The sequence below is a fragment of the Lacerta agilis genome, chromosome 3 (assembly GCF_009819535.1).
Source record: "Lacerta agilis isolate rLacAgi1 chromosome 3, rLacAgi1.pri, whole genome shotgun sequence".
NCBI lineage: Eukaryota > Metazoa > Chordata > Lepidosauria > Squamata > Lacertidae > Lacerta > Lacerta agilis.
Genome location: NC_046314.1, coordinates 74111099 through 74226555, shown reverse-complemented (window position 1 = coordinate 74226555; position 115457 = coordinate 74111099). Strand labels below are relative to the sequence as shown.

At 41.9% G+C, this 115457-nt stretch overlaps 2 protein-coding genes across 3 annotated transcripts; both read left to right on the top strand.

Moving 5' to 3' along the window:
* The first annotated feature begins 20086 nt into the window (after positions 1 to 20086).
* LYST (lysosomal trafficking regulator) lies at positions 20087 to 100053 on the top strand. Its single transcript, XM_033144325.1, has 53 exons — positions 20087 to 20274; positions 30529 to 30612; positions 30888 to 31086; positions 31687 to 31777; positions 32878 to 34951; positions 35275 to 36220; positions 37101 to 37262; positions 38766 to 38922; positions 40215 to 40441; positions 41682 to 41748; positions 43023 to 43132; positions 45935 to 46358; positions 47430 to 47571; positions 48788 to 48961; positions 50143 to 50303; positions 51370 to 51560; positions 52475 to 52720; positions 54259 to 54432; positions 54559 to 54708; positions 55962 to 56099; positions 57757 to 57955; positions 59378 to 59509; positions 62130 to 62766; positions 63899 to 64076; positions 65176 to 65345; positions 66475 to 66705; positions 67466 to 67632; positions 67744 to 67896; positions 69419 to 69610; positions 70368 to 70546; positions 71235 to 71441; positions 71528 to 71704; positions 72036 to 72112; positions 72774 to 72962; positions 73730 to 73875; positions 74625 to 74721; positions 75547 to 75608; positions 76334 to 76389; positions 78123 to 78275; positions 79993 to 80237; positions 80417 to 80483; positions 82231 to 82387; positions 82666 to 82806; positions 82965 to 83182; positions 83900 to 84130; positions 86506 to 86695; positions 87637 to 87773; positions 89686 to 89784; positions 92364 to 92503; positions 92790 to 92887; positions 96491 to 96647; positions 97165 to 97236; positions 99255 to 100053. The coding sequence occupies exons 3-53, from the start codon at positions 30895 to 30897 to the stop codon at positions 99391 to 99393; spliced, it is 11319 nt and encodes a 3772-aa protein (XP_033000216.1). The 5' UTR covers positions 20087 to 20274; positions 30529 to 30612; positions 30888 to 30894; the 3' UTR covers positions 99394 to 100053.
* A 5384-nt stretch (positions 100054 to 105437) lies between these two features.
* Positions 105438 to 114310, top strand: GNG4 (G protein subunit gamma 4). 2 transcript variants are annotated; one of them, XM_033144323.1, is made up of 3 exons: positions 105438 to 105460; positions 110757 to 110865; positions 114146 to 114310. In XM_033144323.1, the coding sequence occupies exons 2-3, from the start codon at positions 110767 to 110769 to the stop codon at positions 114272 to 114274; spliced, it is 228 nt and encodes a 75-aa protein (XP_033000214.1). In that variant the 5' UTR covers positions 105438 to 105460; positions 110757 to 110766; the 3' UTR covers positions 114275 to 114310. The 2 variants fall into 2 exon arrangements, with proteins under 2 accessions (XP_033000214.1, XP_033000215.1); XM_033144324.1 differs by lacking the exon at positions 105438 to 105460 and adding an exon at positions 106810 to 106832.
* The last annotated feature ends 1147 nt before the right edge of the window (positions 114311 to 115457 follow it).

Sequence of the window (115457 nt, the reverse complement as noted above, 5' to 3'; positions counted from 1 at the left end):
AAAGCACAGTTCCTTTGATGAGCTCTTCTTCTCTTTGCCTCAGCAGCTCCCTTGCATGCCGGAGCCAGGCTCCAATGAGGGAGCTTGTCATGGGGGTGCCTGGTCGTGCCCCCTCTAAAAAAAATGCACCTGGGGCTGTGGCCCCCCCAGCAATGCCCCTGTGTGTGTTCTTGCTTATGTAATCAAAATGACCACATCAACACATGAGAGAAGTATCAGCAGCCTCAGGGAAACCCTGAGGTTTGCAAAAGTACAAATAATATTAGGGGGAAGCCCTAGTTGTGTGGTGGAGGACGAAAACAATGTAAATAAGAATGAGGGTGCTCAGTTGCCATAGAATACAATGGGGGGGGAGAAAACTGAGTGGGAGAGGGAATGGAATGGAATGGTGTATTGTGACTAAGCACACTTGTATAAGAGCCAACTGCCTAAGGGTTGGTTGTGTTTCTTCATTTTTGTTTGTTTTGTCTTCTAATAATTCATAAAAGCTGATTGGCATAGCATGAAAAACAAAATGTGCCAGTAAACTCCCATCCGTCTGGTTCCCCTGTTTAACCCTATCAATAATGACATATATATATATGCATATGTATGTTTGTAGGAACTAAAGCAAGAATGTGCATGCAAAATATTACGCCACACAACAGATCGTTTGTAAAGTAGGCATCCAAATAGAATATTTTGCTGTTAAGCTTCAACTGTTTGCAAGCGATGATATGATTTCCCTTATATATGGGGCCCTGGAGAACTGGCTTCATGCCAAAGGTCAGCTGCATGGCAGAACAGAGTTGCTCAGGTCAGTGGTGGAACTTCAAGCAGCACCACTTGGAATATTTATGGTATGAAATATTGCAGAATTTCATCGGGATGTCACAGGAGGATATGCACTGATTGGAAACGAAGCTGCGTATTTGTGGGTCAAAATATAGCATTGAAAGCAGGATTGCAGATGACTGCCCCAATACCTTCATAAGCAGAAACAATCATGGCACAAGCAAAAGGATGTCTGAATGGGTCCAAAGATACCACTCGCCTCTTTTAGAAGTTGAGCAATAATTTTGTGCTGTGGTTTGGATTCCACTTTCTAATTTATCTCCCAGTTGTTTGCTGCTTATGACTCTAAGATTTAATTAGAAAGAAACAAGATAAGAACTGTGACCTGTGTGTGGTGAACAGTATGTCCGATCTTTGATTGAGGGCAATGCTTGGATTTCTGCAACAGATGATTAATGTCTCATGCTAAAGAGAAAACGCATACTTTGGTGAGTTCATCTTACTCTTTTAAGAAAATGTTGTGTTTTTATTCCTTTGTGATACGGATTATATTTAATAGTGACTATAGAAATGGCTGATTGAAAGCAAGTATTTCTCCATGCCCCAGCCCCAGAAAAGAATCTGTAAGATGATGAAAAGCATGAAAAGGATAGAGAGCCCTTTCCGTTTGTGTAGCTAATAGGAAAGAAGAACATGATAGAAGGTCTGATTACCAGCTGATCAAACAGAGCTTAGGATAAAATCTTTGCGTATCTCCAAAATCAGTTACTGCTGTAAAATGTGAATGGATGGCAACAGATTTAATATTTCTTAATTGTCCTTGCACTCACATGGAATATGTTTTGCATGCCTTGAGACAATCACATGCAGCCTTGGATAACGAAGCTTTCTGTCTGAGTAAATTCATTTTATGGTCTATGAGAATGATGACAACTGAGCTGCCTTGCATAAATGATTTACAAGGACAATCTTGACATCGTTGTTAACATGCAAACAGGCATGCTGAACAGTAGTAAGACTTCAAACACAATCATATGCTACATCCAGTTTTTTTTCAATTAGGCTTCTCTGGAACTACCTGTTTGTGCTACCAAATCCAGATGCAGTTAAAATACGGACATTATTTTAAAGCAGATAAAGTGAAATGAAGTATTTCTGGATTTTGCAAACCCCCTGAATATTGAGAAAAGTGTGATTTGCCTTCCTTTATTTACAAGGTTTAGCAAAGCCACGTTTTCATCATCATTGCTTATTTGTATGCTGCTTTTGCATGGTGAAGAGGGGATGTGGGTGGCGCTGTGGGTTAAACCACAGAGCCTAGAGCTTGCTGATCAGAAGATTGACGGTTCGAATCCCCACGATGGGGTGAGCTCCCGTTGCTCAGTTCCTGCTCCTGCCAATCTAGCAGTTCGAAAGCACATCAAAGTGCAAGTAGATAAATAGGTACCACTCTGGTGGAAAGATAAACAGCATTTCTGTGCGCTGCTCTGGTTCGCCAGAAGCAGCTTTGTCATGCTGGCCACATGACCCGGAAGCTGTACGCTGCCTCCCTTGGGCCAGTAAAGCAAGATGAGCACCGCAACCCCAGAGTTGTCCGTGACTGGACCTAATGGTCAGGGGTCCCTTTACCTTTACCTATGCTTAAAGTGGCTCACGGCATCAGAAAAATGCACAAGAACAACAGTCATAGATTAATTAAACATCTCATACTAAAAAACTGTACACTTTGATTAAACAATCCACTTAACAATCCATCTACTCTCAGCAGCCAGAAACATCATAACCAGACACTGGAAAGACCTGACAGGAGTAAACATGGACCATTGGTACCAAGTAGTATGGGAAACAGTCCTACTAGAAAAACTAACCAGTAACCTGAAACTGAAATGGGGACAATCAGAAGAAGACACCTTCACCCCAATATGGTTCCCCTTCATCACAAGCCCAACAAGACAATGACAAAAATCTACCGACAGCATACAAATCAATATGGCTAACCTGATCCAAAACACCCACCAACCCCACTCACACAGAAAACCAAAGATCACCACAGCCAACCACAAATGAACAATCACACCCTACGCCAACCCCAACCTCTCTCACCACCAAAGGAGCACAAAAGAACAACAGAGAACCTACACAAACAACGCTGACACCAAACCCTACTCATATCAAGTAAAATAAAAACATCATCACCCCACCCCACCTATCTCTCCATCACCCCACCTTCCCCCCTTTTTCTTCCTAATGTCTCAAAAACAAAAACTGATTTGTATAAATGTTATATGGAAAAATACGAGAGAGACATTGCACTACCTTTGTAAATCAAGAAAATCTTTAATAATAATAATAATAATAATAATAATAATAAACAATCCACTTAACAATGAGGCCTAACAAAAGGAATACAAGAAAATAGTCCAAAGAGTAGCAAAAATAACATTTCCCCCCAAGCTGAAATGTCGCCCCCAGCTCCTCCTAAACACCACTCCATTCTAATGACTTCTAAGCACCTTGAACATGATAAGCAGCATTTTTAGCTGAAGGGAGTCAGGACCCTGCCTTCCTGGGTCTGGTGGCAATGAACCAGAGCCAGAGCTACCATTGAGCCTTTCTGAACCAGTTGCTTCAAGCAACACTCTGGAGCATGGATAGGCAAACTAAGACCCGGGGCCCGGATGCGGCCCAATCGCCTTCTAAATCTGGCCCGTGGACGGTCTGGGAATCAGCGTGTTTTTTACCTGAGTACAATGTGCTCTTTAAAAAAAAATGCATCTCTGGGTTATTTGTGGGGCCTGCCTGGTGTTATTAAATGAGTAGAATGTGTGCTTTTATTTAAAATGCATGTCTGGGTTATTTGTGGGGCACAAAAATTCATTCAACCCCCCCCCAAATATAATCTGGCCCCCACAAGGTCTGAGGGACAGTGGACCGGCCCCCTGCTGAAAAAGTTTGCTGAACCCTGCTCTGGAGGGATGGCAGGTTTGGATCTGGATGCCATGCCCCGCCTCCTGCTTGCTTGCTTGCGGTGGCAGACACTTACCTCTGCGGTAGTTTCCTTATATTCACACATATCTTTCTATCCTCCCTCCAAATAAAAATGCTTCCTCTTTCCTTACCACTGTGCAAGCTCTCTCTTGCCTTTGTGCCATGGCTTCCTATCTGGAGGCTGAAGCTTCTCTCTTGACAAGCTGGTAGCCTGCCTATTAGGAGGCAACTGGGCACACAACGTAACCCTTGAGTGGGACCTTGTGGGCTAGTGGTTTGATAGAGGTATGGAAAGGACGACGTTGCGAAATGAGGAGGGGAAATGCTGATGTGAAGAAATGGGGACGAAATGAAGAAGGAAAATCTAGTTGGGGAGGGAAAGTGTTCTGTGCTTCTCCCTCCCCACCTGTGTTTTCCTTCTCCATTTCATTCACCGTGCTTCACTACAGTGAAAAGGTGAGCTTCCTCAATGGCATTTGCTTTCTCCTTTTTGCTATCTTAACATTTTTCGGTAGTAGAAAGATGCAATACTTGTGACATCTGATGCAGAGACAGTACTGGAAAGTTCAGAAACTGAATCCAGATGATTAAAGTGAAGCCTGGTTAATGGATATACTTGTCAGTCTTTGTTACTGCTTTGGAGTTCAAATTACAACTCGGAGATATAAGAGAGCAGCACAGACATCAGGAAAATGACAACAACACTCAATGCAAGTTAAATGCCTATGTTTACATCAGGCACAAGGGTTAGCAGATGATTTTGTTTGTCTTTCTGGCTGACTTACAAGTTGGAGCCTGACTACACACTTCAAGCAAATACATGTGACAAAGCCCTTCATATACACGATATCATTTTCAAAAAGAATAGCAGCTTGAAAGGGGAAATATTAAATAAAAAGAAACCAGGGGAAAGGCATGCTTTATCCTTCCACCTCTCACTGTTTCTCTCTTCCAAAGAGATGTACAGCTGCTTCCCACTTATGGATTCAAAATGTTGTTCATTCATGTTTTTAACTGTGGAAGGGCAGGAGCTGCTTATTTGGAGTGGAGAACCATCAGAAAGGGAAAGGTCTGAGCCCCTTTTCCACCCTTTGCCTTTTCTCCACTCAAAATCACCCTTCATGACACCTATGAATATTGGTTCTTCTTCTTCTTCTTCTTCTTCTTCTTCTTCTTCTTCTTCTTCTTCTTCTTCTTCTTCTTCTTCTTCTTCTCATTTGGTGATCACTCATAGCCAAGTAAGATTGTCTTCCATAAACACGGTTTTAACAATGAATCCATAAGTGACTGTGGAGGCCAATTCTGGATCCACACGTCCTTCCACAGTGGGGACATTGGTTTCCGGGCGTGAGTTGATCACAGTGTGGATTTGCCAAGCGTGCCATCCTCTTAGCACGTTTCTCCCTTGTGTCCTGAGTTTGAGTGTCTTCAAAGCCCATTACACCTTTGGTAAAGGCTGTTCTCCAGCTGGAGCACTCGCAGGCCAGTGTTTCCCAGTTGTCAGTGTTTATACTTGATACAGTCTTTAAACCTCTTTTGTTGACCGCCAGTATTACGCTTTCCATTTTAAAGTTCAGAATAGAGTACTTGCTTTGGAAGACGATCATCAGGCATCTGCACAACATGACCAGTCCAACAAAGTTGATGTTGAAGAATCATTGCTTCAACACTGGTGGTCTTTGCTTCTTCCAGTACACTGATATTAGTTTGCCTGTCTTCCCAAGTGATGTGTAAAAAATTTCGGAGACACCATTGATGGAATTTTTCCGCACTACAGGGTGAGCTCCCATTGCTCTGTCCCAGCTCCTGCCAACCTAGCAGTTCGAAAGTGCAAGTAGATAAATAGGTACTGCTGTGGCGGGAAGGTAAACGACATTTCTGTGTGCTCTGGCACTTGACACAGTTCTCCGTGTGCCAGAAGTGGTTTAGTCATGCTGGCTACATGACCCGGAAAGCTGTCTGTGGACAAACACTGACTCCCTTGGCCTGAAAAGTGAGATGAGCGCCACACCCCATAGTCGCCTTTGACTGGACTTAACCGTCATGGGGTCCTTACCTAATTATGCAAAATACATCCAAGCATTAAGTAATGTCAGTAGAAGAAGAATACCAGAGGTTCATGTCAATTGCCTACAGCAGCCAGCTGGCATTTTGTATGACATTTTCTGAGTCGCAGTAACATTCTCTGAGCATGGAGAAATTGAGATTTCAGAAGCTGTTAGGAACATAGGAAGCTGCCTTATACTGAGTCAGACCACTGGTCCATTTAGCTTAGTATTGTGCATTGACTCATCAGGGTTTAAGGCATGTTTCTCTTCCTGTCCTACCTGGAGATGCTGGGGACTGAACCTGGGACCTTCTGCATGTATAGGAGATGTTCTTCCACTGAGCTACAGCCATTCTCCATTGTATTAAGATAAATGGCTCTTCCTAACTCACCATCTGGCTAGTTCATGGGGGCATAGAATTGGAAGCCTCCCCACACATGAAATTATCTGGTTACAAACACGGTGCAACTAGAGGGAGGGAGTGAAATGACCAGGGGGAAGAGGGGGAAGTAGCAGTGCATGTTCTTTTTAAAGGGAACGAAGCCTATCTTCCAAGTGTTCTGCATTTCATCCAAGTGTTCAATATTTTGACAAGTCCTGTCACTATGGGAAGAAATTTTCTGAGTTTCCATATGGCAACTACCACATTATTTTAAGATAACAGCTGTTATATTCTATCAGATAAAAACACTTTCAGCAGCTAGTCAACAACCCTATTTTCGAGTTGTAAACAAATAAATCTTATAAACATTGTTTTCATATTGTTTGCCAGCAAGCCCCCATGTTCTGAAATTCCATATTGATAAAATATGGCCGAAATGCCATTGAGAAAATCCTATCCTTATGATTAATGTTTTGCTCATGTATCCTGATCACTGATTGGGAGGTTCTTTCACAGTGGGGATTACGAAGCATGAATGGCTCACACGTCTACTTATTTCTAATTTAGTTACTTGTGCTATGCCCCATGCAGATGGAATGAACATTTAAAGTTTTTAAATTTAGTCAAAGCCCTATAAGGTACTACTTCGTTTTCTTTATAAAAAAAAAAAAAACTCAGTGGTTGCAGCATTTATGGATAAGAAACCATTGAAGTTGTGCCCTATTATTTATTAGTTTTTCCGAAGTCGGTGAAAATCAAGTCTATGTTGTTAAACCTAATATTGATTTGCCATCATGACTGATTCTTAGCAAAACCAGTTAGACATCAAGCCTCTGAACTGATGGAAGATTGATTGCAAAACTACTCCTCAAAGAACAACCTATAGATGACAAACATAGGAGTCTGTGCAAACAAGATTAAAGGGAATCACCCACCTTTAGTGAAGTTCCACTTATAATGTTAGCTGTGTTAAATTATTTTTAGGTGCAAAATAAAACCATTTGGCCAACGAGCTCGGATGATGGGAGCTGCAGTTGTTGTTGTTAGTGGTGGTGTTTTACATTTATTAGACATATACTGCCCTTCATCATAAGATAGCAGGGCAATTCAGTGACACCTGAAACTTCAAAAGTTCCTCAACGTTCGCTGGGTCTAGAGGGCCAAACAGTTTGCATTAGGCAGCTTCCTTTTCTACACTTTCAACATTTAGTGAGGCACTGAAACCTTGGAGTGTCACAGCCAAAGTGAGTAAATAATAATAATGCACTATATGGACTTGTGTTCAGGCTCAGTAAGCAGCTTCAGATATTCCCCACATCTCCCCCCACCCCGAATTTTTCATATGCATTAATTATATTCAAGTGACTATATGCCACCAACCAAAGTTCTAGTTCATATTGTGTAGTTTTATTTCCCTGTTGGAAATGTACAGATAAAGTGGGGGGAGATGGATTTTTTTTTTACAAACAGGAAAGCTTCAGTCTTTCATTTATTCAAGTCATTACATTTATATGCTACCCTGTTCTATGGAGATCAGATCAGGTAGTACAGGTGAGAGCTGAGTGCAAGGTGGAGACCAAAGGTGGACAAACCCTAGAAGGAGCATGACGTGTCCCACACCAGAGGTACTACCTACCCCCTCACCATACACCCCATTTCACATAGTAAAAGATGCCTTATAAAGCTGTTTACTGCATCTGCAGGTTCAGGCTTTTGCATTAAGATCTTCCATCCTTGGAGAAGGAACAGACTCCACACCTTATGCCTGACTGGCTGCACAGGTTCTGGGCTGTGTATCACCCCCCTTTCTGGAAGCACTTGTTCCATCCCACCCCAACAAATTTGGAAACCCATCAGATAATATCCAGCAGGTTAGGACTGCTCAGACCACACAGCTATTTCTTCAGTTGCCTGGCTATCTTGCCTGCTGCATGCACATCATACATTTAACACTTCACCTACAGGAACTGTATTTTATTAAGGGTGCTGGGAATTGCAGTTCTGAGAGGGGTAAACTACAGTTCCCATTATTCTTTTGGGGAGGGGTGTGTGCTTGAAAAGTGCTTTCAACACATCGTGTATATGCAGCCAGTCTCAGCAAAGAGCAACCCCTCCCTGGAAGCATCTGCCCCCCAAATCTGATCTGAGAACAGAGCAAATAGCAATGCCTAGTCTAGGAGCAATACAGGATCATTCCTCGCACACAGGTTGTTTCTTGGGCAGGAAAGACTTTACTCTGGTTCAGTGATATTCGGAAAGGGGGATGTGATTATGATATACACCGTTAACATACACATTAAAATCAAAACAAAATGGGAGGTCACCATTGAAACCATTCCTATATTCTTCTGATTGTCGGACATTCCATTTATAATTGACTCAGTTTGTTTTTGTGCTTAATAGTAGTTGTAATCCTGCTCATGACTCCCATCTGTCCGTTCAAATTTCTCATGTACCAAATAATGTCTGAGGGACCGGAGCTTAGAGTTTTAGCTATCACATGATACAGAGTCCCATGCTTCTTAATCAGAGCATCAAGTGATTAATTCAGCGTGCTTCTCATTTCCTGCCTCAGCCTGCTCCCTACAACTTGAGGCGGCAGCCTGGGTTCACTTCAAAGCTTGCCGTCAACATCTCTGCAGCTAGTGTGGTTTTGTTGCCCTTTTCAGCTTGCCTCACTCCCAAGATAAATTGGAAAGTTTTCTCTTGAGGGTTTTCACAGAAGAGCTGCACAACAACATGGCCATACATTTATTCAGGATGAAGAGGAAACTGAACAGGTTTTCCTCCAAGCTTGAAACCAGGACAGTCACCTCAAAAGTCTACACTTTAATTTGTTACAAACCACAGTGTCACAAGATCCTGATAATTAAAGTTTGGGGAGTGCTTTAATTATTCTGGAATCCATGCTCTAGGGTACACTGTAGCTGGGTCCGAAAGCAACTACAGTGGTACCTTGGAAGTCGAATGGAATTCATTCCGGAAGTCCGTTCAATTTCCAAAACATTTGGAAGTCCCAGAAGCCCCGTCGGACGTTCAGGTTCCAAAGAATGTTGGCAAACCGGAACACTCACTTCTGGGTTTGTGGCGTTTGGGAGCCAAAACATTTGACTCACAAGGTGTTCAGGATCCACGGTATGTTTGTATACTCTTTCTCCAACCTGGTGTGTTCCAACTGTTTTGGACTATTATTCCCATGAGCCTCAGTTGTCAGGGCCATGCTGTCGGGCAGATGTGAGTTGTATTCCAAAACAACTGGAGGGCGCATGCTATTCTTTGTGCTGGCTTCCTTTGCTACAAGGATAAGGAATCTGTGGCCTTGCAGATGCTGCTGGACTCCAACTCTCATCAGCTCCAGGCAGCATGGCCAATGGTCATGGATGATGGGAGTTGTAGTCCAGCAACATTTGAAAGCCACAGACTCTCAATGCCTACTTTACTATGTTCAGTTCAAGCTCCTTCTATTTACTTTTTGGCAGTTCAGTTCCTTCCATTCTCTTCTTTCACTTTCTGTGTCTGCTTGTTCACTTCTCTTGAATACCACAAACCCTTTTTTAAGCCCAAGATTTCCACCTCTGGTTCTCACATACATGCCATTTCCTATGTTGTCAGTTTTTATCCATCTGTTACCACAGGATGATAAGAAGAGCCCAGCCGGAACAGACCTAGGGCCTTTCTATTAGTCCGGCATCATGTTTCCCACAGTGTTCAGCCATATGTGTAGGAGAAGCCCACAGGCTTCTCACACACCCATTTCACATGAGCGAAATATCACAATCAAGAGCCCAAGTGTAGTATAATAGCTAGAGTGTTGAACATTGGGTTCAAATCCCCACCTGGCCATGAAACTCTCTGGGTGACCTTGTGCCATTATTACATTTCCCCACACACTGGCAGGGAAGCATTTAGGGCCGTGCAAGTAGTGCACATGCCCTGGGTGCTGAGCTGAGGGGCTGCAGTCTCAAAGCTTGGTAAGGGAGACTTTGGGAAGGAGGCGTGAGGCTCTGACAGGGTCCTAGAGTCCACCCTCCTCCTTCCCAAAGCCTAGTTAGCACTCTCCCAGGTGGTTCGTTTGCATATTTGTATGCCTTCTAAGACTATAAGACTGTTTCAATATTTGTGAGACACAGTTTCTTTTTGGGGTGCATAATATTGTTTTGCAGGAATTTTGCCTTCTGTAGTCCACCCTGCCATCTCAGTTTCAAGGGTGTTTTCTGTGTCCTTCCCCTCCCCCTTTTTTAACTGAAATTTGATCTGTGATCGACTTGATATTTTCAGATTTAATAATTTCAGTGGTGCGGTGACAACCTTGTGGGACTCCTTTTCCAGAGATGAGCACCTAGTTCCTTCACGTGCAATTCTTTGATAGGTAAACACATGTGAAACTTTTTTTTTTTTTGAAATCTTTCTTTACAGTATAAAAATGTTTTAAACTTCAGGCAGAATATTGCTTTAATTGTTGTTCTGTTTTGAGTACTGTTTAATTGCTTTCATCTTGGGATGTTTCATCCTGTTTGGCTTGTCTTATATACTTCCTGTACATGGTAGAAAAGCAACTAACTAATCAATTTATGAAAATTGCATTACAAAAGACTCACATTGACTTTTAAGGGGCTTTAGCTAAACATCCTTTAGCTATGCCTCTTCTCTTGCATGAACTGGAGTCTGGCAATTTATTCATAAACGTCTGCCAACATTCATCTTGGAAATAAAATCACATGGATAATATTTTCATAGATTCTGGATTCTGGAACACCAGAGTAAATAGACGCCCAGGCTGCCTCTTTCCCTAGTGTGTGTGTGTATATATGATGTGGCCTTTTGTAGTTTGCTTTCTTGCACAGGATTCTTCCCTCTATTTATACACCAAGTATTTAATTGTGAAATCCTTGCTGTGAATCAAGAGCAGCTTTAGGATTTGTGGGGCCTGTTGCAGGAAGAAGGGAAGCTGCTGCTTTTCAGTAGAAAGAACAAAAAGCAGTTAGAATTGCCTGAAGACATTACAGGGCTTCGCCAGTCAGATGACCTCCTTATTTAGCATTCGTCCTAATTTGGTTGCAGAAAGCTTAGGCAGTGGTTAGACTATCTCCGGTCATTATTGACGGTCATTATTGAATATTTGTTCTTATTTGTTTACAGAGCGGTCATACAACAAAGAGCCTTCATCTTGATCTGTTTGTAGATATTTACATGACTTCCTGTTAATCTATCGTTTATTCCAGTTTTCAGTGCATTTCTCCATCACTTTCCTAAATGCAAAAGCATTTTTAGAAAGCAGATTGGTTGCACTAGGGCAGTACAGTGTTTTGATTCACTTTAGTTGCACAAACCTAAATTCCCGGTATATGGTTGAACCCCTTCCTCAAACTGTCAGTTTACTAAACATTGATGCTGCAGGGTGAGTTGAACAGGGTTGCTAGAGCCTGATGATCGTCAACTACTGGGGACAGCTAAATGCAGAAAGAGCTAACAAGTAAAATTAAAACTGAGAGTAAGAGAAAAGAGTATAAGATATGATCATGAAATAGCTCTGCTAAGTTTGCCAGACCGAGATCAATGTATCTGTGTGATGTGATTAATTTTGACCTCTGCTATGGCTATATCCAAAACAATGCTTAGAAGAGGGCAGAAAGGAAGATACAGAGGGAATAGGAGTGCATTTAGGTGCTTGTGTTGCAAAAGATAGATGCCTAAACTAAAGGAATAGAACACAGCAGCGGGGTAGGTTGGAGTCCTTACTGTACCTCATTCTTATTGTACTATCTGTTCCATCACTAAGTCTGGATAAAGACAGATATAACTTAAATGCAAAAAATTAGATTGTCATGTGTTAATGCTATACAATCTGCCAAATTGCTTGCTTAAGTATGCTTCTGTACCCATTCTCGCTAAGGGCTTTGTTTTGTGTTTAAGGTGTATTTGCTCAGTTGAGCATGCAAAAAAACCAGCCAGCATCACCAGAAAAACTGAAGGGGCTGTGCAGCTGGCAGCTTTTATGACATCAGTCATAATCTGAGAGAACTGCAGCTGAAATCAGTCAGCATAAACAGGAGGTGCTAAAGGCAGCTGGTATTAACAAAGCATGCACTGGAAAGCAAAGCCTCCCCACCCCACCCCCACCCAGCAAAAAACAAAACAAAAAACCTAGCTGCAGACAACTCGTATACAGAAAACAGAATGAAAACTGTCTCATGTTTCTCTGTCAGCCTACCCTTTCCTGCAGTAGTGTCCCAGAACGTTTTTATACAGGGTGGGGTTAGCCATGGGCCCAAAACAGGCAATCAGGCTATCTACTGTGGAGTTGCCACATCTGTATTAAAGAGAATGATGTGTGATTATTTCCCCCAGCCTGCATTCTAATATGTGCAAAAGAAGTGCTGAAAGATTCTAAAAAATTAATTTCTAATGGTATGTATTTATAATCATGGCAAAAGAATGCATACAGGGACTAGCCATGGAAGTTCGAGATTACAGTATTGACTACAATTGAGACTAGGCAAAATCAAAAATTCTTTCCAGTAGCACCTTAGAGACCAACTGAGTTTGTTCTTGGTACGAGCTTTCGTGTGCATGCACACTTCTTCAGATGCATGCACACAAAAGCTCATACCAAGAACAAACTCAGTTGGTCTCTAAGGTGCTACTGGAAAGAATTTTTGATTTTGTTTCGACTATGGCAGACCAACACGGCTACCCACCTGTAATTGAGACTAGGGTTACATAGTGACCATATCTCAGTTCCTGCTTGTTTTTCACTTAACTGAAACTTTTTTCCCCTCCTTTCCAGTTCTTTGTCCAATCACCCTTGGTTCACAGACCCTGCAGGAAAAAAGGGGAACGGTTTTGATCTTCCAAATGTAATATTGATATTGTTGCATGCCACCCCAATCTCCAAGCGGTGCAGGACTCCAGGAGTTCCAGGTGCTTATCCAAGGTTCGGTTTCCCTGGAATGAGGGACAGTGGAGGCTGTGGTGCCCTTATGATATGCGGTTTATTTGCACATATATACAACCTGATGGTGGGACTCACAGCATGAACACCCCAAGAGTCTTGGTTTGCCCACAGTCAAAGCCTTGACTTCAAGCAGAAATCAACCATGACTACCTTTCTGGCTCTGCCGGCTTCTAGCCCAGCTTTCACAAAAACTCACTGGCTTTTGTATTTCTCATTACCAATCAGGTGAGGGAGCCAGGCCCCCCCCCCCATTTTCCCTATGGCACAGAGCTACCGGTACTTCCTTTGTTAAACTAAGGACCATACTTAAGTGGCAACTATGACCCTTGCTTAATTCAACATTGATATCCTCCATTAGATCTTAACCCTTGCAGGACCCAGGACCCTGGGAATTAGAAGGGCACCATGCCGATTATCCCCCGCCTAACATCCAACATCAATGGATAAAACTGATGGAGTCAGCCTTTATACCTGCCAACTTAGTATAGTACTTGCAGCAAATACTAAATGTGTGAGTGTGGGTGTAAAACGACCAGCAGATAATTTTTTTCAACTTCCATTTCAGCTAGAATTTGATAGGTCTGTCATATTCCTATCAAAATTTGCTCCTAAAATTCCAGGACCCAGCTTATTCAGTGAAATAATGAGGACTTGTTTTGCCTTGCATGGCGTTATGCAATATTCCTAGCCATCTTTATTGTATCTGGCTCCCTTTTTGAAAAAAATTCTCCTCCACCCTTCTATCGGCAGTGCTATGAATTGCTCTCTGCATGTTAACCTATCCTGTGAAACTGAAAAGCCAGATGTTATTGACAAAGAACTCTGATCTCAGTTGCCAGAAAGAAACGCAGAAAATTTGCCGCAGTACATTTCACTGATGCAGCACTGATGTTAAACGGTCTGTATCAAATCCTGTGTAGGACAAACTGATGGAGAACGCTAAATTTAAGGTTTCTGTGACAGGAACTCAGAAGTCTTCTAACTGGCAGTCAAATACATCGTTCTATACAACACCTGAAACATAGGCAGGTGTGGTAGTACAGCGTCAAATACTCACAGGCAGGCAGTTATTTCTGAGGTGAGACATGAAGGAGGTGCCATTGTCTAGAGAGTTTGCACATTGCTATTATCTCTTCATGAGTTTTGCCAGTTTATTATTGCAGCACTTCCCAAGCTTTCAAAACCTGTTTAACTAGAGACAGCAATGAGGCTTGTGAAGTGACAACAGGAAATTATGCCCCTATAGTACCAATTTCAGCTCTCTTAAAAACAATGGAGGAGGACCCAGCTTCAGTCCCCAGCACTTCAGCGAGAGCTGTGGAAGACCCTTGAAAAGCTGTCAGTCAACGTGGGAAAGCAAAGCTAATTCTGAGCTAGGCTAACTCAGTGTGAGGCAGCTTCCTGGATTCCTAATTATTTCTCTTCAGACGTGGAGGTTTTAGTTATTTAAAATTCGAATTGGTGTACATAAAGTAAAATGGTTCCCTGACAAAATGACTTACAGTCTAATCTGACATTACGAGAGGTGCATAGTGTAATGTAATGACATTTAACATTTCCCTGCCACCTGTAAGCAGCAACTTACAACAAGTAAGTGTTGTATGCATTGACATCACACCTTTCTTTTACTGGGGTAGAGATGTAGGTCAGTGGCAGCAAGCAGCACACCATAGGTTCTAGTTAGGCCCTAACAGATATAACAGGAATACAACAAAAAGTACAGAGTTCAGGCACATGAATAGATGCTTACTATTAGCGGCATTAAAACAAAAAAAAAAAATCCTGACTCTTTTTCCTCAAGTTATGCACCTTTACAAGATAATTCAATCATTATTAAATCAGTAGAACAGCAGAGAAACAAACCTTGCAGAAACCAGCCTTAAGGGAAACCGAAGACTGCTTGGATATTGAGACTAGACAGAGAAATAGTATTGTTCTTTTTCATGACAGTAAAGCTGGCAATCCTCCAGTACAGCTGATAGGTTCAAGAGAGAGATAAGAAAGTCCTTCTTTAGACTACAAACACTGCCACAAGATGTGGGTCATTCTAGATTATTCTGGAAAAGGATTGGACAGATGTATTTATCAAGGGGTATGAATGATGGTGATAACTAGAAGGTTTGGGTTCAGGATATTTGAACGATTGCCTTCACATAACAGTGGAACTGGTGCAGGCATCCAGAAATCAGTTGTTTTTAATTCATGTGCTAGAGGTGGCAGAGGGATGGGGGACAGCAGACAGATGGCACTTTGCCAGGCCCCCCTCAAACCTTGCAGCAACACTCTTTCTGTGATGGAAAAATGGTCAGGTAAAAAATTGCCCTTGGTCATTCTCTAGTGTTCTCCAGCCCTCTTAATTGAAAGAGAAGACACTATTTAAACAAAAATTATCCTTAAGACCTATCTATCTGAATCCTGTCTGAAACTCCTGAGTCACAAAAGTCTACAATTCCAGAGGTAACGTTTGTGTAATATGCAGGGAGTTATTCCCACTAAAAAATAAACAAGATTGCTTATCGTGCACCATCACAGATAATCACAAGATTACGAGTAAACTTGCTCAGTCATGCAAGATAGAGCAGGTAAATGGTCTGCTATTGCAAAGGAAGAAAATGTACGTTCTTGAGAAAGACTGAAGAAGACAAGGCTATGCTTAAACCCCCCCCCAACAGAAATGAGTGATCTGACTGACATAGATTAAGAAAATAAAACACAAAATAGTATAATTTCCACAGATTTACTTGAATTAATAATGCAGGTGGTGGTGGTTGTTGTTACTCCTCCTCCTCAGAAATGACGTTTTATGCAGTTCCTTTCCCCACAGCAGCTTAAATTTTAAAACTGGCAATGGGGAAGTCTACAGAGGGAGACATAGGTAGCAAATGCAAATAAGGCCGCTATCCTATACACATGGACCTACCTAGTTGGGAAGAAGCTCAATGGAGCCTAAAACTGAGTTCCATATTGATTGAAATGCTTTGTTTAGAGTCAATCTATTATACTGGAAATCTGGCTTAAACACAGTGCAAGAAACACACATTTGAGACAGTCTGGACTATGCAGACAAAATTTTTGCTAATTATGTTTAGATGCAACAGTGGTTCATTTAGGCCAGAAGCCCAGAGTCCCCCTCCACTGAATGATCAAGGCTCTCACGGTAAAAGCTGGTTTTAAGTACGGTAAGTGAAATCACGCACATTTCCATCTAAAGGGGTGAGTATAAGACTATTAGGCCCCATGTACACTATACATTTGAAGAATTGTAGCTCTGTGAGGGGAGCAGGAGTCTAAGGCAGCACTGCAAACTCCACTTAATGGGAGCAAGCCCCACTGAATTCAATATGATTTACTTCTGAGTAGGCATGGTTAGGACTGCACTATAAAATTATGTAGCTGTACCACTAATACAAAAATACAACTTTTGATGCAATGACATTAAAGCATTTTAGAAAATAGACAAGTTCTCGCCTTGTCCTCAGTTAGTAGCCTTGCCAATTGTGTTAAATAGGTCAATAAACTTACAGAACAATTCCGTGTATGTTTACTCATAAATAAGTTCCATTGAATTCAGAGGGCCTTACTCCCTACTAAGTGTGCTCAGAATTGCAGTCCTAGACCGCAGCCTAAAATAAGTGTTTTTATTATTTTATTAACTATTTAGAGAGGATTTTCAGTGGGGGGGGGGGGTTGGATCTGTATAGCATTGTTAAGAAATGTCCAGGTTCCAGTTGAGCCTGTCAGTAATGTAAGTCAGAATAGAACTTCAGTCCCTTTACAACAACTGCAAATTTGCAAAATGATGCACATCTTCCTAAAGCTATTTGTTTGTTACCTTATCTGTAGAGATTCTATAGGTGGATACTTTGTTTGCAATCCAGTTCCCATTGAAGTCAGTGTTAAAGCTCCATTAATGTTAAAGGGACTAGTTTGCGTCATTTGACCTTCATAAGATCATGTCTATCAGTTTAAAGAGAGCTTTATCTGTATTCCGTGGAGTGAAAAAAACCTACTCGTTTTTACACACAGTGAAGAAACTGCTAGTACAAATGCTACCCTTTGCAGGACTACGTATATTGAATTCCAAGGAAGTTGGTGACACAAGTTTGCATTCATTTTCACCCATGGGAATATATATCACTAGTGTTCTCTTTGTGACCCATTTACCACACACATTTAATGATAAGCAATTTTCATTTCATCTCACTGATTTAATTATTCATTTAATACATTTTTTTATTTTTCTATGAAAATGATTTCCAATATAGCTTACAAATTAGAAATACTAACTATATCAACTATAGTCAAAATATATATAAAAAATAAAAAATAAAAATTGTCCAGTAGCACCTTATGAGACCAACTAAGTTTGTTCTTGGTATAAGCTTCCGTGTGCATGCACACTTCTTCAGATATATATTTCGACTGCGTCAGACCAACACGGCTGCCTACCTGAATCTATATCAACCACAATATAGTAAAACAAAGGGAATAAATAGCAATAAATACACACGCAAAAAGCAGTCAGCAGATAAAAATAGAACAATATTCTGCATGAAAAGATATAGGCAAATAAACCTCTTTTCAGTTGATGTCACAACTCATATAAGAGTAGGGAACAAACACTGAGACCTGGGAAGAATGCCCCAGAGTTAGTGCAGCACCACCAAGGTCACATCCTTGGTCATCCCTCACTCCATCTAATCGAAAGGATGCACTTTCCAGAATTTCTTTTGTCCTGTCACCTGGTTAGATGCTGAGCAAGCTAAGCATAAAATGTCATGGGACATACCAAAACCTCACTGAAGAAAAGTAAGGTTTGGGGGCTCCAAGAGAAAAAATGCACAACATGTCTGGTAGATTTACAAACAGGATATAAATGCAAAAATATATAATATAAACAAAAAATTTTGTGCAACAAGGCAACCTTCTTTTTAGTTCGAAAGTGATTTCTAAACTCTGCTGCTTCACCATTGCACACATGTATGTAAATGAATGCTAAATATTTTTTGCTATTTTGTGGATAGGCAACATGACAGATAAAGGCAAAAACACGGCCCATTCTAATATGTAGTCACATGATGAAACCCATAAGAGTTGCTACTGAATCTTCCTTGAATTTATACTAATACAAATTGAGCACATTAATTTGCCTCTTCGGGGGCAAAAAGTGTATTGTTTACACTACAATAATAAAACATTGACAAATTAATAAGATAGTGCAATCCTATATAGATCAGTTTAGAAGTAAGTTTCGTTGCTTTCAGTGGGATTGCTAAGTTAAATGTGCATAAGTAAAGGTAAAAAAGGCAAAGGATCCCTGGATGGTTAAGTCCAGTCAAAAGCGACTATGGGGTTGCAGTGCTCATCTCAGTTTCAGGCCGAGAGAGCCGGTGTGTTTGTCCACAGACAGCTTTCCAGGTAATGTGACCAGCATGACTAAACTGCTACTGGTGCATGGAGGACCATCACGAGTGCCAGAGTGTGCAGAAACGCTGTTTACCTTCCCGCTGCAGTGGTCCCTATTTATCTACTTGCACCGTTATGCTTTTGAACTGCTAGGTTGGCAGAAGCTGGGACTGAGCAACAGGAGCTCACCCCGTTGCAGGGATTTGAACCACCAACCTTCCATGCTATGTTCATCAACAGGATTCATACACACATTATGACAAATTTCCCACTGTTCAGTAGCGGTCGATGTGAGACCCATGTGAGCTTCTCCACATGTCAATGAACCTTACTCCTGGTAGGGTAGCAGAAGTTTTTGTGTGATGCCCCAACTCCCATGATGAGTTTACCACATGAGTCAGCTAGCTGCTTAAGATTATAGGAAACTCACAATGGGATATAAATTCTTATGACAAGTGCACTGTACAGACCTGTTCTTTACCACACCCGTCATCATGTGAATCTTGGTCATTCCCTACCTAGCTGGTGCCCAATAATAAAGCACTATGAGATTGTTTCTGGGGATGACCAGCTACTGGTTTATTGCTGTGAGGTTTCCCAGCTTTCCTGAAGGGAAGCGCTGACACTCCTGTCTGTGCACCATCGCCAGTCACCAAGTAAGGTCTCCCAACTAGCTGCCTTCATGCAATACACATTAGTGACTGGTTAGACCCTGTATAATCCAAACAACTCCTAAATTTGGATTCTAAAGCATTCTAGAGGATGCCAGTTCATTTGCAAACAAGAACTGCCAACCCAGGAACTGGGGCTTTGTAACCAACTTCAGCCTTGTCTAGGCTGAACTTCAGGCAGGTGACGGTCCAGAGAAATGCAACTGTAATGAGACTAGAGATGTAAAAGACAGTAAGTAGTAGAGGAAAGGAGTGGAACGAACGAATGAATATTGAACGGTCACTATTTGTTCACGGCAATTGGTGGTTCTGGTCAAAAACAAGGGAACAACTTCCCGAGATGTACAGCCATGTTATTCTGTGCAGCAAGAACAAAGAGCCTTGTGGTGCCTAACACACTAAAATAATTAATAATAATAATAATAATAATAATAATAATAATAATAATAATAATAATATATGAAACAAGCTCCTCTGAACTAGAGTCCACTTCATCCCACTTCAGGAGGGGAAGAAAGACATAGACGAGCAGTGCTGAAGTTAAGCAAGAAGGATGCAGGTACATAACGGCTTGTAAGGGGAGTCAGGGCGGTGCAATTGGGTCAGAAGAAGAAAAGACACCAGGAACGCAGAAGTCAAAAGCACGAGCCTGGAGATTGGCGCTCGGAGCAGCGCGAGATGACATAACGCAGGTTTCCAGCTACTGCTGCATAATAAAAGGGTTTCCCTTCACACAGGTCAAGGTTCGGAGCTGCTGTTCCCATTGGTCCTTGGGTTGCACGTGATGAAAAAAAAAATTCCCAGGGACTGGTTTGCGGAGTGAGCCTGCGCGGCTTAATCGGTGGTTTTGGGTTAGCGTTGCTTCTTCTGCATCTGCTGGAGGGGGCGGGCTCTCGGGTTTCCTTGGCGACTTGAAGTGCCAAGGAAGGGAGGGCTGGAGGCGGCAGGATTGCTCTCTTGCCATGGGCAGCAGTGCTCGGCCGCCGCCGCCGCCAACGGGCTAAGAGCGGGGCTGGCGGAAGGCCGGACTGGGCGAGGCGGCAAGAACAGGTAAGGGGCGAGAAGGAAGTGCAGGTGCTCCGAAGCAGCTGCGGCGGCTGTGCGGGGCCCTGCGAGGAGGGGAAGGGGAGGCACCCGCGAATGTCGCTGGTGGCACGGGCAGGGGTGGCTGCTCCGCCGCCGCCGCCACGCTTCCTTCTCCTTCCCTGCTCGCTCTCCGATCGCTTTGTTTCAAGGCAGCCCTTTACTCTCTCCCCGCACCCTTCCCTTTCATCCTCTCCACTGGTGCACTTACTGCGCGGGGGTGGACACAGCCCATGACTTGGTGGGGGGATGCCAAGTCCCCCCATCACACACACATGCACCCTTCCTCCATTGCATAGATACTCCAGTGTGTCTGTGTGGCTGTTGCAATGGACGGGGCGGGGTGGCGGCGTTGCAAGGTTGCCAAATGTTGTCAAGAGCTTCTCTTTTTCCTTCCTTAAAAAAAGTCCTGCCCGCCAGGTATCTGATGGGTTCCCTTCTATTTTAATGCATCTCTTCGGACAATAGGTTTCCTTTGCGGCTGAGGGCATGTTTTGATCTGGCCAGGGCAGTGGTAACTTTCGTTTTGGGGCTTTTGAATTTTTGCATGGACGACGTACCGCATCGATCGTGTTTGCATTTACGTAGAAGGAGTTTCTCTCCCGCCACAACGCCCCCCCCCTCCTCTACCACCCCCAACCCTCCACCTCTTGATCCTGTGGTCGCTGCTGTCTCTCTGGTACATTACTAGTCTTGAGATAAAGGGTCCTTGCTAGGCGGCTGATACTCTAGGCTGGCATCAACTCCCCCGCGTTTGTCTCTCGGCATCAGGCGGCAGGAGGTGGAGGGACGGCGCTGATAGTAATTAGCCTTAGCAGCGCCCAAGTTGCGTGCAGAGGGGAAAATGTACATGAGTCTCATTAACCAGGCAGCATAATCCAGCTACCAAGTGTGGGAGAGGACTTCATGATAGTAAACAAGCTTCACTGGAAGCCTTTTGTCAGAAATGCAGCTGTTTCTTGAGCTTTTATTTTTGGACAACTGCTCAAAAATGTTTTTTGTTTGTCACTGTCAGTTTTCTTAGCCTCCATGCTACATTTTTACTTTGGTCTCCTCAGGCACTTAGGAAGACACACACCCCACCACACACCAGTTCAGTGTGACCTAGTGGTTCCTTCTGGGTAAATTTGCTTTGGCTTTCGGCCACAGACAGGTCAAAGAAAATGGTAGGGATTAGGACCATGGGAGCCTCCTACTCAGCTTAGAGGTCTAGTCTTCAGCACTACAGGATTTTCTGTCAGCACTGTCAGTCCAATATGAGCAGGTGCCAGTTGCCTGCAGTGAATTGGTGCGGGCTGACACTTGCCTCCTCAGACCCAGGTTTGATTCAGTCTGCTGTAAGGTAAGGCGGTGCTTGCTGAAGGAAACCTGTTGTTGTTGTTGTTTAGTCGTTTAGTTGTGTCCGACTCTTCGTGACCCCAAGGACCAGAGCACGCCAGGCACTCCTGTCTTCCACTGCCTCCCGCAGTTTGTTCAGACTCACATTGGTAGCTTCGAGAACACTGTCTGACCATCTTGTCTTCTGTCATCCCCTTCTCCTTGTGCCCTCCATCTTTCCCAACATCAGGGTCTTTTCCAGGGAGTCTTCTCTTCTCATGAGGTGGCCAAAGTACTGGAGCCTCAGCTTCAGGATCTGTCCTTCCAGTGAGCACTTAGGGCTGATTTGCTTAAGAATGGATAGGTTTGATCTTCTTGCAGTCCATGGGACTCCTCCAGCTCCTCCAGCACCATAATTCAAAAGCATCAATTCTTTGGCTATCAGCCTTCTTTATGGTCCAGCTCTCACTTCCATACATCAATACTGGGAAAACCATAGCTTTAACTATACGGACCTTTGTCGGCAAGGTGATGGGACCTTAATCTTACAAAACTTGTATGCTGAGCTCTGGGACCAGACTCAACACATTTGAACTATGAGGGTGTATTTTATTTTTATCATAACTTTGTGAGGTAGGTTAGGTTGAAAGGTGTAAGGCTGAGTAGGGATTTTAAGCTATTTTCTTAGGCCAAAGCCCAATATTTTATCTCCTGCATCATGCTGCCTCAGACATTTGAGTTTGTTTTTAACCAGGATTTTGAATAATTAAGGCATATGATCACCTTGATTATATCTGGTGTTGTATGAGAGACACATCCCGTATTTTGAGATTATTTGAACTGATAAATCATCACACTGACAAGCCCTGTTGTTTACTTTTCTCCTGTGTTGTGCAGTAATTTACAAGCTATTGACAAGCTGTTTTAAATTGCAGTCTTTTCCATCATACAAATTTAATGTGTTCTTCTGCACCTATTACCTACTGCTGTCTCTTCTAGAAACCACATTATCATAATGTATTATTTGTAAAAGCACCATAGAGGTGTTAATGCATATGTAAAAGTATACATGTCCCTACTCACAGGCTATAATAAAGTGTTGAAATCACATTAGCAGCTTTCTACAGTAAAATTTTTCTTGGATAACTTTAATGGGATTGTTCAAAAGATGAGCTGTAAGTTGAAGACTATTCAAAGACCTGTAATGATAGTTCTGTTATATTCATAATTTTTACCTTAATGAGTTCTAGCACATGTACCTTTATAGTTCTAGCACATGTAAAAGGTAAAGGACCCCTGGATGGTTAAGTCCAGTCAAAGGCAACTAGCTTCTCAGTGATGGTGGATGAGAAAAATGAGGATTCCACTTTATTGTTAATTGTACTGCAGACAAGCTAAGCTGGAAAAAAGATAAGCCTCCTAATGTTTGCATTATAAACTGTTAATGGATCCCCCCATTAAGCTGAAGTTAGTGTTTCTAGTTTATTCTTCCCATCACAGTGTTTTTGCAGAATCTTGGGTAGAGATCTTTGAACGACCAGCTCAAAGGCTGCCTTTAAGCTAACCTCAGGAGTTTCCATTACATCCTAGTCTATTTAAATCTTGAAAGATCTTTGAATCTAGATTCTGACTTGGAAGTTAAAGTTGCTGCAGAATGCAGTTTAACAGAAAAGGTCAAAATACACTTTAAATAGCATGTGTAGAAATCCAATGTGCAGTTCTGTGTAGCATTTTATTTATGGAATCATGGGCTTGGAAGGTACACCAAGGGTCATCTAGTCCAACCCCTTGCAATGCAGGAATCTCAGCTAAAGCATCAATGACAGATGGCCAGCCAACCTCTACTTAAAAACCTCCAAAGGAGGGTCCACAACCTTCTGAGGGAATCTGTTGCATTGTTGAACAGCTCTTACTGTCAGAAAGTTTTATTTGTGTCTATTTTACCTAGTAGGAATTATGAAATTGAAGTACATTTCATTATGTAGCAAACAAATAAAACATGCTGAAGTAGCGCCACCATACAGTAAATGATAAAAAGAAGATATTTAAATGGGGGGGGGGGATGCTACTGTTCCAAGTCAAATAACTTTTGCTATTGGTACTGGAATCAAAATAAGTAACTACTGATGTTGAATGTACAAGGGAGAAACACAAATGTGCAACTGAAAGTTGTATATAGTTTGTTTGGTACATGCAAACTCCCAATTTTCTTTTGCAGCAGGTAGGTGAGCCACATAAGGATATGAAAGAAGTAATCTCTCACCTCATCACTTATAGCAAGTACACTGTATGCGCTTTTACCCGAAGTCAAAATGTGTGGCTGGCCAGATGCACTTTGCAGGGGAGAGCATTCCACAATCTGGGGACCACCACAGAAAATGCCCTCTCATGCACTGGAACCCCATGAGCTTGCCAGCAGGTCTTCCCCTGCGGTTCTCAACCCCTGGCTAGGTCTATATGGGAAGAGGCATTCAGTCACATATTTGGATGTCAACATAAGCAGGGATGGGGAACCTATGGTTGCTGGACTACAACTTCCACCACCCCTGACCATTGGCCATCCTGGCATGGGCTGTAGTGGATGTCCAGCTCCATCTGGAGGGCCACAGGTTTCCCATCCCTGGACTAAGCCACAATATAACATGAGGTGCAAATTGGGCTATGTTAATCTCTGAAGCTAATATAGCAGTTTTGTCATAACTGTATTAGGACATCATTTTCTAATGAAAGGCTACACTGAGATTGTTTTTAGGAGTGTGAAAACTAAACTTGAGATTTCCATGGCGTTGGTTTGATGGCTTTGTCTTCTGAAGCTGATGAATGTTCATTCAGAGCTGTTTCTTCTATCTTGTCCAGTGTTACTAAATTTTGTTTTTAAAAGCATACTGAGGATTATACAAAATTGAATTCATTGTTTAGCATATAATTATATACATATGGCCAATACAGATCTATAGTATCCAGTGCTAATAAACACGTCATGTGGCAATGAATGAAGGTGCCACCTCTTCAGAGCATCTCAGAGCTGCCCTATACTGACTCAGACCATTGGACCATTGGCCCTTTAACTGAAAATTCCAGGGATTAGAGTGGGAGCTCATGCATACAGTGCCTGAGTTCTGCAGAAACTCAAACTACATGATAGCTTGCGAGCCTTTTTGGTTAAGCCTGGGTTATCTGCATTCACATATAAAGAGGACTAGGGGCCTCGCCTTGTGTTGAAGTGAGCTCCCCACAGTCTCTTTTCCAAAGTCACTCTCCTCTGCCAGTCCAAGCTGGGTTCTGATCTTGCATGTCTTTCCTAGCTGAAGAAAAGTGCCTTGGCAAAAAGCTGCAGCAAAGTCTCAAATTCCATTTTCTATATTCAGTACTTCTAAGAACCGAACTCCAAATTTCCTTGGGAAAATGTGATGGGGCAAACCCAAGTTTAGATTGTTAATGGTTACATATAGTTAGGACCCGCTATAGTACAGTTCTCTGTACCATTTTGATACATTTTGGAGGATTTGCTTGCATGCTACTTGGGTCGCAAGAAAAAGTGGCAAGTACTATGACAAGTTTTACACTTTTACAAGTTTCTCTTGGTGAGATACGAGAGCTTATAGATGCGATTCAAGTCTCTCATTTCATTGTGGTTATGGGGAATGTATCAGTTACCTTTGATAATCTAAGGGGTGTTATACTTGGTACAGAGGAAGTGACTGTGATTGGGTATATTATGAATTGTTACAGAGTTAAATCCTGTATAGTTTTCACATGTCTCAGAGGACTGATATGTTACATCCTGAAGGGTTCTTTTTCTGCCCGAGTCTCGATCTTGTGAAACAGGTTCAAGTAATTAATAATAGTCCTAATAAAACAAGTGTGTTGTCTTATGTGAGAGCCCTTGAAGCAGGGTAGATGGGGGATGCCACCATTTTACAACAGAGGAAGGATCCAGGGATCTGCAAGACGCTGTCTCTCCCTCATTTCCTACAGAACAGGTGACATGACCAGGCCAAGGTTGTCTCACATAGCTGCTTATCTGACTCGAAATCCACCTGCGCCTCTTGTGCAGATTTTTTTTTAAAAATCCAAGTTTCAGGCAAGCCTTGGATCTAGGGAACGGTTAAAAAAACTTGGCTTATACCTCTCAGATACAATATTTTAATTTTTTTGTTCTTGAACCTGAGAAACGTTTCATCTGTACAGGAGTCCCTGCTGTAAACAAACAGCTCAGGCTAGCTAGAAGATGATGAGCTCTGAGGGAGAGGGCTAGGCCCAATGGTGCAAGGCTCCACGGGGGTCGTAAGAATTGTACAGCCCTGTTAAGGGTTGTTTTGAGCAATAATGGAAGTAGCAATACTTACACTGGTAGATTTCCTTTTATTGGTTTTTAGTACAGGGTAGCCTTTTTCTGTCCAGAATGGGCTAAGAAATGGACTGTAACTGGCTGGTGTCCAGATGACCTGCCTTGATATCTTCCTGTAGCTTTAATCATGTTTAGATTACTTCAGTGTGACTTATTTAGAAAATGTTCACTGATGCAGAACACATTTGGCTGCATGTACTGTATTGGTCTGAGTATAGGCCTCACTCCCCCCCCCCCAATTTTGACCGTGAAAAGTTAAAGTGTGTCTTAAATTCATGACCTTACAAAAAATGGATTTTATGATATCGCTGCTGAAACAGACATACGGTAAAACGGAACGGGTGTGAGTGCCTATGGAATTTTAAGGGAGCGGCTTATATTTGGGTATTGTCTCCCCCCCCCCCGCTTGAATTTAAAAGGCATGGCTTATATTCAGGTGCGGCTTATATTCAGGACAATACAGTATTGAAGGAGATCTTTGCTTTGAAATCTATTGGTGGCACTCTGCTGATATTCTGATGGAAGCCTAAAGCAGTGTTTTTCAACCTTTTTTGGGCAAAGGCACACTTGTTTCATGAAAAAAATCACGAGGCACACCACCATTAGAAAATGTTAAAAAAAATTAACTCTGTGCCTATATTGACTATATATAAAGTAATTCTCTTGAATAGGAATCAAATAAACACAATTTTCCCCACGGCACACCAGGCAACATCTCGCGGCACACTAGTGTGCCACGGAACAGTGGTTGAAAAACACTGGCCTAATGTGTTTGACATATGCTATATAAGCTTAACTGGATAGACACCTTACTGCTTAATAGGCTGTCTGTCTTCATGTGGCATAATTGCACAAATTTGATCAGAGGTGGGCTGAAAGGTATTTGAAAGGATGCTACTGGGCAAGAAGAGTCATGAAAACATAGTTCTCTTTTATCTAAAACTTCATTTTATTATGTTTTTCCCCTTCAAAGGACTTTAGGGAGGAAACAATGTTGCTTTATGGATTCTGCTTTGAAATATTGGAATACAATGTCTCTCTCGTATTTTTTCCCCATGTAACATTTTAACAAATCAGTTTCGTTTGTTGAGTTTCGTTTGTTGGAGTAGATGGAAAAAAACTTGCTGAAAGCTGCTGTATTTTTAAACCTGTGTAAAAGACAAACACTTTCCTTTTATTATCTTCAGGTGTTGGATAGTAGTAGTCATGTATATTTTCGAGTTGTGAGCTAACTCACCTAGTCTGTCTTTCTGTCTCTCTCCCTCCCTCCCTCCTTCTTATGGCATAACTTAATTTCATGTTGCTCGGTTAATGTGCAGCTCCATGGGCAGGCCCTCTTTCTCTCTCTCCGCAGTCTTGTTCAAATGTTACTTGACTTGAAAAGTTAAAATTATAGACTAAAGTATATTTTAAAACTATGGTTTAAAGTTTAAAATAACCTATGGTTTATTGTTATTCATGCCTCACTCTTCCCCCAAGCTATCCTTTACGTGGCAATAAATGGCTCCCTGCACTGAAAGGCAAGTGAAAACTGTGAGGAATGGTAAATGCAGTTCAATGAATGAATAAATTTGCGGAAGGTTCCAATTTGGGAAAAAATTTCCCTCAAAATGGGTTGATCTTTGTATTTTCCCAAGAGGTTGCTGTAAGAAGTAACTGAATGTCAGTTGAGTGGGCTTTCTGCTGCCATGGGCTAATGTGGTTTGATTAACTTTGGGTGTGTAAACTGTGTAATGTTGGATATTAGCAGTTTGTTTATATTTTTGAATTGTGAGCCACCAGCCTGGAGATCTTAGAATACACTTCTTTCCCCTTTAAAAGAATGCTGATCATAAACCAGCTATTGAAATCCTTGTTGGAGCCAGACTCTGTATCCCATCGTATTTTTAAAATGACAGTAAGCCAAGCAGGGCCAGCTGAAGGATCACTCTGTGTTAAATAAATAAAGCATCCGTTTAAAATACAGTGATGCATTAGTGTGGAGAAGACAGTGTTTACACTGTCTTAGGATTTCTTGGCAGACCAGAATTGGGAAATATGCACTGCAGGCAGTGGTGGAGCTTCATGCTCTGGCACTGGGGCGGGGGGCGGGGCGGGGGCGGAGAGTAGGTGGGGGCAGGGCTGGTACGCGTCCTGGGGGCATGGTGCACCGCCTGTGGGTGCATGGCGCTCAGTGCAGGCGGGCAGGGGAGCACTCCTCTTCTTCCGCCAGTGACTGCAGGTATTTACTAAGCAACCCACTACCATCTATTCTTATACCCATCCCCAAACTTGTATTTTGGCCTCTGTATGGTGATAGCGCTAGGTTTGAGTATAATCAGCCCTACGTGTTGCATTGTTGTTAGTCAGTAAGTGGTGTTATCTCATACTTCTCAGTCAGACTTGGGTGCGTTAAAGTCATTGTGTGTGGCTTGAAATGTGTTCTTCTGCTGAAGTGAACAGGTAAACGCTTCCCGGCAGATAAACTCGCCTTATATTTGAGCCCCTTTGAAGATTAGCAGTTGGCCATGCAAGCACTCTTGTCATCCTAGCACTAGAAATCCACTTAAACACCTACGCACACCCACCCACCAGGATTTCTTCTGGTTTGGAAAGCTAAGGGGACATGCAATGAAAAGCGTGGGATGAACAAATGACTAATGGGAAGATGTGCAAACATCCTGCTAGCAAATCAGGATGAATGCTCATTTTCTTATAACCACCCCAGAAAGAAATCTGAACAAATGCTCAGTGAAGTCCATATGTTATCTAACCTTGATGTAATCTTTGTGCAAAGAAATCAGGGTGAATACCCAGTAATGCCCCTGTACTTTGTTTTCCCAGAATGTGGGAAAGGGTTGGTTTTTGGGGGGCGGACGGAGGGGGAGTGGCATTCTTCTTCTGTAAGCAAATATCTGTGAGGTGTGTGCTTGGTTAGAACCACATATTCCATCATTTAGCTTATGAAGATGCAGAAGAAAAAACATGTTAAAACATGTTAAAATGATAAATCTGTACTCCTTTGGGAGTCAAGCAATCATTAATGTCTTATGGTTAGGAAAAAGCATTTCTGGTGGATAGTTGTTTTGCTATGGTGTCTTCCTTTGCTATTGCAATTGTGTGTGGAGGTCTGTTGTTGTTGTTTAGTCGTGTTCGACTCTTTGGGACCCCATGGACCAGAGCACGCCAGGCACTCTTGTCTTCCACTGCCTCCCGCAGTTTGGTCAGACTCATGTTTAGTAGCTTCAAGAACACTGTTCTTGGCTTTGGGTGGTATGATGTAGAGCTTCAAACACATTAGGCTGTTTCAGGTAATCATCTAAAGTCCAGATGACTGCAAAAGAACTGTGGCTAACCTCAGGGTTGCATGTTTCCTGCCGATGTGTGAGAGGAAGAGTGTGACATTTCTCAAACTGTAGCCTATTTTAACTCAAGCTAGTTAAAATAAACCAGGGTATCAAACTTTATTTGTGATAATCTAAATTATGGTTTAGATACCGGTATGTTGGCTCAGCCAGGCCACTAGCTATCAATGTCATGAAATTTCTGGGTATTTTCTGAGTTAAGCTTTTAGCCAAAACCATAGGCATGTGCCGGGTGGGGTGGGGTGGGGTGGGGTGGGTGGGAGGTGTCCAGGCACAGCCTAATGTTTAAAAAGACATTAAAGGGTGGGGATCAAGGGAAGCAGACAGAGAGGCAAAGGCAGAATAAAAAGGCTGGTGTGGCTCTGGAATGGACCAGCTTCTACCTATGTCTTTCTCTGGAAGTGGTGGTAGGGTGATTGGCTCCAGTGATGACAGTGAGGGAGGAGGGACTCCCTCTTCGGCTGGCAGAAGCTCCAGATCCATTCCAGACTTTTCCTTCTGCCTGCACCTGTCTCTGTCTCAAGGTTCTGTCTCTATCTGAAGCCTGCTTGCCACCTTTGGTGGAGGGAGATCTGTAGGGATGAGGGGCTTCTCTTGTGGTGTGCAAGTGAGGAGAAGGGGTCTTCCCACCCCTGGCCCTCCAGATTTGCAGTGCCATGCCTCTGGTTAGCTTGGCATGGGTCTTTTCTTTGTAGGAAAAGTTACCCGTTTGGACTTCTTGGCCACTCTTGTGATATTTATTTATTTTACTATTTTGCATCTTTACCTCTTCGTTGTCCTTATTTGTTTGTTTTATTCCCCCCTTCTTCCTTCATTGAAAAAACAAATTTAAAATATCTGGGTGCGTGCACACTCTAAATGTTCTGTGCACACCTGTGACTACAGCCTTAACACTTTGCAAGTGTTCATCTGGAATCTAACAAGAGATGGAAGGGGAAGAAATATGACAAGGAGGAGTTGCACTGGGAAAGTTAAGAACTCCTCTTCCCTGGTCTATGATCACATTTAACTTTTCTTTTCTTTTTTTAACATTGCATTGCTTTCTGATGAACTTTCTGTCTGCTAGCTCTGAGCATTCTTGCTATCACTTGGTGCTGCTCGCTTCTGTACACAGATGCAGGTGGTAGAAAGATGGAAGCAGGAGAGCTAAATATATGGCTTAGGCATTTTGTTTTAACTTCTGGGTTTTTGCTTTGTTTTGTTTTGCAGGTTTGCCGCAGGAGGGCATACCAAGAATTGACCTATTTAACACTTCACAAAATATCATAAATGAGACAGGAAGTTTAACCTCTGGTGAGTCTTGGATTTTTTTGGGGGGGGGGCATTCATTATGACAACTGCATATCAAGGGCAGATCACATTGTTAGAAAATTTCAGAGACCAAGGCAGTGTAGCAGTAGCAAATAGGTAATTGTGATTTCTTGGAAATTAAGTATGGAGCCATCCAGTAAAACTGGGTTGATTTATGTGGCCTCAAAAAGCAGTAATTGTTTTGTTTCAGCTCCTGCAAGCTGGTTATTTCTTTAACTTTCTTTCTCTTTCTTTCTCTCTCTCTCTTAAATATATAGCTCAGACATGAGCAGTGATAGTAACTCACTGGCACGTGAATTTTTGTCAGATGTCAGCCAACTTTGCAATGCAGTGGACCAAAGGGTGGAGGCCAGGGAGGAGGAAGAGGAAAAAACACACATAGCCGCACTGGGGCAATACCTTATCCAAGGTCGTGGATTCATTTTGCTTACTAAACTTAATTCCACACTTGATCAGGTAATACTTTCTTTTTCATAACAACTGTAATAGATTTGGCTCAATATCCATCTTGCATTTAAAATTGGCAAGGTAGCTGTTTGTTTGTTTTTTTAAAAAAAAATGTCAGACCTTCAGTTACAAATGTTGGTTTTGGCATGTGTGTAGATGAAATGCTAGTTTAACTTTCTAAATGAATTTATTTTACCATGGGCAGTTAAGTTATAATAACGAGCATTTTAATTGCTTCTTGCCTCATGCCACGCTGCTCCAAACCAGCAGAAGTGATTTGGTTTTTTTTCCCGTTGAGTAATACTCTTCTAGGAGCAAATAATTATTTCAGCTTGGAAAGTTTTATTACGGGGATATGCTAAATACCTACATGCCTTCAAATTGGTTTGCGGCCTTTTAAGCCTGACTCTCACTGGGGCAGCTGAATTTAAAACTTAAATCATGCTGTTGGTGTGTCACACTACCGAAATAAATGTTGGAGGCTTTGGAAAAGGTATTAAAATGAAAGCAAAGAAGCTTTAAGCCAGATGTTTTGAATCTGTGGTGGATAACAGTTTCTATCTTTCCGTAAAGATACAGAATATAAGCAAGCCTTTGTTTCCTAAACAGGAACTGACCTGTCGCGAAGACCTTCTTACTCTGCTCCTCTCCCTTCTGCCACTAGTATGGAAAATACCTGTACAAGAAGAAAAGGCATTAGGTACATGTTATTTACACACATGAAGAAATGCCTCTTCGTTATTTAAAATATATACTTGGATATTTATTCTGAATTTTGGTTGTGTCGTTTAGGGTTGTAGCCAACATGGCGCTACGTGAAAGTTCTGTGAGTACAAGGATTTCCTTCCCCTCTCCTCCTCCTGCACACTCCCTAAACATGTTATGCAGGTTCTCCCAACCCCCTGGAGCCAGATTTGTGCAAAGCACAGTAGGAGGAGAGGGGTAGGAAATGCCCCATTGTGCAAGCAAAAATCCCCGCACTGACAGGATGCTTAAATGGGAAACTGCCCTGAATTTCCCATATCTCATATGCAAAGTGGTTAAATCTTAGTTGTTTATTTTTCTATGCACATAAATAGCATTATTTTTCTGCAGATTAGGCCTATGTATGTATAACTGCAGACCCTTATGAGCGATGTCACAGAGTAGATCAGTTGAAATCAATGGACTGTATCCAGTGACGTCCATGTAAGAGCAGAACAGAGCAGCGGGACTTCCCTCTGCATTCCCTGGCATCTGTTCTGGAGGGTTTGGATATCCCATCCAAAGCAGATCTGAATTAGGAGTATAGGGTGCTGCATAGGAGAGGAAGGGGAATTCTGCTGCAGAAGTGGAATTCTGCTAACAAGACACTGGAATCAATTCAGTGGACTTAAGTCACTTGGCTAGGATTGGATATCGCCCTAAATCTTCCTGTATGCACTTTTTAAAGTGCATGAATAGCCCGCACTGCAGCTAGGGCACTGATTCAGGAAGCACCTCTAGCATAGAACATTCAGGGACCTGAAAAAGTTTGCATGTATATGTATAAAATGTGAGAGTACAATTGTATTGTGTATTGGGAGTGAGTTCCGTACATCCTCTCCACTTTGTGTAGGACCTAGGTAATGGTGCACAAACATAACTGGGACCTGCTTATCTATGTAGGCCTCAGTTCATCATAAAGTTTCTTGGTGTAGTTGCTGAAGCCATATGAGCCCAAGACTTGCATGTACAACTTTATACCCCTGGATCATGTTTAGACTGGCTCTGAGGCTCCATATTTGAAATCATCTAACTGTAATTTTTGACTTCCGACAGATTTTAATCTGCCCTTCTGTGTTGATATATGCTTGACCAAAGAGGCAACTCCAGGTTCTCTCAAATCTACTCAGGAAAAAGAGGATCTAGAAGAAAATCCTCACGTGTCTGTAAAATTAAGCTCCCGGAAAAGTAGACGGCAGCGCAAAACTACTCATCGCTATTCTGTGAGGGATGCAAGGAAATCCCAGCTATCCACCTCTGATTCAGAAGGCAATTCAGATGAGAAGACGGCCCTAATTATGAAGCACAGGAGGTCCCAAATCTTGCAGCCTTTTCTAACAAACCCACCTAAGGAACAATACATTACAGGGAGAGGCAGCTTTCTAGAAGCTGGAGAAGTCCAGAGTTGTAATCTCGGTAGGGAGCATCTAGGTGACTCTGAACAGGTTATTCCAGTGAAAAAAAATAGTTCTGAGACTTCAGAGGAGCCAACTTCACCACCGGTCAGCTGCCAGGACAATTCTCCCTTTGACTTGTGTCATGTCTTACTATCGTTGCTCGAAAAAATATGCAAGTTTGATATTTCTGTGAATCACAAGTCGGCGCTGGCAGCAAATGTGGTGTGCACACTAACGGAACTTTTGTCCAAACTTGGAGACTGCTACAGTGCAAGCAGTACTGCTGAAAATGAAGCCGTTTCCTCAAGCTGGGCAGAGGAACCAGTTGCCCTGGCTCAGAGGATGCTCTTTAGGACAGTGCTTCACCTGATGGCTGTGGATGTTAACAATGCTGAGACCATGCCTGGCAACTTAAGAAAAAATCTAATTGATTTGCTTAGAGCAGCTTTGAAAACTAAATGTTTGCTGGAAAAAACATACGAGCCTTTTGCTTCAGGGCAAAAGGGAGCTTTACAGAAGGGAATTCATGGCAGCCTCGCCGTCTCAAGATACCGCCACAGAGCCCTTCTTTTGCCGGAGTTTATAGAAGGAGTTCTGCAGATCCTGATCTGCTGCCTTCAGAGTGCCGCCTCCAATCCAAATTACTTTAGTCAAGCAATGGATCTCGCTCACGAGTTCATACAGCATCAGGGATTCAGACTGTTTGAAACCACTGTGCTGCAGATGGAATGGCTGGTGGCGAGGGAAACTGAGATAAAATCAGAAGCATCGGAATATCTCTCAGCCCTCATTAACAGCATCATGAAAATAATCAGCACCATCAAAAAAGTGAAGTCGGAGCAACTTCATCAGTCTGTGTGCACGAGAAAGCGGCACAGGCGGTGTGAGTACTCTCACTTCATGCATCACCACAGAGACCTCTCAGGACTCCCGGTTTCTACTTTTAAAAACCAAGTCTCCAAGAATCCATTTGAGGAAACGCTGGATGGGGAAGTTCATTATCCTGACCGGTGCTGCTGCGTCGCTGTCTGTGCTCACCAGTGTTTGCGGCTGCTGGAGCTGGTTTCACTTAACAGCACATGTTTTCAGATCTTGTCCGGTGTCCATAATGTGGGTATATGTTGTTGCATGGACCCCAGGTCTGTAATCACCCCCTTACTTCATTCTTTCAGATCACAAGTATTGAAAAACTTTCAGCCGCATATATTGAGCATCCTGAATAAATTTATACTGGACCAACTGGGAGGAGCGCAGGTCTCTCAAAAACTCACGCAGGCCTCCTGCAACATTTGTACCATTGACTGTGATCAGCTTGCTGAACTGGATGATGTCTTGCATGGGAATGCCACTGATGTTTCTCCGTCAAGTTCTTCAACTCCCTATAGGTTTCAAGGAATTTTGCCTAGCAGAGGATCTGAAGACATGTTGCTGAAGTGGGATGCCTTGGAGGCGTACCAGAGCCTTGTTTTTGAAGAGGACGACAAACTGCGCTGCATGCAGATAGCCAGCCATGTTTGCAATTTGATACAGAAAGGCAACGAAGTCATTCAGTGGAAACTGTACAATTATATATTCAGCCCAGTGCTCCAGAGAGGTGTTGAATTGGCTCATAACTCTCAACAACTAGGCGTTACTACAGCCATCAGCCAGGCAGGCAGCTACCACAAACGGAGTTTGCCTCAGGAAGTGCTTCAAATCTATTTGCAGACTCTGCCTGCGCTGTTTAAATCCAGGTATGTTAATTTTCTTAATTGTTGGGGAATTGGGCTTGATCAGAGGCACATAGACGAGTCAGGGCAGCCCGGAATTTGGTGCAGGAGCTGTGGTGGGACTGCTGGATTGGCAGTTACCTCCCTACACTTGCTTCCCTGACACTCTCCTTCTCAGTAAGCACAATAATCATAGGATCATGTTGGCTGACAGGAGGTCAGGTGTGTGGCACTGACCCTCAGTACCAGCTGCCCCTGGCAGAGGTACACAATTATATGCATCCCATAGTATGCTAATTTTTTTTTATTCCTGTTCTATCTAATTGGTTTTCTGCTTTTCTCCACAGAATAGTAAGAGAGTTGTTCATAAGCTGCAATGGAATAAATCAAATGACTGAATTGCATTACTTGGACTCCGTAAGAGGTTATTCCTTGAAAGTGTTTGAAACATTAATATTTTGCCTTGGAGACCAGCAGACGGACCAAGTGATTCCAGACTTAGATGTCTTAGACAATGAGCAAAAGAAGTCTGCGTTAGAATTAGGTGCTTTGGTTCATAGGCAGCAAGTAGCTTCAGATGTGCCTCAAAGCCTGACCAAATTTTATGCTGGGCTCAAAGAAGTCTATCCAAAGAAGAAGAAATCAGTCAGTCAAGATGTTCATGTCAACACGATAAACATATTTCTCTGTGTTGCTTTCTTATGTGTGAGTAAGGAAGCAGATGCTGATCGAGATTCCACCAATGATTCTGAAGATACTTCAGGTTATGACAGCACAGCTAGTGAACCTTTGAGCCACAGGCTCCCATGTCTGTCACCAGAAAGTCTCTCTTTGCCTTCTTTGGAACATATCCATAGGGCAGCAGACATTTGGTCGATGTGCCGCTGGATCTATTTGTGCAGCTCCGTTTTCCAAAGACAGTTCCATAGACTTGGTGGCTTTGAAGTATGTCATAAATTGATAGCCATGATTATTCAGAAACTTGCCAAAAAAGGAGCCAAGGAACAAGGCGAGCAGGAGAAGCCTGTTGAAATGAGTAATGAGAGAGGGCAGTCAGACCAGGATAGTCTTGACGAAAATCTTGACAGTGTAGGACAACCTGAATGCCTTTCCTGTGACCATTCAAGAGTGGAACAAAATTCAGCCGATGGCACTGCAACGTTGAAAAGAGTTTTCATGCAGGAAAACGAGTGGTCGCTCCAGGGTATAAGACTCTTGGAAGCTCTGCTAGCTATTTGTTTACACAGTGCAAATAATTTCCAGCAGAAGTCAGAAATGGAGTCTCTTCCCCAGGTAACCTGCCATGAAATAATTACATTCATATTCTCATTTAAAAACCGTTTTAGAGCTAGGAACAAAAACAACTACTGTTCTGGATTTTAAAGTCGCATCTTATTTTCTAGGTGGCAAGCTGAACTTCCAATTAAATTTAGTCAAACTGCAACATTTTAAATGGTGCACAGCGGACCGTTCCTTTGAAGGAGAAAACAGCTGTTGCAATAATAAGTAATTGAGCATAAAGTGTGAAACTCATCTCCATAGAGAGATCTGGAGACAGTGTTCAGCCTGAGGAAATGTAGTGAAAGTAACCCAAAGATTAGGTGCATTGAGACTTATTCACATGATACATTTCTTATTGTTTTGTATTATCTTGCCGCTTTTAGGCTTGAGTGTTGTAATTGGGTGTGTTTTTCATTTAGGTTTTTGAACCATGTACTGTATAATGTTTTACTATGTATTTATATATGCTGGAAGCCACCCAGAGTGACTGGGGCAACCCAGCCAGGTGGGCAGGGTAGAAATAATAAATTTATTATTATTATTATTATTATTATTATTATTATTATTATTATTATTATTATTATTAACCAAATATATATTGTGTGAGATCTACCAATTAGAACTGTTCAGAGGAAACCATAGTGATCTATATACCATGTATCACATGCAAAAAGCACATTATTTATTAATTTCATAAAATTTATATACTGCTTGGTTGTAAAAACAAAACAAAGGACCTTCAAAGCAAATATGCTTAGTTCTTGATGTTGTGATGTTGGCAATTGTGAGAAGGCCAGGAATTTAAATAGTGAAGAAACTATGATTGCTTTTAGTACCATTTTATTTAACCAGGACAAGCTTGTAAGCATATTTCCCCCCTACTTGAATGTAGAATGTGTGTGTGGAAGATATATTACTTGAAATGCGGGACCATCTTACAAAATCTAGAATAATGGAGACTGACTTGGTGAAGCCTTTGTTTGATTCTTTGCTTCGAGTTGCTTTGGGAACCTATTTTGCTGATCTTGATCATTCCGAAGAGAAGAAAGAAAAGGTATAATTAGATAAAATGCATGTTTTGTGTTGCCTGCCTGCTTGCTTGTCTGATAGCCTAGTTCAAGTTCTCATGATATGTTGCGGAACATTAATAAGAGTTATATTTTTACCATCAGTCATCAGAAACAATAGGCTGTTTACAAACAGTTCAGATAGCAGATAGGTCAGAATTAGAAAAATCTCTCATAGGGCATAGCGAAGGAGTAACTTGACGGGCATCAGAAAAAAGAAGTTGCCTTCTCCTGTATCAAACCTCTGGGCATGGAAAATATAGGGGCTAACATAAGAACAGCCCTGCTCAATCAGGACAAAAGCCTATCAAGTCCAGCATTTTGCTTTCCCACAGTGATTAAGAAGGCGGCAATAGGAGGTTCACATGCAGGAGATGAGGGCTATTGCCATTGTCCTCCACCATTGGCATTCTGATACTGGAGGTAGCCCATAGCCATCATGGCTTGGAGCCTTGTCCTCCATGAATTTTTCAGATCCCCTTTAAAAGTAATCTAAGCTGGTAACCATCACTACATAATTCCGTAGTTTAGCTATGTGCTATTTATCTTGAATCTTCCAACCTTCAGCTTCGTTTGATGGCCCTGGGTATGAGTGAGGAAGTAAAATATCTCTCTATCCACTTTCTCTACAATGTGCATTATTATATATGCCTCTACCATGTCCCCCCTCACTTTTTTTTGTAAATAGAAAAGCCGCAAATATTGTAATCTTTCCTCAAAGGGAAGTTACTCCAGTCACCTTTTTTGTGCAAGTTTCTTTTCCTTTTTCTTCTGTTCCTTTTCTCATTTGGGCACAAGGCATCCATTTTCTGAAGGTAGCCTTAATGTCTTAAATAGATTCCTTGTCTCTGCTCATTAGCCATGCTGACTTCTTCTTGAACTTGGTGCTATCTTTCCTGATCTGTGGTATGCATTATAGCTGAGCTATTATTGTGGTTTTAAATTGAGCTGTCTGGAGAGATTCAACTCTTTCAACAACCTCTACTTCTTCTTCTACTACTTCTTACTACTCCCCTAATTTTTTGGAAGTTCTGAAAAGCAGAACTTGAGGGCATTCTCGCTCATGGCCTTATAAGCTGGAAGGTCTGCCTTCTGTTGATTGCAAGAAAGTGGGCAAGTGAGGGAGCTTCGTAAGTTGTGGACCAAGATGTCTATGTAGACTTGAACATGAAGACATTTGGGTTTTGTGTATCTAGTTTATTTGCTGAATGCAGTTTTCTTGGAACTTCTTAGGATAACTTCATGGTCCATCTTGTTCTTTCTGCTCTTGTATGTAACTTCTACACTCTGCACAAGAGTTAAATAGTATTCCAAGTGCCAAGATGACAGAACAGCTAGAATCCATAAAGATTAAAGTAATGAAGTGAGGGGATGTATGAAATCTTGTCTATTTGAAAATACTTGACTGTGGTAAAATATTCTATGAAGCCCAGAATCTTCTGCAGGTTTTTAATGGATGATCTTAAACATATAAAATATGCATGTCACAGATCCAGCAATCTGAAAAGGAACCTGCACCTCAGGCTGGTGATATATCTGAAGAGGCTGAAGAATCCCAGTGCTGTAGCTTTACATTTTTTGCTGAAGAAGAAGGCTATGATGCAGACAGTGAAAGCAATCCTGATGACAGTGAAAGCAAGGATGAAGGTAAGTCTGAACTTAATTTCATGTGATGCACCCATGGCTTTCTCAAATACGTCTTGGTTTACGTTCCAGCAGCATTCACATGTGTCTGGACTCACCAGGCATAGTGGTTTTCTAGCTCTGGTGGTTGAATCATGATTTGATGGTGAATCTTTAAATACAGTGGTCCAGTTCACATGTCATGGTAAAACATAGTTAACAGTTTACCATGATTGTTCTTATTTCTGCTCCTCCCCTTCAGTGCATGGAAAAAATGGACCACAATTCCTGTACTAGCATTATGTCTGTACTGGGCATTGTGGTTTGTTTCACTCCAAACCACTATCAGCAAGCCAAATACAAACCTTGGCTATTGATAATCATCTGTTTGAAGGAGAAAAATCCCACAGTCTCCAGTTCAGACGTTAACACTAAGCCAGTGATCGTGATCGTGTTTCTTTCTCCAGTATAGTAGCAGGAAAGAACAAAGTGGGTGAGATTGTCACACTCATGGTAAACCATTAAATATGGTTACCATACTGTAAGAATACTGGAACCCTGTGGGCTTATTTGTTCTGACAACTTGTACAGATGAATCTGTTTTGGTTTTTGGCTGGCTGTCATCTTAAAGTCACATTTGCTGCTTATTTTCACTCATGTTTTGTAGTCTGCTTGCCTGAGTCAGGAGAGGAGGAGCATGGTGGCAGCATCGCCTATGATCTGCAAAATTTAAAAATATTACTACTGAATCACAGCAGTTGTTGCTGCTGCTGTATTCCTCTGGTTCCAGATTTCTTATAAACTTGTGAAATGAGTAGACAAGCCATAACTCTTGCTCTTTTTTTTGCTCATGGGACCTGTAATTAAAAAACAAATTGATAGTGGTATTTGAAGCTATCAGTATACAGCTCAACCTTTTATAAAGCAGGGCATTTTGTAGGTTATGATTTTCCTTCAGCAGGATGGCACAAAATTGTCTGCATGCAGTAGTGGTGGTGAGGCATAAGCACATCAGTAAATGGAAAGATTTTTAAAAAATGGATTATTGTCGTAGTGAAATATTCATGTAGTGTATATGCTTGTCAATCTGCAACTCACTGCCCAATGAGTCCCTTAGCATATGAACATGCATGGTTGAATTTGTGCATTTCTGCATGACAACTGTATGCTTAAAAAGATCCCGGTTGCCTGATAACCACACCAGATCCTTGTTAATTAAAAGTTGGGCAGTAGGGGCAAAGCTCCACAAAATAGGTAGGTAGGTAGGGCAGAGAGTAGCTGAATTTCAGCAGATAACCATGTGCCTTCCTTTCTAGGAACAGACATTAAGAAAGAAAAAGGATGTTTTGGCTATTCCAGTCTTGCCAGTGACACAGCAGAAAACCTCATTCAAGGGGAATTAATATATCCTGAAATCTGTATGCTGGAATTGCATTTACTCTCTGCTAGCAACCCAAGCCTAGATGTCCTTACACATGTTTTCCAGAGCTTCTTGAAAGCAATCAGGCTGAAGGAAAAAAATGCGATGTTACTTATGCAGCAGGTAAGTGAAGCCAATTCTATGACCTTTCACATATATGGTATACATATGTGCTATACAGTAGTGATGTTTAATAAGTTCTGCAACAGGGTCCCACACATTCACAAGTCTCTGCTCATCTGTCCCTGAATTACTTGGCCAGTGTAGGTGGGATAGAAAGATGAGAAGGTCATAGACGAGGCATAGGCAAACTCAGCTATCCAGATGTCTTTGGCCTACGACTCCCATCATTCCTAGCTAACAGGACCAGTGGTCAGGGATGATGGGAATTGTAGTCCCAAAACATCTGGAGGGCCGAGTTTGCCTATGCCTGTCATAGACAATTCAAGGAACCTTTCAAGGGCGTGATCCCTTATTCTCTTACCTCCCCCCCCATTGCTTTCCTCTGTTTTAGGAGAGCCATCAGTGTTCCAGTGGCAGTAATCATTTCACCAAATCACATCCCAGCTCAGACCTATTTGCATGCGCATGAATCAGCTTGCCTCACACTAGCAAAAGAGGCAGAGAATACCATTCTCAGTTAGCCTAGAATAGGCATGTCCAAATCCGTTTTGGGGGACTAATCCAGCCTAGAGGTTAATTTAATCTGTGCCCCATGGCAGTATATGTCCTGGGGTAAAATCCTAAAAGCTGAGCAAGTTCAATCCTTTAAAAAAAAAAAAGCTCAACAACTTTGGGGTAAAATTGTATGTTCACTTCATCAAATCTGGCCCTCTTTGAAAAAAGTTTGGGCACCCCTGGCCTGGAAGCATAGGGTCTAGAATCAATGTAGGTGAGAACAGCAGCAGAGGTGAGCAACAACCAGAATGTCTCTTTTCTGGGAATGCTGTAAGAGTGCTCGACTTAAGGACGCAGGCACAATCTTCAAGGCTCGAAGAAAACAAAAACAAGATCTGTTCATTGCGCAGTTCATTAAGCACTTGTGCATCTGTAAGCCACATTCCCATATATCTGTTCTCTATTTGGTAGTCATCTTAATGTCATTGGGATGGTCTTCAAGTGAAGGCAAAGAGTAAGAGGCCTGAGGTAGCTCTGCAGTTGAGGTAATCAACTGGGGGAGGAAGTCTGAGGGGGACAGGACAAGGTCAGGCAAAGCCAGCTTAGAAGGAGGTTGGGACTAGTACTCAGCCAGACACTAAGCTGAAGCCCATTTTCTAAGGACATACTTCCCCATCACTTGGCAGGCATTTTGCTAATTCAAGATGATTGTTCAGAATATAATTTTTTTTAATTTTATTTCTAGGGAGCTGTAAAGAGTCTCTTGTTAGGGTTCCTCCACATATTGACACAGACAGATTCCGAGTTTCATGGTGAGTTATAAATGAAGCAGTCTTTCCCTTTTTTGGGTACCGCTCACTTGGGCAGGTACTCTTAACTATAAATTTATAGGTCTCACTGAGCCATGAGTTTAGCATTATGTTCATACTGGCCCCAATGAGTGTCAAACGAATTCCAGAAAATTGTAAGATTGAATGCTTCTCGGTTTAAAGAAAGAAGTATAGCCACGGTGGGGCAATAGCCCTAAGTCAATTTATGTTTTGGGTCTCAAGATTTTTGGTTGACAATGTCTTCTGCCAGAAATGTCTTCTTCTTAGGACATAGATTGAAACTAAGAATAATGGAGTACGTGAATAGTACGTTATTAGGATCTTGGCTTCATAATATGTATCCACTAAACAGTGATATGAAGAGTTTGGTGGCAGCCTTTCTTGAGTCACATGGGCAATTGTTAAGTATCATGTTATGTATCTAAATAATGGGACTTAGGATTTTAGTAGCTCTTCATACCGTTGGAAAGTTTCTGCTTTTCTTCCTAGAAATTTTTGTTGCTGCCTTAATTCCACTGTGCAGGTGTTTTGATTCTAGTTTGCTTTGAGAGGTGGTCTGATAGTATATAGTGCTGTTGCATTGTTTAAGCTAGGTAAGTATTAATCAGGCTATCATCTACCTCAGAGAGCCCCCTGCTCCTGGGGACAAGGCACTTTGAGGTTTTCCCAGGATACAATGGGATAGAAATGTTAGTAGCAAAACTATTTTATGCCGGTGAAATGCTTACGTACCAGCCTGTAAGAGCTTACAGTGGTGCCCCGCTAGACGAAAATAATTCGTCCTGCGAAAATTTTCGTCTAGCGGGTTTTTCGTCTAGCGAAGTGGCAATGCAAGCCGCGCTTTCGCTAGACGAAAAAAAAGACGAAAAATTTTCGTCTTGCGAGGCAGCCCCATAGACTTTTTCGTCTTGCGGGGCTGCCTTCCGCTAGACAAATGCCTTCGTCTAGCGAGTTTTTCGTCTAGCGAGGCATTCGTCTAGCGGGGCACCACTGTATTAGGTGTACAAACGTACACAGTTGTACATGCATATCAGGATTTCTCACTCTTTTTTTCTGGTGACAATTCTGTGCAGGATCAGTCATTGCTCTTGATGTTTTCCTGTGTTTTAGGAGAAGTACTACCCAGCCATGCAAGAACTGCTATCAGGATGGGGAGAGGGGTTGACCGGGTGACTTCTTGGATTTCTAGCTGCTTAGTTTAATAACTTTGGCAGTTTTGATAACATTTTAAAATGAATGATGCTGTTGTTTTTCAGCATGTCAGCAGGTGCTGGTGGATCTGCTGGTGTCTCTGATGAGCTCCAAAACCTGTTCAGAAGAGCTGGCTCTTCTTTTAAGAATCTTTTTGGAAAAAACACCATCTACGGTAATTTTTTTAAGAATGAAACGAAGTACTTTGAAGTACACTGCCAATGTTAATGTTAATATAAGTAGCTATTTTGTTTTTATTTAGCATTTTCAGAGTGAAGTAGTATGTCAGCCCCTTAATCAGATGGTGTGGGTGAAGCTAGTGCCAGCTACACATGGCGGGTAGACAGCATGCAAGCAAACAAGCAGGGTAGGGCCAGTAGCCAAGACGGGAAGCCATTGCTGCCACATCTCTCCTTCTCTCCAACAGCCTTCCAAACCAATAAGAATGCTATGGGATGGGCCTTTCCGGGTCCAGCAACCCTCTGCCCTGCTCTTAGATTCCTCCCCCTCAATTCCAAAAAATTATTCGGAGCCACAATTGAAGGCCATGCCTCGCAATCCTTGCTGCAACTAGACACATTGTCATTACAGTGGTACCTCTGGTTACGAACGCTTCAGGTTACGAGCTCCGCTAACCCGGAATTAGCTGCTTCTGGCTGCGAACTTTGCCCCAGGATGCGAATGGAAATTGCACGCCGGAGGCCCCATTAGCGAAAGCGCGCCTCAGGATAAGAACTGTTTCAGCTTAAGAACGCACCTCCGGAGCGAATTAAGTTCGTAACCAGAGGTACCAATGTACAGGTAACTAGTGTCTTGCACAGGGTTTGCCTTCTGGGCGTGGCACATATACACAAAAACACATATAAAAGGTAAAGGTAAAGGGACCCTTGACCGTTAGGCCCAGTCACAGACGATTCTGGGGTTGCAGCACTCATCTCGTTCTATAGGCCGAGGGAGCCGGCGTTTGTCTGCAGACAGCTTCCAGGTCCTGTGGCCAGCATGGCGAAGCCGCTTCTGGCAAACCAGAGCAGCGCACGGAAACACCATTTACCTTCCTGCTGGAGCAGTACCTATTTGTCTACTTGCACTTTGACGTGCTTTTGAACTGCTAGGTTGGCAGGAGCTGGGACTGAGCAACGGGAGCTCACCCCATCACGGGGTTTTGAACCGCTGACCTTCTGATCGGCAAGCCCTAGGCTCATTGGTTTAGACCACAGTGCCACTCACGTCCCAAAAACATATATACTCAAACCAATTTCTTGTAGCTGCCGCTACACAAACAATCTTACCTTCTGGAGCTGGCACGCTAAATGGGTCTTTCCACCCCCACCCACAAGCAAGTCTGAGAGCTTAATAGTTATTTCTGCACTGGGAAAAACCTGGGTGAAAAGAGTTTTTGAGTTCTCTGCCTTCCATGATTTAATCTGTGTAATTTCAACCAGGTGACCTTCAACTATGTAAAGTTGAAGTAGGACATGTTCAAGGTGCATCAGTTACAAGTTACTTGTACTGAATTATTCCAAAGTGTATACCGTACTTCGTTTGTATCCCTGCATGTTGCTTTCAACAAGATCCAGTGTTGTGCCAGTGGACATGATGGAATTTCCCTTCCTCCCATTCCCTTACAGCCCCCCATGTTCCCCCAATATGTTCCAGAGGGTACCCTAATCTTCAATCAGAATTTAAGGGGTGGGAGGGACTGAGGGGAGAATGGTAAGTCCTATTTGCTCAGCTGGATGTCTCTTGGGCCAGTGGGACATCATAGTTGGGTGTCACTATTTGGCTCTTAAGATGTTTACTGAGAATGTGACTAATTTTAAAAATGAATGTATGCATATATAGAGTGGCTAGGGCAGTCTAGTCAGATAGGTGGATGATGATGATGATAATAATAATAATAATAATAATAATAGGAGAAAATGACCTCTTTCTCCAGTGCTTCTTGTTTCATTTGTAATGATGAATGGGAGAACTTTGAGGGAAGCTGCTAATATAGTTTAGAAGGCAAATCCTCTGAAATATGGCTGAAGGAATTGGATGTCTTAAGTTACAGAATATTTTGAGAGTTTTCAAAAATATGGGTAGAATAATGAAAAGGTGGAATTAAATAAAGGAAGGTAAACCTAAGAATTGGGGATATCTTAAAAGCACCTCAGCAAAGGAATGAGCATTATGCAGGGTATTGGTGTTTAGATATTTTCAAGAAGCAATTATACTCTCATCTGTTCAGAATGCTTTTGATATTGGATAATCCTGAGTAGGTTGGGTTCATTTGAATCTCTTCTAGCACTAATCTCCATTCAGTAAGAAAGTTTTCATGCTATTATGACAGGTACCTCACCAAAGACTTAGGCTTAGCAGTCATGGGATAAGAGGAGAGGTCTTCTTGTGGATCAGGAATTGCTTAAGTAGTAGGAAGTAGTTCTCCGAATAGAGGGATGTAGAAAATGGAGTCTCCCAAGGATTGGTATGGGGCGCACTGTGCTTTTTAACTTGCTCATAAACAGCTTTAGAGTTGATACTACATTGTTCAGGGCTGTTAAAATAAAGAGATTGCAGAGAGCTCCAAAATAACTTCTCCAAACCGAGTGAATGGGTGGTAAAAAGGCATTTTTCATGCTAGGGAAGATTAGGAAAGCAGTTAAAAATAAAACTTCTGATATCATAATGAGGTTATACAAATATACCGGTAGGATGCAACCACATTTTTAATACTCTGTACAGTTCTGATCACCTGACCTCAAAAATGATATTGTAGAGTTGGAAACGGTCAGAAAAGGGGCAACCAAAATGATCAGGTGGATGGAGTGACTCACCTTTGACGAAACTGAATATTAGTTGTCTCAAAACAACTTTTTGAGCTGCATCAGTTTCTTTAAAGTTAGCTAATTGAAACAATCTGTTAATTCTTGCAGTTTAGGGTATATAGCAATGAATAGTTGTGTACTTCCTGTCTTATTTTACTCATTTCTTTTAGAGCACGTTGCTTAAAGGAATTCTGAAGATTTTGGAGACAAATACCGAGATGAGGCCCTTGCAGCACCTCTCATTTCCTTTGCATCAAATACCAAATTCAGGAAGTAGCCCTTCGCAAAAACCAACTCTCAGTTTTGGCAGCAAAACCATAGGACTACTAAGACGAGCAAAGTTTGCACAGAGCAAGAAGGAAGCAGAGGGGGAGAGCTTGCCTCACCATCTACTTTCTTCTTGGCATGTTGCTCCAATCCATTTACCTCTGGTTGGGCAAAACTGTTGGCCACATATGTCTGAAGGTTTCAGCATCTCATTGTGGTTCTGTACGGAACGCATTCATGAAGTAGACATTTCCTTAGAGAAAGCAAAAAGAATGAAAAGGAGGAGCAAATCACTGATTTCACACGACAGCAGTTTTGATGATATGGGTAAGTCATATTCTGTAATACAATGAAACTGAATCTGTAAAGACTTTTGATAATATATATATTAAAAATCAGGTCATTCATCTAGCGGCATATAGTGCCACACATTCAGAGGAAAGAACATTGATCCCAAAGAGAGATTTTTTGAGTTAAAAGATTCCAGCTATAGATAAACATTACACATTGCTCTTCTGTAAGGAGCTCCAAATCACAGTATTGTGTATTTTTAAAATACTTTATTTATTTTTAAATATAACAAGATAAAAAAAACACTTTTCAACAAAGTGAGAACCAATGGAGTACAAGAATATGACAATTACAGTAAAGAGAATTATTGCAAAGGCCAACATACCATGCATATTTTTATTCCACTGAAACATGGGAGTTTGGAATTTCATAGAATCATAGAATTGTAGAGTTGGAAGGGATCCTGAAGGTTTTCTGACCCCTGCTATAAATAGTTGGCTCTTGAAGTTTTCTTAGCATGCGTGAATCATAAGTCACACAATAAGCCATTTGCTTACATCTGTATTATTTGCTTGATACTTTCCAGATCCTAGTTTAAGTTGAAGGTTTTAACATATTTCCATGTCTTAGTACCACAGATCAGCAGGCTCTTTAGTCATTTTCACCAGAGGCTTGAGGCTTAAATCTGCTTCCCTCTCCCCCCTTTCTAAATGAGTTTCTAATATGCATGCAAATCTACCTTGGCTGGGATGCATGCTTCTTTTTTCCATTCTCAATTGTCTCCTGCATTAATAGTGTTAATGACATACAATTTGTGAGAAAAGCTCAGGGGTGTTTTGCATATGAAAAACTGTAGGCAATTCACCATTCTTAGCTAGCTATAAATTTATCAGTGGTTTTTCCTCACTCTAAGAAATGCAAAACCGAAGCATAATGGACAGGAAATTTGGGCATGCCTGCGGTTTATATTTCAAATCCAACTAGGACTCTAGTTTCAACTATCTTATGGAATGCTAGCTACATTTTAATACTTTATAGGGTGCAAGGCAGTTGCGCTTGTCAGCATCCATTGTTTTAACTATGTACCTGATTTAACCATTTTTCTAGAAGAAAACAAAGCTGGAATTGATCACCTCAATTTAGGAGACAAACTTCTTGAAGATGGTTGCCTTCATATATTTTCACTGGGGTCCAAAGCATTGATGATCCAAGTGTGGGCGAATGTGAACACTGGAAGTTTCACATTTCGGTACTGTAAACTTGTTTTTACACACTGACAAATGCATTATTTCTTCTTCTGTTCTAGAAGGTTTAATGTAGGGTGTCGTTCAGGGAATTTGAAGCACAATACAGGCAACCACTCATTTACACGGGGGTTATTTTATGAGCTACCACACCTGTCAATCAAATCGTGTATATTTGAATCCCCATTGAAGAAGTCTGCAAACACCCCATTCCGCCCCTTTTTGTGAAGATTTTGGGGTTCAGTGCGATTCATGTGTGCACAGTCGTGTACACATTGAATTGCATAAATGGTGGGTTGCCTGTGCTACATTATCAGGAGATCATAGAGTTCTTAGCAATGATTCTTATTTATTTTTAACTAACTGCAGTCAGTCTTGTTGCTGCTTGGAGCTCAGGAAATGAGATGCATAAAATGAGTCAGATGATTTTTACCCATCACCCGTTTTAGATCAGTTTTAATTGGTAACACCATGCTGGCAATTGTATTTCACGGAGCCTAGCAGGAGAAGAAATCTGTACAGTGTGATAAATATGATTTTCAAGGCTTACAAAAGTGAACATTAGGGGGGAAAGGGTTAATTTACCCTATTACAGAAGGCACAGTTGGGCCATGAAGTGTCCCCACAGGATGCCTCATGAATGAAACAGAAAAAAGTGCTCTGAGTTGCTTTGAATATTTTCTTGTGGTGTTTTTTTTTAAAGCAGGAAAGACAGTAAACTGCCTGAAAAAAATTACACTGCAGCAGAGGGATAAAAAAATGTCTGTGAACAGTTTCAAGCATCCATAATAATGCAGGTGGGGAGGTTGTGCCTACAATTCTTGTTCTTGAAGTGAAAAGCAAACCGTTTAGGTCATCTCTGATCATTCTGTCACAGTGTAATGATGAGGTGATGGCCATGAACTGGAGCACTGTTGTTTAAACAGTAACAACTAAGGGGGAGAAGGAGAGGATCCAGGCTTCAAAGAACTATTACAGAAAAAGGGGGGATGCATCAGTTAGTTGTAGGCAGAAACCTAGAAAATGAGCGGCAGATAGTATTTTTGTCACTAACAAACTGATACCTCTTGGTTCAGTCTATAAAAACAATGAAAAACATGGCAAAGTCTGTATGTACTGGAAACACAACAGAGACAGTGTCCCAGTATTTTATGCATAAATTTAAAAAACGTACCGCAATCTAAAAGGATGACAGACTGGCATATTCTCATATTTTCATAGTATGTGCATGGACCCAAATGATGAAATGAAAGCTGGGCTGTTAGCACAAGCGGAAACACCTGAGAACACATTCCTTGTAGGCACGTGGCAGCATATGGCACTGACGTACCTGCAACAGCCAGAAAGCAAGAAAAACATCCATGGAACTCTGTCCTTATGGATTTCTGGTCAGAGGTAATTCCCCAATGTGGTAAATGATAGAACTGTTATCATTAAAGAAGCTCTAGAGGCATTTGCTTTCTGTCTAAATTTGAACGCGATGAAATATGGAGGAGCAGAAGGAGAAGGACAAAGAAATGCTCGCAACTGAAATAATGGAGTGGTTGCTTACCCATCTGTTTCTGTTAAACTGTTGCTGCTGGAATCCTTCAGTATCCTTAAATGAGCTCTTTGTACGACTTGCCATCCTAATTAAAGCTCCACTTGCAACCATTAATGCCAATGAAATGGTTGTGATTGTTTTTTATTAATTTTATTAAATATTTATAAGCAGCACTTTCATATAAACAAGGTGGTGTAAAAATGCACCAAGATTTGTACTCGGCTGATACTGTATGAAAGAGCTAACGGCTGACAGACCTGGAAGGTGGAGGTGGCAGTGTAGAACTGGCAGTGAGAATCTGTTCTAGGGCAAGTGGGGTAGGAAATGGTGAAATCAGAATACAGGTGCACTTGCTTGCTTGCAGCTGCAGCAGAGAGAGAGCTGGCTTGACTGTTGACATGGCCTTACCGGTAAAGTTGCATGGGGAAGAAGAGGATGTTAAATAACCTTCTTAAAGCATCTGCCCCAAAGATCTTGCATCTCTCTAGTCTCACTGTTAAGTGGATTTATATATTATTGTTTCCCCCTTGAAGTATGCATTATAGTCTTTATTCTTAACATATCAGACACATGACTGATACATTTATGCCCATTTGCTTTTGTGTGGTTCTTTGGTCTGCTTCAATGAGAGATGTTCCTGGTGGTCTACCAAAGAACATCCTCAGTATTTGCTGGGCCTGGTGTGAGGAAGCTCTATATTAACTGGTTGCTTGAACCAGGGTAGGGTAGCAGCAGGAATGGTTACTGCAGAGATTGAGGCTGAGGGCCCAGGTGAGTGCCCTCTGTGCTACCAGCCATCTGGTGATCTAGGAATGATAGGTGCAGCAGGTATATCTGAAGCACTGTCAGGGTATTTGAAGCACCCTGTAAGGGTGTGGAGCCAATTGTAGGAGATGGCTTCAATTTTATTTTACACAGCTTTCAATTTAATTATCACGGACGAAGTGAAATTACCTATTATAAGCCCTTTAATTACTCTCACTATCCAAGTGAAATTGTTCAGGATATACTAAAACTTTCTTCTTTTTCTTAGAAAACCCGAAATTAGTTTAGATTATACCCTCCCGAGGAAAACAAGCTTATCTTCTGACAGCAACAAGACCTTCTGTATGACTGGCCATTATACATCATCCCAAGATGAGTATTTGCAGTTGGCTGGAAAATGGGACTTGGGAAATCTGCTGCTCTTCAATGGTAAGTTTGTTTGTTTATGCCCTTATGTGTTGCTGGTTATCTTGTACTAAACTGGTACCAGATATGAAAGAGGTTATTAAAATTTTATTATTGCCATGCCATAGTTCTTATACCTAAAAAAAGTCAATTAGAACAAAAGCAGAGCCTGCTAGATCAGATCCAATGGCCCATCTAGTCCAGCATCCTGGTCTCTTAGTTGCCAGCCCGAGGCCTGTAGGAAACCTGCAAGCAGGACTTGAGCACAACAAACACTTCCCTTCCTGTAGTTTCCAGCAACTAGAATTCTGTATTTCTGTGATACTTTAGCGGCAATCCTTGTCTCCTTTTGTTTCCGTTTTTCATATGTTTTGCTCCTTAAAAAAAAAAATATATTATATATATATTTTACTAAGAGCTGACTTGAATGTCTCTTTAGATACAGAAAGGCAGGATATAAGTCTTCCTACTAAAATAAACAACACTGCTGCTTTCTGGAAGGTGGCTGCCAAAAGGTGACTCAAAGAGTGTTGCTGGGGGAAGATCGCGTGTGAGGGCATGAGCACTGTCTGAGTCATTGTGGTGCCACATGGAAACCTCATTGTTTCAATTCCTGATATTATGGAAGACTTTTTATCGAGCCCCTTTGAAAGATTCTTGGGGCTGCAAACTGGGATATATCTGTTTTTAACTTTAGCACCATCACTGAAGCAGTGTGCAACTTACAGACTGTGTTGTTTGGCTTGTTCTTGCCTTGTGACAGATACCACACATTCAGGTCCTGTTCCATAGAAGTAATAAAGTATATTAGCTGGTGGCTCATGAATTTTGGTCACTGCAAATCCAGTGATCTTGAAGATACATATTTGCTCATTGCATGCCATGGGATTTCCTGTGACATCACATGTTGCGTTGCTTCCTTGAATGCAGATGCAGGCATGCCATCCACATGTGCAGTGTAATATGAGAACCAAACCTATGGGGACCTGTCTATCACTTATGAGCTAAGATATTGGTGAGCTGCAATAGAAGTATTATTTGTTGTACACGAGGCAGCATATATTGAAACCATATGTTTTTGTTTCTGTAGGTGCAAAAATTGGGCCGGAAGAAGCATTTTATCTTTATTCTTGTGGACCAGACTTTACCTCTGTAATGCCTTGTAAATATGGCAAAACAATAACTGATTATACCAGATACATAGATAAAGAAATTCTGCAATGTGAACAAATCAAAGAACTCCTAATGACAAAGAGAGAAGTGGACACTGGACCTTTAACTGTAAGTTTGTAATCCTAGTGCTAAATCTCTCTCTCTCTCTTTTTCCCATTACAGCATGAAAAATGAACGAGAAATTGTAAGCCACAATGCTCAGTAGTGACATTTATTTTAGAAGCATAGCCTAATTTGTCTCAAGTATTCAGGGCAGGTAACAAATACCAAGAGTGTTTCTCTCCTACCCCAAAGTCTTATTGTCTCAGGCCTGTGTGGGGAACCAGTGACCCCTCCTGATGTTGCTGAACTACAATTCCAACCATCCATGACCATCCTTGCTTGGGCAGATGGGAGTTGTAGTTCAGCAACATTTGGCTACCAGAGGCTCCCAAGCCCTGGTATATCTGTGATGTGCCCTGGGTCACTTGACTTGCATTTGGTTTTAACCACACTTTCTGTGATCACATTTTATTGGGAATAGCATTTGCGCTCAGGCCATCTCAGGCCACATCCTGATCTAAAATACAAGGTGTACGGCAGTCTTTGCTGCCACATTAGTTCTGTTATGGCTGCTATTGCAAAAACAAAACAAAACAAAAACAAAAACAAATTCCAAAGACAACAAATGGAATAGGTGGAAAAGAGGGGGTATGACAAAATGAAATGCAGGGAAATGTGAATCTAACTTCTGGTACAAATATCTCGCACACACTCCTCAACTTATTCAGATTCATTTTGTCTCCCTAAGAAACCTTTATTTATTCCTAACTTATCTCCTGTAGGTTGTCTCCTTTCTACCCTATAACTTAACTTTGTTTTCCATGTATCCCAACTCATAGTTACAATTCTGAAAGGCTACTATCATTTCATTAAATGCGTAGGGATGAACTGCTGTGCTGACCATGACAGTGGAAGCTCAAAAGAAAAGTGGTGATTTGGGTATAAGCTGCAAGCTCCTTTAATGTTGTCTTGTATTTCAGGAAAGCCTTGCTACTGTTTATACCACTTGCTGCCCTGGCCACTATACAATCTATGAGCCAGTAATCAGGCTTAAAGGTCAAGTGAAAACCATTCCTTCCCAACGACCTTTCAGCTCAAAAGAAGTACAAAGCAATTTGCCAGATCCTCATTACCTGAAAATGCTACAGCCGGCAGAATACAAAGGTCTTCAGGGCATACTGCATGAGATTGGTGGAACTGGGTCCTTTGTCTTCCTTTTTGCCAGGGTAAGATGCTGAAAAATTGCTTTCCCTCTTAGTGCATTTGTCATGGCAGACTTTCAGGTCTTTTGATTACTAGTATTTGGGGAAGCAGGTGGGACGCAGGTGGCGCTGTGGTCTAAACCACAGAGCCTAGGGCTTGCCAATTGGAAGGTCGGCGGTTCGAATCCCCGCGACGGGGTGAGCTCCTGTTGCTCGGTCTCAGCTCCTGCCAACCTAGCAGTTCAAAAGCACGTCAAAGTGCAAATAGATAAATAGGTACCGCTCCGGTGGGAAGCTAAACGGCGTTTCCGTGCTCTGCTCTGGTTCGCCAGAAGCGGCTTAGTCATGCTGGCCACATGACCCGGAAGCTGTATGCCGGCTCCCTCAGCCAGTAAAGCGAGATGAGCGCCACAACCCCAGAGTCATTCGCAACTGGACCTAATGGTCAGGGGTCCCTTTACCTTTACCTATGTGGAGAAGCATATAAGGTGAACAGGTGCATCAAACCTAGGCTGCTCCCAGACAGGCACCTCATAGGGCTACTAATAAGGAACATTGTTGTCAATGGAGGTATAAGGAAAATGCTGTCAGTAAATAAATGTTATTTTTTCTGCTGTAAGCTATAAGCAGAACTAGTCAGGGATATTGCACTTTTTTGTGTGCATACCCTGCTACGTTTCATCTACAGCAGTGTATGTGACACATCAGGTATGAGTGGGGAAGCTGCAGTTTACGTGCAGCGATTGCCCCCCCCCCCCCCAAGACCCAGCAATTCTTTTAGCATTAATTAAATAGTTAAAACCTAAGTTCTTACTCATTTACTGATTGCCCAATACTGCCCATAATGAAATCCTAACCTAAGTGTTTCAAAATTTGTTTTGGTTTGGATGTGTAGGTTGGAAGTCTTTTAATTAGGAAGAAAAGCAACATCACTAAAACGGAATTGACTGGAAAAATAGCAGGGTCCCCCCTCCCCCCGGCCCTTTTGCCATGCCAACTCCAGGATGGTGAAGCAATTTGTCTGTGTGCATGGCAAGGCTGTGGATGTGGCAGAGGCCCCACCCCCCCCATTTCCCTGCCCCCACCCCCGTGTTTGGATTTTGCCCTTCAGAGACTATGCTATTAACAGATTCAGGAGTACTGGATTAAAATCACTTTAATTAATAATGGGTGACATCCAGTGGACTACTGTGAAGTCCAGGGGACTGCATGGGAGAAGAAGGGTAGTTCCAGCATGGCCATTTCCCAGCTTGTTTGAGGCACTCTTGAAACACTTTAAACACACTACAAGGGCGTCCTAAATAGGCATTACTTAGTTGTTATTCTGTTCAGTGCCTTGTTTGGTGATAGGATTGCACATGGTCTAGTCTCCCCTTACAAATCAGCCCCTGCAATAAAGGCCTAAAATGTGCCACCAGTAGAGACCAAGAGCTTGCAGATGAAATAGCTCCTCCATGATACCTGTAACAAGATAATCCATGTGGGGGCAGGACAAGTAACACTGAAGTAACGCTCTGTCAGACATGCTTTATTACTTAAGCAGCATATTGGCTTATTTTTAGGTTGTGGAAATCAGCGACTGTGAAGAAACCCAAGCTTTAGCTCTGAAAGTTATCCTTGCCTTAACCAAACACAATCAGCAGAGAATACACGAGTTAGAAAACTGCAATGGTTATTCCATGATTCATCAGGTGTTGATAAAGCCCAAATGTATTGTTGGATTTCATATTTTGCAGGTAATATGCTCTGCTGGAACCTTCTCTTTGTGTTGATTGATCTTGGCAAAATCATTAGTCTACTTTAGTGTTCACTTCTGGTTCATAACTTCACAAAACTGAATCTGTTTGTTATCCCTTTGCAAGACTCTCCTTGCAGGATGCTGCAGTGAGAAGATGATTCATCTGAATGAAAATGGGCAGTTCGTACTAGATGTAGAGTCTAAAGCGGTGATTCAAGATGTCAAGCTTCTGGAAGAGCTGCTACTTGATTGGAAGATATGGTCTAAAGCCCAGGTGATTTGCACAGATCAGAACACGACTTCTCAACAACTAAATCAAAGTTAAAACATGGTGGTTCCCAGAATTTAATATCTCTTTATTCCATCTGGAAAATGTGATGTGGTTTCCAAGGTCCCTTGGACCTCTAATGACAAAGATGTATCCAAGAATACCCCCAAGCTATGCATTTTCTCCTTTAGAGGGAGTGCAGCCCTGTCCAGAACAAGCAGTTGGCCTGTCTTCTGAATGTGCACTTATATGGAAAGGATTTGCTTTTTAATTCACGTAGGGGATCTCAACCTTTTAGGGTACATTTGAATTGAAACTCAGGAGCACCACAAAATATCCATTTTACAGAAGAAGAAAATGGCAGTGCTCAGAACCCCCCTCCAAAGTGGGCACCTCCAAACACCCCAAAACACAGTTCCAGCTAAACTGCAGGTTCCTCTCAATTTTAAGGGGGAAAAATGTGGAGGGGTTGTGGGGCTTGGGAGGCGCCATAGTGCTCAAAGGTGCCCTGCTGGGAATTAATGCCTGTATAGGCAGGTCAGTTACCTATCTCTTCATGGTTCCCCTGGCAAACTTTTTCCTTGGGGATCTATACCTCCCCCCCCCCCGTGTGTGGTTAAATTTCCTCAATGGTGTTAAATCTGTAGTGGCTGTGTAAATACTTTCATTGCTATACCAGTATCAATATATCTATAACCAAGGATTTTAGGAGCACCTTGGAGAAGGTAAGCATTCTGCAGTATCTCATCCCTGCTTTGTGAAGACGACTGGGGCAGGAGGCAGAAGATGCAGTTGTCACCTGTGCCTGTGTTTAGGAAATAGTTAAAAGTGCAGAAAAGCCCCATCCTCCTGAATAATCTTCATAATTTTTAATGGCTATTAGAGAAGTTTGACTACAAAAAACAACCTCAGCAGGAGCATGTACAAACTTCTGATTCGCAATTGTTTTCAGGTCTGAATTCAGGTTCAAATGTTGGACTGGTGCTAATAGTACTTTAGACGGAGGCCTAACAAAATATTTTGCTGCTATCTAGATGTAAAATGTAAGTCCTGCATGCATTCGTGACCGCTGTTATGCCAAGCGCACAGGATGTTTTTCATTGACATCCCACTAACAGTCTAGATTTCTGAAGTTTTGGGTTGCCTTGCTGGCTACAGTTTTTTAATTCTACCAGCATTGCCAATACACTTTTGATGGCAACTTGCTTCTAACTTCATTTTGATTTTGTGTGTGCCTAAGACTACTACTGTTTTTGCAGCCAGGTGTTTGGGAAACACTCTTATCAGCTCTGGAAGTCCTTATCCATGATGATCATTGGCAGCAGACGTTTAACATTAAGCAGCTCCTCAAAGCTCAAGTTGTGCATCGCTTCCTGCTGACATGCCAGGTTCTGCAGGTAAGGCACCACAACCTTTGCTTTGAATGTTTCAAGTGCTTGTCTGTAAGAGTGAACATGTGCATGATACTTCACAGCATCTGACTCACACTCCCCCTCTTTCTCCAACCCTATTAATAAAGATATTACAGATAGTAATGATTTTGAACAGAAACAGAAACTGTTGAATAGTGAAAGCCATCCGGCTTTCCCAACTTCCACTGATGCCACTAACTGATTTATGGTGTGACTTTTAGTTAGATCTGCAAATGCCATAAGCCCTATTTAACTGTTACACCTCCACCCCTGATATCAGGCGGCTTTTGCTGGTGTTCTGGTGTAACATTTGCAACAGGTAGCCCTTTCTACCAGTGGAGTCTTCCTGTGCTACTTAGAACCCCAGTACTCCAGAGTGGCTTAATCAAATGGGGAACCTTCATAATTAGAAAAGGTTCTCCTGCTGTAGAAGTTACACTAGAACATGTGGAAGCCAGTAGAGCTATGTGTTGATTGGGGGAGGGGGGTACAGGTACATAGCTCCACAGCCTTTTTCTACTCATGTTGCTCCTTGAAAGTATATCTGAACAGGACATGAGATGACCTTGCACCACAAAAAGTATGCACCCTTACTTTCCTGGTCTGTAGGTCCCTCATGCCTCATTGGAATTAATGCAGATGACAGCTATATCTGAGATAGTAGATAGTAGATACACATTACGTTAGGTTTCAAAATTGCTTGATATCAAGTTTCCATTGGATCACACACACGCACAAGTTAGGGTGGAGCTTAGTGCTGCAAGCTATAATACCAGTGTTTACAGGACCATGCTTGTAACATTGTCAATTGATCCTAAACCTTGTGTTGAAAATTGGCATCCCAGAGTAATTACCTTACAGGTACTTCTAAAAATTCTAGATTTTGAAGGGGCCAGTGGATCTGATTCAATCTCCTGTTTTGAAAGTGTAATGTTTGTAGGGTGGTTGCTCGCGAGTAACCAGGCAAGACTCCAAACCGTCTTTTAAGAGGTTTATTGTGCATGCTATTTACAGTGTAGAGCTACACGTTCATGTCTGTAACAGTCACTCGCAGAATCCAGGAGTGGCCCCTTCTGGTTGTGACCCCAACGTAAGAGTTTCGGTATCCCATATCTCCGCCTCTCCTCCTTGCATTTCACCCCTCTGCGCACTTGGGGCGCCGGAAGTGGCGTGTCTCCCTCCTCGCCCGCTGAGAGAGGGGAGTGCACGGTCTCTCCAACCTCCCCAGAGCCTCTGCTCTCAGGACCCGGAGCTGCCTGCCCCTCCCCGCTGGAGACCTCGCTGTTTCCTCCGCTGGAAGAGGAGGTGCTGCTGGTCAGGTGGGCCCGGGGCTCTCTGTAACATCCCGAGAGCCCTTCCACCACCCTGCGCTGTGCTGGGGACAGTTCCCTGACAGAAAGAGATATATAAACCATGGCCAGCAGGGAGGTTTCTGACCATTTCTTGGAAAAGGCTATAAATAGCAGCTGTACATAATACTGTAGTAACATGCCCTCTGCTATACGTGCATGTATCCTAGAAGTGTGAGTACAGGTAAAACAAAGGAATGCAGTTTCGTCAGATATACATCCTTGAACAGTACATAGAATGAAATTGTGATTTTGTAGGCCACTATTTGTTTCTCTCTTTGTTTCTCTCTTAGGAGCAGGAAGAAGAAAACTTCACATCTATGCCTACAGAAGTTTGCACATCATTTGTGAAAATAATTGAAGAAGTACTTGGTTCTCCCCCAGATCTGGAATTGCTGGCACTGATCTTCAATTTCCTCTTAGCAGTTCACCCTCCTACTAATACATATGTATGTCACAATCCCAGAGACTTCTACTTTTCCCTGCACATAGGTAAAGTATTGTTTTGACCTGAATCAGAAAATAAGAAACTAACTATATTAATACTACAGAAACATAGCAGCTTACCTTTTTTCAATCCCTGCCCCCTTAGTTTTATAGCTTCTACTCTTGATTTGTTTCCCAAGATTATATTCATACTTGCATTCTGATTGGTTTATGGTTGCAGATTTTTAGTCTCTCAGCCCTATTGTATTGAATTCAGAGCTTGATGTTCAACATATTTGACATATTTGTAAAAAGCTAATACAGTTGTACCTTGGATCCCGAACGTGTCGGGAATCGAACATTTTGGCTGCCAAACACCGCAAACCCTGAAGTGATTGTTCTGGTTTGCGAATATTATTTGGAACCCAAACATCTGACATGGCTTCCGATTGGCTGCAGGAGCTTCCTGCAGCCAATCGGATGCCGCGCCTTGGTTTCTGAACATTTTGGAAGTCGAACGGACTTCCAGAACGGATTCCGTTCGATTTCCGGGGTACCACTGTAGCTGCAAAATAAATCTTCTGATTTTAGAGATAAAGGATTTGAAACCTTAAAAAGTGACTTATTCAAAGTTGCTCTGTGATTTGGAACCTTGGATACTAGCTGTTTCACAAGCAAGGTTGTACTTCATCAGTATCTTGCCTATAAAAGTTCATGTCATCTTCAGCCACTGTATGCCTAGTTCTGTAGTCTCATGTGAAGCAGGATAGTGCATAAGCTAAAAGGACCACACAGCTTCTTGAAGGATCTTTGAGGACACTTGGTTTACTTTAGCTTTCATGCTCATGTGAATGATTGCTGGAAAGCTGCAAGTTCTAATCAGTTGATACATAAGTTCTTTCAAGCTGCACAACTAAAGCACCCCTTAAATTTAATCTGTTCACTGGAAGCTTACTATTTCACCTAAATGCTCCTGCTGCCCTTCTTCCTTCTCATTCCCTCTGAAGATGGGAATTATATTAGCTACTGAAATGCTTGCGAGGCAGGTCTATGCGTCTCTTAAGAGACTCGTGTGTCTCTTAAGGATTGCAGGAGTGGAATGCTTAATCTCTTTACAGCTGCAATAAACTGTCATAGATAGGCATGTTGTTGTTGTTGTTTTAGAAGTAAGTACCATTAAATTAAGAGGGCTACTTACTAGCCTGATTAGAATTATAGCCGAAGGTCTTTATTGCATGTACAGACACTGAAGAGTTAATTCTGTAGGTTTGTAGAGAGTGTCGTTGAGCTTGGTAAGATGTTCTTATGAATAAATACACACAGGATTACACTGCATCTTTGTCAACACCCTCTAATTTGTTTGTTCAGAGGGGCTCTGATGAATCACATTACTGGTCAAGATTTAGCATAGTTCAATGTCTCCACTTAAATTCTGTGCAAGGAATGAAATCTTCTGAGATGTTAAATTCCCTTGTTTGCTTTTTTTAGATGGCAACATTTTCCAAGAGAAGGTCCAATCCATTATGTATTTGAGGAATTCCAGCAGTGGTGGAAAATCTATTGACAGTCCAGCACTGGCAATTGCAAGTCCAACTGGATTTTCAGCCGTTTGTCAAGAAAGTAAGTAATTGGCACAAGACCTGAGCTTCCCAAGTTACAGTGAAGTGAGAACTGCAGCATAGAAGCTTAAAGGGACTGATTCAGGCTGGTGTAGACAGCTGTGGTGGTGAAGTAGATACACTGTTCCTGGCTTGCCTTAGGAGAGAAAGCTAGAGCAGGGTGCACATTGCAAACAAGGCTGCCTAATGCTATGTGAATCCAGCCTTGGCAGAATTGTTGGCAAATCTCTTGCTAATGTTTGGTGCCTGATGGACATGGGAATAGCCTACAGCAGATTATTAGAGGTAACCGCCCACACACTTCCACTGTGCTTTGCTGCTTGTGTGGTAGCACCTCAGTAAAACCACTTCTTACTGTTTGTAGCAGAGTTTTCCCCAGAGGCAGAGGACAAGAACAGGAGTCATACTCAAATTCACAGTCAAGAGCTTCTTTATTGCTTGACTAGTTGCACAAGCACTTCTGTTACTATTACATACAATCTTTATCTCTCCAGCACAGTATACATTCCTTTATCTCTCCAGCACAGTATAATCTCAGTCCAGTAATTAACAATCCTGACACAGCAAAACTCACCGTTTCAGCAGCACACATTGTCTTACTTCCAACCCTGTTGTCAGCGTGAGTGCTGACTGTGTGTGTGCGCGCGCGCTTTCCTTGTGCGGAAATTGCAGCCTGCAACTTCCTCCCTTTGTTTGCACCTCCAGCTGACACCAATCAAGCCTAGAGTGCCACTCCTACACACTAAAGAAAATTCTGGAACCCAAGAATGTTTTCCTAACAGAGATGTAGGAACTTCTAACATTAATTTAAGGGTGTCTGATATTTAACGCTTGTAAAAAATAGAAATTGAAAGCAAGGGGTGATATTCAGCTACATTTTACTTAGAGTGGATCCACTGAAATTAATAAACACAAATTAGCGCCATTAATTCCAGTAGATCTACTCTCAGTAAAACATAGTTGCATACCACCCATAGTGATGAATGAAGCATGTGCATTTCCAAAAGTGTAGTGAGTGTGCATGTGCAATTTGGAAGATACTGAGATGAGATCTTGCACTTCCACTTCTCTCTTCAGTGCGGAAATTGTTTGGGGATATTGGTCATTCGTTTTCAGAAAACTGTCTCTGTGAGTTTCTGTATGTAATACAAGGTCTGGCTGTGAAGCTGGATTGTTTACACAGCTGCGAGATAAGAAAGTGAAATCATGCACATGCACATGGCATTATGTGAGCAACTGAGAGTTTCGGTTTTGGTCTGCTGAGAGGATGCAAGCAGATCTGCTGCTGTGGGGATCCACAGCGGTCTCTGTATACAGCAACCTACACTTAAAGTAATCTACCTAGAACAGTCTTGTGCTGCTGATCAATCAAGACTCAAGGCCAATTCTGCTTGCTTCACTGCCGACTGTGTTTCAGCTCTGCTGACATCTGGTGGGAAGTGTGCTGGGCAAATCTGTTTATGGCAGCCTTCACACCATAAACAGCCACAGAAATGTCAAATTACACAGATATTCTATGCCCAAGACCAGTGTAGTCCTGGAACATTCTGTATTTAGGACTTCTGAAGTATTTCCTACAAGTCCTGGTACTGCTTGCCTTGTGTACTGAAGCATGACTCAGAAGACACGTGTGACATCCATATTACTTTGGAGGCATGATATAAAAGAGAAGGGGACGACAAAGGATGAGATGGTTGGACAGTATTCTCGAAGCTACTAACATGAGTTTGGCCAAACTGCGGGAGGCAGTGAAGGATAGGCGTGCCTGGCGTGCTCTGGTCCATGGGGTCACGAAGAGTCGGACACGACTGAACGACTGAACAACAACAAAATGATATAAAATGCTGTATGAGCACTTTGTGTGCAAAACCAATTAACAGCCTATATTTAGCTGACATTAATTATAATGCAGCAGGAAACCTTTTCAAGAAATGGATGTTCTCCGGTAGCTTGTTGGTGGTAACTCTTATGAAATATAGTCTTTTCTTTATAAAGGTCCTGACTTAAAAAAATAAAAATAAAAATAAAGGTCCTGACTTATGCTGTAGAGCCTCTGCTTTAGGAACACAATACATGTTAACAAACAAATGTTTGGAACAGATCTGTGGTCTCTTACCCATAGTGTACATGAGTGTGAATTTACAGTAAATAATGGGCAAAGAACAGTATTAGGTTTTCTCCAGAAGCACTTTGTGGGCCTTAAGAACATAAGAAGAACGTGGTGGATCAAGCCAGTGGCCAATCTAGTCCAGCATCCTGTTCTCACAATGGCCAACCAGATACCTGTGGGAAACCAGGGAGCAGTACATGAACACAAGAGCTCTCTCCTCTCCCATGATTTCCAGCAACTGGTGTTCAGAAGCTTTGCTACCTCCAGCTGCTAGTAGCCATTTTTTCGGAAGCCGAATGCCCAGGGTGGGTTCCGCAGCTTCTGATTGGCTGTAGGAGCTTTCTGCAGCCAATTGGAAGTCGCGCCTTGGTTCTCAAACCGTTTTGGGAGTTGAATGGACTCCCGGAACAGATTCAGTTGGAGAACCAAGGTTCCACTGTAATATTTTCATTATAGACTGAAGTTAAAAAAAAAAAATTGAGAATAGCACTTGCCGTATTTGTTTTCTCAGGAAATGATTCTTCTGAAATCAGAGAACTACAGACAGCAGTTCCTCAGGCACCTAACCGGCGGTGTAAAAGCTTACCAACATCTCTCACTTCCTCTCCACAAATGCACCGAAAAGGGTTCTGCGGGAACATGGGCAGCAGTGTTGAGAACTTGAATATACTTCGAAAGACTGACGTAGATGAGCTACTGCATAAAAATAATTTTGTTAAGAGCTTGGAGGTCTTTAAAATGATGCAGGAGTCGCATTTACTCAGTAGCTGTGAATCTGCAAAAACAGTTGTAAATGTGGGAGAGTTGACTTCTGCTGAGACGTTTGATATTTCAAAGGAAGACGTGGAAATGTTGGACCAGCCTTCTGAGAACCAAGAAGCAAACACAGGAATGAGATCTAGTGAAGATGGCGCTGCACCTGCATTGTCCCTGAGGCGTCCTGACAATCTGAAAGGGTTGTCTACCTTTCAGAAAAGTCATGGCAACTTTGCAGGTTTGGGATTAGCCTTTTCTGCTCATAGTGGATCCACTATTGCTCGTTGGCCAAGCCTAGCTGATAGGAGTGTAGCTTCTGAAAACTGGGAACACCTCGCCTTTTCCTCGACTAGCAAACAGGCTCCTCTGAAATCCGAAAGCACTGCTGATAGGTAAGTAGTTGTGAAAGTTTATAATTCTCACGTCTGTAGGTTCATGCAGTTTTCACTTGGAAAGAACTGAATTTCGCTTGGCTGATTTTGTGGACAAAAGTAGCTCCAAAATATTAGGTGAATAATCCCTCAGAACAGATGTGGGCAACCTCAGGTCCTCCAGATGTTGGTGAACTACAGCTCCCATTATCCCAACTACAATGCTTGCTGGGGCTGATGGGAGTTGTAGTTCATCAGCAGCTGGAGAGCCAAACTGTTCCCCACAACTGCCTTAGAACAAGAGCGGTTAACCTTTATGGAACTGAGGGCTGCACGGATCCATGGTCAACCCTTGGGTTCATAGCAAGTAGGCATGGGCAAAGTGTAGAAATTGCTATGGCCTCTTTTTTTTAAGGACAAGTTTGGGAGGGTCACAAAAGCCATTTGGGATCACAGAATTGCAGCAGGGGACATATAAGAATGGCCTGTTTTATATATGTGTGAAATGGACCTATTTTGCAGGACCTTGGGGACACGATAAACCACTTGATATTCAGCCACACAGACAAAAATACTGCCTGTCTGTATGTATGCATGCGTGCATGTAGTCTGGATTAATTTCTTCTACTGTAGTGGTAATTTCAGCAACTGCAGTTTCTCGGGCAACTGTAACAGAGCATAGAGGTGTACTGCCACTACACAAGACACAATTCTCCATGGGATTGTGTCCATGAATTACATATGAGAACTTTTCTTTTGGATAGGACTCATGCTTCAGAGTTTTACATAAAGAGTGGAGCTATTAACTTAAGATAACCTTCTGTTAAACAGATTCATTCTCTTCTACTGGGTGTAAGACATGGTGCAGTTGAGGCAGAAGCAAGTGGATTACCATTCTTCTTGTTACATTTTAGTCCAGGCATAGGCAAACTCGGCCCTCCAAATGTTTTGGGACTACAACTCCCATGATCCCTAGCTAACAGGACCAGCGGTCAGGGATGATGGGAATCGTAGTCCCAAAACATCTGGAGGGCTGAATTTGCCTATGCCTGTTCTAGTCCCCACTCATTCTGGCAATGGCTACAATCTTCTACTACTATGCAACAATAAATACAAAGGGCATCTTAGTAATAAACTCTCTTCTTCCAATCAGATCAACAGACGACTGTCTCGTACTTGTATGCTGTGGTTTTTATCAGCTCTTGAGGAGAGTACTTTTGATCTTGCCGGATGTCATGCTTCAAGATGTGATGGACAAGCTTATTCAGCCAGATGTTCTCATAGTTCTTGTGAACCATCCGTCTGCTCTCATACAACAAGGAGTTATTAAAGTAGGAAAAATGTTTGTTTGTTTTTTGTGTGTGTGTGTGTGTGTAAAAGTATAATATACACATTTGCGGCCTGATTAAACTGGTTAAGCAATCTCATGGGTCACAACCAAAGATGTAACTAAGGACCTTTTCTGAACATCTTCTCTCACTCCCACTACCATAATACTAAAAATAGGGGACACCCAATGAAGTTGACTAGCTGTAGGTTTTAGAATATGGTATAAAAAGTAGTTTATAAAATGAAAACTTATAAAATGAATGAATGCCAGTGAATGGCACATGATCATGCAGCGTTGTCTGTGCCGGATTTACGTACAGTGGTGCCTCGCTAGACGAAAATAATTCGTTCTGCGAGTATTTTCATCTAGCAATTTTTTCGTCTAGCGAAGCACCAATGCAAATCGCGGTTTTCGCTAGACAAAAAGAAAAAGGAAAAAAATTGTCTTGCAAGGCAGCCACATTGACTTTTTCGTCTTGCGGGGCAGCTTCCGCTAGACGAATGCCGTTCGTCTAGCGAGTTTTTCGTCTAGCGAAGCATTCGACTAGCGGGGCACCACTGTATATGCTAAACAAGCTGTAGCTTAGGGCCCCACTCTCTTGGGTCCCCCCAAAAATTTAAAGTAAAAAAAAAATCCACTGGAAGTACATTTCCAAAATATAAGATAAAAAACAAATAAAATAAAACCTACATACAGCAACAGTGTTTTGTGTTGTGTAGGCTCCTATTTGTTATGTGCAAATAGCTTTAGATACCTATTACGTCCATAAATTACCATATAGCATATATTCAACACACAAAAAACGGCAATTTGTTGTTGACAAAGACCAGCTAGACATATAAAGGGCCCCATTACCTTCAGTAGCTTTGGGCCTCATCCGGCCCTGAGCATTGTTATATATATCTTCTGTTCTCTGAATGGGAAGCCACCAGAATTCCCATGCAAGAGTGGGAAATAAGTATAATATATATAAAGTATAATTGTATTAAATATGTATATGGAATTCACCGCCACAAGCAATGGCATGATTGCTACCTTAAATAGTTTTAGAAAAATAATTTCATAATGAATAACTTAAAATCATTCTTCTGTTCCCTCAGCTTTTGGACACGTATTTCAGCAGAGCAACCAGGGAACAAAAGGAGAAGTTCCTGAAGAATCGTGGTTTCTCTTTGTTAGCTAACCAGTTGTATCTTCACCAAGGCACTCAAGAACTTATGGAATGCTTCATGGAAATGCTGTTTGGTCGATCAGTCGGTCTTGATGAAGAGTAACTACTACTTTTTTCTCCTCTATAGATTAAATTATTTTTTGCTGAGCTAAAAATTGGGCTGTATGCTGTTGGCAAATATAAATTGCTTGCCAAGTGCCTTCATCTCCCTGCAAAGGCCCACTCAGAATAAATCAATTTATGCTATAAACAGTTCATAAGAACTCCATTTCCATTAGCGCACCTCAAAGAAAACCATTTCATCAATCCTTATTTTGTTTTGTGAAATATACACTCCTTGTTTTGTACTGTGTGTTGTATTTGGCCAGATTAGGCTCATTTGGTTGTATCCAAAGCAGCGCTAATAGTGTTCCATTGGTGAAACAGCTCTTTAATTTCCTCCCCTCCCCCTTTACATGCGCAAAAACTTCTCCAGATTGTCTCCCAATTTTGAAGATATCATGGGCAAGACTCTCTCTCTCTCTCTCTCTCTCTCTCTCTCTCTCTCTGTGTGTGTGTGTGTGTGTGTTTGTGTGTGTGTGCATGTGTAGGTGTAGGTGTAGGCAGGCTCCAGGAGAATCACAGAATTGGAAGGGACCCTGAGGGTTTAGTTCTACTACTGAGAGTCTACTAGCTTTAAAAAGGGAAGGAAAAGAAAGAAAAGCATGGAAGGTTTTCCACCCATGATCTAATTGTTTCACTACTAATCCTTGCAGTGTATGAAAGTCTCTGTTTGTGGCCAAGTTATTTTATTTATAGCAAAGGTTTTTTCTGCCTTCGTGTTCATGATGGTGCCAGCTGCAGAAGCATTTATCACAGCCAGTAGGGTTTATCATAGCCAATAAGATTTTTAGTTTTTCTACTGCTGTGATTTTTCTCTGTCCTGTAATACAGAAGCTGAACTGAATTTGTTGTCTCTTATTATTAAATCCCAGGACTTGTTAGGCTAGCAAATTAAGTACTTAGGATAGTGCTGTGTGTCCAATCACGATGCTATTCTGTGCCAGAGTTTGATTTCGTCCACATACCTTGTTATGACTGAACTAACCGCATATGAATTTGTAAATCCAAGTTCCACCTTGCTTCTAATAGCCTAACACAGAAAGGTCAATAAGATGTGGGTTGATTGTTGTTGTTGTTGTATATTTAAAGTTGCATTATAGATTGCTTCCCACTCCCCTTTTAACAGCTTTGATTTAGAAGACGTGAAAAGTGCTGGACTTTTCCAAAAGTGGTGCGTGATACCGGTTCTGGGGCTCATAGAGAACTCCCTCTACGATAGCATCCTGCTGCATAACTCCTTCTGTTTCCTGATGCAAATAATAAACTCCTGTTCTAAAATGGCAGACATGCTGCTAGATAATGGCTTGCTATATGCACTGTGCAACACTTTAGCAGCTCTCAACGGGTTAGAAGCCAAGTAAGTGATGGATTAGTCCGTACTGTTTTAGAATTGCTGCACTGTATAGATTGCTCTAGTCTAGTTTTTGTTCAAGTAGCAGGCAGTCTTTTCCCAAGAAGCAGTAAGCAAGTGCCGGGGGAGCACATTTCCATTCTTAAATTAGTAATGGGTCTAATAAATTATGTTGCCAAAGAGAGTGCTTATTATCTTAGCATAACAGGTCCTTCTTATAGGGCATGGGTAGGCAAACTAAGGCCCGGGGGCTGGATCCAACCCCATCACCTTCTAAATCCAGCCTGTGGACAGTCCGGGAATCAGTGTGTTTTTACATGAGCAGAATGTGTCCTTTTATTTAATATACATCTCTGGGTTATTTGTGGGGCATAGTAATTCGTTCATTTTTTTCTTCAAAATATAGTCCGCCATCCGCCCCTCAAGGTCTGAGGGACAGTGGACTTGGCCCCCTGTTCAAAAAGTTTGCTGACCCCTGTTATAGGGTTTCCTGTGTTCAATTTTTTAAGCTTTGAATGCTGTTATAAACATTTGTTTAGAATGTGCTGGTCATTGTACCGGATGAACATATTTCGATGGACATTTCCTAGAAAGCTTACGGTTCTTAGTTAGATGTACAGGTATAAATTAAGTATCGGATGGGAAGGTCAGGAATCGCCAAGCAAATAATGGGATTAGGGTAGATACAGGTTAGTTGGCGCTGAATATGTGAGTCGTTCTTATCAAAACAATGGAATTCAAGTGAATGATTTAACTTCCTTTGCAGCAGCATCTCAAACGACTACAGGCTACTTGTGTGTGATATACAGCAGTTACTCGTAGCAGTGACAATCCATGCCTGCAGCTCTTCAGGTTCCCAGTACTTTCGGATTATTGAAGATCTCATGGTGTTACTCGGACATCTTCAGAACAGCAAGAACGAAAGAACACAGAGTATGTCGCAAGTTCCTTTGCGTGAATGTACTAAAAAAGTAACTTTTTTTATTTATTTTAACGATTTCACAGTTTGAAGAAATGCTTGTTCGTTTGATCTCTTCCTTTCAGATATGGCCATTGCTTTGCAGTTCAAAGTCCTACAAGCAGGCATTGAGTTCATAAAAACTGCAGCAAATCAAGACCCAGAAGATCTAAGCAATTCGTCCCAGTTAATTCCTTTTCATCAGCAGGTTCTATTGCAAAAACGTCAGAGCATCGCTGGTGAGTAATGAAATTCAGAACAGGTTGTTTCTTTTTCTTTTTCCTTTTTTTTTTGAAATTAGAAGTCCCTGGTTGTAATTTGAAGGGAAACCTATCCCATTGTGGAGGCGTTCTTTTAAAATGTCCAAGTTTCCCATGAGTGAATGTTGTTATTGGGGACTTTGCAAAGCAGGATTGGGGCATGTAATTTTGAACCGGTTCAGTTAAATGACAACATGCATGTGTGCACAGATAATTGGGTGCCCCTTTCATATTGAGGAGGACCAGCAGGACACTGGCTAGGGAGAGGCAGACTTTTTTGGACCACATAAAGAACATGACAAATCTGGAAGAGGAGCATTGATCAGAGACAGGACTCAGGATGGGGTACTGACTAAAGATAGTGGAGAAATCATGTTCAGTTCTCATGAAAAGTGTACCAAATTTCCCTTTCCTGAAACAATATGCAAGCCTTCCTTTTGTGCATTTCTAAATTTTGTAATACAGTTGTACAGCAAAAAATGTGTACAAAGATGCATGTATTAGGGGAAAGTGTGCATTAAAATGCACGTAAGTGCAAAAATGACTTACATTATATGTGCATTATATTAGGGAAGGTTGTTTGCAAAAATAGGTATGCTAGGAAAAATGAGCACCCAGATGATAACAATTTTTCATGAGGACTTGATTCGAACGCTAAGGTTAGAAAAATGAAGAGCTATGAGAATCCAAAATGGGCATGCTCTCCATCCCTAGACTGCACCTGGTCTTCGTTATTTAGTTATGAGTTCAAAAAACAGCTAGTGTAGACATATCCGTGGGCACATTTGATCTCCTTCAATTCACCCTATTGGGATATTAGATAGCCCAATAGCCTACTGCCATTTTCAAAAGTGGAGTGCCAGTTCAGCTTTTCCTGTTTCTAGACTCTCTTTGAACTCTGATTTTATTTTATTTCACTGTAAAAGGACTTTGCAGTATGTATATACTTTAGATTAGTCACATAAAACTGATATTTTTTGTTTAAAACAAAGGTTCAGTTGCAATGAAAGACTCCATTATTCCTCATCTACCAAGACAACATTTCCTGTCTTATGGTCAACTTCAGATGCCTTCCTCCTGCAGTCTGTTAAATTTTGAGTCGTCCCTCCTGTCCCCTCTTGGATCTGCTTTCTGTTCGTTCCCTACAGATACAGGTGCAGTAATGGTAGCTGTGCCTACCAGCTCATTCTGAAAAAACATTTCTCAGGAAATGCTTTTGCAGAATTAGATTTAGAGCATCGTGTCATCAAAAATGTTTTGATGATATGTAAATCAGCTAGATTTATTGAAGCTGTTTTGACACTTAGCCTGACTGATCCCCCTGCCTTTTTTAGTTCATTTTGATGAATCGTCTAACATTTGTGCTCCTTTCCTAAGAAAATTGAAAGTCTCCCTCCTTTTGATCACCACTAGAGACTTTATCAGTAGCGCTGGGGCTCTTAATCGATAGGTCTTTTATTGATACTTCTTTTTCTATTGATATTTCTTTTTCATTTTGAAGCACCTAGAAAATTTTCTCTTGCTCAGTCAGACACATTGGTAATGAGAATGCGTACAATTGCAAGCGATGAGCTCAATTTGATGATGCAGCGAAGAATGAGTAATGACAACCCTGTTTGTGCCACCGAGGCAGAGCTTACACAGAGGTTACAGAGAATTACTGTTCTGTCAACCAACAGGTTCATGTATCAAGGTAATAATATTCCTTCAAAAATTATCAGGAAGTTTTTTATGTTAAATGGACGGGGTGATGATGATGATGATGATGATGATAACAACAACAACAACCTTTAAACTCATCCCATTTACCAATAGCTATATTATCGACTTCCTGAATTGAATCTTTGCAGTCCACTAGGACATAGCATTGGTTTTGCCAAACTGGAGAAGGCATTTCCATTTCTGGCTTGCTTGGCTTACATGAGAAGTGTTAATGTTTTTTTTTTAGACAGACAAAAGATTGGAATTGTTGCCTGGAGTTTTACGAAATGGCCACACTTTCAGGATGTAAAATTAAACAAATTAGCTAACAAGAATGTGGGGAAATATATGGAGTCAGTATGGAGTAGACCCATTGAAATCAATGTTGATAAAATCCATTGATTTCAGTGGATCTACTTTGACATTGTTGGATACAACTCACGGTAATTTGCTGCAGTATTATTTAAAATGGTTCTTAAAGCACCTCTCTGAGCACACTATCCTAGCAAGGTGACTTACAAAACTCTAACATTCATGAAAAGTACACATTGAGAGAAGCAGTAACGAGATTTTTTCCCAACTTACAGCACAATTCAGCCCAACACAGGCTTGAATAAATTTATTTTTATACACATTATAGTGGATATTACTTGTGTCACTTAAAAAAGGGTGAACGTGGCTCTGGATTGGAATCATCTGATTTTTATCACTGACCTAACAAATGTTTTTTTTTAAAAAAAAAAATACAGAGCTTTCTGAAAACTGCCTTGATATGCTGGACATAATGGAGGACCCAGTGCAGCGTAGGCTTTCCGTTTCACAGATGGAAGAGGCAGAAAAGGAGGAGCAACCGGAGCAACCTAGCCTTAAATTTGCTTTCTTGAAAGAAATTTTGAAGATAATGATCGAAGGAATTGGATTATCTGTTGTAAGTTACCATGCTTGGTGTTATCTCCTGCAGTCTGGTGTCTCCACTACCTCAATCCCCCTTTATGTATTCTGGATATACAAGTCCTAACAGTTTGTTTTCCCCCTTTATTTTCTCAGGTCTCTTTTAACCTTTAAGTCAAAAATATCTCTTAGGGTGCATGTGTATTTCGGTTTGGGGTCAGAATATGTTTCATATTGGAACTTGCATGCAGTTTCTAAATAAGTACATCTTATTAAGTAACTGTTCAATGTGGATTTGATATGTCAGCTTGAACAGTATTAAAACATTCCAAAACTTTTTAACCCAATCCAGTTATAGTTTGTTGTTGTTGATTGAAGTCATGTTTATTAAAACTTTTGGCTTTTACCTCCATATACAGAGCTTTTTTCTGGGGGTACACAGGGGTACGCATACCCCTAAACATTTTGTGAATCTAAGTTTGGCCTCATTGAGGGGCAGTATTTCAATCTGAGTAGGAAAATGAGAGTACCTCTAAACATTTTTTTTTTAGAAAAAAAATCACTGGATATATATCTGAAACCTTATTCAGGTCAAGAGGGGGTGGAATTTTCAATGACAGTGCATTATGCATTTTGTTTCATGTACAAAATCAAACAGGGGCTTTATTTGTCGGATTAGGAAAAAAGCATCTGGTTAAGTTTTCTTAACTTTTTTATTTCTTTAGGGCACAAGTAGATCTAGTACCCCAAGGCAACAGTGGAAGAGAATTCTCTTGTCTTGTAAGGATACATTTCGAGTGCAGCTTGGAAGATTGCTTGTGCATGCTCTGTCTCCAGCACGGCCTTTACAGGAGAGAAAGCAAACTCTGGAGATCATATCTGAAATCAGCCACCAGGAAATTTTGCGAGATTGTCTAAGTCCAACTTTGCAAGTAAGCATGGTGGTGCTTCTTAACACTGAATGAGAAACCCATTGACCTTAAAACAATTACTTTCATTTTTTTGTTTTGCTTTTCAGCATGGGCCCAAACTCTCTCTCTACTTATTTGAGTTAATGCATGATCACAAGGAGCAGCTGTCCAATGAAGATCAGTTAGCAGTGGGAGTATTTATGAATGCATTGAAACATTGTGGTTACAAATATATTCCTCTCAACGCACCACCAAAGCCAGACCTTATAAAAGCTATGAGAGAGGTGCGTAAGTCTATACAGTACAATCATTTTCCTTATTGATCTTCATTTGACTAAATGTCATTGAAATGGTCTCTGGGGGAACGACGTCACACTTTTGCCCTGTTTAAGAGATGCATACATCAGCTGAGAGAAGAACAGTCGAGAGAGCTAGCTTTTGTGCCACAACAATTGCTTTCTGGAGATTTCTGTAACATTTTTCTGATGATAATAAAAAAGGAGAAGCTTATAAAATGCTTTAAAATGAATCATTGATACAAGAAATATGAAAATACTGGTAAGGAACTGAAAAGAAAAGAGCCGCTAAATCTTTTTCCTAACAATTTTTTGTCAGGATCAAAAAAAATATGAGGCAGAAGAAGATGTGAACAAAGCTGCTTGGGAGAAGACTATGGCTAATAATAGGCAAACGTAAGTTGTTCCTGTTTTCATTAAGAATGGCATTAGGTGTGCAGTTGTCACCAAAAGCAGCACCATTCCCAATCTTGTTTCTACCAAATTCCAACACTGCCATCAAATGAAATGCACATCAGGTAGCGTTATGCTATGCATTTTCCCACTTCTACCCACCTTTATAGCAGCCATTGATGTGAAACAGAGAAATGAAAATGTATGTCATGGTGTCACGTCACGTAATGACACATTTCAGAGGAGGAGGTGGCAAACTCAACAGAAGCTTGCAATTTCCAGTAGCAACAGTTCCATGTGTTTGGCCATGTCAAGTTCCACTCCCTGTCTTCTGCTTGAATGGCCTTGGTGCTTGAATGGTCTCTCATTGCCCCAACAGAGGCCAACTTGAAACAGAAGTATTTCATGCTAACTTTTTAAAGCTACACTGTACTGTGTCTCAGATTCCGAAACATGAAATAGTTGCTTTAGCCATATGAATGCTGTGTTGACAGATAATCTGTTCCTACCAAGTTTTAGTAATTTAGTATTCCTGTCATATAAGTGAATAAGACTTGAATGCCTGGATCCACCCATAAATTGGTCATGTTCCTAGCAGTATTTGGACTTATTCTTATTAAACATAGACAGCTGATAATCCTTTTAAATTGATTTGCTTATTCAGTCTCTTTCAGCGCCTGGATGCAAAGTCGAAGGACATTTCTAAAGCAGCTGGAGATATCACCCAGGCTGTGTCTCTGTCCCAAGGAATAGAAAGAAAGAAGGTGATTCATCACATCAGAGGAATGTATAAAACAGACTTAAGTGCTAGCAGACACTGGCAGGAGCTTATTCAGCAATTAACACATGATAGGTAAGCAACTTCACTGTGGCAATCTCCCTTTCAAGATATGAGAGGCTGTTCCTGTGTTCGTCTCTTATCTCCAAAGAAAATGATCTGAAATACATATAGAAAATATTTGCTCATTTATGACTTAATGCCATTTTACTGAACTTCTAAAGAAGGTGTCTTGAGCTATAAGATTTCATTATTGACTGTACTAATCAAGTAATCTTGGCAGCTCTCCTCCTGGTTGTGCAGGAGGAGGTAGAGAGAGAGGGAGAGAGCACATCTTGGTCACTTGACTTGGACTTGCAAAGGCTTGTCTGCATAGCGCAAAACCATAGTTTGAGGTTGCATGTGAACTATGCCATTGTGTGTCTACAAAATTGATGAATGAATTAGTAGCAAAGTGTTTGGGAACATATGAGTGTCTGCCTCGCTCTCCCCCCCCCCCCAATCTTCAAGGAAAGAGTGATACTATTCTTACAGAGAATACATGCAGGATGTAAAGTTAGACTTCTTCTAACATGCCCTCAAAAATCAGGATGAGTTAATGGAATAAAAACACATTTTACTGCAGGTCACTGAAAGCTGGACCAAATTGATTTCCTAGTTCCTCAAAATTATACCCACCCTCCGTTTTCAGTACCTTAAGAGTACTTTTTATCTATGAGTAGCGTAACTGTACTTTTTGAATATTTTGAGGCTCTTCAGAACTGAGTTTTGAAATTTGCACCGCTGTTTTAAAACAGCAGTGAGATGGCACCTAATCCCTGACAAAATGCTGCTTCTTTCAGAGCACTCTGGTATGAACCAAGCTCCTACCCAACATCTTGGCAACTAGATCCGACAGAAGGCCCCAACAGAGAGAGGCGGCGTTTGCAGAGGTGCTACTTAACTATTCCAAATAAGTATCTTCTCAAAGACAGGCAGAAATTTGAAGGTATGTGTTAGGACGTTGTGGGTCGTTACTCGTGGGAAACACTAACAACTCCAGAGCTGTATATTTACGGCATTTTATTATAAAGATATGTACAAGAGAGAGAAACAGTCCATGCTGCCATTCAGTCTGTTCCTGTCCGTCGCTGCCTTGCAATGTTTCCGGGCTCCCCTGGCGGTGCTCAGAGACCTCAGCATCAGAGAGCCCTTCGGGCTCGTAGCTGCCTCCTGGTGGTCCCCTGACAGTATGCTTTAATATGGTCAAAGGCCTGGAAACAATGCCTTATGAGGAACGGCTTAGGGAGCTGGGTATGTTTAGCCTGGAGAAGAGAAGGTTGAGGGTTGATATGATAGCCATGTTCAAATATATCAAAGGATGTCATATAGAGGAGGGTGAAAGGTTGTTTTCTGCTGCTCCAGAGAAGCGGACACAGGGCAATGGATTCAAACTACAAGAAAGAAGATTCCACCTAAACATTAGGAAGAACTTCCTGACAGTGAGAGCTGTTCGGCAGTGGAATTTGCTGCCAAGGAGTGTGGTGGAGTCTCCTTCTTTGGAGGTCTTTAAGCAGAGGCTTGACAGCCATCTGTCAGGAATGCTTTGATGGTGTTTCCTGCTTGGCAGGGGGTTGGACTGGATGGCCCTTGTGGTCTCTTCCAACTCTATGATTCTATGAATATTCTCTAGGGTTCCTATTACCTGTCTCTTAAACGTTGCAAAAATTAATTTTTTGTTTTGTGTTTTTTTAATAGAGGTTATTAAACCCCCTCTGTCGTATCTCTTCGAAGACAAAACACATTCTTCTCACTCTTCTACTGTAAAAGATAAAGCTGCCAGTGAGCATATAAGGTTAGTTTGAATTGGAGAGAAAAAGCTTTTGCATAGCTTGACCATCTGCGTAAAAAGTGACAAAGGAACTTTGGACGGTATCCAAGAAAGCGGTTCCAGTAGCACAAGGGAACTTCTGCTCCCATACCTCTCTCTGGATGCTTCCTGTGCCTTCGCCAGATATGCTCTAGTCTAGAGGGTTGGGGAAACCTCAAGGACAGAATTAGGGGGCATGTGGGGAGAGGGGGCAAAATTCTGTTGTGCACCTAGAAGTTATTGCCATGCTTCATTGGATGCTGCCCTTCATCTAAGGAAGAATTGGCAAAATTCAGGATTGCAAATACCGGTACCCACTTTCCTGTTCAAAGTGAGAATTGGTTCCTGGTGATCAAGAACCATTTTCTCTCTCCTCCCTCCCCACCATCAAATTAAGCAGTCTGTGACTAATGAAGGTGTACAGTGTATGGTTGCACCTTATGCAGGGGTTTGGCTCCAAGGGTTTTGCATATACACAAAAATGTGTACACTCATACTGATCCCCGCCCCCAGTGAGCATCCCAGGCCTTTTGGAGTTGGAGCGCTGTGTGGGCCTTGCACGGCAAGCAAGGCAGAGAGCTTTAAAGTTCTTTTCGTGCCAGGGAAACCTTGCATTTAACTTGTGGGATTTCAACTAGCCAGCTTTCAGCCGTGTATAGTTGGAACCATGCAAGTGACCTTGACTGGTAATTCAGCTGACAGAACACATTGACCATGTTGTTAAAGTATTTTATTTGAGAATGGTAGTTTTGACATGCTTTAGAGAGGTTCGTAACAGCAAACCAGTGAATTCCCTGTATGTCGCTGCAGAGTAAATCGAAGATGCATCAACGTGGCACCATCTAGAGAGACTCCTGGTGAATTGCTACTAGGTAACAGATATTATTTCTCTAACCTCACACTTAAGCGGTTGAGTTGCTTTATTTAAAGTGAATGTTTTGCAAACAGCACCTTTTTTAAAAATAATTTGGAAAACTTTGGAAAGAAAACTTGCAGGAAAAAGCTATTACCGGTATTCCTCAGGCTAAGCTAGACATCATGTTAAATGCATGATTCTTATAAACAACTGCTTTCTCCTTGCGTTTCTATCAGGATTTGGACAACAGTGCATGAGGTGAGGGATTTAACCTCTCTCCTGCTGTGGTTGCAGTGAAAACTGCAAAAGTGCTATTAGTCCCCAGAAGATCTGCTAACTCCTCAACACTGCTATGAGCCCAAGGAGGGAAGCTTCCATTGATGTTAATGGACGTTTTACTCCAAGGCTGAATAGATGGCTTTTTGTGGGTGTGGGGTATTTGCATCAGGACCATGATGGAAGTGAATGCAGATGGGAGTGTTGTCTCCTCCTCCCCCTCCCTACGTGCTGTGGTCCTGATTCTGATACCAATAGGTCTACTCTGACCGTGACGAACATTGGAGCGCTCTCCATGTTTATTTTTAGAAACTGTTCAATAGCTGAAGATCTAGTGTCGACTTATTTTCATGTCAGTTTATTGATATCAATGGTATATTTTCAGTGTAAAGGCCTACCATAATAAGGTTATGTATTACAAAGTGGGAGAATAAATAATCCATATAAATGTTCTTCATGGTGCAGGTAAATGTGGAATGTATTTTGTGGAAGACAATGCTTCTGATACAATTGAAAGCTTGGTAAGTAAAAAAGTGAATTGACTTGTTTTTAAAGTTGATTTTTTCATTAGCATAATTTTAGCCGTAACCTGTGATTGTGTTAAATCCCAGGACTTCAGTTATATGCATTTTTTATGTTTTGTGAGCAATTTACTGTGTAAATATTTCAGAAGCAGTCCTCCCAACTTAAGTAAAACAACTTATATTGAAAACCTTGAAAGTGATTTAGGATATTTGTTTTTCTTTTCAGGGGTTGGAGATTCTATCCAAGGCTTTATAGTACCAGAACTGATTTATCAATAGATCATTCATTGTTATTTACATTCATTATGGAAAGTCTGTGGTAACTGCTCAGGGCTAGCTTCAGATTTTGAGGACCCTTCAGCACAGGCTATTGGTGGGCCCTTGGCCCCCTTCAGTGCTTTTTTTCTGGGGGGACGCAGGGGCATGTATACCCCTAAACATTTTGTTCATCTACGTTTGGCCTCATTGAGGGGCTGTATTTCAACATGATGAGGAAAATGAGAGTACCCCTAAACATCTTTTTAGAAAAAAAAGCACTGGCCTCATCCCTTCCCTCCTCAAATCACACACCTCCCTCTTGGCCTATAAACTAAAACAAATTTTGACCAACATGGGAAAACCCTATTGTCAAATATATATTTTTTAAAATTGTGGTCAGTATAATTTAGAAATATAATGTAATCTCCAGTCCTATACATACTCAGGTCCCATTAAACTCATTGGGTCTGAGCAGGCATGTATATCGGATTGCATTTTCAAGCATCTAACTTAAATAAAACTTGTAAGTACTCGGCCTTTGGAATTCTCATCAAGGGATTACAGACCAGAGGCTGGGACTGCGGGCCAGGAACATTTAATGGGAGTGATTTGGTTCCCGTGTGCAGTGACTCCCCGCAAAGTGCTTGCACTTGTGAAAACACCATAAGGGGAACTGGTAATGGACCATGGCACAAAATCCTGCACTGAAGACTCTCTAGAGTGCAGTTTGTTTCCCTCCCAGCAGGTTTTGTTTTGGGAGGCCAGAATGTGCAACCAAGAGGATCTTCTCCAGAATCATTGGCACTCCTAATGAGAATGACAAGAGGATGCAGGCATACAGCAACCAACCAACCTATGGTTGTTTACGCATGACAAACAGGCATCCTCTTGTCCCCTGCCAAGGGAGGTGTAGTGCTAGCTTGCCTTAACACCAGAGAGGCCCCATCAAGAATATTCCCTGTCTTCTGGGCATCTACTGACCATAGGGCACAATCAGCCACTTCTAAGCTCTTCTGGCTCTTCCTCATTGCTCCTGGCTCTCTTCTCTCATGGAACATCTCATAACTCTACTTGAGTGCTTTATACATGGATTAGTTTGCATGTGACACTTTCCTGCAAGCACATCTGGTCCATAGTCTTGGTGGGAAGGAGGGCAGTTCATGAGTGGTGGTGGCATGGGGCGGTAGGTTCAGGCCCATAGCAGTGGGCCCTTGCTTGGAGCCTGACCAGGTCAACTGCTCCTGCTGGCCATGAAGTTGTTGAATGCTTATTGGGTCAAATATAATATGAAATCAAGAATGATAGATTCAGATAATGTAGTATGTATTAACAGTGTTCATATGCCACCCAATTGCAAAGTTTATTACTCAGTATCTGAAAGATTACGAAATATTAGCGTGGCAAATAAATGCATTTTAAATGAACACGGTTTTTAAAAGGCTAATAACTTTAATATGCTGTGCTTTGTTCAGAGCTTTCATGGTGAAACTGAACCAGCATCGTTTTCTTGGACATTTGAAGAAATCAAAGAGGTGCACAAGCGTTGGTGGCAATTAAGGGACAATGCTGTAGAAATATTTTTAACAAATGGCAGAACTTTGCTATTAGCTTTTGACAACACAAAGGTAAATATTTTCCATGACAGCATAGCAATGTTGAGCAACAGTTAGCCTTAATATATTCTTTAGTATATACCAAAATAAGCTTATTAATTGAATAATAAGGCAGATTTTTCATCACTTCGTTAAAGCTGTGAAATAACTTGTTTTTCAGCAAGCAGAGAATAGTGACCTGAGAATGTTGGGTTTTTTCAGATTGTATCTGATGTCAATCACAATGCTATCTGTTACTGTAATCTGTTTTATTAGTAGGAGGGAAAATAATTTTAGTTTTGAATTTTCCTAATCTCATTAAAAATGCTTAGCAAGTTGTTAGATGGAATTTGATAGAAATGGTATTCATTTTCATTTTCATTAGCTTTCAGCAATGGTTACTGTGGTAAATTCTCAGTAGTCAAGGCATGGGCAACCAACCATGACAGGAATAATGTGTACAGAAATATATTTATACATTTATTTATAAAAATAATATTTACATACTGCTATATAATAAAACAAACCAAAGTGGTTTTTTATATGAATTGGATTTGTCTTTGGGCAATCTTGACATTATTGCTGCAGAGTTTCATATTTTAACACTTATAAAAATGTTATATTACTTTCCCCAAAAGTTCATAACGGTGTCCAACCAACCAAAAATATTTAGCACTATTAAATTACCATACAAGAAACAAAGTACATCAGAAAACCCACAGTGCCATTCAAAGACCTGATAATTTTTTATTTTAAAAATCACAACCCTGAGAGGAAGCCTGTCTTAGAACTTCTGGGATGAGGTTCCACATTTTGGACAGGCATCACTGAAAAGTCTCCAGCCCTAGCAGTCACTGACTAAACCTCTTTGTGGTGATCATTCGTATAATGGCATGCATAGATTGTGTATGTGAGTGTGACTTGCATTTGAAATGGAGGATACCTACATTTATGCTTGTATGATTGTCCTAAATACTGTTGAAACTAATACATATCCAAGAATTGGAGCCTGAGAACTGCCTGCAGAAGGGCTGGCTAGAAAGTGATTTCCCCCAACATTACCTCCTTCCCTGAGCAGCTCCTAACCCCTCTGAAAAGAGCCCTAAACGGCCTCAGCCCAGTATACCTGAAGGAGCATCTCAACCCCCAACGTTCAGCTCGGACGTTTAGAAGACATCTGAAGGCAGCCCTGTTTAGGGATGTTTTTAATGTTCGATGTTTTATTGTGTTTTTAATATTCTGTTGGGAACAGCCCAGAATGGCTAGGGAAACCCAGCCAGATGGGCAGGGTATAAATAATAAAATATTATCTCTCTCTATCTATCATCTATCCATCCCACAACTGCGGGACACTGCTGACTAGGATGTGCTGTAGTGGTGGAGAGATGTGGAGAAGTTGTGAGGAGATTGTACAGAGGCAGTGTCTGTGAGCAGGACATAAGGTGCCTCCACAAAATATGGCAATTGGTTCTATTCAGCAGGGTCCCAGAATCCTTTTGGGGAGAGGGTTCTTTTCAGAGGGCCTGAGAGAAGAGGAGAAGGTAGGAAAGTCCCCTTCGGCCAATTTCCTTCCATGGGCAGATCTCTCCCACTGCAATGCTTGAATAATGCATGTAGGTATTTGCATGTGTTAATTCAGCTAAAGTACTGAAATAAAAGTATGAATATGTTATAAAACTGAGATATGCACGTTTCAGGAGACTAGATCATTTGTGGTTTGGTAAAAGCTTGATGTTTTGGTTCTTTTTAGGTGCGTGACGATGTGTACCACCACATCCTAACAAACAACCTCCCTAACATCTTGAAGTATGGCAACATTACAGCATTAACCCAACTGTGGTACACAGGACAGATCACTAATTTTGAATACCTCACTCATTTAAACAAACATGCAGGCCGTTCCTTCAATGACCTTATGCAGTATCCAGTATTTCCCTTTATACTTTCCGACTATACTAGTGAAACACTGGACCTCAATGATCCATCCGTTTATAGGTAATAAGAAATATCATGAATTGTTTCTTTTAAAGTAATTTACTAAATATGCCATCTGCTGTAAAATTAATATATTTTTGTTAATAAACACCCATTGTATTCATTGTTGTGTTTCTTAACTATAGCAAGTATCAGTAATTTATGGAACTGACAAGCTGCTAATATTTGTATAATTTCAGAAATTTGGTCAAACCCATAGCTGTACAATCAAAAGAAAAGGAAGATCGTTATGTGGACACTTACAAGGTATTAAGATATCTAATGCATTGTTGCTTAGTGCCAGCCTGGTATAAAAGGAGAACTCTATGTAACACCATTGACTTTGCTTTTCATTTTGCAAACATATGCATACATTTCCAGTTCAACTGAGTGAAAGGAAATAAAACATTCATAACCCAACATTCCTCCCCGTATTGACCTTTGTGAAGAGATTAGCAAGTATCTTATCTGCTAAACCAGGGCTGAGTTACCTCTGACCTGTGGGCCGATCTACCAGGTGGCCCAATTTGGCCTGCAATACCATATTCCCCAAACCATGCTCATCTGTCCATCAGCTGACATCACTGTATGACTTCAGCCAGAGCCGTCTTAAGGGGATCTGCCGCCCTGGTGCGGCTATCCCTCCGGCGCCCCCGCCATGCCGCCTCTCCGCCGCCTCCCTCCCGTGCTTGCCGCCCCTTGGGAGGGGGGTGGGCGAGCGGGGGATGAGGGGCGTGGGGCTCTGCGCGCCCTTCCAGCGCTTCCGGGACGGGAGGCGAGGGCGGCCGGCTCGCGCTCCCGCGTGCATCCGGATGGCGCGGCGCAGCCGCGCAGCTTGTGCTCCATCGGGTGGGCGGCCAGCTGCGCGCGGAGCGCGAGCTGCCCGGCGCCACCCGGCTGCGCGAGCCGGCCGCCCTCGCCTCCCGTCCCGGAAGCGCTGGAAGGGCGCGCAGAGCTGTGCTCCTGTGCTCTGCTGGGCAGCCAGAGGGCGTGGCGTGGCCGGCCAGCTCCCTAGCCGGGAGTCAGAGGGCGCTGCCGGCAGGCGCTGCCAGCGGGGCTGGAGGACGGAGGCGCCCTCCAGGCCATTGCGCCCTGGCGCGCCGCGCCACCAGCCCCAATGGATGAGACGGCTCTGACTTCAGCTGATGAACAAGATGGCAGAGTTTAGTCCTGGGGAAACACACTGCAGATCCCTGTAGAGAGCAAGATTGAATTCTTAATTCATCAGCTGATGAGTAGAAAATTCAGTCTTGCTGTGTGCTGCAACAACAGCACACTTTCTGCAGGGAATGTGCTGGTGAAATATACCTTTCCACCCACACATGTCATGTTATCATGTCACTGGCAAGGTGGATAGTCCCAGCCACTTGTCAAATTTGGGCCTTTCAGCAGGATTCTTTTCATTTTCCTGTGTACATCTACTACAGGGGTCTCCAAGCTTTCCTTGCCTTGTGCCAGTGTCTCTAGCGACAATTGCGCGGCGGGCCAGAGGGCAGGGGAGCGTGCGCCCGTACACAAGCGCACACGCTATTTCCGGTGCACATCCGGGTTGGAGGAGGCCCGTGCGCATGTGCACAAGCTATTTCCTGTGCTCCTCTGACCCGGAAGTGGGTCACTGCGCCGTGCCGCACCATGCCACACTGGTAAGAGCAGGCGGCGGGGGTCACTGTGGGCCAGATAAACGAGTCCCTTGGGCCTTATCCGGCCTCTGTGCCATAGGTTGGTGACCCCTGATCTACTATAAACTTGCCCAATGTTGTTGTTTTTTTTAAAACTGGATAGGGATGTACTCCAGATAGTTAAAATATCAGAAGCCTAATTGCATGATACCCTGCCTCTGAATTGGTTGGAGATAAAGCCTCTGCCCACCAACCAAAGGGAGCCTTCACGATAAGTACAGGTGGATGGATTGATTATAGTTTGGTGTCTGTCTACATAGGGACAGAACTGCGTGTCCATTTTCATGTGGATTTTAGAGAAGCATACCTATGTCCATATGTTCTCCCTTTTACAGTATTTAGAAGAAGAATACCGTAAAGGAGCGAGAGAAGATGACCCAATGCCCCCTGTGCAGCCGTATCATTATGGATCTCATTACTCCAATAGTGGAACTGTACTTCACTTCTTGGTTAGAATGCCTCCTTTCACAAAGATGTTCTTAGCTTATCAAGGTAAGAATTGCTGTATGTTTTCATATACACATTTAATTGATCATTTATATGGAAGCTGTTTGTGTTTATCGCTGTTTCGTTAGCCAAGTGTGGCTATTATGATAATATCTGTTATGAATTTATATAACATTTATATAGCTTTGGAAATTTTGATAGTATTGTATGGCCAAGAAAATAATCCATACTGTATTGGTTCTATTTTGCCCTATTACAGGGTTCTATAAATGTATAGCTCATGCAATGTAGTATAATCAGTTTAATTTGACTTCATTTTACAGACCAGAGTTTTGACATTCCAGACAGAACCTTCCACTCCACCAACACAACCTGGCGCCTTTCATCATATGAATCCATGACTGATGTAAAGGAGCTTATTCCAGAATTTTTTTATCTTCCTGAGTTTTTGGTTAACAGAGAAGGTGTGTTGGGGTTTCGTTGAGTATAAATTTGGGAGGAGAGGAACATTGTGTAGGCAGCTCTGAGCTGCTTAAAGGGAAGAGTGGGTTGCGAACATTTTTACTTGCATTGGGTACTCAAACCCAAGCCAACTACTATAAACAAGGCTTTATATTTATAGGATTTGATTTTGGGGTGCGCCAGAATGGGGAAAGAGTGAACCACGTGAATCTCCCACCTTGGGCTCGAAATGATCCCCGACTTTTTATCCTGATCCACCGTCAAGCTTTGGAGTCTGACCATGTTTCCCAGACAATCTGCCACTGGATTGATTTAGTGTTTGGGTATAAGCAAAAGGGCAAGGCTTCAGTTCAAGCTATCAATGTCTTTCACCCTGCTGTGAGTACCTTTTTGTCATAAATTGATTTTGATCTATTGTACAGAATCACTGGATGTTGTATTTGTAGAACGTATTACAGGACACTCCCCGACTTCCTCAATGAGGAAGAAGGTTCAGGGGGGTGTTGTTTTGTCCTAAGGCCTAGAACTTCATATCTTGTCATCACTAGTAGCCTCAGTTCCCCCTCTTGTGAAAGTTAGTTCAGGCATAGGGAATTGCCCTACATCTTCTTCTGTGAGGATGGATGCAAAGAATTCCTTGAGCTTCTTGGCAGTCTCCTTGACCATTTATTAGTTCATCTTTGACTCCTACTAGGCAGCACCAGGTCCTCAGGGAAAGACCCTGCACCCCAAAGACCTTCCTGTACTCAGTTTACTCTGCCAAGGTGTATGAATTAAGCTCCCATTAAAGAAACAGTTGCCAACCATTTTGGGTCATTAATAAGCAGTGTGCCCGACAAAGGAGTAGCTGACCTGGAGCCATAGTGCACTTGTCTTGTTAGTTTAAAATTATGATCATGTGTAAGAACGTTACTTGTTAGCCTGCAGATTTGGTATGCTTTACCTACGCTTAGTATTGTGTTTCATTACTCAAGAGTTTTGTGTAATCCAAGTCTCAAGCACATGCAGATGTTAAGTGCATCAGACTGCGCAGCAAGAACCCTTTTTTGTCTTTTCAATAGAACATCATATCCTTGTATTTGGCTCACATTTTAGACATACTTTGGAATGGACGTGTCAGCTGTAGAAGATCCAGTTCAAAGAAGAGCCCTGGAGACTATGATAAAAACATATGGACAAACCCCTCGCCAGCTGTTCCACACCGCACATGTCAGCAGACCTGGATCCAAACTCATTATGGAAGGAGAGCTCCTTGCTCCCATGGGGCTATTGGTGCAGCTTGCATTCAGAGACACAAAGGAGCAAACTAAAGAGATCACATATCCGGTATGTCAGAGTGATTCATAAGGCTGCTTAATATTAATTAATATGTGGCAGCTAGTATGTGGGGACTTTTTGTAGGGGAGTATCTGGAAGATTCCCCTTCTTTCTAACCAGGGAAGGGGATCCTGTGGCCTTTCAGATGTTCTTGGACTCATGTTCCCATCAGCCTCAGCAGCATAGTCAGTGTTTGGGAATGGTGGGAGTTGTAGTTCATCACCAACTTTGGGGGGGGGCACACATTCACTACCCTAATTCTAAAGTTTCTATCTGTCTGAAAATCACCCTCTTATATTTCACGCTGTTTTCCTTTGACAAGGAGATATTTCAGCTGGACTGCAAAGCATCAAGTAATCTTTCATGTTCCTGATTACTTGTTCATTTTATTTTCTCATGTATTATTATACAGGAATCCTTGTCAGTGTTGACCAGAGAGATCCACAGATTTTCCTTTAAAAGAAAAGAAGAAACTCATGTTTAAAGAAAGCATTCACTGATACTAATCGCCAAATGTTGTCACTAAGTTTCTTCACAGAAATGCTTTATTAAAACCTGAGATGATTAGATCACACACTTTATTTTCCCCAGGAACGTATTTTACATACCGTATATACTCTAGTATAAGCCGACTTTTTCAGCACATTTTTTTGTGCTGAATAAGCCCCCCTTGGCTTATACTCAAGTGAGGCGGGCAGCAGCGGAGGGATGAGCGGCGAGAAAAGAGCCCTTTCTCGCCAATCGTCCCTCCGCCGCCGCTGCCCGCCTCTCACAAGGGCATGCACAGGAGCCGCGGTTGGGAGAGGCGCTGTGGAGGAGGAACAAGCAGCCTGAAAGCAGCCCTTTTGGGCTGCTCCTTCCTCCTCCATCGGTTTGTGGTGTGGTGAACTGGCTTATACTCGAGTCAATACTTTTTCCCAGTTTTGGGGGGGTAAAATTAGGTGCCTCGGCTTATATTCGGGTCGGCTTATACTCAAGTATATAAAGGTAAAGGGACCCCTGACCATTAGGTCCAGTCGCGGACGACCCTGGGGTTGCGGCACTCATCTCGCTTTATTGGCCGAGGGAGCCGGCATACAGCTTCCGGGTCATGTGGCCAGCATGACTAAGCTGCTTCTGGTGAACCAGAGCAGTGCCGGAGCAGTACCTGTTTATCTACTTGTACTTTGACATGCTTTCGAACTGCTAGGTTGACAGGAGCAGGGACCGAGCAACGGGAGCTCACCCTGTCATGGGGATTCGAACCAATGACCTTCTGATCAGCAAGCCCTAGGCTCTGTGGTTTAACCCACAGCGCCACCCACTCAAGTATATAGGGTACTCTAAAAAAAATTAGCATACCTAATTCTCAAAGAAAATCCATGTGGCTTAAAACTCACAACACAAACATCTAAAATAATAATAAAATCCACATTAAAACCACAAATTTTAACAAACCACAGATATTAACATCAAATCTAAGCCCCCAGTAACACACACACACACACACACACACACACACACACACACCGGCAAAACAGCTATTAGGCTACCAAAGATAAACCAGCAAAAAGGGAAGAATCTTGTAAAAGCCTTTTGGGGCAGCCAGGTTTTTAGCAGCACTGATAAGGTCTGGTATACCTCACTTGGCACAGGGCACCTCAACAGAAGAGGCTCTAGCTCTGGGTATCGCCTGCTGTGCTTCTTAGAGATGAGGAATATGAGTTAGGGCTTCAGATGATGATTGGGACTTGTGGGGAGGAAAATTCAGAAGACAGAGGGGCTTAAGGTACTCAGGCCCCAAGCCATTTAGGGCTTTAAAGGTTAAGATCAGTACCAGGAAGACCGTTATCTATGCCAAAAATGGAAAAAATTAAAGATTTTATATAATCTACCTTTAGCAAACTCTTAGGCCTGGCTCAGATGTAATGATCCGAGTCTAGCGGTTTGTCAGCCTGGAAACAAGTCCTGTACTTTCACCTTCTTCATGCCTCTCTTTCCGGCCTTCATTTGCACCCTGCTTCAGAAACACTTCCCTAGTTTCTTAAACCACAGTATCTTGTGATTCTGAATTGCGAGACTGATTTAAGGGCTTACTCCCAAACCAGGATATGAGCCAGGATTGGCCAATTCCAACCCAATCAACCATGGTTTATCTTAGCAGTTTGGAATTGTTGCATCTGAATGTTGCCCTTTTGTCTTACACCATTCCCTACTTCTATTTTTCCTTTGATATTTGTTCTAAGACCTTATATATCATTGAAGTTACCTTTGGATAAATACCTGTTTAAAATTAATGTATGTTAAAGATAATTGCATTCACCTTGAGATTTAAAAAGCTTAGCTACAGTGACTGTTTAAAAGGTGTTAGCTGACAGCTGTTTTATTTCATTTATTTCATTTAGAGTCCTTTACCTTGGATTAAAGGCTTAAAGTGGGGGGAATATGTAGGTTCCCCAAGTGCCCCTGATCCCGTTGTCTGCTTCAGCCAACCACATGGAGAAAGGTTTGGCTCCCTGCAGGCTCTGCCAACGAGAGCAATTTGTGGTTTATCCCGGAAGTTCTGTCTTCTGATGATCTATAGCAAAGAGCAAGGTAAGGGTGCTAAGTGGTCTCTGCAGAAGCATTGCAAAAAAGAATCCATGCTGCCAGCCTAATTGTCTCAACTGCTCTGTTGTCCAGTCTCTCACTCATTCAAAGATTGCAGCTAATATAATGCTGAGGCCTGACTCATATGTTACCTGGGTGGCATAATTGCTGCTGAGATCTCAAAGAGCATGGGAGCAGAACTGTGTGGGAAGCAGTTCGTGAAGTGGCTCCCATGTGAGTTGGAGCAATTTTAGCCGCATCTACAGAACCATCCAGAAATAAGTGGTTCTGCAGATGTACTAAGAATCTGCTACAAAGTCACTTCATGCAGCTGGTTTGAGATTTCTGTAGCAATTGTATTGCTCTGATCACATGTGAATTGGTCCCAGTAAACTTGTTAAACAAGGATTCTTCACTGTGGGAAGTGTTTTTTATGTTTAAGAAACTGAAGAATTTCAAGTGTCTGTTCTCTATCAAGTTCAGGGTTTGATATTTGGATATACAGCACAGATAAAATTAAAAATGACCACATTATTGAAGGCAGAGGTAGAGAAACTCAGGTCCAGGAGCCAAATATGGCTTCCCATGCTGCTTTGTAAGGCCTACAGTACTCTCCCTTGGCCACAGCCCACACTGGCTTCACCTCCACCTTCAGGATTCTTGCCTTGCTGGAATTTGACCTTCAACTCTGTTAATGCAAAGATAACACCCACCTTTGCCTGTGGCCCACATGCCACTAGCATGTGGCCCTCAAAAGGTTTCTTAGCAGGGAATGTGGCCCTTCCATATGAAAAGGACGACTCACCCCCTGATTTTAAGACTGTAGGGCCCATGTGTTGCTCAGACATCCTAACAGTGGAATTTAAAATTAAAAAAATAGATACATAATATTTGTCTTTTTGCTGTGAGTTTTCTACTTAATTTGAATGTCCTGACTGCTGTTACAGGTGTAAGAAGCATGCACAGTACAGATATCCAGTGGTCAGCCATTCTGAGTTGGGGATATGCTGACAATATACTGAGACTGAAAAGCAAGCAAAGTGAACCTCCAGTTAACTTTATACAGAGCTCACAGTTTCATCAGGTAGAAGCCATTTTTATTTCCCCTCTTTTCACCTATAGAATGCCGTGTTTGAAAAACTTGAAGGTAAACAGTGTTCATCTGCGGCAGCGAAACCAGACCCATAGCATCTTAGATGATATGCTGGTTCAAAGATAATCTCAGTCTAATGATTTATGTCCAAGAAATCAGTCCAATGATTTATGTCCCAAGAAATCAGTCTAATGATTTTTTCAAGATGCTCGCCGTTCTTGCCCCTCTCCTCCCATTCCTTGTCTCACTTTGGCACTTAATAATGGCTTATTAAAATATCGGTTTCCTATTCTATTAAGATCAGGAAACTGGTATAATCTCTGTTTGCTAACCACGAACTGATCCCTGAAATCATATCCTTGTTTTTTTAACAGGGATTAAACCACAGTTTCTTGGTTTTGATGTTATGAGAAACTGTGGTTTATTAAACCATATGTTATGGTGTGAAAGGTATGAGGGAGCATGTGGGCACAGTGTTATGTCTAAATTAGGCCAAGACCTAATACATGTATTATTATAACATGAGCTTTTATGGAGTGCAACCCACTTTAGACAGAGTTCATCCTCAGATAGCAGCTATATATTTGTTAGTGGGGCCAAAAGGCCACTTATTGGCCTTTCTTATTGCTGTTTCTTATGAATGTGTGTGAGCAGGTCTGCAACTGAAGAAATGGCTTCTCATGCATGAGGGCTTATACCACTATAAATCTATTAGCCTTATGTTCATGTCCCTGATTTTCCTGGACTTCTGCTTCCTCTGGATTATAGAGATGTAGATAAACCTGCTAACTCTGTGAGCGTTTCTCTGCTAGTAGTATTTGTTTACAGTACTACATTTCTGCCCTGCCCTTCCTCCTCAAGGTAGCCCAGGGCAGCAAACAAGCAATAAAACAATGCAACTAGAACAAAACATACGGTACTTATTACACTAAAACTTTAAGAACACCTAAAAGCATTTTTTAAATGGTCACATGCCCTCATAGTTAATAATTTCAAGGTTGCCGAGAACAGTCTCTTTCAGCCATCAAATGCCTGGGCGAATAGGAACGTTTTTACTTTCCTCCTGAATGTGCATAATGAGAAAGACCAAGACCAAGAGAGATCTCATTAGGGAGGGCATTTAACAAACAGGGAACTACCACCCAGAAGGCCCTGTCATTAGTTAGCTGTACCCAGCGGTGGTACCATGAACAGATCCTCCCTACCAGTCATCACTCGACTTGTTCACTTCAGCAAGACTATAAGAAAACGATTGTTCATAAATCTATGGCCTTTTAAATTGTGTTTGTTTGTGTGTGTGCATTATTGTTTTGTTTGTTACTATGTTATGCATCATTATTGTGTTTTTATATTGTAAACTGCCCTGTGAGCCCCGGATGAAAGGAAGTATAGGAATTTAATAAATAATAATAAATAATGAAGGCAGCTATTTACCGCTGTTAATATGAATGAATATGAAATCCGGAAAAGGTAAAGTAATTGAGCCCAGTTACGTTCATGTCCCAGGCTGCCTGCAATAGGATTTTCTGTTTTTTGAGGATCAGCTTCCTCCGCACAGCTCTAGAAACTACATCTGGGCTCCCCCCCAAAAAAACAAGGTTTGGATTCAGCTTCCTTTGTGGTGTAGAATAACTGCTTTTGGATTATGAAAGCAAGGAGCCCTGCTGTGCTGGGTGGCTTTGCACCCTCATTAACCAGCTGTAGGTTTCTCTGTGATTAAGAGAGCTTTAGCCATTGCACTTCCAAAAAACAGCTAAAGGACTGAAAAGTGTGGGGTGTCTGTTCTGCAGTTATAAACCACTTTGAAGGGTCTTTGAGATGAACAGCAGGGCATAAACCTAATAAAAGCAAAAGTAGTGTAGGGTACTATTTAAATGTCTCTCACTTTTTCCTTTTATCCAAGGTAACAAGCTGCGCTTGGGTGCCTGACAGCTGTCAGCTTTTTACTGGCAGCAAGTGCGGGGTCATCACAGCATATATGAACAGATTCACTAGCAGCACAGTAAGTAAATGAAGGAGAAATAGTGACTAGTTAAAAGCCTGGCTATAGTAAATCATATTTATTTCTCTCCATGATTATAAAAAGCAATAATACAAAGAGAAAGCATCTTGGCAAGAACTGATTCCCCCCCCCTTGCTTTTTTTGTGTGTGTACCAAATCATTTTTCTGATCGGGCTGCGTCTTCTAGCAAAATGTTTAATAATAATAATAATAATAATAATAATAATAATAATAATAATAACACCACCTGTGTGCAGTGAAATTAAACGAGCCCCCTCCCCCATACACTCAGTCTTGTTCACACTCTGTGTGCTTGTCGGAAGTCAATTGCTCCACTGTTTTTTGTTTTTGTTTTTTATTCAGCACCCCAACTGTTCTTTAACTTGTTGGTGCGGCTGACTATACTTCTATATCTCCTGCCCAAAGGTAGGAGATTAAAGAGGTGCTGGCCGGGGTGTGAGTCGTCCCTGAGAATTCTCCTCGCTCTCCTGAGGCAGCAGTCTCCTGCGATGTCATCTAGCGGACTCAGGGGACAGCCCATGATACCATGTGTTGTATTCACCACCCTCTGTAGGGATTTCCTTCTGTGGCTGTCAAACCAGCGTACCACACTGTAATACAGTATGAAAGGACACATTCTATTGTGGACCGGTAGAAAGAGATCATCCATTTTTGTTTGTCATTGTTCTTACGCAAGACCCTCAGGAAATGGAGTCTCTGTTGGGCCTTCCTAACCACCTGGGTTATATTGATTTTCCAAGTGAGGTCTTCAGTAAGGTAAACTCCCAGGAATTTGAAGGAGGAGAATCTCCACACAGCTCCCCCGATAAACAACAGGGCTAGTTCCTCTTTCTTCCTCCGAAAGTCCAACACCATCTCCTTTGTCTTACTGATATTTAGGTGCAAGTTGTTTTATGATTGCTTAAATTGCAAAGGACTTCCTTTTTTGTGGGTTTTTTGTTGGTTTGGAGCCAAGTTACATGTGATGCAGGAGATCCTTGATTAGATCTTCATTTTTATTTTACATCAGTTGCAGAAGTTAAAATTTGAAAATATTGTTTGTGGTAAACAAGAGTGGTGCTTTAAAGACCAGAAAATAAATTCATACAGAATGGGCTTATATTTGGTCTAGAAATGCTCTTAACCTAAATGTGGGCATTTCTCCCATTCCCTTCTGCTCAGGTGTGACCATCTTTATGGGAGTCCCATAGCTCTGACATTTCTACACACAACAGACAGAATACAGGGAAACTTCTGTGTCTAGTCTGCTTCTCAAAATAAGGCCATATGGTGTGACAGCATGTTCACTGGCATCTGTTTTGGTTTCTGCTCCCAGTTGACTAATTTAGGTGGACAACTTGATTCGGTGCAGGGCAGGAAATAATTATTATGTATTTTATTTGTTAGTCACTTTTGTCACAGAGTGACCCAAAGCAACTTGCATTAAAATCAGTTAAGAACAACAACAGAGTCATAGAATTGTAGAATTGGAAGTGACCACGAGGGTCATCTGGTCCAACCCCTAGCAATGCAGAAATCTTTTGCCCGATGTGGGGCTCAAACTCACAACCCTGAGATTAAGAGTCTCATGCTCTACCAACCTAAAAACCTAAAAGCACAGCTATACAAATGAAAGGCAGGGCTGCACATCCCACCCTGCTAAAAAAAAAAAGGCCACAATGCCAATCATGTGTGAAGTAATTCATACTTGAGAATGAAAGACATACAGTGTGGTTCTAAACTATTTGCGTTGCTGTTTTTACCTGAAATACCAGCGTGAGGTGGCAACGCAGTGCTATGATTTCTAACACAGTGCAGATGTAGACGACAGGCCCTATACCTTTATCCTGGCACAATAAATTTTAGGCTTGGTACATGAGAGAGACAGGTCTTTTTTTTAATGGGCTGTTGGAGTCTAGCACAACATTGATGCGGCTAGCGTATCTAGGGAAAGTGTTGGTTCTTGTCTGTCGCCTCTTCCTTCTGTTCTTACCAGCTTCTTTTATTGCAATGATGATTCTGCACCTCAATAAGTTTTTTGGCTCTTCAGAGAGGAAAGGGTGGAATTAAATAGTAGTGAAGTTGGGCAAAGTTTTATTTCCTTCTCGCTGCAGTTTGTTCTTAACAATGGCAATGTGAAAGACACATCTAGATATAAATTGCTCAAGCGACAATGTGTCTCGACAAATAAGGCAGCTGTATAAAGCTTTTCTCTGTGCTAATGACTATGTGAGGCATCTGAAGATGCTACCTTTCAGCACTAATACCATACTACCATTTGTTTGTCAGCCAAGTATTCAGGTTGTGGTTGTGTGTGTGTGTGTGAAGTGGTATGGATGCTTTTGACTTGAGCAACCCTCACTTACATGTTGTTGTTTTGATAGCTGAAATGGAAAAACACAACTGTATAGAACAGGAGCTATCAATGATGCAAGTGGAAATTGTTATTTCAAACATCTATACCCCACCCGCTAGTTTGGCATCAGACCTCGTTTTGCAATATAGTTTTGTGCCCTCCTCATCCCCCACATCCCAATTGAACCAAAGTTGGAACTTAGTGTGTCTTTGTTCCTTTTCAGCCATCTGAGATTGAGATGGAATCTCAAGTGCATCTGTATGGCCATACTGCAGAGATCACCAGCTTGTTTGTCTGCAAGCCTTACAGTATAATGATAAGCGTAAGCAAAGACGGAACTTGCATCATCTGGGATTTGAACAGGTACTAATATGCTTCAATATATCCTCCTGCTGTCTTGACTGCACCCAACTTCTAAATTTTAAATATTTAAATATAATGTAGAATTGACTTCTGTTTCATTTATCATAAAATGGATGGTGATAATTAAGTACTATCCAACCTGTACTATATAAAAAAATATTGTAGTCAGATATTCATAATGGATATTGGAGGCAGGCACACTAAATAAAACGTTGACTGAAAGATACTGATACTTTCAACAGCAGTGGAAGCTGCTTCTTTCATCACTGAACTCTGATTCTTACAGGCTCTGCTACGTGCAAAGTCTTGCTGGGCACAAGAGTCCTGTAACAGCAGTGTCTGCTAGTGAAACAACAGGTGACATTGCAACAGTTTGTGATTCAGGTAGGTGCCTTCTCAAAAACAGTGCTGTGGTTTGTTTCCTTCCTATTGGGCAAAGGCAGGTGCAGGACAGACACAATTTGAGCAGCGTGCACAAGGGGGGTGCTGCTGGTTCAAGGGAGGCTATCGTTTATTTCAGATTAGCTTACCTTGGTGTGCAAACCAGACCATTAAATCAGACCCTGTAGTTCAGTCTAAGCTGATGGGCAATGGCTCTCTAAGACTTCAGGCAGGAGCCTTTCCCACCCCTCCCTGGAGATGTGGGACCTGCTGCATCAAAAGTTATGCTCTTCCACTGAGCTGTGTGCCCCTAAAGGCAAGATGCTGGGGTTCTTATTGGCACATACTAGCAAAGACTGACCCACTAAACATGGCTGAGGAACCAGAACTGGCCAGTGGGCCAGATCCTTATCTCGTCCACTGGCAAACTATGGCAGGTAGGTGGGACCCTCCATAATGACACTAGGTGATGGACACCTGCCAAAGTTCAAATGAGGTTTCTGTAATGGCTGGTCATTGCTTAGAGCCAGAGCCCTCTTTCCCATTGGTGTTAGTGGTTCATTGTGCCAGGGCACCAGCTTCTCAGGGACGCCCTAGCGAGTGGGGGAGCTGCGCGGCTTTGCTAGCAGCCTCCCCTTTCCCTGTATGCCCACCAGCTATATGGCTGGTGGGCGTGCAGCTTCCTTCCCAAGCCTCTGCAGGAGGAGAGGAATCCCCACAGCTTCCCTCCCAAGTCTCTGCATCTGCTAAAGACGGCCCTCCTCCCGGTCATTGTCCTCCTCCTGCTTCCTGGCGAAAGGTGGCGCACAGCCTTCCTGGGCTGCCTTCTTGGTATGTCTGCCAGCACGTTTTCCTGCTTGATCGCCACCACCATGCCGGGGATCGGGGTGGTGGGGGAGGCAGAGGACATTTTCCACCGCCCCCTCCCTTGTTTTGGAGTTGCCGGGGGGGGGGGGGGGGCGGGAGAGATTTTTGCACCACGCCGCCGGATATGCTTAAGACGGCCCTGCTTAGAGCAACCTTCTTTGAAGACGAGTTTTCAGTGCCAATCAGCTGAAAGAGGCTTCTTTTAAATGGTGATCAGCTGATTGCCTTTTGAAGTTTCTACAGAGAAAGCAGATCATATTCTAAGTGCTGGGGAAAGCGCTTTGAATACAAACTACTTCCTTTGCAAAGAAAAAAAAATGCTCCCTTTAGAATCAATGTGTGTTGCTTCCCAAGCACCCAAAATCTGCAAGGGGCTTAGCAAGCCCTGTTTTGGGGGGTTGACAGGTAGGTGTAGCTTGGCTCAAACGGCCCGGTCACCTAAAGAGGAGCTTCATTTCCCTTCTGCCAGATACCCTTTGTTCACCATTGAATGCTGTTCTAGAGGGTCATCCCAACATTCAGTGATGGGTCGAAGGGCTGTAGGGTAGGAAGGTGGGACCGAACACTCTGCATACCTGTGATTCCTAGACATCATATTTACTATGCATGTTCCTGGGTGAAACGATGCTACATTGTAAAATCTGTATTTGTGCGAACACAAGCACATGAATCTCAACCTCTCAAAGGTTTAATGGTTCAGCTAGCTCTTAAAGAGTTTCCATTCTCTGAAGTTAAGGCCCATACATCAGAACTGTTATCCAAGATACTGTATCAAAAAAATTCCCGTGGGGGATATACAAGCCGAAATTGCTTTTGTTAAAATTAATATCTTCTCCTTGCTTCCTGATATTAAATAACTGGTAGCATGGGGGCTGTATTAAAATGTTCATTAAGTATACATGTAAAAGCAAGACAAATATCGGTGATATTCCCATTGGCTCTGCGATAGAATTAAAACAAGCAGCATAGGTGTTCCAAAAGAGGAGATTCCGGAAGAGAATGTGGATTATCTGTAGCTATTTGTAGGTTACTGCACATCTCTAGAGACTGAATTGATTTATCAGCAACTTTCTAAAATCCTAGGGAGATTAATGGCCAGTTTACACCTTCATTCGTTTCTGCTCCTCAGCTTGAGTTAAAGGTAATAATGACTCTAGTCACTGGAGTACTTAAAGGTAAAAAGGGGTTTGAGTAGGGATGGGAAATGGTGTGTTATATATCTAGATAGCACTTTTAACCTGTTCCTTTTCCTTAGTGATTTAAAGCTAATCAGTTTTTAAAGCTGCCTCCTTGCCACCTGCCTCTTTATGAATTCATGTTGGAGTTAGATTTTCTTGCTATTCTTATTTGGTTGGTTGTCTGGTAAAGTTCAATCAAAAGTCATGACCCAGAGGTGTGTTGTCTTCTTATTTATTTATTTATTTATTTATTTATTTATTTAAAATGAAATATTAAATGCTTGTGTTCCTTTTTATATATTTTATTCTTCTTCCTTTATATATGGGAAAGGACACAGAGCTATGTGAGTCACCAAAGTGCTTTCCCCTTATCAGTGGAAATAGACATCCTTTTTACCTCCCTCCATGAGGAATTCAGCACAGCTTTTCATGCCTACCTAAATTGAGTGAATTGTCTGAGCAGTAGCTGCAGAGTCACAAAACACAGCCTGCTACTTCTCATCATGTCTACCTGGCCCATGAACAATGTTCAAGGCTAAATAAACAAGCAAACACCCCGTGCTCTTTTAAGGGTGGGTACCACATTACCTTCCACAAGGACCCCATCTGAAGATCTCAAATTACTGGTGGGTCTCTCTCTTCCTATCCAAGCAGAGGCTGGATAACTTGTCTGTTTGGGGTGCTTTAGTTCACACAGAGAGCAAGGCTATATCGCCTACAAGACCCTCTTTGATTCTCTGATTCTATTAATCTGGCATTTCAGTTCTGTTTGTTAATTAGGTGAAGTAATGATCAAATTATCCATTATGTCAGTCTGCACACCAGGAAGTGGCTTCACGTAACTTACATTTTCTTCCAGATGTTGGATGCTCTCATCACACTGATGTAATACAATTGTAAAAGTAGCTGAAGGCACACTTCAGAAGGCAATCTTTCTGCATTCCTGTTTAGGCCATATGATATCTCTCGGGGGAAGAAAAATACTTTTCTTCAGTACACCCCTAAGCATAGCCTGGTAGGAAGCCAGAATATGGATTGGTTCTGTGCTGACCTTTCCATCAGTTGGGCCATTACATCTTGCATGTCTTTACTTGGACTGCTGGAAATAGAAGTTTTTTCTGTTGCCAGTCCTTATTGTTTCCATTGATAGTATGTTTTTATCATGCTTCAAACCACTTTGAGAAGTAGTTTGTATCTAAAAAGCTGTATGTTAATGTTTGAAATAAAAGAAATGGGAAAATATTTGAGATCCCCCAGATTAGAGAAATTTAGGGGTGCCTCTTATATTGACACAGATGTCCCGCTGCAGTCCAGTAACACCTTCAGTTTGTTAGTGGTTGTTAGGTGTGATTGGTATGACCTATTGATAATGCTATAGCTTCTGTGTAATTCACTTGGATTTTATGTTTTTGAGAAATAGTCAGTGCCAGAAAAATATTATGTAATGTCAGTGCTTGCATATGATTGGATGCTAGGCCTTCATTCTTTTGAGTGGTCTTTTGGGTAGTAAATTGTTTCATCTTCATTGTTTTGCTAATGCAGCTGTTCTATTGCATTTCAGTTGGTGGTGGCAGTGATCTGAGACTTTGGACCGTGAACGGTGATCTTGTGGGACATGTGCACTGCAGGGAAATTATATGCTCTGTTGCTTTCTCTAACCAGCCTGAAGGAGTCTCTATCAATGTGATTGCAGGAGGGCTGGAAAATGGAGTTGTACGGTGAGTGGTTACGAGAGACAATTTCCTTTTTTGATTGCAAGTGCTCCTTATAAAAGCTATTCTTTGGGAAACTCTGTGCCATACTTCTTTTTCCATGCATCTGTTCTGAAGATGTGTACAGTTGGTTATTTCTGTGGAGCAAAGGGGACAGCTTCCTCCATACAGTAACCCTAGTTTCACAGCTTTACAACGAGGTTGTGAAGGGCGCTCTTGCTTCAGAAGGGACCCATTTGCAGCAGATGAAAGGGGCTTTTTAATCTTTTTTCAAAAAAAAAACAAAACAGTTTGTCCATGACACTTGCACTAAAAAGGTATACATATGCATTAGTGCAGAAAGGTCATGGTTGCATCTTGAAAAATGCCAAAAATCCGCAACACAAGTTTAACCAGACTCTGGCAGGACATAAAAACAGATGAAAGTGCTAGTCCTACAATACTGCAGCCAAATCTCTGGAAAGCTGTTTTTGGATTGTATGCAGTAGCAGTCATTCTGTCTTTGTCTTTGTCTTTTCCTTAGGCTGTGGAGCACGTGGGATTTGAAACCTGTGCGGGAAATTACATTCCCTAAATCAAATAAACCTATTGTAAGGTAATAAACAAACAAGGAAACAAACAAACAAAAGTCTTCATTTTGGAACACATAGCCATTTACAGTGGTACCTCGGGTTACAGGCGCTTCAGGTTACAGACTCCGCTAACCCAGAAATAGTACCTCAGGTTAAGAACTTTGCTTCAGGATGAGAACAGAAATCGCGCAGCAGCGGCACGGTGGCAGCGGGAGGCCCCATTAGCTATAATAATAATATAATATAATATTTTATTATTTGTACCTCGCCCATCTGGCTGGATTTCCCCAGCCACTCTGGGCGGCTTCCAACAAAAATCAGACACAAAAATATCACACATTAAAAACTTCCCTGAAAAGGGCTGCCTTCAGGTATTTTCTGAATGTCAGGTAGTTGTTTATCTCCTTGACCTGTGATGGGAGGGCGTTCCACAGGGCGGGCGCCACTACCGAGAAGGCCCTCTGCCTGGTTCCCTGTAGCTTTGCTTCTCGCAGTGAGGGAACCGACAGAAGGCCCTCAGCACTGGATCTCAGTGTCCGGGCTGAATGATGGGGGTGGAGACGCTCCTTCAGGTATACAGGACCGAGGCTGTTTAGGGCTTTAAAGGTCAGCACCAACACTTTGAATTGTGCTCGGAAATGTACTGGGAGCCAATGTAGATCTCTCAGGACCGGTGTTATGTGGTCCCGGCGGCCACTCCCAGTCACCAGTCTAGCTGCCGCATTCTGGATTAATTGCAGTTTCCGGGTCACCTTCAAAGGTAGCCCCACATAGAGTGCATTGCAGTAGTCCAAGCGGGAGATAACCAGAGCAGAGCTAAAGTGGTACCTCAGGTTAAGAACAGTTTCATGTTAAGAACAAACCTCCAGAATGAATTAAGTTCTTAACCTGAGGTACCACTGTACTGTTACACTGTGAAAAAATTGTTTTCTGTGTAAATTGATGTCTTTGAAATATGTTTTGCTTATCTTTTTGAAGTTCCTATTACAGATAATTTTGAGAATTCTGCATTAGGGCTTGTTCACACTGGAATTTACTGGCTGTTTGCATCTATTTGTGTTCCCATTTACCGGTAGTTTGTGTAGTCCTCATGATATTACCCTCAAACAACACCAATATCAATTTACCCTGTAAATTTGGGTTTGTCTGATATGGGGATAATCCAATAAATTGTGGAAAATTGGGCTCACAACTGCTCTACTGAGGGCCGCAGTAGATCAGTTTTTGTGTTCAGTTGTCAGTATCTGCTACTCTCCTTTCCATGCCCATGACTTTTTCAGTGCTTTCTTTCTTTCTTTTTTCCTGGCTGTGCTCATAATTATTTCTGGTGCATTCCTGAATAGAGGAATGAATATTCTTTCTTTTGATCCGTCAGATTACATAAAACGAGAAAACTGCAGGAGCAAAGCACATAAAAAAAAAATTAGCGCCAAATAAATTGGGCAGCAAACTGAAAAGTGTATGAGGGGAATTTACTTTCAAAAGCCGTTTCTTTTGCAGTGGGCTAGTAAAGGCATATATGGTAAAGCTTAGCCATATATATTTCTTTCCATAGACATTTCACATACATTTTCTTTCGATTCCCTAAGATTTGCAGGAAACCAGAAAAATGCACAAGGAAATTTATGGTTGCCTGACTGCACTCCAGCACAAGAGGCAGCCGGGATGGGGGAGGGGGGGAGGGGAAGCACGCAAATTCCAAAGAATTAGAATAAAATAAGAGTGAGTGTAGACTCGATGTGCGACAGTTTTCCTTGGGACCTATTCAGGAGTGAGGGTGGAGGAGCTGTTGCAGACATTCCTAATGTTTTACAGAATTGAGTACAACGTGCTGTTTTGTACGAGACTTTTTTTTTTAGAAAGGCAGGATGTCAGTGTTGAAAATAAACGTATGTATTAGCACAGGAATATTAAAACTGAGTCTCCTTTTGCCGCCCCCCCCTTCCCGGCAACCCCTTTGAGGAGCATCCTTAGTGTTAGGGTTTAAAATTCTCAATAACCCGTGAGATGTGACAGATTTTTGTTTCGTTTTTCTTTACAGCCTTACATTTTCCTGCGATGGCCATCATCTGTACACGGCAAATAATGAAGGAACTGTTATTGCTTGGTGTCGCAAGGACCAACAGCGCTTGAAACTCCCCATGTTCTACTCATTCCTGGGCAGCTATGCAGCTGGCTGATGGCTGTTCTTGCTCCTTGGCCTTGGTTATTTTGAAGCGCTTTCAATCCAGGGTAGATTATAGAATCTCTTCTGCTTAACTGGATCTTGAAGTACTCTTTAACATCTTCATGATAACTGAGAGTAGATTAGCAATATATCAGTGAAAGGCTGCTAGATATGCTCACGCGCCAGACCATATCACTGGTTAAAGGAAACTTCTGGTGTGCTTTTTTTCAGGAGAGAGTAGAAGCGCTAACCCAGAAGTTTAAATGCTGCAATGTATAATGTAAAAATATTTTTACAAATCATTTCGTGGACGTGTATATTCTAAACCCTGAAGCGCCAATGGTGACTTCTGCCCCTTTGTGTTGTAAAAAAAAAAAAAGAATTAAAATACTTCAAAGGTTTATTAAAAAAAAAAAAAACAAGGTCGGGTTGTGTGTGTAACTTATTAGTTGACTGTAGTACACCTTTCTCTAGAATGGACACACCCAGTACCAGTGTTTTAAAATTCAGGAACTCAGATTTGCTTTATAGAGAAGCAAATTAACTCTCTGTAGGTGTCTCTGCACCAGTGTTGTTGAAATACCAGAAGTACAATTCTATGAAATGTGATTCTATTTATTCACTGTCTTAATTTATAACAGACCATAAGTCTATAGCAGTTTAAGTATATATGGTAAAGGTAAAGGGACCCCTGACCATTAGGTCCGGTCGCGGATGACTCTGGGGTTGCGCGCTCATCTTGCTCTATAAGCCAAGGGAGTCGGTGTTTGTCCGCAGACAGCTTCCGGGTCATGTGGCCAGCATGACTCAGCCGCTTCTGGCGAACCAGAGCAGCACACGGAAACGCTGTTTACGCCAGAGAGGTACCTATTTATCTACTTGCACTTTGTGCTTTCAAACTGCTAGGTTGGCAGGAGCACGGACTGAGCAACAGGAGCTCACCCCGTCGCGGGGATTCAAACCGCCGACTTTTTGATCGGCAAGCCCTAGGCTCTGTGGTACCTGTAGTTTAATAGGCAAAACTGTTTTGACAACATGAAGCAATACAGAGATCGTTCAAAATAATTTCAAATTGTATAAATCCCAAAGACTGAAACATTTTGTGGTTTATACTCTGGACATCAAGAATGGGGAAGCAGAAGCAGAAATATGCTTCTATTTGTCATATAAGAATTGTGAAAACTCTGTAATGGCAGAGGAGGAGGGGAGCAGAATTATGACAATCTAGCTAACTGAGCAATTCTGTTAGTTCAAATATTTAAACTCCACCAAAACTAGTTTTTTCCAATTTAGTTTTAGCAATGGTAGGGGATTGAAAAAGTATAAATATCATAATTGTGTTAAAATTGTTTTGATTTGTTTAAAAACTGCATGAATTACATTTTTAAATATATCTGTATAATACTAATGAAGAGTTACATGCACAGAACATGAACTCACAGAATAGGAACTCATACGTTTTCTTTTAAAATTATGCATTTAAACATAATTATGACATTTTCAGCATGACTTCCCCCACTCTTGTTAAAAGCAAATTGTAACAACATTTACAATTAACAGTTAAATATGTAAAGCCTTTAACATTCAGTTTATAAAATTCTGACTCTTAATGGCTTTCTCATGTGGCTAGTTCAATAAATAAGTTGATTTAAATTTCTGATATACATGTGGTATAAATGCATCTACTCTCTTTCTTGGGGAAAAGCAAATAAGCCCAGAATTCCTTAGTGATGTATTAATTTATACATTTTTCCATAATCTACATCTTTCATTTTGATCTTCCCTTTGATGTGTTTCTTTTGCATGTGCCTCTTTTAAAAGCATCATGAAAACTGTAACTGGTCACTTCATAAATATGCAATCAACACCCTTTTCCTGCTCACTCAAATATAAAATTGTAGGAGTCTTGAAGCTTTCAAAATTGTTTCAAAAAAGCTTTTTTTGGGGGGGGGGGAAGTTTCTGATTAATCCAGAATCTAAAAAAGCACACTAGGCATGGTGTGCGAATATATGTATGTCTCTTCCTAGTCTTTTCCCAGCTTGATGCCGATGTTACATTAGCACCTATGGATTTCCACATTTAAAATTGCAAAAGGAAAATGCATTTTGGTTCGCATTTCAATCATGTTTACCATCTAAAAACAAGGACTTATACTGCAATGGTGTGCTTGAGGTAGCATCTTTTTTCATTGTTCTTGAGGCATTTTAAATTGCTTCTACATTAGGATACAAAATGTCACTTATGAAGTCTTACTTTTAGGACATTATTATAAATCTTAAATATGCAAAGCAACTGACCTTGTGAGATGCAGTATTTTTATGCAAAGCTATAAGGTTTTTGGATAGAATGGTATTTATTCAGCATGGCAGCTTTGTTCTGGAAATCTTAATGACACCTCATGAGGTTTATGCATACATTGAATATCCCTGTAAATAATAATATAATTACAGTATATTTATGTTCACTGCACCTATATTGCTGAGTAATAAAGTATTTCATACAAATATAGATAAGGCATTAATATTATACAGATGAAAACTAGAGACTACAAACCCCCACAGGGATTCTAGGTATGTTTTCGTCTTCTAAACTCATATTACTTATTTCGTTTATTATTTTGTTTACATTTGCTCCAGTGCAATCTCCTTCTTAGGACTAGTTAAATGCAAAAAATAAATTACAGAACTTCAGTATTGTAAGACAATTCTACTTTGCCCAGAAACTAAGATGAGTGAGCCCTGTTCTTAGCTGTCAATTGCTCCCAGAGGATTGTTAAAGAGGATTGATCAAGGAATTTCCAGCTTCCCCTTTCCCCAAACACCATACCCGCCACATCAACATACTCTTATCCTGTCTTGACCTGATGTTGGCCATATGTTTCCTAGATTGAACAAAATAAGAATTATCATCTACCTCCAAACACAGTAACTACACAGTTCAACATTCTTGGTTTTCTCATATATATGAAAGAAGTTGTATTCTGCTTGATCATGAATGAACTATTAAGTAGAGTATTTACTCGAATCTAATGTGCACCTTTTTTGGCCAAATTACATTGTGAAAATTAAGATGTGTATTAGATTCGACAGCACATTTACATTAGCCAGCAAGTCCTCTTTTTTTGTTTTGTTTCAAGGTTCTAAAAATGAGGTGTGCATTAGACTCGAGTACATACAGTGTATCAGTTAAAAGAACTTTAAACTTCCAGACATAGAGCTGCATTCAAGAATTTCCATTTGACAGTTTGGTAAAATTACAACAATAAAACAAGATTGGTGTGAATTTAGCTAATTTGAATTAAAATGTACGTTAAATGGAATTAAATGGTCATGAATCTGAAACACTTTGCGACTTTTTATGGTTGTGTCATATAGCTAGCTCCAGATTTGCCAACGGCAAATGATCTCACTCTACAGATAATTCAACCTCAACATATATAAAAATGTTTTCTCCTTGGAAAGAGCACTTGACAACGGCATTTTGATTTTTCTGGCTATATAAAATTTTGTTTTCCAAAGTGCAAGCGCAATACATGTTGGGTGCCTGAGGTAGAAAAATCCAAGTTGCACTGCTCCCTAAATCAGGGCACAACCCATCAAAACCAGGCTTGTGAGCAATTCCATTCACTTCAGAACTTCCTATTGGGCTGTGCACTGAAAATCAGATCTATCTCCCCGCCCATTATGCTAGTCCTTTGGCCTACAACTCCCCGCAGCTCCAGCCAGCACAGACACAAGGGTGGCAAAGGCTTCACTGTACCATTCATAACAAAAGTCAGTCTGCTACCTGAGGCGACCGCCTAATTTTGCTTCATTGTGGGGGCTGCCTCTTATGCTTCCATGCTATTGAGTTGATTCATCTGACACAGCCATTGTTGCTGTTTCTCACCTAGTGTTGAAATTTGAAAAACAAAACAATTTACATTCCATTACAGAAAAATGAGCTCCAGTGGCAGACTTTGAAAGGCTTTAAAATTTCAGTGATGCCTTGTGCAACACCAAAATTCAGCACCCACCCCTCAGCTTACCTTCTGTTGTTTACCATTGTTGCAATGCCCCCTGCAGCACCCTCTTGGCTTGGTGCTCTCCTAAATCCACCTCTGCGAGATCTGCTGTTGCAATAATACAGTTTTAGGGGCATTTTACCTCACAGACCCCTTTCACCCAGTCAGTCACAGCTGTGTTTTCCTCTGTTCTACCCCTGCCTCCCGCACCAGCACAGTGATAATAAATAGGGCTTTCATGCATGTCCTACATGGGGCTTCACCATTCAGGTGAAGAACAAGAGGGTGTCTCCTCCTGTTCCATATATCCGTATACAGAAGCTGCTTGGGCTGGCAGTTGAAATCCGTTCCAGACAACCTCAGTGCCTGGAGACAGACAGTCAGGTTGTGCATCCATAGCAGAGAAGGAATGACTGCTAGAAGGAATGCAGGGAGAAGAAATGCCATGCTGCATCTCCAGCATCACAACCGGACGCCTTCATCTGCCCCAGCTGCAACAAAACATGTCTCCCACATCGGTCTCTACAGCCACAGCAGGAGCTCTAAATTTCCAGCAGTTTGACCTCATCCCCAAAGGCGCACTCTTCCATTGCCTCCCGAGGCAGACGGATGCCAACAAGATGTGAGGAGAGAGCATCTTCCACCACACCTAACAGCAGGCTGGATTTGGGAACCCAGGCATGGTTATAGTGGGGAATGGCTGGGGCTCAGGAGCAATCGCCAGAGGCTGCTACTCTTGGCCCTAATGTCACATCCTCACCATCCATTTGGGATTTCCCCAAGGAACCTTAGAAGCTGTAGTTCCCCCCCCCCCCCTATAATACCTATAATTCCCAACTCTCCAATAGTTAAGAGCGTTTTAACATTTATGGTAATACCATTATTTTGCGGAGCCTCCATCATCGTTCCCTTACAGTAGTAGTAGTAGTATGAAGAGTAGAGGCACCTTAATAACACATGGTGTGTCAAACAGTTGCCAAGGTCCTCTGTGCTTGGAGCGTGGCTAACAAAATGTTTTAAGGAACGCTTCTTTGTCCTCAACACTTTTTCGTGTTCACTATGGGAACCATCTGTATATCACTGGCACAAACACGATTCTCGAAGTGTGAAGCAGCTCTTACTCACCCCTCACACTTGTCATGTTAAATTACAGCTTGAGATTGGATGATGACCTTTCCCTATTAATCAAATCCAAATCGGTTTGTGACACTGTTACAATGAGCAATATTCTTTTGCTAGTATCCAGTTAACCCACAAGTGTGTCATCCCGAATCCGTCGCCCCCCCCATGTGCAAAAGTGAACCCATGAACACCTCTTTCAGGGCCCACTCCATGTGACGGGATGATGCAGCTTCATTTAAATATTGGGATCGGTTTAGTGCCTCTCTTTCTTTCGCAAGCATTTCTATACCGCCAGTTCGTACCAATATCACATGGCGGCCTATATAAACAGTAAACTCTGTGTTAGCTTTCATGGGGTGGAAGTAATTGCTAGCGTTACTTCCCTATTTCTAGGGAAATTTCTGTGTTGCTTAAGAGGCAGAAACGTTGCTGGATTTGCGCGATGAAAATTCACACACACGTTTCTCTCTTCCTACAACACGCGACAACCCGCAGACGGGCTGCCCTCATTAAATAAAAGATACACATACACACACACACACACACGAGAAGCCAGGAGCAGCAGCTAGTAGGTATGGAAGCGCGCTGTTTCTTGCTCTCCCACCCAACTCCATTGACGTCACGAGCTGGAATTCCTTTCCGTCGGGGGTGCGCAGCGCGCGCGCCCCCGCCTGCCTTGCTCAAAGCCTGCAAAAAGCTTGGCTGGGCTCTCCCGTCGCAGGAGGGCAGGAGGCAGAGAAGCCCCGCCGGGCCCCTTTCCGGGAGGGAGGCGCGTCTAGTAGGGCGTGGTGGGCCGGCCGTGCTCCTTCAAACCCCCCGCGCCGGACAGGCATGTGCCGCCTCGACGCGAGCCTGATTGTAGCCGGGGCGTGAGGTGGCCGCTTCGCGCTGCTCCACCGTCGAGTCCCTCGGACTGCCCCCCCCCCCCCGAGCCTCCGTCGTCGTCTGCAAGGGGTGAGTCTTTGCGGGTCAAGGAATGGAATGGAAATGGGAAAGTAGGCAAGGAAAGGAAAGCACCAGACCGATGGGCTGCGTCGGTGTCTCGCCCAATCTGGGGGGGGGGGGAGTCGGATACTTCCCAGGGGCGCAAGCTTCAGGGATCCCTTCGCGTGGGTTGGTTCCAGTGTTTGTCGATCTCCTGTTCTCTGTGATGGGCGAGGGAGCAAAATACTGCGAGGTGTATAAGTGCCTGTTAGTCCTTATAGATAGATACGCCTGTGAGACCCGGGTCCTGCGTGCATGTAAGAAAATAATATTTTAATCACTCGCGCATATTACAGGGTTGACTTCAAGGATACTCTGCTTATCCGCAAATGTGGTAACTTGGGAAGGAGCTACTGAATAATGGGATAGTCTTTCCAGGTGAGAGTAGTGTTCTACATAATCCTAAAGGTAATGGCTCCCGGGGAGTAGGGAGATGGATTGACAAGGAAAAATAGTGGGGTGTAAGCTGCCCGATCTTGAAAACATGTATTTCCTGGCATCAGAAATGGGTGGTTGGGCTATGCACTCTGTACTTGCTCTGAGACATACTTTTCCATTGTGCACATGTTTCTGCTGTTGAGCTTGTGGGTCCAAGGAATGAGTTCTAGACAACCTGATGCAAATGGAGCTTGGTGTTTTCTAGGTTAGACGAGATAGGGGTTTCTATGCCACTTGCAGGAAGTGTGCCAGTTTTGTATTATAATGGCTCGCATGTGATTTGTTGGCCAGAATCATCACAACCCTAATGGCTCTGGTACCTCTCACTTGAGTCAGTCTACTAGTAAGAAATAATGGGTACTGTGAGTTTCCACAAAGGGAACCTGCAACCTAGCCTCTGTTATCAGAAGAGCCTTCATGTCTTCCTAGAATAGATCAACTGGAAAATCTTGGATTCCAGTGGCCATTGTAATACTGATTGGAGAGGGGTTATTATGTAAAAAGTGATGCTTGTTCAGAACAGTTTGAACATTATGAACATGAAGAGATGGTAGACGAAGGAGATGGTAGCCAAGAAAGGCAATAAGCCAATTTTGGCACGTATTTCCCAGAATTCTGCAGACATGTGTGAGCTGTGTGAGAATGCTTATCAAGAATGACCTCCTGCTGAAAGCAGATCTCTCTTGCTTGACGTGCATTTGAAAATCTTGTTCAAATAAATCTGAATATTTGTAAGACAGGCAGATTCCTAGTGCATGCTCCCCCCTCCCCCAGTTTCGTAGCTTCCCGAGTGCAAATAGAAGCTTGTGCTGCAGAAGGTATCACAGTGTCCCGAGTGAGATGAGCAGGGCACAACTGGCACAGCATAAGCATAATCATGAGGAGAAGGAAGGACAAAAGACGAGTAAGAATGCATCACGATACGGCTCCATAAAATTATGCATGTGGTGGAGAAAATGGATTGAGAGGTTTTCCTCCCTCTCTTGTGACTGGGGGGGGGGGGGTCTTCCAGTGAAGCCAAGCGGTGGAAGATTTGGGACAGACAAAAGGAAGCACTTCTTCACACAGTGCATACTTAGATAGCTTTAAAGTGGATTTGATAAATTCATGGGAAACATCAGCAGGAGAGGACTGTCCTTGTGGGCTTCCCATAAGCATCTGGTTGGTCAGTGGGAAAAGAGGTGATAAGACTAGATAACCCTTTGGCTTCATTTAAGAGGGCTTTTATGTTACGACAAACTTGTCAAAATGCAAAACTGGGATTTGTAATGCTTTTCCTGCTTAGTGCTTTTCTCCCATTACTGTAAAAATAGATCCATGTGTACATCCAATGCTGAATTGTTGGCATCCGTCTGGCATGATAAAAGTGAAACTGCTGAGTTACGGTAGTATCAGGAAGTGACCTCCCCAGGGCATACGTATAGGCAGTGTGTGTGGAGGTTCTGGGCTGCCCAGACAACAAGACCCGTCCCCCCTTGCCCTCACTGTTGTATAGTAATCTGAAGGAAAGCAGAGCTTGGCTGCAGGAATTACAAGAAGGAGGAGTACAAAGTGCCATCTTTGGGACCCCACTCTGGATTTGTGCAGGGTTTACTCCTTAGCCTTTTCTTCTCCCAAAGATAGTCTGCAAGGCAGCGGAGGTTTAGGATAAGAGTTTTCCTTCTCCTAGATGGGATTCCTTCCCAGGGTGATGAGCCCCATCTGCCCCTACATTCAATGTTGAGTGCATTCATTAAAAAGGAAAAAAACAACAACCCCAAAACATTAGACTACCTGGGACCAATCAAAATTCACAGGGGATATCATGCCTCATAGTCCTTTATGTAGACAATGGGTGCTGAACTCAATAGGTGTCTAATTCTCCACCTTCAGGATCTTTTTAGGGGCCGAAGAACAGTCCCTGATTTGGTGCTGAAAACCTCTGAGGTGGGTGGGTAAATTTGTCAGTGCCCCCTTCAGTTGCAGATAGAGGGACTATGCATAGGGACCGTGCAGATCGAGAGACCCTCTCCTGCTGTACTTCCCACCCCCACCACACACAGATATAGTTTTCCAAAGCCAGACTCTGTTCAGGTTTTGACTTTGGAAATAGATAGATGGATATGCTCGTATTGGCCTCAATTGTCCAAAACAACAACAACAAAAAAGTTGTCAGCTGAACTGCAAGGCAATGGTTGTATAATAAGGACCTTTATCTGCTATCAACTTTCCACCACTTTCTACATTTAACAGAAGTATCTCAAAATCAATACTTCCATCTTCTACCAACAAAGAAACATTGGTTTCCTGGGGGGGCTATCCAGTGTTTTGTTTAGCACCACATCCATGACTCTCAGCTTAAAGAGTGAAAGAAGTGTGTGTGTGCAGAAGTAAAACCTGAAGCACCAGCGCTGTTTAGCCACACATATTCTTAGCCTATATAGAACTTTAAAAAAAAACAAAATTTGGGCCAATACAGATAATATGGCTTCAATGCCAAGGCAATATCCCCCCCCCCGACACCCTCTTCCCACATATTTTGTTTAACATCCTGCCTGATTAAAAGTTTGGGTGGACTTGAAATTTTTTTCCACGTTTTGTTTAGTGATAATAAAGAGGCTCTGGAATTTTTCCAACTAAAAGTGGCAGTTTAACTCATAGCTGTGCATGCTCATGTAAACTGCCTCTTCTATGACCTAGCTTATTTGGTGGGTTTTCTCTATGAGAAAAATGTATTTGCATTGCAGAGTTGGAAAATGGGGCTCCAGGATATGACATCACTGTTCCTGCTGTGAAATAAATGGCAGTCATTTATGGGACCCCTTAAATATGTGAAAGCAAGTCAGGCATAAAATTTCACTCAGTTCTATACAGTCGTACCTTGGATCCTGAACACCTTGCAACTCGAATGTTATGGCTCCCGAACACCGCAAACCCAGAAGTGAGTGTTGTGGTTTGCAAATGTTATTTGGAACCCGAATGTCCAACATGGCTTCCACGGCTTCTGATTGCATGCAGGAAGCTTCTGCAGCCAATCCAAAGCTGCGCCTTGGTTGTCAAATGTTTCTGGAAGTTGAATGGACTTCCGTAACGGATTCCGTTCGACAACCAAGCTATGGCTGTACATGAAGCTTCAAATGAAAGTACGTATAAAAGTATCATAACGCATGCATTGTGGTCAATTTTTATTACAACTGGAGTGGAAAAGATTCATATAGCATATCGACACTGCAATGCAAATATATGAATACAAGTTGTTGCCTCCACATGTGATGGAGAAACAGAAAAAGCCTACCCCTTCAAAAAAACATGTTACAGTATATGGCTTTATCATGGGAGGGACATAAGGTGAATTGGTGATAGCCATTTCACTGATAAATAATGGTACAGTGATTAATGATTTAAGAGGCAATTCTCTAGTACCCTATGTAATGAAAAGAACTTTTTGAGCCTTCTTGGAAGCAAAGTTCTCAATCAGATCACTGTAATGCAAACCTCTCCCAACATTCAGCTGAATTCAGTGCTAATTCTAATAGGTATTCTTGAGGCATAGAAGAGTGCGGGTAATTTTATCAATTTCAGCTTTGAAAATTACCTCTCACCAGATGCAATGAGAATAAGTACTACACATAAATTGAGGTAAATATATTGACTTATGTTTATGGATAAATTTAAGGGCTGACAGATCTGCATTATTATTATTATTATTATTTTGAGGTTGATTATATACCGGTAACTTAAAAATTATCTTGATCTCAGTCAACAACTCTGTTCAATCAATTCCCACTTGGGGGGCAGTGTCCTAGTGCCCACTGGAGAAACATCTTTCCAGCCCTTTTCAAAGGCATCGTCTTCCATTTTAGCCAAAGATTTAACAGCAAGTGTGAATCCACACTTGTCTTTAAGCAGCACCATTTGCTTACACTTGTCATCTAGGTTATTTCATCAGCCTTCAGTTGAAAGACAAATGCATGATTCAGGGATTTAGCAGGCCCCTGAGATGAAAGGCTAAGAGAAACCAAGTCATGAGACAGCTTTCTCTGTTCTAAAAAGCTGGGGGGTGATTTGATCATAAAATTTAAAAGAGTCTTGCGTGGGGTCTTTTGGTGAGAGTAGTCCATGTATGGTATAGGCTACCAGCCTTTTTGGGCCCAGAGGCATATTTGGCAATACACCCAAACCAGAGAAAAAGCAGGCGAATCAAACACCAAATGGGAAAAGCGTGTACCAGAAGCATTCTGGGTAAATGGAGATAAGAGGGCGGGGTGACTAGATGTTTTCTCCTTTATTTCTAGCCAGTCCAGTGCCATCCATTGTGTGTGTGTGTGTGGGGGGGAGAACCTGGGAGGAGGCTTTGGCGGATGGCAACGGTGGTGTCTGAAAGCACAGCATATTGCCCATGGGACCCCAGAGCTTTGGTCTGTTTCATAAGTGAACCTCCTTCCCCTGAAATTTATATTGCAAATTTAGCTAGTAGGCTGCCGTGATCACTAGTGTTAGTCACACTAGCCACTGCATAGGGGCTATACAGAGACCTGAGTCTTTACTATCCCTGTTTTGATATATAACCTGTCTCATGGCTCCTTATTTAGCATAGAAATGTGGCCTCACCTGATTGGTATAAGTGTAATCTGTTGCAAGTAAAGAAAACTTGATATTGGATATACTGGAAGAGTTTTGAGAAAAGAAGAGTTTGTGGAGGTAAATTGTGACACTTTTCCATGCCATGATGTTTGAAATGAGAGAATGATCTAAGGATGAAAACATGGCTAGAAAGGAATATATGGTTTGATTTGTTTACATTTGGAATTTGAGCATTTCCCCCATGCTGTAATTTTTATTGTTCTAGAAAAAGGAGGATGAAGGAGGTAATGGCTAATAACAGTACAACAAATATATCTCAGGCAAGAAAAGCAGTGGAGCAGCTGAAAATGGAGGCATATCTGGACAGGATAAAGGTAAATTTCAAACTGCTACTATGTCTACATATATTACATCATAATATAATGTTTATTCTTGGGGTGCATAAATATTTGGTCAGCCTGTGCTGAAACAAAGGACACATTTCTAGCACTGACAGGATGCACACCTCATGCCTGAAAATCAGTTGGCTGTTGACTTGAGGATCAGATTACACCAAAATGATTTCTTGAAGAGCTTTGTAGCCACCTCTCACTGTAGATAAATCTTGCTCTCTCTTGATAAGGGCCATCTCTCCTCTTAATTCAGGAAAAGGTACATTATTTCCTTTCCCACAGGAGTCAGTGTTCTTATTAAATGTCAGACTTGATGCATTCTTTTCAGAGTACAATTTACTTTTGCTACATTGAACAAAATAAGATTCAGAGGCATTCTAAAGTCTTCATGGTCTTTACATTTTCAGCTTGCCGTACAAAGGGCCCACTTTCTGCAGTAATAAATTAAATGGTAGTACAAGTTGAATTCACAATCATGCAGTGGCATTAAAAGCAAAACACAAATGGCAAATCTGCTGTTATTTCCTTGCTGCCCAGAGTGGCTGGGGAGACCCAGCCAGATGGGTGGGGTACAAATAATAAATTATTATTATTAAATTATTATTGACAGAAACTGAAACTGGATGCCTTCAGCTACAAAGCAAAAGTAGCTTCTGAAAGCACCTCCATAAGTACATGTGTATTGAAAGTGTTAAGACTGTGCCAAAGCAGATTTTGCTTGAAGTTATGAAAGCAAGTGACTATCCATTTAAAGATAAATGGGTCTAATCCTGTATGCTGCTTGACTAGTAGAGGCCTAGGAACCATTTGTAAGCCGCTGTGCCTTCATCAGAGGAAAAGTGAGGTATAAGTGTAAAATACATTATTAGTCCACAAGATGCATCTTTGTTTTGTTTTTTTGTTTTCTTGTTTTTATATACTGTATATATATAAAAATAGCTTAAAGGAGAAGAGCAATTGCAATGATCCAGAAACTCAAACGCCACTGTTATTGTGAGAGGATTTTTTTTAAAGGAAGAAGGTTAGTGAAATTTTAATGAATTAGACAAGAGTGATATAAATCATTTGTGTAATTAAATGTCTGTGGATATCCAATGGGTTGGTCTTGCTGCCTTCCAATCAAGAAACACTGTAGTTGTTTTTTATTACAAGTGACAGATCACACACTGTTATATACAATAGCTATTGTGTTTTCTCTCTTCCCTTTTTAAAAAAGAGGTTGAGCAAATATCTCTAAAATAAGTGTTGTGAGATCAACAGTGGCGTTACGGAGATGTTTGTGGATGTGCTCATTTTAGACAAAGCAAAAGCAGAGTGGGCGTTCTCACAAGAATAGCAATTATGTCTGTCTTGTCATGGAAGGTGACTGTAGTAATTGCAGCATTTTCTCTTGTCACTGAATCTTATAATTATAGTGTATCTAACAGGATTATGTTCTAACTTGGGCTGCTTCTAATCACCTCCTTTACTCTGAAATGTAATGGTAAAATTCCACAGTTCTCCTCAAGGCTGGTAACTCACGCTAAAATCTCAAATGTTTGATAACTTGAGCCCCTGAGTTATCTTGAGGAGGAGGTGAAGGAAGTGGTAATATATATGTAGTACAGTCGTACCTTAGGTTACGTACACTCCGGGTTGCATACTTTTCGGGTTACGAACTCTGATAACCCAGAAGCGCAACCCGACGCACGTGCGATTTGCGCACGCGCAGAGCGTTTTTCACGGTTTTTCTGGATTTTTCCGGTCTGCGCATGCGCTGAACGAATTGTTCGGGTTACGTCCTTTTCGGGTTACGTACTGTAACCCAGAATGGATTAAGTACGTAACCCGGGGTACCACTGTATATAAAAGAGGGCAGGAGAAGGAAGAAGGAGTATTACTTTCAGTTAATGGAGAACCATGGAACTGGGAGGTGTCAAGGATCCTTTTGCCCATCCATCTCCTTTAACCTGGAGACATTCTTCACACAAAACTACCATCTCTCAAAAGATGAATCTATAAAACAGAAAAACTCAGGCTTTGATTATTTCAGATTTTAGTGGAATAAATGGAAGTTGTTAGAACCCAAAGAGCAAGTATCTGAAGGATCAGTTAAGGAAGATTTAGTGGTAGTTATATGCAGATGTGATCTCTGATTTTAAAGTTTTACATAGTTTTTGTTTATATCTATGGTTTTTAATTTCATTTATGGACAGTAGTACTTTTTATAAATAATACTTATCCTCATGTCTTGGACAAGGAAGCTCATTGCAATATACTCTCAGCAAAAAGTGGAAATTGCGTTGAGGGTTCTGTACTGCTGGTTTAGTCTTTATCAATGAGTAGGTTTAGCCCACAATTGCTCTTCTGTATTCACTGTGTAGTGAGGCAGGGAGGCCTGGAAACCAGCAGAAGCTGTGTCTGAGTGGTTCCAAGCTGTACTGTTACATGAAGGAAATGTTTCCCAAATGAAATTCAACATACTCTGGTGTTGTAGAGGATTAGCTGGTTTCCTCCCACCCTGCTGCCTTTGTCCATTTTCCTATTGCACTAGGTCATACCCAGGAGAGCTTTTTGGGACTTGGTGCAGTTGTGCTAGTTCCTAACTGGGTGTTATATCTGTGATAAGGTACAATGTGGATAATCTCAGAGCCACCACCCACTACAAAGACATCACTGTCTAAATCTAACCCAAGTCTAACAAGCCATTTAAACAAAGATAATGATAGTATTTATATATTGTCCTCCTTCATTTTGTTTCATTTTAACCAGTTGAAAGTTCAATGGAGCTCTTCCGATTCTCCAGTCAACGCTATAAAACATCTGATAAAAGATGTAGCAATAGAGCAAATGAGCTGAACATGTTCTTCACATTAAAAAGTAATTATACACTTTCTGCCAGTTCAGCCTGTGTGGGCACCATTTTCAGGCACTGCCACAATCGTGGAGAAGACAAATGAATTGTCATAATGAACTACAGAATATGTAGGATTGCTTTATACATTTACCAAAAGCAACATATTTGTGGGTTTGCGATGGAATGCTGTGCCCCCAGGGCATTCCTCATTTGCCTATTAAGAGGACCCTTCTTGCTGCCCAGTGCCCAGGTTTGAGTATAAAGACTATGTGCTCTGAGGTGTGTTTTTGCTTTTATTAGTGCAAATCAGTACTATATGGAAATATTTCAACTGATTCCGTTGGCCCTGTGGCAGCAGTCATGATGCTTAGGTTTCTGTCTCCCCCTTCCCTCCTTTTTTTGTTTTTTTGTTCTAAACCTTTCTAGGTATCCAAGGCTGCTGCTGATTTATTGGCATACTGCGATGCCCACATGGGAGAAGATCCCCTTATTATTCCAGTGCCCACATCTGAAAATCCCTTCCGGGAGAAGAAGCTCTTGTGTACTATTCTCTGAATCACCTTGCAATTAAAAATGACCTTTGGGAGAAAACATTACTGATGGTGCATGCTTTTCCTCAAGACATCTTCTGTACAATAATTTAGTCCAAAACTGACTTGCTAAGAACACATGTTCTTAAGTTAATATAAGTGTTCTACATGGAAGCCTAGTCTAATGTCAATTTTTAAAAACCAGTCCTTTGTACTAAACATTTCTGTTCACTTATTTTTTTAAACGAAGGAGCCTTATTTGGTTTCAGTTACATGATAGTTCGTTTTTTGCCAGTTAGAGTATGCGTGTCTATTCGTGAGGGATTCTGATACCAAGATGAGCAATATCTACTCTCAACTTTTAAAAATCCTTTGTATTTTTATTTAAGAGTTCAGCAAATTGTTGTGCTTAGTGACATCTTAAAACACTGGACCTTTTAGAAATCTAACCTTCCCCTATCTTATAGACAACCGCTAAAACTGCTGCCCCTTAGAAACATAGGAAGATGCCTTTTACCAAGTCAGACCACATTGTCTGTGCATAGTGGATAAACATTGATGATGATAAGCTTTTAAAAATCAGAATTTTTAATATTTTAAAAATGTAAATATTAAGTTTTTCAAAGGATAATTAGGTTAATGTTAAATAATCTGGCTATAAAAATGTTAGCCCTACAGTCTACCAGGCATATTGCATTAAAGCAGGCTTTTCAAGTGTAAATGACAAACCCATTTGATCATTTCTCAGATAGGAATATTTATACTCTACCAACTAAACAAGCATAGGCAATTCATTTTTGCTTGAAGAAAACAAATCGTTTCAGCCTGCCCAGTAACTATATCAGATCTTGCGTCAGCCAATTGGTCATGGCTATTCCATTTTATTTGCTACTTTGCTTTTGTGAGGGTGAACCAGGCATAGTGAAGCAGAATGGAGCAACACACGGGAAGAGGGAAGAGAAGACAAAATTTGTCTAGTGTGCAGGTTTCCATATCCCAAACATGCAGCACATGTGTACTCAGATGTCCCACTAAGTTCAATGGGACTTATTCCCAGGTAAAAGGGTATAGGATTGCATTCTAAACCTCAAAAAACTGTCATGGTCGCTGGTGGTGAGAAGCACCCTCCATGGGAATATTTTTTCTTACTATGTAAAAAAAAAAGGGAAACATGCAAAAATGCATACAACAAAGAAAGGCAATGCTGA

Bases quoted from the DNA above. Each gene is read 5' to 3' on its own strand.
- GNG4 (XM_033144323.1), top strand. From the start codon at position 110,767: ATGAAGGAGGTAATGGCTAATAACAGTACAACAAATATATCTCAGGCA. The intron at 110,866-114,145 runs GTAAATTTCAAA...AAACCTTTCTAG, and splicing joins CATATCTGGACAGGATAAAG to GTATCCAAGGCTGCTGCTGA.
- LYST (XM_033144325.1), top strand. From the start codon at position 30,895: ATGAGCAGTGATAGTAACTCACTGGCACGTGAATTTTTGTCAGATGTC. The intron at 36,221-37,100 runs GTAACCTGCCAT...ACTTGAATGTAG, and splicing joins AAATGGAGTCTCTTCCCCAG to AATGTGTGTGTGGAAGATAT. The intron at 46,359-47,429 runs GTAAGTCATATT...CCATTTTTCTAG, and splicing joins CAGCAGTTTTGATGATATGG to AAGAAAACAAAGCTGGAATT.